General features: G+C 36.4%; 5 protein-coding genes across 19 annotated transcripts; 1 reads left to right on the top strand and 4 right to left on the bottom strand.

The window, feature by feature from the left end:
- Positions 1–7,834: 7,834 nt before the first annotated feature.
- On the bottom strand, positions 7,835–10,876 carry LOC126762095 (probable serine hydrolase). Of its 10 annotated transcripts, none has more exons than XR_007667419.1 (4): positions 10,843–10,876; positions 9,341–9,456; positions 8,324–9,276; positions 7,835–8,263 (listed from the first exon to the last, which is right to left on the bottom strand). XR_007667419.1 is itself a non-coding variant. In XM_050478595.1 (3 exons), the coding sequence occupies exons 1-3, from the start codon at positions 10,859–10,861 to the stop codon at positions 8,386–8,388; spliced, it is 1,026 nt and encodes a 341-aa protein (XP_050334552.1). In that variant the 5' UTR covers positions 10,862–10,876; the 3' UTR covers positions 7,835–8,385. The 10 variants fall into 10 exon arrangements, 8 of the variants coding, with proteins under 8 accessions (XP_050334552.1, XP_050334559.1, XP_050334558.1 ...); XR_007667418.1 differs by having other exon boundaries at positions 8,328–9,276; XM_050478595.1 differs by having other exon boundaries at positions 7,835–9,276.
- A 6,537-nt stretch (positions 10,877–17,413) lies between these two features.
- Positions 17,414–32,548, bottom strand: LOC126762087 (uncharacterized). Of its 2 annotated transcripts, XM_050478582.1 has the most exons (11): positions 31,902–32,548; positions 30,870–30,995; positions 29,968–30,507; positions 26,690–29,245; positions 26,521–26,632; positions 20,011–20,123; positions 19,733–19,952; positions 19,475–19,667; positions 18,928–19,418; positions 18,101–18,867; positions 17,414–18,036 (listed from the first exon to the last, which is right to left on the bottom strand). In XM_050478582.1, the coding sequence occupies exons 2-11, from the start codon at positions 30,984–30,986 to the stop codon at positions 17,734–17,736; spliced, it is 5,412 nt and encodes a 1,803-aa protein (XP_050334539.1). In that variant the 5' UTR covers positions 30,987–30,995; positions 31,902–32,548; the 3' UTR covers positions 17,414–17,733. The 2 variants fall into 2 exon arrangements, with proteins under 2 accessions (XP_050334539.1, XP_050334540.1); XM_050478583.1 differs by lacking the exon at positions 30,870–30,995.
- A 726-nt stretch (positions 32,549–33,274) lies between these two features.
- On the top strand, positions 33,275–35,446 carry LOC126762093 (IST1 homolog). 4 transcript variants are annotated; one of them, XM_050478591.1, is made up of 6 exons: positions 33,276–33,551; positions 33,613–34,004; positions 34,062–34,345; positions 34,462–34,551; positions 34,908–34,970; positions 35,084–35,446. In XM_050478591.1, exons 1-6 carry the CDS (start codon positions 33,370–33,372, stop codon positions 35,297–35,299), a joined length of 1,227 nt encoding a protein of 408 aa, XP_050334548.1. In that variant the 5' UTR covers positions 33,276–33,369; the 3' UTR covers positions 35,300–35,446. The 4 variants fall into 4 exon arrangements, with proteins under 4 accessions (XP_050334550.1, XP_050334548.1, XP_050334551.1 ...); XM_050478593.1 differs by lacking the exon at positions 34,462–34,551 and having other exon boundaries at positions 33,275–33,551; XM_050478592.1 differs by lacking the exon at positions 34,908–34,970 and having other exon boundaries at positions 33,277–33,551.
- A 148-nt stretch (positions 35,447–35,594) lies between these two features.
- On the bottom strand, positions 35,595–36,588 carry LOC126762096 (ribosome maturation protein SBDS). The gene is made up of 2 exons (XM_050478604.1): positions 36,355–36,588; positions 35,595–36,285 (listed from the first exon to the last, which is right to left on the bottom strand). Exons 1-2 carry the CDS (start codon positions 36,483–36,485, stop codon positions 35,658–35,660), a joined length of 759 nt encoding a protein of 252 aa, XP_050334561.1. The 5' UTR covers positions 36,486–36,588; the 3' UTR covers positions 35,595–35,657.
- A 3,090-nt stretch (positions 36,589–39,678) lies between these two features.
- LOC126762090 (radial spoke head protein 3 homolog A) lies at positions 39,679–56,211 on the bottom strand. 2 transcript variants are annotated; one of them, XM_050478587.1, is made up of 5 exons: positions 55,244–56,211; positions 51,561–52,015; positions 49,313–49,397; positions 40,806–41,218; positions 39,679–40,741 (listed from the first exon to the last, which is right to left on the bottom strand). In XM_050478587.1, exons 1-5 carry the CDS (start codon positions 55,865–55,867, stop codon positions 40,219–40,221), a joined length of 2,100 nt encoding a protein of 699 aa, XP_050334544.1. In that variant the 5' UTR covers positions 55,868–56,211; the 3' UTR covers positions 39,679–40,218. The 2 variants fall into 2 exon arrangements, with proteins under 2 accessions (XP_050334544.1, XP_050334545.1); XM_050478588.1 differs by having other exon boundaries at positions 55,361–56,211.
- Between the last annotated feature and the right edge of the window lie 48,718 nt (positions 56,212–104,929).

Here is a 104,929-nt window from a genome sequence, read left to right as displayed (position 1 = left end):
TGTTCAGCACTTTACAGTTCACTGTCGTGCTGCCATGTCGTGTCGCTCTCTATGTGTTCGGAGGGTCAAGCATTCCAAATCAATTGTAATAGATGATCTCCCGTTGAACAGATTTTATTGTCTCATTCCCAAAACCATATAATAAATAATATATGTTATTAAAACAACAACAAGGAGCATAATCTTGTGATGCAAACTATATGTTTGTTTTCGTAAGTTTTTGGAAAAGACTTTGTGTGCAATAAAACCGCTATTTGAAACTTTCAATAAATAATATATACTTGATAAAAATTGTTTTTTTTTATAGATCAATAGATTTTAGCAGACACGTATATTATTTCCTCACCTTTTTGTTTAAAGAAGAAGCAATTTGCAAAAGCTGTACTTAAAGAGAGTGTAGTGAGAGCTCCTTTTTGTAGTAATATGGAACATCCGAAAAAAGCAGACAAGAAAGTTATGGTTCCTCTATTTTCGGATGACAAATAATAAATTTCACTGACTATCTTCAAAAAGGAACCATTTGTAGTGGCTGTTATATATCATCCTCCTACGATACCGACTTCTTCTTCTTCTATACTGGCACTACTACTAGACACCGCTTACGCGATTATAGCCGAGTTAACAACAGCGCGCCAATTCGTTTCTTTTTTTTGCAAGTCCTTCTCCAGTCTAGTTGTACACTGTTTTAGAAGGTACCTTCTCTATTTAGGTCTACAGAGAGGCCCGATCCTGACGGGTATTGCTCAATGTCAGTTTACACAGCCGTATACGTTTTGCGGAGATACCAAATTCAGACATCGCGGCATAAAGGCAGCCCCTTTTCGAGCTGTCAAAAGCAGCTTTAAAACCGATAAAAAGGTGGTGTGTGCCGATCCTCTTTTCAAGGGTCTTTTTCAAGATTTGTTTTTGGATTTGGGCAGAGCACGCTTAAATTCCAATTTTTTGACATGCTTTCGTCCGACCATACATTACAAAGAAGCTGATGCATGCTCCTTATAAGTTCTTCGCCGCCGTGTTTGAGTAGCTCGGTCGGCAATTCATCGGCCCCCGCCGCTTTGTTGTTCTTTCACTGCCAATCAGCAGGCTGGAGGAGTGTTCCCTCAGTAATTTTAATATGCTCTCGGTTACTAGATCACCTCGAGGGGCTCTACAAAAGTATGCTCTGGTCTTGAAAGCTTCTGTTAATCACGAATCTTTTCGAAAATTTTTAGAGCATTACCCCATTTGGTCAGCTTGTAAAGCTCTTCGTACTCATGAATTTCGGCCTCTTGCTTTTTCTGTTTGCAAATGCGTCTCTCTTCCCTCTTCAGCTCTCGGTATCTGTCCCATTCCGCGTTGTGGTCGATTGTAACGTTGCGAGGTAGGCAGTCTGCTTTCTCTCCACTGCGACACGGCACTTTTCATCGTACCAGCTGTTCTTTTGCATTTTCCGAAAACCAATGGTTTCGGTTGCAGCTGTACGTAAGGAGCTTGAAATTCCGTCCCATAGTTCCCTTATACCGAGTTGTTGACGAGTGCTCTCAGAGAGCAAGAGTGCATGTCGAGTAGAAACCGATCGGCTGTCTGCCTTGTCTTTGTTGACGTGCATTTTTTGCTGCACAGAGGCGAGTGCGTATCTTGTCTGCAACAAGATATTGGTCCAAGTCGATGTTAGGACCTCGGAGCGCACGCACGTCTAAAATACTAGAGTCGAGCCTTCCGTCTATCACAACATGACCGATATGGTTGGTGGCTTTTCAATCCGGAGACAGCCAGGTAGTGTGATGTATTTTCTTGTGCTGGAATCTTGTACTACAGATAACCATAATGCGGGCCCGGCGAAGTCGATCAGCCTCAATCCATTTGGGAATGTTTCATCGTGGAGGCTGAATTTACCGACCGTAGTGCCAAAGATACCTTCTTTGCCTATCCTGGCGTTAAAGTCGCCAAGCACGATTTTTACATCATGGCGGGGGCAACTCTGATATGCTCCAAGCGCTCATAGAAGGCATCTTTGGACACATCGTCCTTCTCTTACGTCAGGGCGTGGGCGCAAATCAACGATATGTTGAAGAACTTCGCTTTGATGCGGATTGTGGCTAGACGTTCATCCACCGGGGTGAATGACAGTACTCGGCGATGGGGTCTCTCTCCCACCCCGAATCCCACACCGAATTTGTGCTCCTTTATACGGCCACTGTAGAAATTGCCTCAAGGACCTACTCGCCTTAGCCCTTGTCCCGCCCATCGCATTTCTTAGATGGTGGTGATGTCAGCCATCACTCTAACGAGGACATCAACAAGCTGGGCTGTGGCAGCTTCCTAATTAAAGGACCGGACATTCCTGGTGCATGCCATTAAATCGTCATCCTTAATGCGTTTGCCATGGTCGTCAAAAGAGGGGTCTCCCTTCCGAGACTGTTGGTAATTTTTCATTGGGGGTGTTTTTTACGTGGCGGGTCCCAAACCCAGCGCACATCCCTGTGGAGGGGATGTTTCGCCTTCTCACTTAAGCTCGCCTTCAAACGGATGATCTTTAGCTACCCAGAGGATACTTGGTCTAGGACCGGAAGTTGTGAGCTGCTTGAGCCATATGTAAAAGAATCGTTTCTGGCCACTTTCAAGTGAATGGCTATCAGAGAACTTTCCTCACTTGCGTGAACTTCTACACATGACTCCATCCGCTTTGTGAAAAATATTAATAGAAAATGAGAAAAATCTGGACGGGACAAGCTAAAATTTGAAAACAGTACAAATAAAAATAAGGGACTGCGGAAAGTGTTTTAAACATTACTACTATTCCTAGGAACATACTTTTTGAGTAAAATTAAAATTTTTAAGTGTTTTTTTTTCTCTTTAATTCGTGTTTCAATCCACATTTCACAATTACGGTGTTCAGCCGAAAGTTAAAATCATTTAAACTGCGTTATTGGTAACGGCCAGCAGCAAAGAATAGGAAAGTTAAGGTAACGTTCTTTCATCTCATTAAGTAAAAAACCAAAAAATTCCTCATTTAAACTAAAATAACTTATGAACCTACAATAAAAATTATTTAAAATGCATTTAGTTGCCAAGGACACGTTGATAGATCTTTCAGTGATCCCGAAAGTTAATATGATCAATTTTGGTCTCATATTTTTCATCGGTACGATCGGTGAGCACACATGTGTGTCGTATATGGCGCTGTGTGCACACAAAATCTCATTTCTCTCGCGTCGCCGAACAGTGAAGATCGTGGACGAACAATTGCAAGTGTTAAGGGGGGAGCCTGCTTTAGAGGCTTCAAAAAATCGATTTTTTTGAGGATTTTTTGGGAGTGAAAGAAATAATTGATTCAAGCGAAATTTCTGGGCTACATAGTTATATATTTGAACATCTTTCATAAATTTTTTGGATACGAAATCTTTGATATTCTGCATTTGGGAAGCAGATGCCCGATGCATCTCACATGTGCATTTTTCGGACGGCGGGCAGGATGCAGGTTGCAATTTCTATCAAAACAAAAAATTCAAAGAGATTCATATTTTTTAATAATTTTACAAATTTTTACAAATTTTTTTAAAATTGCAAAAAAGTTACCAAAAAAAATTTTACTTTATGTTGTTTAAAAATATGTTCAAACTTGAATTTTCATATTTTTTTTAGTTTAAATAGAATATAATTTTATGCCAAAGATAATAAACTTTGCCCCAATTACATACGACGTTTGGTTTTTCTCTATCCTGCCCGCCAATTAAGAATAATCGTAAAAATGAAAAACCGAGAAATCGCGCTTCAAAATTTTCGCTTTTTGCCCAAGCGCTTATAGTATATCTGCTAGACGCTCGGTCACTATTTCCCTCCTAGCTTCGATAATATTTCGAATTCCCATCTATACCTTTGGGGACATATTCTTAGATAATTTTTAAAGAGATTTAAACAAAAAAATCGATTATTTGAAGCTTCTAAAGCAAGGGCGAGCCCTTAATAAAGATTTCGAATCAGAATTTATTGATCTTATAAAAAATGAAGTGGCAATTTGGCAAACGAAAAGTGATAAATATAAAAATAAAATTGAGAAAAATAAAAGTTGGAATAACTTAACGAAATACAAAGAAATAGATAAAAGTGCTACATTAGAAATAAATTCCAAAAAATGTTCCGCTTGCCTGTCGTACATATTCACTGTGTGAAGAACGAACACAAAATGGATTTGTATGTCGTGTATGGCGAAACGATTTCATACAGATCGAACGCTCATATATGTCGTGTATGGCCCCTTTAACTTAAAATCTCAAATTTACCATGCGTTTCTGTACTGTGATACAGTCACAAGTCTCTAAATTTGAGATTTTAAGTTAGTGAAATTTTTTTTTTGACTTGAGACGATTTTGCTTTTCTGTAACTGACAGTCACAAAATCGATTACATTTCGTTATTCAGAGATGTTTTTACACTTGATTGAAAATAAATATGTCGATAACAAATATTAAATATTCTATAACAAGGTAAAAAACATAATTGCCAATAAAAATAAAAATATATGTTGACTTTGTTTCATGATATTTTGGAAATTTATGTAAAATTGATTTATTTTTAACCTTTTCGTGTTTGAGTTGCTTACAAAATATAAAAAACCGACAATCGATTAATATCTATGATGATCTCTATTCAGTATATTCCAAATGGTACACAAGGGTTCTTTTTAGTTTTGTGACCTGCTAACTATCAGGTCTCAAATTTAAGTCAATATTTCGAGACTAACGCTAGAGACTGTTTAGTGAATAGTAACTAGTCTCAAATTAAGACTTTACCTCAAAATGTCTCAAATAGTGACTAGAGACCAACTCTAATAACAACTAGCCCTTGTGACTAGAATGGATAAAATCGGGCCAATATTACCTCTATGGGCATACATATACACTGACGGACAAAAGTTTTGGCACAGTGGGTTTTGTTTTCTTGAGTTCTCCATAGATCAGTTAATATAATAGGAAGGTTCAAATAATGTACTAGTCATACAGGTAGGTAGGTAGGAGTGCAGTCCTGTTTTCTTTCGGGCTCAAATAGCACTAGCTGTGCCATTTTGATGCACTTGTCGTAGACCTTTTTATTATTGTTATCACGTTTCATCTTCTCTTTCAAACTATTTTGCGGTTTCGATGAAGCTACTAATGTCCGATATGCTTTTTGTAGACGTCCATTCAAGGTTTGGTGCTTGATGGATTCCAAGTCATATAGTCAAGTTTATGTTATGTTGTTGTTCAAACGGTTTCTCAATCCCCGTTAGGATGGTAAGGGTTATCTGTGTTGTCGTCGACGTCATCTAACGGGAGGCTCAGGAAACGTGCTGTTTCGAAAGGGTGTTAGGTGAGTGGGGTTGTCAGTGTCATGCGGAGGCTCCTTGCATGCAGGACATACATTGGGTATGTCAAGGTCTTTTCTGGATAAGTAGGAGTTTAACCTGCTACAATAACCAGATCGAAGTTGCGCTTGGGTCACTCGTGTTTCTCGCGGCATCTCGAGCTCTTCGTCTGCGATGGGTGGTGGTTTGGCAATTCCCACGACAGCCGGTTCTACGCACCGAAATTAACTCGGATTTCATCCGACCAAGGACTGTTTTTTCGGCGATCTAACCCCGTTTTGCGCAGTATCCTCCTGACTCGTGCTGGCATTGGCTGTGCAATCTGCACATAGTTCGCGCACCGCGCCGCCACTCACCCCGAGTGGCCAACATAGGACCTCCAAGGTCCTCAGGAGCTCAAACAGGCATATAGCTCCCACTCTGACTTGTCCCCCTCATAACCTTTATGTTATCTATCACTGCGCTTAATTTCATTTATGTAATGCTTGTGGTTCTTTTGTTACAATAATTTAAATGGACAAAAGTTTTGGTACAGTTAGAATTCTCGGAAATAATTCCATTGATTCTGCTTAAAAAATAAAAAAACTGGCAATAACAAGTGACGCATGATGCTGTATCACATAATTGAAACCATTAACTTTTAAAGTGAAATATAGTCTTGTGTATCGCGCAATAATTACTTCTTCTTCTTCTTTACTGGCGTAGACACCGATTACGCGATTATAGCCGAGTTAACAACAGCGCGCCAGTAGTTTCTTCTTTTCGCTACGTGGCGCCAATTGGATATTCCAAGCGAGGCCAGTCCTTCTCCACCTGGTCCTTCCAACGGAGTGGAGGTCTTCCTCTTCCTCTGCTTCCCCCGGCGGGTACTGCGTCGAATACTTTCAGAGCTAGAATGTTTTCGTCCATTCAGACGACATGAGCTAAGCAGCGTAGCCGTTTTTTTTTAATTCGCTGAACTATGTCAATGTCGTCGTATATCTCACACAGCTCATCGTTCCATCGAAAGCGGTATTCGCCGTGGCCAATGCGCAAAGGACAATAAACGTCGACTCATCAGATGTTTCTATCGTCCATGCCTCTGCACCATATAGCAGGACGGGAATAATGAGTGACTTATAGAGTTTGGTTTTTGTTCGTCGAGAGAGGACATTACTTCTCAATTGCCTACTTAGTCCGAAATAGCACCTGTTGGCAAGAGTTATCCTGCGTTGGATTTCCAGGCTGACATTGTTGGTGGTGTTTATACTGGTTCCAGGATAGACGAAATTATCTACAACTTTAAAGTTATGACTATCAACAGTGACGTGAGAGCCAAGTCGCGAGTGCGACGACTGTTTGTGTAGTGATAGGAAATATTTCGTCTTGCCCTCGTTCACTGCCAGACCCATTTGCTTTGCTTCCTTGCCCAATCTGGAGAAAGCAGAACTAACGGCGCGGATGTTGAGACCGATGATATCAATATCATCGGCATACGCCAGCAGTTGTACACTCTTCTAAAAGATTGTACCTGCTCGATTAAGTTCTGCAGATCGAATGATTTGAATGAATGAATGATTGACCACATAATAGAAACCATTAACTTTTAAAGTGAAATATAGTCTTGAGCGAAAAGTAGTCCGTTGTCTCCAAAGTTGCGAACGTTCGGGTCGTCCGCGAAAATTTAGTTCTAGAGAGGAGGCATATGTGGTACGTAAAATAAAAAAAAATCCGAAACTGACTTCAACAAATATTTCTGCTTAACTTAAGGAAGAATTAAATACACATCTGCATCCGAAAACAGTGTGGTGTGTGCTTATTCGTAACAGGTAAAAATCAAGAATATATACATATGAACATATTGAATGAAAACTTGTAAGAAAGCGTAGAAAAGCTGAATCTTGGGAATCAGTTCTATTTTCATCAAGATAATGATCCCAAACATATACAAGTAGCTTATGATGTTCGTATGTGGATCATTCATTACGTTCCCCACGTTCTTGCAACTCCTCCTCATTTACCGAACTTAAAAGTTGAAAAGCACAACGTAACAAGTAAAAGCCAATTAAAAGACGTACTGCAGCATGAATGGACCAACATTGGATCTGAGGTGTCAAGTAAATTTGTGCACTCCATGCCAAGTCGTTTAAATGACGTTATTAAAAGAATGGTTTGAATACCCGTTATTAAATTTTCATTTTCTTTTCCATGTTTAAATATACATTCTACATAAATCTGCCAAAACTTTTTTCCAATGAAATATATTCGTTTTTTATTGTAACAAAACAAGCAGATATAACATACATGAAATTAAGTACAGTGATAGATAACATAAAGGCGAGTATATGACTAGTACATTATTAGAACCTACCTTTTAAATTTTCGGAACTACAGAGAACTGAATCTACCAACATCAGCTGTGCCAAAACTTTTGTCCGCCAGTGTATGTACATATATAATTTACTAATTTAAAATTTCCGTTTGAATATACATATGTACATATATGGGCCATCTTAATTCACATTTCAGCATATAAAATTGTATATACATTTGTTTAACTTTTTTTATTCTTTGTCCATTTTATTGATTTATCACATTATAATTATAGGCTTATCTATCACATAGGCAATTTTTCAACGTTTTCATAACAATCAACGTTCTCTGATTTCACGCAGCATATTTTTTTCGATTATTTAAATAGTTACTCTTCGCGTGACAAGTAGTTATCTGTATAGATACATTAAGTTCAAGCGATCTAACTTTTGATTACAAAGTAAAATACCTTAAAATAATGAAAAAATATATATTTTTACCCATGTGTACATTTGTACTTATGTATTTTCTCTGAAATACTTCAAAGCATTGTTTTAACATAAACCAGCTTCATGTGCAGCTTTGCTCGCATTAAATAACTTTTGTCTAATTTACATAGTTTCATAATGATCCATTAAGTGGTTTCAACCTGAAAACGTAAACAACAAATTTACATTCACATTTGTGATATTTATATGTATATACATACATACATATAATGTATAATTTTAGGAGAGACCGAAGAATTATTGTTCAGAAATTTTTCTATATTTAAGACGGACGCCATTTATGGATGAAGGAATTTATCATTGGAGCAATTTTATTTGGATCATTTAAATGAACGTGATGTGATCCTTCCACTTCATAGAACTCAAAATGAGGATTTTGTTTCATAATGTCCAAAGTTCTTTCAAAATGTTGGCGTGGCTCGAAGTAGGGGGATTGTGAAGCTTTAATGAACATATAAGGACAATTTATATTGCGTGCCATTTTTAATGGTACATCTTCATCAAAACTGTAAAAATACGTCGTTTTTAATCTACTATCTCGTGCAAAGAAATACTTTTGAGGATTATTTTTAGATGGTCGAACTGCTCGCTCTAACAAAAATTTACATGTTTCCCTTTCAACAGATTTGTTTGAACCGTTATATAAACGCTCGACCAATTCATCCCAATCATAACAAGGTGGCTCTGAAGTGTTTATACGGTTTTCATGTAAAGTTATACTATTCATACAACTTTTATAATTATCTATTATTCTTTCACTAGTCCGTGCAAGGGGCTTTAGACCATCCAATCCAACCATCATATCAACCTTTTCAGGAAAAAGAGCGCTAAATATAAATCCATTTATAGAACTCATAGAATGACAAATCATTGAGATTTTGTCCCATTGAAAATAATCCATTACTCGCAACAATAACGATACGTAGTCAATAGAGTGATAAGAAATTCCAATAGGCAACCAAGAGGAATGCCCATGACCGGGTAAATCAATTGAAAGAAATCCAAGATGATTAGGTAACAGTGGCGCCAATGTGTCGTATGTACCAGCATTGTCCTGCCATCCATGCAACCCAAGTATGGGCCTAACATTTTTGGTTCCATACCATTTTCCCTTAAGATGACCCCAGGGAACTGGAATAGAAATTTCTTCAAACTTAAGAAATGAGAAATTATTACACATTCAATATAACATTTTATTAAATTTAATTTCAACTTACATGTTTTGTGATGTAATTTGTATCTTTGAGCGTTGTGGGAGCTGATGAAATGTGCCTTTTTATGAACCTAGTTCCCATGAATTGTGTTCTCTGGAACATTTTAAATACATTGGTACCTAAGAACGATACCATTTCAACATCTGGATTAATACACAATCAAAAAGTGATAACCTGAAATAAAGAATTATACTTCTTTACTCACTCATCTACAAATCTTTGTAGTAAATGTTGTAAAGGGAAGATGGTAAACAAGGTCCTATACTGTAACGTTAGTTGGCGCACTAAAATATTGAGGTGAACTTTGAACTCTTGTAAGCACATATTTACATTCTCATTTAATTAGAGTTGAGTGAATTTATGTAATTACTTTATCAAACAACTTTTTATAACAAAAATATAATAACGAAATCAGTTAAAGATAATTCTGTTTACTTTTTGATCGAATTTTATACGCTTCATATTTGCTTCATTTATGTACTTATATGCAGATGTAAATAAGGCATGGTAAAGATGAAAAGTAAAATTCCGAATTTCATCGCTTTGTTAATTTTCACCCCAAAATACACTTTTGAAAGTTAAACAAACATTCCCACATTTAATATTCACCAAAATGGGTTAAAATTATGTTGTTCCTTGATCAAACCCGTATATTTACCCGAACGTTACACCAGGGATCAGGGATAATGCGAGAGTGCCTCAAAATACGCGTTTTTTATAACATTTTCCATTGTGGCCACATCGAACGAAATAAGAATTTTTGGGCATTTAAATTAAAACACCCACCATTTATTACGATTAAAAAGTACTACATAAGTACTAAGTGAGAGCGGTAGCTATAGCATAGCAACAATTCTAGAAATTTTGCTGCTACGGTTTAGTGGTTTTCAGCGAGACAACAAATCGCTCCATTTACAAATTTTTTTGATAAGATTTCAATCTGGCCATTCCCTGCCAACTGTCAAAGTTCACGAGGTTTTGACGTTTGGCAATTGCTTTCTCACGCCCGGAACACATAGAGCGCGACAGACTGCAAGCGACATCTGTCAAATATTAAAATACACACATTCTTAAGGACACAGTTATTGAGGCAGCTGCACAGCTACATAACTGTGTTCTTAAGAACGTGTGTATTTTAATATTTGACAGATGTCGCTTGCAGTCTGTCACGCTCTATGTGTACCGAGCGTCATTTCCAATGAGATGTGAGTTGGGCATCTCTTTATCTCTGATTCATCACTTTTCAAACTTGAACGCCGTCTTGATATCAATTTTTCCAATCCAGTCGTGTACCAACTTGACAATAAGAGTAAAACAGCTGATCACAAAATTGAGGAAACAAAAACTGATAGAAAATGCAATTGTATCAAACAATTTCTGCATAAATTAAAAAGTCTATTTTTCGTATAGTGCAGAACAAGTAAAACTTAATAGGGATAAAAATGCAGATTTTGAGTATAATCTAAAGTTGTTTTCGTACAAGAAGATGTTCTTTCGTGACTCACCTCTTTTTACCCATTCCATCCTTCTATTAAATTATTGAATTCGTGCAAAACTTTTATGAATTTTGAGTGCTTTCTACGATAACGGCATCGTGAAGCTTTTGTGACTAATGGATACACGCATCAATTATTGTACCAATTTCATCGAATTGTACAACTGATTTTTATGTATATGGGGTAGTTGTATGAGTTGTACCAACTGATTGGATGAAAAACAAAATTTTTTGATATTTTGTCAAGTTGGTTGTGTTAGTTGGATCGTGTTTGGGTTGGTCGTGCGATTTAAAACGATTTCGCCATTTTATTTCGGCTGTCGAAGAGAGCGCGTCATATATAATAAGTAAAGCAACAACTTCCGAACTCATGTTTAAGCAAGGAAGTGAATATTCAAAATGAAGTTGGCCTCAAAATTGTATTAAAAGTTGTGTCGTATGTAGCGACAAGGGCAATTTCTAGCCCAAGTTGCCAGAGTATTCGAATGGGGATGTTTTCGTATCTCTGATATCAAGCGCCAACAAAGTTATTAGAATTAAACCTTGAACAAATAGTGCCCCTAAGGTATGAAATCTAACTTGCGAAAACGGACCATTACTTTTCAAGTCCCCAGAACTTTTGTACCGAATAATTGGTCAAACTCTAGGGTATAATTTTCAAATTCAGACAGAATCATTTCCTGATAAAAGTTTGTCATTGAGTCAAAGTTGGGTCAATACAAACTTAAATACATTAACCCCCATTTTCCTAGAGTAATGATTTAAGATGAGAGATATCTTATGATAATTAGTGAGCGTTTCTCTCTAATAACAATGAGCCCTTGTAACTAGAGTGGATAAAATCGGGCCAATACTACCCCTAAGGGCATATACATAATTTAGGAATTTAAAACTTCCGGTTGAATATATGTATATCGTGTATATCGGCCAACTTAATTCACATTTCATCATTTAAAATTCTGTATCAATTTGTTTAACTTTTTTTGTTGTTTGCCTATTTTATTGATTCATCACATTGTATAAGTAGAGGCTTACATGTTCCAACGGCAGTCGGGTCTATGTAACCAGAACGGACACGAATTTTTATTCTGCACAAGACTGTCAGTCGGCAGAATTCTGCCGCTTCAACAACAAAAACAATTAGACTTACAATTTGTGAAAGTATCACATTACAATCAGCGTTCTAATTAAATTTTACGCTATATAGTTTTTCTCTTACTAAAATAATAAAATTCATAAATAGGAGGATGGAGTCATATGTAGAAGTTCACGCAAGTGAGGAAAGTTCTCTGATTGCCATTCACTTGGGAGTGGTCCTAAACCAAGTATTCTTTGGGTAGGCAAAGCCGTACAGTCAAAGTCGTGATCTACTTCGCTGCATATTTCCAGCATAGAAAAAATCACTAAGCTATCTGGCTGCCTCCGGATCGAAAAGTCAACCATATCGATCAAGTTGTGATAGACGGAAGACATGTCTCCAGTGTTTTAGAAGTGCGTACGTTCCGAGGTCCTAACATCGACTCGAACCATTATCTTGTTGCAGCCAAGATACGCACCCACCTCTGTGCAGCATAAAACGCACGTCAACAAACAAGGTTCGACGTCGAGAAACTGCAATCATAACAGACAGCAGAACGATTTTCTACTCGCCTTGCACTCCTGCTCTTTGAGAGCACTCGTTAACAACTCGGTATAAGGGAACTGTGGGACGGCATTCATTTCCAATTCTTTAGCATTGGCTTTCGGGAAAGGCAAAATAACAGCTGGTACGATGAGGAGTGCCGCGTCGCAGTGGAGAGAAAGCAGACTGCCTACCTCGCAACGTTACAAGCAACCACAACATGTGCGGGATGGGATAGATACCGAGAACTGAAGAGGGAAGCGAGACGCATTTGCAGACAAAAAAGGGAGAGGCCGAAATGCGTGAGTACGAAGAGCTTGACAAGCTAGCCGACAGAGGTAATGCTCGAAAATCTATGAAAAGATGCGGCGACTAACAGAAGCTTTCAAGACTAGAGCATATTATTGTAGAACCCAAAGAGGTGATAATCACTCATGACCACAGGTGCATTTCTTTTAGAAACTATGTGTCTAGTTTGTATGGAAGCTATATGCTATAGTAATCCGATCTGAACAATTTTTTCGGAGATTATGTTATTACTTCATGCAGTAATCCATGTCAAATTTCGTGAAGATACCACGTCAAATGCGAAAGTTTTCCATACAAGCCTTTGATTCCGATAGTTCGGTTTGTATGGCAGCTATATGCTAGAGTGAGCCGATCTGAACAATTTCTTTCGATATTGCATTGTTGTCTTAGGAAATAGTCTATACCAAATTTCGTAAAGATATATCGTTAAATGAGGAAGTTCACATGCAAACACTTAATTCCGATCGTTAAGCTTGTATGGCAGCTACATATGTACATAGTGGTCCGATATCGCCAGTTTCGACAAATGAGCAGCTTCTTGAAGAGAAAAAGACGTTTACAAAATTTCAAAACGATATCTTAAAAACTAAGGGACTAGTTCGTATATATACAGACAGACAGACGGACGGACAGACAGACAGACAGACGGACGTGGCTAAATCGACTAAGCTCAACATACTGATCATTTATAAGGTCTCCGACGCTTCCTTCTGGGCGTTACAAACTTCGTGACAAACTTAATATACCCTGTTCAGGCTATAATTATGGAGGGAACACTTCTCCAGCCTGCTGAATGGCAGTAAAAGCATAGCGCCCGGAGAAGGCGAACTCGATTCCCCAATCGATGACGATGGGGCCATGAAGAACAACAAAGCGACGGGGGCCGATGGATGGCCGACCGAGCTATTCAAACACTGCGGCGAAGAACTGATAAGGAGCATTCATCAGCTTCTTTGTGGGATAAGGTTGAACGAAAGCATGCCAACGATTGGAATTTAACTGTGCTCTACCCAATCCACAAAAAGGGAGACCCCACAATCTGCGCCAACTACGGCGCGATATGTCTCCTCAACATCGCACATAAGGTTCTATTATTGTGTGAAAGACTAAAGCCCACCAGCAACAAACTGATTGAATCTTATCAGTGTGGCTTTAGACCCGGGAAATCTACAACTGACCAGATATTTACCACGCGCAAATCTTGGAAAAGACGTAAAAAGGGGATCGACACACACCACCTCTTCGTCGATTTCAAAGCTGCTTTTGAAAATGAGCTGCCTTTATGCCGCAATGTCTGAATTTGGCATTCCCGCAAAACTAATACGGCTGTGTATACTGACGTTGAGCAATACCAAAAGCTCCGTCAGAATCGCGAAGGACCTCTCCGAGCCATTTGATACTAAACGAAATTTCAGACAAGGCGATTCCCTATCGTGCGACTTTTTCAATCTGCTGCTGGAGAAAATAATTTGAGCTGCAGAACTAAACAGAAAAGGTACCATCTTTAATAAGAGTGTACAGCTACTGACGTACGCCGATGATATTGATATTATTGGCCTCAACAATCGCGCCGTTAGTTTTGCTTTCTCCAGAATGGATTAAGAAGCGAAGCAAGTGGGTCTGGTAGTGAACGAGGTAAAGACGAAATATCTCCTGTCATCAAACAAACAGTCGTCTTACTAGCCTTCTTTTGCATTTTGGAATCCTAAAAATATATGAAATTATTATAAATGCACCAAATTTGATGGATTTACAAAATTACTCACTTTTCTTGCTTGTCCGTTTTTTGCATTGTGTGGTTTGCTTACAGACATCACAAATTTGTGAGCATTTGTGCTTTTGAAAGTACCTCAGCCAGAGAACTTAAAACATAGAGAAGGTGCAAATTGAATTCTGTATGATGGTTCGATTGGACGGCCAACAGAGCTGATAGAATTGAAGTAAGGAATTCCCCATTCTCGCTGCTATTTAGCAGAAATGAGCACGTTCAATGGCAAAAATATATATATAGAATAATGGCAGATGACAAACAGAGATTGACACGACATGACTGCGCGACAGTGAACTGTAAATGGCGTCGTGAAGCCTGCTACATGAACATTTGTAAGGCGGCAGCGACATAACAATGGCCGGCACGTACACAAAACAACGCAGCTGTCCATTTTGTATATACAAATTATCGTGCAATTAAAATTAAATTTTAATATTTTGTTCAAAGCGAAATTTTTTATGCAAAAAATAAGTAAATAGTAATAATAATGTTATTACAAATGATATAACAGAGCTATTTTATGCTTTTCTTTGTAAAATAACGTCAGGAGCTTTGAATAATGTTACATTTTACATTTTAGTGGTATCCTCTTCTCTCCTCTCTACTGTCGTCGGTAAATTTAGAAATATATTTAAATTAGGGAGAGCGACAACTGAGAGCCTGCTGTCGTGTAGTCGTGCAGCTGCCGAATAACTGTGTCCATAAGAACATGTGTATTTTAATATTTGAGAGATGTCGCTTGAAGTCTGTCGTCTTCTATGTGCTCAGCACATGACGAACACGGAAGATAGAACAACATCGAATCGACGATAAATTGTCAGAATCAAATAGACAGCGAAATTTGTAGATGCCAGAGCCATAATAATATAGGTAGATAAAATGGAATGTATAGCAATTAAAAAGGTACTTTTATTTACAATTCAGTGATCGAACTCAAGAGTGGGATTTATCGAAAAACCCGTTACACTATTGTTGATTATCAAGTTGCTTGTTGTAGATTATCCATTATTTTTCACGTAATTAAGGCTTAACATAACGGATGTTTTGAATATTAACAAAAAAGTATCAATGGCGACTTTTATTACAGAAAATATATAAGTATGTACATACATGTACATATGTATATGTGTTTAATCTACGAGAAACAATTTCCTTTTTTAGTCCTCTTTGGATTTAGCATTTGCATGTATGACCGCACAATAAAATTAGACGCCAATTCGAATATTCCTGTAAAATTCATTACTGGCATGTGCAGCCGTAACGTAAAATCCTGTGATGAACACGAATGTATCAACAAAATAGCATCGATGATATGTTGCCAAAATCAACCAGATACCGAAATTCATAATTGGCAAAATGGCTCAAAATCTATGTTTACATGTATTCATATATATCGCAAAATCGGAATTAAAAATCGAATATAATTTAATAATTTCATTAACATTCTTTGACAATGCCTCACTGTTTTTACCTGTAAGAGTTCTGTCAAAATCTTACCCTGCACATCAAAAGTTCGCTTTCAATTGACAGAAATTTGAATAATTGTGATATATGCTATAAGTTGTTTACCTTTTACCTTCCTAACTATTTACCTTCTCTCTTTGCAGAACTAAAAGCTTCTGATTAGAATTTTCTCAAAAATGTGTAGATTGAGTGCATTGATCGAAAACAAGAATGATAGGCATAGGAATTCGAAACATTAGCAAATATGTACTATATTTATGTAGATGCGCGCATATGAGTGCACATAGGCAAACACACCCCACACACATTTATTTACCCATTTATATATTTGCACGAAAGTTTGTTGTAGTTAACCTTAGCAATTACTACGACAGTGTACATACATGGAAAACCATTCAAAATTTACATGCAATGTACATACAAACATACTAAAAAAGGGACAACACATGATGGCAGGGAATGTTTTTGTATGTATCATGTATACCATTGTTCAATTACAACATAACCTTCCATTTTATACTACACATAAAAATGTACTCATTCTTTGTAATAACTGCATTTAAAGTTAATTAAATTAACATCTGATTTAAATAAATCACTTTTAAGATGTTTATAGTTAGTATTATTTATTCTTTCGTAACCCTTTATGCACTATATGTGCACTTCGCCACTCCCATGTATGCATAACTTACATGCTTAACCAAAAAAAAAGGTTGCTCTTTCTTATCCCGTATTTGAGACTCCCATGTATGTACCCATATATGTATATATGTCCAACTCCTCACTTAAATGGCTATCCACTATTTGGTAGTCACTTTGTATTTTTGTTTAGTTGTTTATAGAAGAATAAAACTAAAGAACCATTTCGAAATATAACACATTTTTAGGAGATATCCTTCCTCAAGCTGGATTGGTTTGTTACTTGTATGTAGCAATATTGCTTCGCTCATGTTGACATTGCCAATCATCGTGTAGACAAGGGACACAACCAAAGTACTTAATCAGCTGATAGCACAGCAACGCGGACTATAAACCGTACTTTGGTTTCGATTTCAGAACCTTTTGATGTAATTCGCAAGTACATATTTTGCAATACTTTTAAATATAAATCATTTATTCTACTTTATATATTCAAAATTAATTTCATTACATTTATTTAACCCCATTATATACAATGCTTCTTATGAATTAATAATATAGAATTTTGTCCAGCAAAAAACATCCATGTTTATTACTTCAATATAAAAAAGTTTTAGTATTATCAGTAAAAGCAAAACAAAATGACAATATTTTTGCAACAAATTATTTAGTTAAAAATTAGAATTTGTAGTTTTTATTTTCAGTAGGAATAACGTATCAAATTTAAAAATAAAATTCTATACAATAAAAATTAATTTTGTTTTTATGTGGGTTCCGTTATTTACTTAGTATATATATCTATATATTTAAACCAAATTCTAATGGTACTCATTTACTGATAAGGTTTTCATTCTTTCCTTTCTATGCACATATAAATTATTTAGTAGCTTAAGATATATAAAACTATCTTATAAAGCACACGTATCAACGAAGATAACACAACAAAATAGCTGGGGACTAAATATAAGTGTCAGCATTCACTAAACTAATGCATATATTATTAAATAGACGAGTTGGTGCTTCTAACTCTGCAGTCATAATGAAACGCTAATATAGAGTTTTATAATTCAATCTGCAAAAGTAACCACTTATGTAACTTATTCGAATTTGCGATATTTAGCTTGGTTCCCACTACGTATATTTTGCCCCGCAACTCCCGCTACAACCGACGTTGTTGTGTTCAAATTTTCGCTATTATTATTACTAACTGTTGCGCTGCTCACTTGTTGCAATCGCCTTTTAACGACAATTTTTCGTCCTTGAGTGGGAACTAGGGCTGTTGTTGTTGTCGCCGTCTTTGTAGTTGGCATTTTAACACTAACCAGTTCATCAGTATGTGTACTACTAGCAGTACCGTCCGCATCATTCGGTGTACCATCCACATCTGTATTATCATCGTCCTGAAATATTTTCAAATTTAATTGAAAACATCATTTTTAATAAAAAAAAAAAGTAAAATTGTACCTCTTCGGCAGCTTCTTCACCAGTTTCCTCCTCTTCGAATTCAATATTATATCCCTCAGGGGGTTCGACAAGTTGTCCATTTGAAGTGGGCAATGGTATTTCCGGCAAAATAACTTGATGATTTGGTCCGTTTCTCTCATTCATTAACTGTTGCAATAGTTGCGAAATGTCTTCGCGCTTGCGCGTTACTGTTAATGTGTCAAACCAATTACTTAACTGTTTGATTGGCAGTCTGTAGTCTCTAATTGGATCTTTAAAAAAATGTTCTACATATTGCAATAGGTATAGACCACAATCTGTGAAGTTATTTTGCTGTGGCACTTTCACGCAATGCCCTGGCATATTATCTTTGTTGAATACGTGGGGAGTAACATCTGACATTTTCGCTCGATATTCACAGGTCAGGTAGTCTCGTAATGTGGCAACAACACGACTACGAGAAGCTCCCGCCAGAGAATCGAAAATTAATATTAACGGTTGTTTAATTGCTTGAGATTTAATTCCGCTAATACTTGTATTGCTATTTGACAAACTATTATTGGCTGCCGCCACCCCTCCACTTATTGTAGCAGATACAGCCGAAGTGCTTGCACCACTGTCAAAATCGCTATCATCTGATGCTAAATCACTTTCGTCGCCTTCTGCTTCATCACGTTCGCTGTCATCATCACCTACTCCACACACTTCTGCTAACATCGTACTGCTATCCCGTTTGGAGAGAGGTGTAATTGTCGTATTACCAATTTGCAGCGAGACCTTTTTCCCTTCTATCAAGATAATTTCTTTATTAATAAGAATTGAAATGCTTAAATTATATAGATAGTTACTTTGTTTTTTTAATTGTTGAGGCTCCACTGGGATATTAGTATCATATGTTACAGGACCTTTCATCGTAGGGAAACATATAATAGCTAGGAACCAATGCGATTGCTCATTAATTGGTATAATGATGAAGTCCTTCTCAAATAGATTAACATTTTTTGTCCAATTTTGAACACGAGCATGCCGTTTCTGCGCTGCTGTCTGTTTGACATCTTTATCTGGGTTGTGATGATGCCGTGTCAGCGTCGTTAAGCGTTTATAAAAGAATGTACTGAAAATGAAAGCCCGTTCACGCTGCGCCTCTGGGACCACATTATTATGAACCCATTTTAAATAAAAGTCGATTATTATATCGTTTAAATACTGGTCCGTGGCGAGGCAAAGATAGTCTTCGGTATTGATCGAAATACCACCTTTACCAGGCGGATAAATCAGCAATTGTTTTATTTCGTTGGGGTTAAGTTGGGTCGTGGTTACACATGTTGTGGATGCGGTTCTGTAATGTAAATTATTATTAGGTCTATTGTGACGGAATATTTTACAGAAACATACTCGTTAGTTTTATTTGATATTTGTCTATCAGTTGCTTCTGCACGTTGTAAAAGGTCTTGTGCATCTACGTCAGATATTTCGTCGAAGAAATCCCAAATTGATTTTATTACATTACGTGATTGATCCGAGCATGAACTAAATTGCAGAATTATTTTACGTACTTGGTATGGACCATTGGGTGAAAAATAAGCAGCTATTAAAAAAATAAATAATATATAAGCAAACAATTTTCGATATTGAATTAACAGTGTTATTTACAGCCATCAAGTGTTGTGCCATTGTCCTTCATTTGTAAACTGTTCTTTATGTACTGGGCACAATTACGTAAAGTGTAGAAACACAGCATAGATTCCGAAACTTTCGAGAAATGTGCAATAATTTTTACAACTTCCCTTTTATGTATATGCAAAGGGAAACTATCATTTGGATTATTAACCAAAGGAGCTACAAGGCAAACACCCTTCGATGTGAATGTCACCTGAAAACAACAACACCGTTTTACGCATGTATTTTTTGGGAACATCAAGAAAACTTACCGGCTCCTTTGGCTCATAGCGGTATGTTCCTATTCGTACAACTTTGCACTGCAACGCCGTACTTAGCTTATCGGTGCAATTAGATAGATCAGTCACATCATCACGTTGAAAATCTGTAAATAAAAACAAAAAGGTTAAATTCTTCTTTTTTTATGATGCGTCTATTAAATGTAAATAGGTATTATTCACAATGTTATAATAAATACAATTCCGGTATAAGAAATTGCTACTATCACACGTTTTTTCATGTTCTTTTGAATGACGTTTAAGCAGCAGAGGTAATAATTGTGGACGTTTCGTAAATTTGTTAATTTAAATTCCTACCTTCCAATTCCATCGCTCTGCTTTATCTGTACTTTTAATTACACTTTTCTATGCATCAAAATTGATTTTAACAACAATTTTACGACAATATGATTAATTTTCTCCAAGCTATTGGCTTTATCAAATTTTCTGACTTTACTTTGATTTTAACTTCGTCAAGTGATGGCGACGACCTGTGTCGGAAGCGACATCTGACGGCATTCAAAAGAAATGAATTCGAACAAGATGAAGAGTATTGCCATACCTAACAAGTAATGATGAAAAAAAAAGTTACCAAAACTAAAAGTACTCGTTACTTCTGCAAACAATGTATTAGTTTAATATCATACTTGTTTTTTATTTCTTATATTAATGTTTATTTATTCATAAATAAACTTAAAAGTTTTACAAATACATATTACATCATTGTTTATAATTTTTTTGTATGTAATGTTCTTACATTGGGAACTCGTAAAAAGAAACCTAATTGACATTTGGGATTTATTATATCCTATATATATTTTCAGTTGACTTTGGATGTCTTTTGAAATAAAACTATTTCTAAGGGCGAAAAGTTCTCCAAAAGGACAGGACAAAACTGAAGAAACGAGAATTGTCAGACCGCTCTTTTTTCGCAACCATATAAACACTCGAAAGTAAATCAATAATTAGTATTAAAAAATTACTTGCTAAGACCTTTTAATCTAATGCAAACGGTTAAATTCGGACAACATTGAGCATACCTACGTATATTAAGGATGTGTCGATAGCATACAAATAACAATTTATCTAAAGTAAGTAAGTTCCATAACGTCAAAGGCAGCTGGTTTTTTTTTTGTTTTTATGAATCAAAAATAAAATTTTCAAAATTTCAATCAATGAAAATTCGCTTTTTAATGATAACTAAATACGAATAGATTGTAAATCATACAAAATCATCAAAATGTAAACAGAAAATTCATGAGAAATACAAAAAAATAAAAAAAAATATCTTCGAAACGAAGAATTGTGTTGAGGCGACAAATAGGAAAAATGAAAGAGTTACATTAATGAATTTCACTTAATTTTAATTCCTTTATGAAACCAAAATTTAACTCTTATTTTCATAAAAATAATTATGTTTTTTAACTTCTAACTATCACTAGCTAACCAAGTTTCTGCTGGGAAAGCGTTCCTTAACCCAAAAATCTAACAGAAGAGAACGAAATTTGAGATGTGTTTTGAATTGTGAAAATAAAAATTCTTTCGATTAATTTTCAAGTGTTGATATTTTAGTATTTTCTTTTCTATTATTTTCTTCTTTCTTTTTACTAGTTTTCCGTTTCCTTACTTTATCGTTTTTTGCGTTTCTGGTAGCTACTAGCAGTTACAAATTTAAATAAATATTATTGGCATTATGTTAAACATATTTACGAATTTATGACTTCTAATATTTTGTATGACGCTTTAGAATCAATAACGGATTAGAGTCCTAAAATATTTATGCTTACTTCCTTTGGAATATCATCATAAATATCTAGAATTGTTTGTCAATAGTAGAAATATTTTTAATTTTTATTGAAGTACTTTACCGTGGTACCGTTTTTCATCAAATAGTGATGCAACTGTTACTTTTTTTAAGACCTTATTTTTAGAGTTGGACTAAATGATAGCTAGCTATTATTTTGATAAATGCTTTTTCTTGTTTTGAAAAATATTTCAGTTTTAATATACGGAATGAAATATTTTCGATATATTATATTTCCATTTAATAAAGTAAAGCAAGGATATAACTGAAACAAAATTGTTTTAATTGCAAAAATTTCAAAGTTATTAAGTAACAAGAAAAAACGTTAACTTCGGCTGCACCGAAACTAATATACCCTTCACAGGTGCATTTTTTTTAGTAACTATGTGTTCAGTTTGTATGGAAGCTACATATGTATGTATATGCTATAGTAATCCGATCTGAATAATTTTCTCGGAGATTATATTATTATTTTAAGCAGTAATCCGTGTCAAATTTTGGGAGGATACCATGTCAAATGCGAACGTTTTCGATACAAGCCCTTGATTCCGATCTTTCGGTTTGTATGACAACTATATGCTATAGTGAGCCGATCTGAACAATTTCTTTCGATATTACATTATTTCTATGAACAATAACTCATAACAAATTTTGTGAAGATATATCGTCAAATGAAGAAGTTTCCCATGCAAGCATTCGATTCCGATCATTCAGTTTGTATGGCAGCGATCTGAACAATTTCTTCGGAGATTACATTGTTGCCTTAGAAAATAATCTATACCAAATTTCGTGGATATATCTTATCAAATGGAAAAGTTTTCCATACCATCACTAGATTCTGATCATTCAGTTTATATAGCAGCTATATGCTATAGTAAGCCGATCTGAACTATTTCTTCGTATACTATATTATTATTTTACTAAATAAACTGTGCCAACTTTTGTGAAGATACATTGTCAAATGTGAAAGTTTTCCCATACAAGAACTTGATTCCGATCGTTCAGTTTGTATGGCAGCTATATGTTATAGTGGTCCGATATCGGCAGTTCCGAATGAGCAGCTTCTTGAAGAGAAAATGACGTTTGCATCATTTCAAAACGATATCTTAAAAACTGAGGGACTTGTTCGCATACATACAGACGGACAGACAGACAGATGGACATGGCTAAATCGATTCAGTTCAACATGCTGATCATTTATATATATACTTTATAGGATCTTCGACGCTTCCTTCTGGGTGTTATAAACTTCGTGACAAACTGTTCAGGGTATAAAAACTGCTTACACCTATTATTTTGGCCATAAGTGTACATCCCTCAATCACTAAAATTTTTTTTCTTCTTTAATTTCACTATATACCGCCTTGTTTGCTGCGCATTAATTTTCGAAAGCCTTACAGTACCGTATACTCTCAAAAACTACCATTTCTTCAAATTTTCATAACGTTCAATATACATACATAACATAATAAAAATTATATTTTCATACTATTCTTGGTTTTGAAGATATGTATTTCAATATGTATTCCACGGAGCCACTAAACTATATACATATGTAAGTACATACAGTTACGGACAATAAAATAGAATCAAGGGTTTTGCTTTGAAACAATAGATAGTATAGTTTTTTTTTGCAATTTTTGCGATTCTTTTCCATAATAACAAAAGCAACCATGTGTACTTCTAAAAAAAGGGAAAGGCTAACACTGTCGAGTTTTACAGTGAACTGTAATTTTAAATAAAGTGTAAATAACGTACCTTAGCGACAAAATCAACCGCGAAATAATTTCATAAACGGAAAATATTGTATTTATAAAGCATACTAAATAGTATAATATTATTGTAATATACATATATATTATATATTGGGGCTGTTTCTCATGGTGTGGTGTCGCACTTATTTTTTGGATAAATGAAAACATCAAGACGAAGTCATGCTCCCATATACTGAATGGAATATGCCTTTAATTTGGCAATACCAACAAGACAATGACCCGAAACATACTTCAGGTCTTGAAATAAATGGTTTTCAGATCATGGTGTTGATGTTATGGCTTGGCCAGCACAATCAACAGATCGGAATGCAATCGAAAATTTATGGAAAATCGTTAAGGAAAAGATTGTACTTATTAAACCAAAAAATAAGGAGGAACTCTGCGAGTATATTCAAGAGGAGCTACTCTATCGCAGAGTACTTGCCTTAGTATAATTCAGTCTATGCTTAGAAGATGTGCAGCTGCATTAGACAATAAAGGATACGATACAAAGTGCTAACAATTTTTATACTTTTAATGCATTGCTACAGAGTTTAATAGTTTTCATGACTTAACGGTTGTACGTATTACCTAAAACCAAGCGAGATAGATATAAATGATCAGGATGACGAGAAAAGTTGAAATCTGTCTATCCCTTCGTTCGTCCGTGCAGGTTGTAACTTGAGTAAAAATTGAGATATCTTGATGAAACTTGGTATGCGGGTTCCTTAAAAAAAAAAAAATTACGAGTTCGTAGATGGATAAATCGGGACCACTGCCACGCGCACTAAATGCCATTACCCGAGAACCTATAAAGTGCCATAACTAAGCACTAAATTAAAATAAAGAACTGCAATTTGGGACAGGCGATCAGCTTTTGCAAAAAGTGGGCGTGGCCCTGGACTCTAGTTTAATGTACATACATATCTACTAAGCATTAAAGCTACAATAAACAAATTCGCTTAGGGTAAATAATATAATAATAAGTCCTATTAACAATGCGAAAATGGATGAAATCAGAAGATAGCCCCGCTCACTCTCCATATAACGGTACTGTTAAAAACTACTTAAAATTCAACATGTCAATAACTAAATACGGTAGATACATAAAAATTTACCTCCAAGATGGTATGAGAGGACTTTAGCGGAGCCGGTGTGAAAATTGGACGATGGGCGGTGCCACTGGACCAGACCGACCGATTTCAAAAGAATGAATTACGTCACATTAATTTTTTATTCCTATGTCACAGTACGAAAATGGACGAAATCGGACAATAACCTAAGCCCACTTCTCATATAGCACAATTTTGAATTTCACTTGATTCTTTCTCTTTTCAATGGTTCAAATCCAACAAAAACTGTGAAATCCCCTAAGTACCAAATGTTTGGACCCCAGTACCTATAGTTGACTTTTGATCGAAAATGTCAGTTAATGTGCGAGTTATATAATTGAAATTAAAGGATAATCTTTCTCTTATAATGGTATGTTTGTATGTCAATAATAGGTTGAATCGGACCAATGCTTCCCTTAGCCCCCTTATACCTATGTAATATAAAGATTTTCGAACTTTCGGGTGACTTTGACAATGAAAAAGAGAGAGCACGTTTTACTCATAACGGTGTACTTTTGTGACTAAAAAAGACAAACTTGAGCGAAAACAAAGCAAACTCTTGTCTTCTAAAAATTACAAAATGCATTCATTCTGCCGAATTATAAATGCAGCGTACTATATATCTACGCAATATTGTATCGTAGACAAAACAGGCGTAGCTGGTCTGTATTACAATAATATACATTTGCTCTAATAATCACCACAATTGGTAAAATTAATTATACGTTTGTTTTGCAAAATATCATACTTATAGAGTAATAATATATACGATACAACTGTTCCCACGACAGTCTGGTTTACGTAACCAGAACGGACCCAGATTTTTTATCCGGTCAAGGACTGTCAACTCGGCAGAATTCTGCCGCTACAATAACATATTAGTTCAATAAAATCCCTATATTAGGTATGCGCACCCTATAGGATTTGAACCGTTTTTTTTCATTTTCAGAACCAGACCAAATTATTATCAAGAACTTTATTTGATTGAAATTTCTTTTAAATTTTCAGACATTTTCGATATTTCGTGATGTTAATTTTGAGGAGAGGTGCTCAACTTGAAGGTACTATTGTTGAAAACATTTTTCCGACATCTTCATTGGTATTTAAATTATATATTTTGCAAAGTAAAAGAATTTGAATTTGAAAGGATTTGAATACGTCAAATGTTATAAAATAGACGTCGGTATCATTTTAAATATATAATATATGTATGTATCATGAACTTTATCTGTATATACGAGAACTAGTTTCACATTTTGTACACATCCCTTTCTCTTCAAGAAGCTGCTCATTCATCGAAACCGGCAATATTGACTGAACGATCAGAATGCAACGAGTACCCGAATGGATCTAATCACCTCTTTTTATGCACAGCAAATTCCATAAAGTGAAGGATATTGTAGTTTTCGTGTAGGCAAAATTAACGTTTTTCATCGTTTCTCTTTTACATTATTTCTTAATTCTTTAATATCGCTGTGTCCTTTAAACTTATCTCCCTTATTATTGTCTTTATATGAATTCTTTCTGGAAAATGACCATACATGCATACATATATCTGGTACCAATAATAATATTAGAATAAAGTGTTACCTTCAAATTATTGTATCATGGATTCGCTTATAAATTTTCATTAAAATTAAAAGTTTTAAGTGATATAGGGAAACTCATATAAAGATGATGGGCAACAATAAGGTGCCATATCTTAACGGTGAAACTTGGATACCTAGAACATTTTATTCATGCACCCTATTAATTTGCAATATTTTCAGAGCAAATGGAAATTTTTAACATTTCATATTATATATTTATGTATGTACGTAGCAAAACTACTCACCTGCGTAAATTGCATTTTCATCTAAATCTGGCATACTGTGTTCAAAACTTAAGGGTTCATAAGTTGGCGTTTTAAAGGCTGAAGAACTTGCAGCATTGGACATTGTAGAAAACTGAAAATTCGGAAAATGTTTTGATTTCCAACATAAAATTATTTATAATATGCTTACCGATCCTGATACCTTATTTGACGATTCATCGTCATCCTCTTCGTCACTGCTAAGTGTGAGAATTACAGGTTCCACTTCGGCGGTTCGACGCCCACTACGTGAGCCGCGTCCGCGTGCAGTGGCGCCAAGACCTCCGCGACCTCGTGCCGAAGCAGTACTACCAGTGCTACCGTAGGAATTTAGCGCATTTTTAGCTTGAGAGCGTGCTAATGCGTCACTGCCTCTTCGTTTATCACTTGCCATAAATTCACTGTTGGAAATCGACTTTGACAAAGTTGAATCCACTGCCATTGAAGCGTTATTATTTCCTAAGTTCTTGACAGAAGGAACTCGTTTTGGCGGTTCGAGAAAAACTCGTTTACATCGTTCACATTTAGCATGATCATAACCGCTGAAGCCACAGCTTTGACATACAGCAAGAAATCCTTGTATAATTTTCCGTGGGACATCCTCCGTTGTGTTAGTGGATGAACTAGAGCTGTTTTTAGTAGTATTTGCTGCAGCATTACTGCTATTTGCATCTTTATGTGTCGATTCGTTAACAACTGCGCTGGGTGTTTGAGCTGGGTTACTTGTCACATTTCCATAATTGGTTGTTACTGTTGACTGACCAACAGTTCCTTGCGGCACATTTGTATTTCCTGTACTACTACCACCTGAAGAAGTATTAGATGTTGATAAGTTGTTGCCACCCATTGGATCCTGTTGTCTATTCATTTGCAAAGTTTGTTCGGCACGAGATATTAGTTCGCTTGCAGATTCCTGAACCGAAAATCCGACCGTTACAACAAAATCGATATTTGCTCCGGGATTTTCTACGCATTGTATAGTGGTCGAACTATCAAAAGGCACGCCTACTTGTTCAAGCAAATCTTGAACGGTACATGATTCTCGTGGCAAGGTGAAGGTTATCAGCCGCTGTTCACCTGACACTAGTATAACCAACATTTTGGCACTGTTTCTATCCTTTTCGGCCATTTGGGTATTATTCCTATTTTGCATAACATGTTGTGTATGAATTTCGTAGTTATTATGTGATGTGCGATGCACAGCTGACGACGAAGTTGTCGTTGTCAGTGCTGTTTGAGATTGTTGCGTTTGCTGAGCCGACTGAATTGGTTGAGGGGCAACTCGTGCAACTGGGACTATTCCAGTATTTCCGGAAGAATGCGCTGGTAGTATTTTGTTCGAGGAAGGAGGTCCGCTTGCTCGCAATGGTGTTTTCATTTGCAAAATAGTAGTTGTCGTTGTACTAGCCGAGCCGGGATTAGGGGGATGTCTTTTGCGATATTCAGCTAAGGTGATACAAGCGCCGTTCTGAGTCCGCACTAAGCGTGTGTCATCATCATCTTTGGCAAAGTAACTTGTCAGAGTGGTACCCACAGGGTTAGCAATGTTGGAGGTCGATACTGGTGGTTTTTGCTGATCTTTCTTTACAACTACTGCTTGAATGCTATCTTCTAAATCTAATTCATAGTTGCCACTGCTATTACCACTACTGCTGGAATTGTTACCATTATTTGTATTTCCACTGGTGGACACTACTGGAGTGCGGAAACGTGCCCCAACTATTTGTGTTGAACGCTGTTGCGTCTGCGATGTACCCGTTACTAATTGCAATTGTTGCTGTTGACTATCACCAATATTGCGGTAAACATGCTTTACTTGTCCTTGTTGGTTTAAAATTGTTATGTTTTTGTTCATTGCATTCTGCATGATCTGTTGAGATGGAGTTATTTGTTGTTGAGCTTGCAACTGTTGTGATTGTTGTTGTGGTTGTACTACTGGTGTGGCTACTTGTGTGTTTCTACTAGCAATTACAGCACCTCCACGTGCTCCACGAGCCGTTCCACGTGCACGTGCACCACCAGCAGCTCCTCCCCTAGGCCTGGTTGCTCTGGGATTTTGTGGTGACTGTATTGGTGTTACTAATGGAGGTCGTATAGCTCGACCTACTGTAGTAACTGGCATACGTGCGATTAAAGTATGAGTACTTCCAAGAGCACTACCTCCTCGTGGTGATTTATTACGAATAGCACCACGCATAACCCCACCACCGGACACCCCTCCACTCATGGTTGAGGCCACTAAATGTTGTTGCGGTGTTTGCTGTATGGTCATTTGAGACTGTTGTTGTATTTGGGGTTTCAACTGTTGAGGATTTTGGACAGTAGTTGCTTGAATAGGATGAAATACAACATTTTGTTGCGTCGGCGTTTGTTGATGTTGTTGTGCCGTCTCTTGCGGCGAGGCACCAACTCTCGTCTGAACTAAACGTGCTGTTGTGTGAATTGGACTTGTCGTGGGAGTTGCTTGTAATTGTATGTGTTGTTGCTGCTGAGGATGTTGCTGATGCGCTTGTGGAGACTGCTGTAGAATCGTTTGCGTTTGAGGTTGCTGTTGCTGTTGCGGAGTATACAATACACGATTAGTATTGTATATAATACGTTGCTGTGGCATTGATTGACGCATAATTATTTCTGGGTGTTGTGGCGATTGTATTAATACCTGTTGCCCCGATGGTTGTTGTAATATAACATGTGCATTGTTAAGCATCTGAAATAAAATAGTTTAATCAACGTAGAGCTTAGAATCAAAGTGTCTTTAAACTTCACACATTTACACATTAAGGTGCATTAGTTTACAAATAAAAAAAAAGTTTGATGTTTGGCTTGTTACTTTTAAGTATTTATCTTTTTAACTTGTCTTAAATTTAAAAATCGTTAACTTTCTCAATAATTTCTTCGAATCATAGGACACTAAAATACTTCTATTGAAGTGATCTCCACCACTTAAGCTAATGAAAAACTTGACTCGTTTTTTTAAATGCCCCTCTATAAGTGACCATTAATAGACTTTTTTTTAATATTACTCAAATAATTTTCTTGTTATTCCTTGTCTTCCTATTCTCAATATAAGCAACTCTAGAGCTCTTCTAATTAAAAACACTCGTTCGTAATAAGACGGTGCCTTAATGAAATGAAAGTGAAATAAGTTCAATATAAAATTATTTAAAAATTCGAGGTTTTAATTATTTTTATATCCCATTACAAAATGTTCCTATCCGAAATAGGATATGCTAGCTGTGAGTGATTTATTGGGAACTGATACGTTGGACTTAACACTGATCTGAGATTTTAGCTGAATATTATGATCGAGAGTATTTCGGCGCTTTATTACTTTGAAATGGTCAATATGAACTAAAATTTTTGTTAAAAATAAAAAAAATATGAAAACATGACTAAGTTGAGCCCAAATTGCTAGCGTTTATATCTTACTTGAGTTTGTTGATTTTGTGATTGTTGCTGGGGTTGCATCCGATAAACTATTTGTTGAGTTTGTTGTGGCGTCTGCATTGAATGTTGCTGATGTACAATTTGTTGCTGTTGTTGCTGCTGCTGTTGATATTGCTGTTGCTGAACATGTAATTGTTGCTGTTGTTGCTGTTGATGTTGCATCTCCTGTTGTTGTTGTTGCTGTACTAAGGAATTCGGTTGTAATATTTGCTCGGTGGTATAATATAATTGCGGTTGTTGTTGTTGTGTTTGCTGGGCCAACTGGTGGTGATCCTGCTGCAACTGTTGGCTTTCATGCACATAATGCTGCTGTTGTTGTTGATGATGATGGTCATACATAACTTGTTGATGTTGAACTGTTTGTTGTTGTTGCTGTTGTGAGATTTCATCTCCTATTATATATTGAGTAGTTGTAGCTGTGGGCTGCTGCTGGTATTGCTGCTGTGTTGGTACACTTGTAGTTTGATACACTACCTGCTGCCCTTCGTTCAACATCAGTTGATCATCCGGCAGAAGTAATTGCTGGAAAAGTAATTTAGAGTTTTATAAACCCAAATACAAGTAAATAGTAATTCAAAAACAAAGAAACATTAACAAAACCACAATAAAACAGAAACAAATTTGCTAAAATCGAATATGAAGTAAGGTAATAAGTAAATATTATTGTTTTATATTTTGGTTCTGAGTGGCCGGGATACTAGGATGTAAAAGAACTAAAATAAAATAATATATTTTATTATTTAAACATTTTCTAAATTTGGTGTTTTATTGCAAATTTTAACGAAAGGGACTTATTTAATTTAGAATTATTTGTGTTTGAAGCTTGATAAATATTACTATTTATTTATTTAAAGAAATGTTTTGTTAGGTAAAAATATAACAACCTGAGGTCGGTTATGGCCTCCGACTCCAACATCTTCACTAGCAACGTGAACAACTTGCACATCTGCGTAGATTTGCTTTAATTCTTCAAGGTTTTGTATTTGGTAATATTGCGCCATTTGGACTTTCTGTAAATTAAGACAGGTAAAATATATATTTCTTCTTTACTATAGTGTACATTAACTATTAAAGCTTAAATTTGATTCGTCGGTTTTTCCTTTCTATTAATGGTATGTGAAAGATAAGTTATGTTAACTAAAATGTTATTTTGCTAACTCCTATGACTTTATATCTAGTATAGTCATCGAAACCCTACGTACTCGTAAGATGTTCTTTCCAGACAGAATATGTATTTATAAAAATATTTAAACAACATTTTTCATAACAAGGCACTTTATATTATTTATTATTATACTATTCGTCCTTGAATTTAGTTATTTAATATTATTAAATTTAACATTAAATCTGTGTTTTTAAATACATTGTTCATATCTATTTCTTTTAAAGTATCTCGCATTACTACGAGTATACGTTAACAAAGTTTCTATCAATAATTTATGCACGTGAGCCATTTTTTTAAATATTTCTTTGGTATACAAATATGTATTTATAACACAATACACATAAAGAACATCAGTAAAACGACTTTTAATAAGAATTTTATTTAAAAGTAAAGCACCTAGAGTATTCTACTTCACCAAATACTATTTGGTGGCAGAAGGCTATTCCAGTTTCAATAATAGGTACATAAATTGCCTTCTATGAAGCACATATTGAATATATTTTTACATAAATAATCGCATAATATTAAAAATCTTAATTGATTTGCAAATTTAAATTTTCTTCTTATACTATATAATATTAAGGATCACGTCTCGGAATTTAACTTCACATTAAGAAGCACTATTGGAAGCATTCGGCTATATTTACATACATATACGACCTCGGCTTGTGAACAAATTGATACACAACCACTACATAAACATTCACTAAACTTTTTCTACATTACACAATATTAATTACGGAAAACTCACATTTAATGGCACAGTATCGTACTCAACGATTTATTTTTGCAGGACCAATAGTTTTCCACGTTGTTTCTACATAAAACTCATTTTGTTGAACTCCAAATATCACTATGAAATTGAAATTAAGTTCCACACAAAAATTGCTTTCTTCTTTCGTGAAATCAAATATGGCGTGGAAATGGAGTAAACTCCTCGCACCGCACCGCGACGAGTGACATTTTCTGTTGAACGTTTTCGAAATTTCGAACTTCGAAAACGCGTACAAGGTAGCCACCGCTTTATTATCACAGCGACACCTACGTAGTAAAATCACTTTGACATTTTCTCTTTCTCTTCATCCCTTCTGCATAATAATATGCAATTTCCAAATGACATTTCGAGTCGTTTGTTTTGGCATGGCAAGTGGTCCCACTACTACGTTTATATTTTACCAGTAGGAAAAAGAGGTACCACAAAACCTTATTTCTTAATATTGAACACCCGCGATAACATTTTATTCCTAAAATTGTATAGGTTAACAACACAATATTCTGATTATAATACATTTGCTTTATAATTAGTTTTAACAATATTTTCCCGTTTATAACCGGAGATTATCCACAAGCAATCGTTTAAAACTCAACCTGAAGCGACCGTCAGATAGTTTGTGTATATATATGTTCACAGTGACGTTTGTAATGACAGCTTTTACATTTTATTCTTGGTTTATAATTTCCTTTTAATCCCCATTCTTTTTGCACTCCCGCATTGTTGCCAGCTGACAATTTATTACCACTTCAAAATTAAAAAAAGATTATAATACAAAATTATATATAAAGCCTAAAATGCTTCTTTACTGGTTTAATCGATATCTATTAATATTATATTCACAATTTTTGAATCCAACCAATGATTATAGGTAAAAATATAAATAAATATCTAACTATAGTTATTCCCATATTCTACATAAATATTTATATTTAAGTTTTCTGCTTTTCCTTATAACTAGATCTTAATCTTAATTAACCTAATATTTAAAGTTATATAGGTAGAAGTTTTCTTGTGATATTTAGCGGCAGAAAATATTTCCTAAATTTTGCAAAAATCATCAGGCTTGTCTGCTACTAGAAATATCCCAAATATAAATATACCAAAATAATTTTGTTAGTTAATTTTTTGAAGAAGTAGATATAGTTTTTAAACATTTTTATTTATGAAGTATTTATTTTACTAAGATTCAATTTTGAAAAAATATAATAATATAAGTTGTTAATGAGAAAAATATATGGGTAGTTTAATTTAATAACAAATACGCTGAAAAGTCTTTATAGTACGGCAATATTTATATTGAACCGTCATTTTTTACTTTTCTAAATATTTGCGTCATTTGAGCGAGTTTAATCTAAATGAGTCACTTGGAAACTACTTGTTTTTATTAAAGTTTCGATTTAGTTATTTCTTGTTCGCTGGTATTGTAATTATTTCAGTATTAAAAATGTTCTCTAGTGGACCGAATTATACGAAATTAAAGACAAACCTTCGTCTGGCTTTAAATCGCCTTAAATTGCTTGAAAAGAAAAAGGCAGAACTAGCACAAAAGGCTCGTAAAGAAATTGCCGACTATTTGGCTACAGGTAAAACGGAAAGAGCTCGTATTCGTGTGGAGCATATAATTCGGTAATTTGATATTTAATTAATCACATTATTTGATGGTATAATTTTGTGTCTTATCCAAAAGTGAGGATTATCTTGTGGAAGCTATGGAAATAATAGAAATGTACTGCGATTTGGTGCTTGCGCGATTTGGATTAATTACGCAGATGAAAGAACTAGATGATGGAATAGCAGAAGCGGTATCTAGTTTGGTTTGGGTGTGTCCTCGTCTACAAAGTGATGTAGCTGAACTCAAGGTGATTTCCGACATTTTTATTACTAAATATGGTCCCCAATTTGCGGAGCATTCACGCACTGCCACTGGAGAGCATCATGTGTCCGGAAAATTAATGAACAAACTTCAACTACAAGCACCACCGAAACTTCTTGTTGAAAAATATTTAATTGAAATTGCAAAAAATTATAATATTGAGTATGAACCCGATCCACAAGTTATGCAAGACGAAACTCCGAATGGTTTGTTAAGCTATATGGTTCCAGGCGTTTTTTGTATTTATATATATATTTAATTAGGAGCTGAGGTACAGGCACATTTGATTGATTTATCCGATAGAAACAATCTTGGAGGCGGCGGAGCCGTGGGACCACCCCCACAAATGGGATTCATCGGATATCCGTCGCTTCCTCCATTGCCTGACCCACCAGCAGCGAAACCATTCAATTATCCACCACCATATGGTCAAGGGTCTGAAGCTGGTGGTGCTAATGGAGGGCATCCACAACATCCATTTTCTTACAATATACCTCCAACACAGTCTAGTTATGAGCAAAAAGATTTAAATACTTCATTTATAAATGTAAGTATATAAACTATTGAATAATTTAAAAATTTACCAATCTTACAAAACTGCATGAAAATTTTGTTTTGTTTGCTTTTATAACACAACCTATCTTACTGCAATAACATATTTAGAATGAGTTGACCAATGACCTTTCGTCAAATGCAGCAGAAGGCGCAACTTCTTGTAATTACACCGAAAACAGTCCTGATGAAAATATTTTGGTATGATTACATACACGTATTTGAGTGACTACATCACTTAAACTAGTTTATAGTTGTTGTCAAAACCCTTGTTTAATTTAGTTTGTTTCATCGATTCTTACCATTTCCGTGTTCACATTTTTTATTAACTTCCTAATGATTTCTACTAATTTTAATAGTATTTGAATAAAACGCATCAAACTTATTAATCCATTCACACTACCAGTATAAGTTTCTTTGTTAAATTATATATTGGCTTGCACACCCTTTTTTAAGTTATTTTTTTCATCTAAATGGATGAATTATTATTATACTGATTCTATCAATAATTTGCTGTATTTTATGAATTGCTTTTTTTTAATTTTCCTCAAAACCAGCGTCCTAAACCATATGATGACCCCCCACCACGATATACATCAATTAATCCTGTAAATATGCAGGTAGTTTTTTTTCTTTAATTTTAATTTTATCATTTTTGTCCTTGATTCTTTAAAATAAATGGATACATACGCTATTTGGCATAAAATTGTGGATACATTATATTTAATTTCAGGACAAAAATAAGCCAAAACCACAACCCCGACAAAAATTGCCGCCCCCGGGTCCAAGTGCACCACCAGCTACATCAGACATACCAAATTTGCCCAATGTTCCTCAGGAGATGCCTGATATGACTAGTGATGAAAACAAACCCAACAACACCGATAACGACGACATAGATTTCGACGATCTGTCACGTCGTTTTGAAAATTTGAAAAAACGCAAATAAACGAATAAAACTTATATAGTATATTCGAAATATTGTAGAATATTATATGTTTGTATAAGAGTGAAGTTGAATATGACCCATAGTATCACCATTATATATATATATATTAAATTGTTATTAATATAATGATTAACCTGGCTATTATAATTGTATTCTCTTCTATTAAGAACATCGACGCAGAATGTCGGTGTTATCAAAACCAATCGGTCGGTTTTGAATATTAATTTACGAGGAAAAAGAAGAAACATCTGGAATTTTTCCTTCCACTAATTTAAGATCGTAAATGTGAAAATAGTTTAACTTTGAGAAATGAAATGCGTTGTTATATTAAACATTTTTAACGAATATATTATTTAAATTAAAAAATTTCTTCGTTTTCCACTACTTCCTTTAGTTCGATTAGTTCAACAAGTCCTTTGCCTCTTGTTTCGTTTCGTATGAGATCGTCGATAACACGGTAATTCCCAGGGTCTATAAGCAATGTCATATGCAAAGTGGCATCATCCCATTCTTCATGCTCAACTTTAGTAGCTAATTTACTAACAGATTCTTTTAGCCGATGGCCTCCTTCTTTACCAGCAAAAGAAACACGGAGCTTCATACGTGAGCGCTCTAATGGTATATGCTCACGTAGTAATTTTATAGCATCCAGTGTTTGTTGCTTTGCATTTTTGTTCATTTTAATGGAGAAATGGGCATCCTTCAACGCTTTTTCAATAATGGTTGCCGGATAAGGTCGGCGAGTTTCGGGATTAACACATAACGCTGCCACACTGTTTATAATGCTATTTAATTGGGCATCTAAAACAGATTGCCGTTCTTTCTCAGACACTTGGAGTTCTCCTTTGGCTAAAATCTCCTTGCATACTTCGGTTTCGTCACATTTTCCAAATGCTTTGATTAGTTCTTCCTTTTTTGCAGCTTGCCCTTTGGACACATTTGTGAAAACAGTGTGCGTCTGAAGAACCTCGTCAATATCTTTTTCTCTGAATATAGAGTTGAATACAAGAAATAAAGACGTTACCAATAAACAGACTAATTTTTCTCATACTTACGTGTTATTCCGCCAGGATAGTACTTTATTTTTGTAACAAGCAATTTCAAATCGTTTGCCACCTTTTTTTAGTCTTACAACTGCTACATTTGTAAGACGTATTTGGTTTGTTGGAGTAAAGATTTTCGACATATTAAAAGTTTAACTTAAAAATTTTATAAATGGAAATAATAATTTCTGCAATTTCACATTGATTCAATGAGAACTTTCTAATGTTGTGAACACGGATGTCAGAATAAAACCGAATCGACGATTAATTGCCAGAACAAGCAGACACCGTAATTCGTAGTTGCCATAATGTTTCAGTGGCAAGTGACATGGCACACATTACATTTTCTGGTTTGGTAACGATTTACCGTCGGACAAAGTGAGATCTTTAGCAATAGCAAAATGAAATGCTACGGGAGTAGCGTAGTTTTTCAAATACTGAGAGACAATGTTCTAGCAGAGAACTTCAAACAATCAAAATCCTGTGTAAGCTTGGTTTATTTTGCTAGTCGGTCGGTGCACCTATTCTGTGGGTCTGGTCACATTGGTATAGCCGGTAACGAACTGGCTGATGAGCTTGTCCGCTTCGCAGCCTCCACCAATATGGTAGGACCAGAACCCTTTACTGGGGTGGGTCCCCATACCTTAAAGGCGTTGCTCCGCAAGAAAGAAGGAGTGGTCAGAGAAAAGCATTGGCAACGAGTACATGGTACGCGACATGCCAAGTTGCTAATTGGGAGGTACAACCAGAGCAGGTTTAAAGTTGTAATTAACCTCCCTAGGGATAAACTCAGGCTACTGGTCGCATTTTACACCGGCCCCTGCAAGCTGAATAGGCATTTATATAACATGGGCCTATCCTCTTGCGCTAACTGCCGGTTCTGCGACAGGGAGCCTGAAACATCGGAACACCTGCTAATCGACTGCACAGCAGTCTGTAGACGCAGGATAAAGGCCCTTAGATTCATGTTTCCGGATAGGGATCGCACCCCTCACTAGCACCCGGCAGAATATTGGACTTTATCAATGTGCTGGGGCTAAGTGAGTCCTTGAGAATTAGGAAAGACCAAAGGTCGCGGTGCATTCCTCATTTATCCATTTTATCTTATCTTAATCGGTTTTTGCGCAAGAAATAAATTTAAAAATTTTATTGAACATAAGAGGAATCTTAAGATATATTTATGTATGTATTTTTAAATAATTAACTTATTACATTCTCCTTCTTTACTGACGTAGACACCGTTTACGCGATTATAGCCGAGTTAACAACAGCGCGCCAGTCGTTTCTTCTTTTCGCTACGTGGCGCCAATTCGATATTCCAAGCGTAGCCAGGTCCTTCTCCACCTGGTCCTTCCAACGGAGTGGAAGTCTTCCTCTTCCTCTGCTTCCCCCGGCGGGTACTACATCGAATACTTTCAGAGCTGGAGTGTTTTCGTTCATTCGGACAACATGACCTAGCCAGCGTAGCCGCTGTATTTTAATTCACTGAACTATGTTAATGTCGTCGTATATCTCATACAGCTCATCGTTGAATTTCTAGGCATTGTTGATGGTGCTTATACTGGTTCCAAGACAGACGAAATTATCTACGACTACAAAGTTATGACTGTCAACGTTAAGGTGAGAGCCTAGTCGCGAGTCCGACGACTGTTTGTTTGATGACAGGAGATATTTCGTCTTGCCCTCGTTCACTGCCAGACCCATTTGCTTTGCTTCCTTGTCCAGTATGGAGAAAACAGAACTAACGGCGCGGGTGTTGAGGCCCACAATACGCATATCAATATCATCGGCATACGTTAGCAGCTCTACACTCCTATAAAAGATTGTACCTGTTCGATTAAGTTCTGCAGCTCGAATTATTTTCTCCTGTTGTAGATTGAAGAAGTCGCACGATAGGGAGTCGCCTTATCTGAAAACTCGTTTGGTATCGCACGGCTCAGAGAGGTCCTTCCCGATCTTGACGGAGCTTTTGGTGTTGCTCAACGTCAGTTTAACAGCCGTATTAGTTTTGCGGGGATACAAAATTCAGGCATCGTGGCATGAAGGCAGCTTCTTTTCATGCTGTCGAAAGCAGCTTTGAAATCGGCGAAGAGGTGGTGTGTGTCGATTCTCCTTTCACGGGTCTTTTCCGAAATTTGGCGCATGGTGAATATCTGATCAGTTGTTGATTTGCCAGGTCTAAAGTCACACTGATAAAGTCCAATCAGTTTGTTGACGGTGGGCTTTAATCTTTCACACAATACGCTCGATAGAACCTTATACGCGATGTTGAGGAGGCTTACCCCACGGTAGTTGGCGCAGATTGTGGGGTCTCGGGGTTCACGCGCCAAATCTTGGAAAAGATTGGCTGTCTATTGTGCGATTTCTTCAATCTACTGTTGGGGAGAATAATTCGAGCTACAGAGCTGAATAGAGGAGGCACAATATTTTATAAAAGTGTACGAGTATAGCTGCTGGCGTATGCCGATGATATCATTGGCTTCATTGGCATTGGGTCTGGTAGTGAACGAGGGCAAGACGAAGTATGTTCTGTCATCAAACAAACAGTCGTCGCACTCGCGACTTGGCTCTCACATCACTGTTGATAATCATAATTTCGAAGTCGTAGATAATTTCGTCTATTTTGGAACCAGTATTAACACCAATAAGAATATCAGTCTCGAAATCCAACGCAGTATAACTCTTACCAACAGGTGTTATTTCGAAGTGAGTACGTAATTGAAAAGTCAAGTCCTCTCTCGACGAACAAAGACCAAACTCTATAAGTCACTCTTTATTTCCGTTCTCTTATATGGCGCAGAGGCATGAACGATGGCAACAGCTGATGAGTTTTCAAGAGAAAAGTTCTGCGGAAGATTTATGGTCCTTTGCGCATTGGTAACGGCGAATATCCCATTCGATGGAACGATAAGATGTACGAGTAATACGACGACATTGACATAGTTCAGTGAATTAAAAAAAAGCGGTTACGCTGGCTAGGACATGTCGTTCGTATGGATGAAAACAGTCCAGCTCTGAAAGTATTTAATGCAGTTCTTGCCTGGGAAAGCAGAGGAAAAGAAAGACCTTCACTCCGTTGGAGAGATCAGGTGAAGAAAGACCTGGCGGCACTTAGTATCTCGAATTGGCGCCAAATTGCGAAAAGAAGAAATGACTGGCGCGCTGTTATAAACTCGGCTATAACCGCGTAAGTGGTGTCTACGCCAGTAAAGAAGAAGAGTCTAGACCAGAACAGAAAATTTCAATTAATTGAAGATTTACAAATTTTAAGTACGACAAGTAGATTCACGCAGTTGGTTGTGATTAATATAATAGTATATAAAACAAATTTATTAATATTAGTTTATTATAATATTGAATTATATATTTAATTATATAAGAAAGAAACAGTGCTCATAAGCAATATTTTCATTTTAATACGACAGCTTCAACGACCAGAAAATTTTAGAATAAAAAAGCCCTAAATGTTAACCGACGTCATAGTAACACTACGAGAAAACGCGTAAAAATGTAAAATGCATTAAAGAGCGCTTCATAGTGTTGCTGTAATTTGTTAATTAACATTTGTGCTTTTTTTATTTACAAAATTCCCTAACGACGTATCCTTCGGCGTCAGCAGCAGATTCAGAATAATTTTGAATGATTTTCATTAATTGTTTGATGTTGCCGAGTGCCACATACATATGTATGTATGTACTATATATTCGTCAACGCGTAAATTTTAATTCAGCTTCATATGAACTCTTACCTACATACATACATACATATGTATTCTTGTATTTGAGTATCCAAATTTTTCATTTCAATTTGTTTTGTTAAGACATAAATTTTAGGGAGCAAAGAAATCAGTTAACAGTAAACAAATTTCAGTTTTGATCACACTTTCTTTGATATATCGTCACATTTATCTGTTTTCTCACTGCTAATATCACTTGACTCACACGTACATATTTCTTCTTTTGCTGCCTCTTCCAAGATATCATCCTCACCACGTTCCATTACGGTTTCCAGCGGCATTTCTTCTTTGTAACCAGCATATGCAGTTGCACGCTGTTTGATGATCTCCTGGATGATGGCGGTGAGTATCTCACGGGAGTCCACGATGTGACCAACTTCCTCTGCTACTTCAACTGTTAGCCAAGGTGCGATGGTTTTCATTAGGTGTTCCTTCTTTGCTGCGTCCGTTGCTGGTTCAAGGTTGTCCAAAACCTCAGGTAGTAAACCAGCAATATGGCCTTGCAATAATTTAGCAGCGGTTACACTCTTCTGCATTTCTTCATCTAATTCTTTGGCTATTGTATCCTGTTGCAAACGGCGCTCTTTTTCGGCTTGTAAACGTAATTCCTCGGCTTCAAGACGACGCAGCTCAGCCAACTCAGCTTCTCGTTGAGCAATGAATCTGTAATGATAAGATATTTAATTACATGCATATGCAAAAATTCTATGATAATAGTTCGTTTTACTCGGCTTGTTTACGCCGAAGTTCAGCAATCTCTTGTTCATGCGCAACCTCCAGCATGCTTTGTTCGATACAAGCGTCGACGAGTATATCGATAAGTGGTTGAGCCTCAGCATCAAAGTGGAAAAGTTCTCCATCGGCAATTTCGGTAGCAGCATCTACACCCACTTTGGACGGGATATAAGGTGGTTCAGGCGGTTTTTCAAGGAACAAATCGGTCTGTGTGTCTACAGAGAATTCCGGAGGTCGTTGTACAAGTTCTTCCAAATATTTTTCAGTTTGAATAACTTCATGCCGTCGACCGTTAACAGGCGGTGGAGTTCCAAGGATATTGCGTTGACTTCGACATACCTTTTGTTTCCTTATGGCATGACGTCGACGAATTTCAGCCGCTTTATCAAAAGGATCTGAGTTTTCCTTTAAAACAAACGTTCAAAGAAACATGATTAATTTTTATCAATTTGTTTTAGAATTTTTTTTTTTAATCATAAAATAATTACAAAATATGTCCAAAATAATAATAATTAGGTTAAATTATCATTGTTATAATTAAGTAGATAATACAATTATGTTTAAAATATTATTTTAATTATTAGTCGACACCTCTTTTGTATACATAAATTTGTCTATAAATATATAAATAGCTTTACAAAATTAGAAATTTATCCGTATAATTAGTGCTGAAAATAATTGTTCAACAATTTGTATGGGTTCAATATCAAGTTCAAGTAGCTGTTTGAATATAATATATATATATATATATGTTTGAATATAGAATATAAATTTCGAATTTTGACAACATATAGTAAAACAGTATTACAAATTAAAGTTCTTTATTAAAATTTTGGTTTTCTGCTAATAAAAGTTTAAAAAGCTAGAACTGTAAATTGTACACAGTTTTCTTAACACAGTTTTTGAAAATTTGTCCGTTTATTAGATATCATTTGAACGAAAATCAAAATAGTATCCATGTCCGGTCCTTATATACATATATAAATATTGGTTTAATAACTCTCCTAGCCTCCTTTAATCTAATCAAATAATTGTCGAACTTACGGTTGGCTCTGTGCTGTCAAGTGGGTATTATAAAAATGTATTGTATTTAATTTTTCAGTATTTTTTATGAATATTGAAAATATTGTTTTGTCTAGCGTTTTCTTTTCTCGACGAAAATATTGCCTCATTATATAGCGAAATTGTACAAATCTTCCATTACACCCTGCAAAAATGTTCCATTTTTTAAATGATAAAAGAACAAAATGGGAGGATGGGGTCATGTGTAGAAGTTCACGCAAGTGAGGAAAGTTCTCTGATCGTCATTCACTTGGGAGTGACCAGAAACGATTCTTTTACATATGGCTCAAGCAGTTTAGGACTTCTGGCCTTTGACCACGTATCCTCTGGGTAGCCTAAGAACATCCGTTTGAAGGCGAAACATCCTCTACATAGGGTTGTGCTCTGGGCTTGGGACCCGCCACGTAAAAAAAACACCCCCAATGAAAAGATGCAGCAAGCCTCGGATGAGTAACCCCCTTTTGATAACGACCATGGTAAACGAAATAAGGACTACGAATTGAGGGCATGCACCTGGAATGCCCGGTCCCTTAATTGGGAAGGTGCCGCTGCACAGCTGGTTGATGTCCTCGTTAGAGTAAAAGCTGAAATCACCGTCGTCCAAGAAATGCGATGGACGGGACAAGGACTGAGACCAGTAGGTCCTTGTGGCATTAACTACAGTGGTCATATAAGGAGCGCATGTTTGGTGTGGGATTCGTGGTGGGAGAGAGACTCCGTCACCGAGTACTAATCACAATCCGCATCAAAGCGAGGTTCTTCAACATATCGCTGATTTGCGCCCACGCCCCGACTGAAGAGAAGGACGATATGACCAAAGATGCCTTCTATGAGCGCTTGGACCACACATATGAGCGCTGCCCCCGCCACGATATCAAAATCGTGCTTGGCGACGTTAACGCCAGGGTGGGCAAAGAAGGTATCTTTGGCACGACGGTCGGTAAATTCAGCCTCCACGAGGAAACATCCCCAAATGGGTTGAGGCTGATCGACTTCGCCGAGGCCCGAAATATGGTTATCTGTAGTACTAATTCCAGCATAAGAAGATTCAACAAGCCACCTGGCTGTCTCTGGATTGAAAAGCCACCAAAAAGATCGATCATGTTGTGATAGACGAAAGACACGTCTCCATGTGCGAGCGCTCCGAGCTCCTAACATCGAGTCGGACCACTATCTGGTGGACACAAGGAAGGTTCGACGTCGAGAAGCTGCAATCACAACAGATAGCCGAACGATTTTATACTCGACTTGCACTCCTGCTCTCTGAGAGCGCTCGGCAACAACTCGGTATAAGGGAACGTGAGACGGCATTTCAAGCTCCTTACGTACAGCTGCAACCGAAACCATTGTTTTTCGGAAAATGCAAAAGAACAGCTACTACGACGAGGAGCACCGTGTTGCAGCGGAGAGATTTTAAGTGTGCTCTGCCCAATCCACAAAAAGGGAGACCCCACAATCTGCGCCAACTACCGTGGGATAAGCCCCCTTAACATCGCGTATAAGGTTCTATCGAGCGTATTGTGTGAAAGATTAAAGCCCACTGTCAACAAACTGATTGGACCTTATCAGTGTGGCTTTAAACCTGGAAAATCAACAACCGACCAGATATTCACCATTCGCCAAATTTTGGAAAATACCCGTGAAAGGAGAATCCACACACACCACCTCTTCGTCGATTTCAAAGCTGCTTTCGACAGCACGAAAAGGAGCTGCCTCTTTGCAGCGATGTCTGAATTTGGTATCCCCGCAAAACTAATACGGCTGTGTAAACTGACGTTGAGCAACACCAAAAGCTCCGTCAGGATCGGGAAGGACCTCTCCAAACGAGGTTTCCGACAAGGCGACTCCTTATCGTGCGACTTCTTCAACCTGCTGCTGGAGCTGCAGAACTTAATCGAACAGGTACAATCTTTTATAAGAGTGTACTGTGATATTGATATCATTGGTCTCAACACCCGTGCCGTTAGTTCTGCTTTTTCCAGACTGGGCAAGGAAGCAAAGCAAATGGGTCTGGCAGTGAACGAGGGCAAGACGAAATATCTCCTGTCATCAAACAAACAGTCGTCGCACTCGCGACTTGGCACTTACGTCACTGTCGACAGTCATAACTTTGAAGTTGTAGATAGTTTCGTATATTTGGGAACCAGTGTAAACACCGCCAACAATGTCAGCCTGGAAATTCAACGCAGGATAACTCTTGCCAACAGGTGCTACTTCGGACTGAGTAGGCAATTGAGAAGTAAAGTCCTCTCTCGACGAACAAAAACCAAACTCTATAAGTCACTCATAATTCCCGTCCTGCTATATGGTGCAGAGTCTTGGACGATGACAAGAACTGATGAGTTGACGTTGTGAGTTTTCGAGAGAAAAGTTCTGCGAAAGATTTACGGTCCTTTGCGCGTTGGCCTCGGCGAATATCGCATTCGATGGAACGATGAGCTGTATGAGATATATGACGACATCGACATAGTTCAGCGAATTAAAAGACAGCGGCTACGCTGGCTAGGTCATGTCCGAATGGACGAAAACACTCCAGCTCTGAAAGTATTCGACGGCGTACCCGACGGGGGAAGCAGAGGAATAGGAAGCCCTGCACTCCGTTAGAAGGACCAGTTGGAGAAGGACCTGGCTACGCTTGGAATATCGAATTGGCGCCACGTAGCGAAAAGAAGAAACGACTGGCGCGCTGTTGTTAACTCGGCTATAATCACGTAAGCGGTGTCTACGCCAATTAAGAAGAAGAAGAAAAGAACAAAATGACACCCTATTATAAATCAGCTCAATACAAAAAACGGGGGCAACTGACACTCTCACTGTTGGAGAAGGTAGAAAATGTTGTACTTTGCCTGTTTAGAAGACAACACTTTGAGAGTAGAACAATTGAACCTGAAAAAATGTTAAGAATAAAATATACAACTTTGACAGCCCGAGCATAGGGCAGCATAAATGCAAGATTTTTGTGAGAAAAGAAAACGGTATTTGTTACAGCTTTATAAAATGTAACCACCTAGTTCAGTCAGCCCTGTCAGTTTATCGTATTTTTCTAAAAACTTAATTTTTCGAATTTCCTGCAGTTATGACCTACCAGATTTGTGATCAAATCAAAAATCATTTCGCTAAGCCAAAAACGATGCAAATTTTGATTAGCGTTGAACTTTTTTAAATAACTCCTTTTTACCAAGTTTTAATTTTTTCGCCCATATGTTGTTGTACGGACAATATCTTCTAGTAAATAATATTTTTTATGTTCCATTCACTGAGGAAAAAATTCTGCGTGGAAATATTTTTTCCATTTGAGAAGTTGTAGCTTAATGGTCGACGTACATATGTATATGAAAACGCTTCAGAGCAATATAGCCAGTACACTGTTTTTGCACTTCTAGTCGACTTTGTAATATAACGTAAGATTAAGGCAGAATAAAAATAAGCAAGAATACGATAACAATTATACAGCGTCCAATAGGTAATCAACCAGCAACGCTCGAGGAGCTCGAATACTGTTGTCTTCAGCGAACTATAGCCTATATTCCAGTCGAAATGCTGCACCGGGTCATCGAAAATTAGCGTAAACGGAAGGAGCTATGCAAATTATGCGAGTTGGCTATCCACTCCTATTAATGACTAGAACAGTTAAAGAGAAAGCCAAATAAAGGGTGATTGAAATTCTTGTGTTGTTATCGCAATATAGCAGAGGATCTCAAGATCTCTTTATTGATTGATTTAACACATTTCGATTCACGTTTTGGGTATGGACCGTGTGAATGCTAGATTGGTACCAAACTACCTTAATTTGACGACGAGTATAGGCCAAAAAAGAGATGCTTGAAATGGTAGATGAGAACCTTACGTTCATCAAAAATATCAATTCTGGTGACTAGACGTGGGTTGGTGAGGATGACCCCGAAACGTGAGTCATCGCTCAGCCATCGTATTCGCCAGACTTGGCGAAAATGGAAATGTCCCATGAATCATTTAAAGGTTATTCGTTGAAGGCACTGAGTCCGAGGCTTATAACAAGTGCATGGAAAATTGGTTTAATCTTTGTCACGTTTGTATTCGCTGAGGAGCCTATTTTAAACGCAATAATGACGCGTTGTGTTAAAATAGGTGAAACTGTGGTTTTTTTGTCAGTCCGGGTCAAATTTGATCGGTTTGCATGTAAGCTAAAGACCGATATGCATATCTTATATATGTATATAAAAATTAAAAATAAACGCTATTTCGTTATGTGCCCGTATAACGTTCGAACCGCAGCACAGTGGGCGATTGGGCCTCGTTAGCGGCATTTAATTAATAACTTCTAAACGAAAAAAGATATCTTCAGACGGTTTTTTTTCACAGCTCAGAAAAAAATCATAGAATTTTTTAAGAAAAAAAAATTTTGTTTAAATTTATTTTTTTAATTTTCAAAATTTTTTTTAATTTTTTTTTATTTTTTTTTTAATTTCAAATTTTTTTTTTACCTTCAATAAACAAATTTTATAAATCAAAATTATTTTCGGAATCTTCGGAATCAGAATCAGGCATATCTAGATGCTTCATTAAAAGCAAGCTCTTAACATCATCGTCCATAATAATATTTTTTGCAGTCGAAATTGAAGACCCATTTGACAATGAAGATATCAAAGGGTCAGACGAAACTAATAAAGCATTTATGATATCTTCCATTGTATTTTTCCTGGAATTTTTTCTTGTATTGCTCTCGCGTATGTTTCGATAGTCCTTGTTCCTGGCTTCAAGAGCTTCTTCGGACATCATACCAATCGGAAGGGAAAAATGGTTTATTATATCTGCTCCATGAATTAAAATTCTGTGAACAGACGATGGCATGTAAAACCAGGAGTAGGCTTTAACAAAAATTTCGGCAGTTTCCAATGCGTAAGATCCGAATGCGTCCGAATTTATGTCGTATCCACAAGCTAATGCTCGTAAGATTACGCTAAATCGATATATTAAATCATAGCTTACTCCTGTTATACGAGCTGCCAAATTTGGTTGTTGGAAAAACCTCCTTGCAGTGTTTCCGTTGTTCGTGCTGCCAGTACCAGCTATTGGTATATCCACCAACAAATGCATTTCTTCCCTTAGCTTCTGCTGAATACTTCTTTTATTTTGTTCAACGACTTCCTTGTCAGCACCACGAGCTTGCCACTTTTGTATTGGTATTCTATATGCAATGTGCAAAACACACTCGAAAAACCTAATCCATGCGTGGAGACTTGATAAGCCATATTCAAATAGGTTTGCATTAATAGGAAAGCTTTTCACCAAATTTAGATCGTTCATATTTTTGGGATTCGCGCTACAGATTCCGCATGTTTGCGAACCCGATTCCGATATGACACTGAACGTTTTGCCATCAAGCATGGTCATATGAAATTGGTGATCAATTCTTAAGGTACTCACAAATGTTGGAAAAATATTTAATATTTGGCTCTTAATGTTTTGAATTTCTCTGCGAGACAAGTCTGCCGATTCTTTCTCGCAAAGTAATTTAATGGGTCGACAATATCGGGTAGAAGAAGGCCGATTGTTTTTCCATAAAACTGTCGATCCTTTCTGCACTATCAATGGTACCATACAAATTGAAAATAAATATTGATCTATCATCTCTCCATCGAAGTCATTAAATTTTTGCCTGTAAGTAGAATGGCCGCTGCTGCCATCACAACCCCATTTGTAGGTAGCAGTTAATTCGGTGTTATTGTTATTTTCAATAAGGTTTTGAAAACTTTCTGGGTGTGCTTCAATAATCCTAGCAATCGTGTGGTCTACTAAGCTTTGTAATGGTACTTCAGCGAAATGATCAGTGACCGTGATGACACTAGGATAGCATTTCTTTTTCGCACAACGCAGTTTGTCGTAGCATGGATATATATCGGCGTTTTGCCCTTTAGCGGCTCTCTTTGACAAATTCCATGTGTACTTAGTATGTCCAACATCTACAAATAGCGCCAGTGCTTTTTCATCAGAAAGTTTTGTCGGTAGACGCTGAGGGGTACTCATAGTTTTCAAAATCTTACCGCTAAACTCTTCGTCGGCGTTTAGCATTGACACCACCTGTGAAGCACTACGTTTTCCACCTTTATACAAGCTGCAGCTTGCAGCTACCAACAATGCTTCTGATGGCACATCTTCAGTAAGGCCTGACAATTTCTTAACTTGCGTTTTTTTGCAACACTCCGAAATATCTTTTTGTGGACGTCCAATAATTTCGGAAGATGATCTTTCAATCAATACTAACGGCGTATCTAGCCATTCCTGATTTTTGTTTTCAAAAAAAACCTTATTTCTTCTAGAGTTTTTCCACTTTTCTACAAGCTTACTAGTAAAATTTCGCAGCTTTTTGCCAATCTCGTACTGCTCCTCCTGAGTATATTTAAGGTTTTTGAGAACAGTACCAAATACAAAGTTTTCCATGGTGAGAAACTTCTTAGTTGGTATCGCTTCTTCATGCCATACTAAAAAAAGTACCCGTTTTGCTACCGACATTGTTCCTAAAAAGTGCCATGATTTAAAGGGTAGCAGGTAATAGCAGTTCATATTACACATTTTGGACGCACAATGACTCATACTTCCAGCTAAAAAAAGAGTTAGACCGAATCCGTGCGAATGTTGTAACTTCTACTCCACGAACGACAGGTGCACGCTAGTGCGGGCTAGTTGTTAATACACTTAATTACCACTACGTCTTATGAACAACACATTTACAGACCGGTCACAAACACTGATTTTTTATGTAATACATACCTTGACGTTAATAAAAAGCCACACTTTTAATAAAATAAGTAAAAATTGTAAATTTCCAAGGAGCTCGAAATCAATGCGCACAACAAAGAAAAAATATTGTAAAGCACTTGCTAAAACATGTTTTGTGTTTGACAGCTCACAGCTGATGATCAGCTGATCGTAGAGCTTATAAAAAACCGCCAAAAATCTAATCAAAGCATCTGTTATCGATTTGTGAAAAAAAAATAATGCTTTTTCAAACTTGAAAATTTGAATTAAATGCCGCTAGCGAGGCCCAATCGCCCACTGTGCGCAGCGCTGAAAACCTTGAAAATTTGCACAGGTACATAGACCTTTAATCCTGCAGAAGGCCTTAACGGAGGCCTTTTTTGCACAATTACCGTCGGTTATGCAATCTATATAAGTACATATTATACTCGTATGTATGTATGTATAATAGAAAATCGTGTTAGTGCACAATTTAAAACTTAAAAAAATGGTTGAACTGATTAGGGTGAAAATTGGGCAGAGGTAGCTTAGAACCGGGGACTTGAACTTGAAAGCACTATTTATCTCTATTTAACTATTATATGTAAAGTGAATGGTAATGATTTTAGTCATTTGCAAACTAGTTCTAATTGATCAAGTAATACTTATATTTCTATAAAATATAGGTAAATATTGTAAAATGATATGAAGTATTCTTACCAAAAGTTGCTGCGTACCAAATACGGATCCACGTATTACACGGCGGTCGTACATGACATTGCGGTAAGTTTGTGGAGGAATATCTCTGCAATGAAATGAAATGTATTATCTATAAAATTTAATCAAAGTATTCACAAAACATTAAAATATAATATGATTTGATCTCCACCATTTTTAAGCGAAATCTCTGGATGTTAACATGAAGCAAAGCAGAGTGTAGGGGAAGAAAAATGCATTTTTAACCCTTCCTTACTTTGACCTTTGTTTAAATGTACGTCCAAATAGTAATCTAATCTAATATATAGACGATTTAAATTAAGTTCGATGGAAAATCACATTTGACTATAAACATTGATCATGGGAGTAGCCAAGTATTAAAATTGTAGTGCGAAAGTAATCTGCATTCACCACTGCCCCGTCAAGACCAATATCAACAATAGTGATTTCTCAAATAAGTCAATATGGAATTTTTTAAAATTAGATAATTTATAGCTCACATCTTTTTATTACGATTTACATTTACTACTTTTTTAAACCAATTAAACTTTGATCGCTGTTGAAGACAGGTGAGGTGACAGAAGGTGACAAAAGGAGAAGTGGTTGACCTCGTGTGTTTCCAATCAATTCAGCTATAAAAAACTTTTCAAAAACGCATTCGAAACACCCCTTTTATTAAACTTATCCCCTAAGTTTTTTCACCACAATACGGTTAAGTCCGAATATCCTTAATATGGTGATTTCTGCCTAGCCCGTTGATGTTTTCTCAAATATATACATACATATACACACGCTCTTTCTGTTGGCTTTTCTCTCCTTATGCACATCGTTGAGTCATATATTTATCAGTACTCATATTAGTGCAAGATTTCTCAATAAAAAAGTAAAGGATAAATTTCGAATCGTATTACGTCAAAACTAGTGATATCGGTATGTAGCTTATCCCAGTACGAAATTCCGAATATGTGACCTGGTCTACGAAAAGGGGGCTAACGTGCGAAAACTAGTTTTCTGGGAAAAGCTGTTAAAAATAATCGTCAGTTTCTCATTATCTCATTAATTGTTCTCCTTTTTTTGACACCTAAGCCCCCTTTTCGTAGACCAGGTCACATAGATTGATTTTTGTGAGTTATGTTAATTTTAATTAAACTAATCGAGATAGATAAAGAGTTATAAATACAATATTTATATGAAGGTATGTACATCAATACGATAAAAATGAAGGGTGTCTGTCTATCCCATCGTCAGTGCAATTGAGCTTGTTAAAGTTTGGTACATACATAAGCTCTTTGGCATTCTGTTGGAGTTGGTATTCCAGATGGGCTAATTCGGACCATTGTTACTCGCAAATGTTGCTAACCAAAAAATGATAAAGTACTATAACTAATCACAAATTAAGCTACAAATTTTATCAGATTGGGAAGGAGTCGGCACTACAAGGCCCGAGAGCTCCTTTATTGCCCAGATTTTGCTAAACTGAGGTTGAAATATCTCGGTAGACACACCTTCGGTAAAGAGGCTGGAATTGATATTAGCTCTAGGTCTCGTGACCCATATTAGGAGTTATGCCACTAGGATCATGTGCGCTACTTTCGTTGCGAGTATCGACCCTACGACGTGACCTATTAGAGATAAAAGCGGTAATTTTCTTTTACTTTACAATGGATAAATCAAACATAAATAAAGATGAATGATTGAATTAAAACTTTGCACAAAATTGCCTTCAAGGCGTGGCTCGTATTCAAATGGTCAAAACTCCAGGAATATGGAAATCTCAGTGATCTGTGAGATATCTTTAATGAAATTGGGAATAATGATATTAAGATTTTCCTAAAGATGGCAAAAATGGTCGTTACCTTTCCTTTTTTACTTGTGGCGCAAATTGGTAAAATTATTCCATAAAATTACCTCACCCTCCTCATACACATACTACATTTTATAAATTACCTTATTCAAATGGACTTTGTGTGAGTAATTTTAATTATGTTATTTCGAAAAGCTACATATAACAGCTATCAATATAAAATTTCGATAATGAGGGTAAAGATATTGTAATAGAAACAATTTTTTTCATGGTAAATAGGATAAAAACTAAAATTATTTAAGCGAAATTAGTGCACTTAAAATAGAGCGATTAATGAATTGATGACTAAAGCCAAATTTGTTCGGTTACCAGTCGGTTGAATAGTGGATTTTATGGTTCATGTGGGGTGATTAAATAATCTAAAACATCAGTCGTAGAGCTTATTACCTTTTTGCACGATGTTGCTGTATTTGTTCACGAAATTGTTGTTTGGTGAGGTTTACACCACCCGTCAAAGGATCTCGAGATGGAGGCGATGGCTGACCACGCCGTACGCCATTTGTTGCCGAAGCATTAACATTCACAGATCGGCTTAGAGTGGTACTTGAAACTGTATTCACTTTAGAGTTAGCCCTTACACTTTTTAACTGGTTCGCCGACACTACTTTATCGCATGTGGAGATCTTTGCCGACGCTACAGAGTTATTATGGAATTTGTCATTATCCTTGTCGGTTGTTGCGGCATTGCTACCTGTCAGTACTACTGGATGTGAGGAATATGCATATATGTGAGGTTTTAGAAACCAAGGTAACGGCGGCTCTTTCGGAGGTGGTAAGAACACACCAGTGGGTACTGTAGTGATGAAGAGGGGTCGTTTAACAACATTATCATGTTGACTTGCCTAGAAGTGTGATGAACAGTTGTAGTGTGCAAGAAGATGACAATTGATGAGAAAGGTTGTGGTTACTACAAATAGTAGACATATACATTTTAAAGATAGTTTTGTTCGCAAAGTTTTCAAAATCGAAATATTTACAAAAGAAAGCGCCATTTTCTTTTAAACGTCTTTCATACAAAAATCTACATAACACTGGTAAACACTATTTTTGTCGCATGAAATTTGTGAAAAATTTTGTTGTTATGGTGTATCCTCATTAACAATATAGGATAATAATTTCTTTTCAATCACGTCCAATTTTTTTTTGTAACAGCTACGTATTCATTTCTGACCTCATATACATACAAGCATTTTTTTAATAACGTCATTTATACGTCTGTATGACCATTTGTTTTTTACATCGTAATAGCCTTGACAGACGGCAGCGTTAATCCGGATTAACTGCGCACTTAATCAGATCCAAATTTGTAGGTGACAGACGGCAGCTATGCGAGTTTGAAACTCTCATAAACAGCTCATTGTCCTTTTTATAATATTTTCAATGAAAATTGATAGAAGATAAACATTACGGTTGTTAGCCGACCAATTTCTACCAAACCATTTTTTATTACAAAAGCATATCAACACATTATTTTTAAAACTGCATCATAACATAGAAGTTTTATTGATATTATATTGAGAATTTGATAAACAGCTGTCAGGGTTGCTTGTATTTCATTCTCAATAGATGAAAATTGGCCATTTTTAACAATGTTGCCAACGAAAATCTCACAAACTCCCTAAAATTTTGAGAGTTATTTTTGGATTCAGCAACGGAGTTAGCTGTGTAACTCCTGAATTAATCCCGAAAAATGCAATTAATCTGGTTTAACGCTGCCGTCTGTCAATGCTATAAACCAGCCACGAAAGTGTTATGAGAACCCCTACAGTTTTTGTTTTGTTTGTGGAGAATTAACATTTAAACCTTAGCGTCGTAATTTCATGTCTTTGGTTGAACAGTGCTGTTTACACCATTTTGGATTTTCTGTGAGGAATCAACATAAGCCCTGGATTCCACCTTAATGTTGTGTAACGTGTGTGAGACTTATTATGGGCTTTGGGCTAAGCAAAAACCTAGAAATATGCCATTACCAATGATTTGGACCGAACCAAAGTATCATGTATGTAATTGTTATTTTTGTCTGACGCAAACAAAACTCATTACACAATGCTCAGGATCCAAACTTGTCTTCGGCCTATATACACATTCTACATAGTACCGAACTGCCTGTGCCAAAGCTTCCGAATCGATTAGGAAATCAGTATTTTACTCCGAAACTTTTTCTAAGTCAGCGTGATGAAGTATCTGAAGACAGTTAATATTTGTAGGTTGCCAAAAAGGGCCACTGGTCAATTTAACTGAAAGTGCTATATTTGAAACGACGAGGACTGATAGCGAACTTGAAATAGATGCTGCATTCAGCTATGAAATCTGATACTTAAACCATTTGTGTCTAAAGGTAGACAATAGATTCTTCAGATGCTAGGAAAAATTTGTTCCAATTTTAAGTGAACAAGGAAAACAAAGTTCGTTAAATAAAATAGGGCAATAATTGGATTGATATTTGTAATGCTTTTACTTAAACCTAGCGTAATGTTAGATTTACAAATATATTTAAGTAAGGACAATATATTGAATTGGATCCAGAGTCAAAGTTTTTAATATTATTCGTCTTGAAATGAGAAATTTGTTTTTGTATTAGATGCACCAAAAAGAGAGGAATACGCAAGAAACACGAAACCTATCAAGGATTGCTTCTGGCGCACTTGATGTTGTTGGGATGTCTAGAACCAAATTTAATATTACAAACTGTACATTTTGTTACAAAGTATAGTTCACTTATATTCTCTAAGCCTATGCACGAACAGATTTGTTTCCATATAAGACTGGTTTTCACATTACAAACAAAATCAAAGCAACGATATTTAATTTAAAATTATAACTGCTATTTTTTGTCTATGTGATATTCTATCTCTAACTCATTCACTTGCAGTCATTCTTCAGAAAGAATCGATATATTACGTTCCGAAATCGAACACAAAAAGCTGAGGAACATTTCGATCCATTTATTCAGACACGAAAAAAATTGCGGCAAACAAACAAATGCGAAAATTTCTGCGAGAGAACTTGCGAAGAATGCTACAGGGCCTCAGTGTACATTCCTCTGTTGGATACAATCGGCGAAGATTTGAAGACGCGCTTTTCTAGAGAAGTATTGGATGGATTTCAACTGAGTTTGCTGCTTCCAAAAAAGTATGTGCTTTGTAAATTAAAGAAATGGAAAATCTTGTTGACTGCTTGATATACTCGTATATGTAGATTCAAAAGCCTTTTGGATAATGGCAACGTCATGCGACGTTTGAAGCTTAAAGGTGAACTTGATAACTGGCAGTGCCATTGGGCGGAAAAGCAAAAGTCAAAAGACAACGAGTTATCGACTACTGCATTGGAAAAGTTGATGAACTGCGATGTAGAGCTACCTATACCCCATAATACATAGTTTTCTTCGCATAATCTGCACACTTCCTGTGACGAATGCGAGCTCTGAGCGCTATTTTTCGACACTTGGCCGCATGAAAACGTGGCTGAGGACGAACATGCTACAAGATATGTAGATTGATCAGCTTGGCGTTGCTGCACACGCATCATTACATTGAAGCCACTGCAGAAGTTCTCAAAAGATTTTCAAAACTTGGCCCACATCGTTTTGTTTTGGGAAATTTTTCAATTCAATACACGAACTGACTACAGTTTATACATTGCAATAAAATATGTCACTGTCAATTTAGTAGGATTTGATATTAGAAGGTCGATTACACTGTATAAAGACTACTATATTCAATATAATAATCTTCATGTTTCAAGTAAATGTTTTTTAGTTTTTGATATAAAGCAATAATACCTCAAAATATACACCTAAAACTTGATATGAGTTTTCATGTGACAAAAACGATACAATTTTGTTAGCCAGTGTAATTATTTTCATTGGCATACGTATGCATATAAATTTAGATAAATAAATACATACATATGTATGTATGTTCTGCATTATGTATATAAATTTAACTCTTGTGAAAACTTTACAGAAGTAACGATTGAGAAGTGTACGACATTTACAATTATGTGTATGAAACATTTTAAGTAAGCAATTAGGCATTTTTTAAATCACAACTAATAGTGTAATGCCGTACATTTGAGGAATGTCTAGATCCGGTCCATGTTTCTTGACCAGCTGCCTCATGCAAATTATGTAGCTTTCGATTTAGTTTCGCTCTTAACTGCTCATTACTCTCGATGCTTGGTCTTACCAAAGACAAATTGTTCATTTTCTTCGATGTGGCGCTGTTTAAATTATCCTTTAGGTGATAATCCCGCTGTTGTGGCCATAGAGTACCTTCTCCATTTGCAACATGTTGATAACCAGACCACGACAATTCCGAGTTGTCGGCACGACGTATCGGGCGCACAATTGCGTTAGGCTTTTCTTCGCTGTTAAGGACGGTGAAGGCAGCAATGGGCTTATAAGGATATATATCCAGTTTTTGTGAACTGTCGATCTCGTTATTGAAAGTATTGAAGTTCGGTCGGTAGGTGCTGGCGAATGAGAAATTTCGAGGACGTGCTGTGGAGCTCTCTGAATCCGGTCTTATGGAATTTGATGGAGCTATATCGATTTCATTGGGATTCGGAATTGTTGTGGTGCTGGAATTGTTGTTGGGTCCAGAGTCAAGGTGAGGGCTAGGTTTTTCTGCTATAGAAGAATCTGGAGGAGAGTGCTGAGGACTTGTGGCATTTTGTTGGTCGTCAAATTTCATAATTTTCTGACAGCACTACCCGATTGTTTTCTTAACTTTTTAAAATCACTTCGGTAGGCAAACAAAGTTTTAAACATATTGCACACTTTAAAAACAGGACATTTTCACTTTGTACTTTTATTATTAATGAAAATTTAAGCACATACAAATAAAGGTCAGAGGTCACTTAGTTGGGCACAGTTAATCGATACACGAGTTTTTGCTTGTGTTAAAGAGAATTCTACTTCACCGACATTGTAGCGAATTAAATGCTTCAACGTGCTTGCCGTATATTAACAATTTAGCCGTTACCGTTGGTATAGCAATTGACGTCTAATTGCGGGCGTACACTACGGCTATCGGACACCAAATGGCCAAAACACAAAAGTCTCGCGACAAACGAACCTCGGTCAGACCGAATGCCCAAGGGTTCGGAAAATGCCGATGGTCAATTGGGTTGTGAAGAAGCATGGCACTGGGTTAAAGTGCGCAGGTGGAATGAACGGTCAGAACACCGGCACCCCTAACGTACTGTGTTGCTCAGAGTTGGTCAACAGCTGGGAGTCATATGTACATAAATATAGTTAAAACCGCACACAAACACATATGTATAGACAGGGATGAATAAAAATAGATTAGTTATGCTTGCTAGGCAATCATATACATATATACACATTGTACTTAACTACGTAGATGCACTCAATAAATAGCTAAAACAAGGTGTTAAATGATAATCGAGTTATTAGAATTGGAAGTATACTTAATTGTTTCAATTAATAGAATTTGGATTTCTTTTTATTGCTTAAATAACTTCAGTAAGTAAGTAAAATCAATGAGCGATCTCCTTATTATATATTAGAGTTAGAAATAAAACATTAAGTTATCGAGTTTTGACAAATTACTTTTTTGGTTATAAAATTAATGTATTTTGAAGATATTCAATTTCTTACATTTGGATAAGCTTTCCTTACCAACTTGTTACAAAGCAAGTGCTTAGACTCGATTTTAACGCTTTTTCTTTTTTAGTATGCTATTTACGAAAGCATTTAGTATGGACGCTTGTCGTACTGCATACCTACATACATATGTATATATTATTATATTTGTATTAAAATATTCGGAAGATGTTAATTTTGTATAAAGCTTCTATATTTTCCAATACAATACAGTTACAATATGTATGTATGTATGTATATGCGAGTAAAAATGCGTGGACTGACTTTTCTTGGCTGCTTTTTATACTCTCGCAGCATGTTGCTGTAGAGTATAATAGTTTTTTCACTTAACGGTTGTTGAAATCTTTTAAAATTAATCGACCGGCCAGACTTATGAGAGAGATTTAAACTTATGGAAAAGTCGCAAATTTGGAGAAGTTGAGTTCTACACAACACAGCTGCTATCCGGAACGGATATTTCAGAAAGTACCTTCATAGAATGGGTAAAGTCGAAGAGCAGGGGATTATCCTTAAATCTCTCAATGAGAAAAATAGAACGCCACCCTGAAGTAATGCAAACGCGGTTCCTGATTGGGTGACGGTTCCTTAGAGGTAGGGTTTTTAGTGACCTGCTCTGAAAACATTTTCCACCCCTTCTCCTGTAAGTAAAAAACTTATGGAGCTATAAATTGGGTTATGTATTTATAAATGATCAGGTTGACAAGACTAATTGAGACAAGACTGAGAAATTCACTCAGGAAAAATATTTTCAACACCCCCTTCGAAATCGCGTTATAATCCCACTCACTCCCTGTATATTGGTTATGTTGAAAACTACAAGACTAGAAAACTTAATAAATAACAAGTAACTTCACCGAACATTTTATACTCTCGCATGATATAATCGAGATTTCATTATCTGTCATTTACATATTTTTCAAATACCGTATTTTTGTAAAGTTTTATGCCGCTATCATCATTGGTTCCTAAAGTACATATATACTCGTATTATACAGAGAAGGCATCAGATGGAATTCAAAATAGTGTTATATTGGAAGAATTCGTGGTTGTGAACCGATTTCACCCATATTTCATACATGTCATCAGGGTGTTAAGAAAATATTACATACCGAATTTCATTGAAATCGGTCTAGTAGTTCCCGAGATATGGTTTTTGGTCCATAAGTGGGCGACGCCACGCCCATTTTCAATTTTTAAAAAAAGCCTGAGTGCAGCTTCCTTCTGCCATTTCTTCCGTAAAATTTAGTGTTTCTGACGTTTTTTGTTAGTCGGTTAACGCACTTTTAGTGATTTTCAACATGACCTTTGTATGGGAGGTGGGCGTGGTTATATCCGATTTCTTCCATTTTTGAATATATAGTAGTATTTTTGAACTGTATTTCCGAGATATGTACAAAAAACTTTGTAGGGGGCGGGGCCACGCCCACTTTTCCAAAAAAAATTGCTTCCAAATATGCCCCTCCCTAATGCGATCCTCTGTGCCAAATTTCACTTTAACATCTTTATTTATGGCTTAGTTATGACATTTTATAGGTTTTCGGTTTCCGCCATTTTGTGGGCGTGGCAGTAGGCCGATTTGCCCATCTTCGAACTTAACCTTCTTGTGGAGCCAAGGAATACGTGTACCAAGTTTCGTCATGATATCTCAATTTTTACTCAAGTTACAGCTTGCACGGACGGACGGACAGACGCACAGACAGACATTCGGATTTCGACTCTACTGTTTACCCTGATCACTTTGGTATATATAACCCTATATCTGATAGTTTTGGACTTCAAACAACCGTTATGTGTATAATACTCTCTTTGGCAACTTTGTTGCGAGAGTATAATAAAAGGGGCTAGAGTCACTTAGGTTTGCATCTGATCACAATATTACAATATTCACAAATTTACGTAAGATCATGGCTTTGAGTGTATTTTATTAATGGAAAAAGTTAAGGCAATCAGTCCAGAGCTTTCCTTGCGTCCAACATATCCTGCAGAAGGATTTACGACTTTCCATCTGACTTTAAACCGTTTATGTTGGTCAAAATGTGTAATATTTGAATGATATTAAACGTACCATCTCTCTCTGGTCTAGATCTTGGTATAATCTCCATATCCCTAATACAATGAATTGCGATCCTAAGGTTGACGTTTTCCACGTTTATCCGGGTTACAATAATCAAATTCGCCCAGCACAAATGTTATCAAAATTCCTACCAACAGTGTGAAAATGGATGAAATCGGATGATAACCCCGCTTACACCTCCATATAACGGTACTGCTAAAAAATACGAAAAGCGCAACAAATCTGTACCTAAATACGCCATTGACATTAAATTTTACCACCGAGATGTTATGAGAGAGCTTTATTGGAGCCGGAGTGAAAATCGAGCGATGGGTGTGGCACCGCCCACTTTAAATGAAAAAACATATCTCGGGAACCGACTGAGCGATTTTGACAAAATTTAATATGTGGCAAGAATGCATTTTTTTATGTCACAGTATGAAAATGGGCGAAATTGTACTACAACCACGCCTACTTCGCATATAGCGCAATTTTAAATTCCATTTGATTTTTTCACTATCCAGTACACAAATCAGGAAGCAATCGACATAACGGGATACAATTTCGCACTAATAATTCCTATAAAGAATGCTATCTTATGACCGAATCCAACCGAGTCCAAACAAAGCTGTCCAAGCCCCTAGGTGTCGAATATGTATCTATAGTTGATTTTTGGCAGAAAATATAAGTCAATGTATAAAATATACCATTGAAATTCGGAGAGAATCCTTTCTTGACTGTAGTAATTCTATGTATCATCGGATTTTGTGTAAACTGGTGTAAACTGGGTTGAATTGGTTCAATACTTCTCTGAGCCTCATTATAAAAATTAATTATAACAATAAAAAAAGGGTTAAGTTCGAGGTGCACTTGAACATTTTATACTTTTGCAACTTGCCAGAATCAAAGCCAGGAAAATACATTAAAATGCAAAATGTCAACCAGAGGATCGGAATCTAGCAATTTTATACACACGTACATACATCTACTATATATTGGGTAGTCGAAAAAGTCTTTTCGTATTTCTAATCAAACTTCAACTTATTTTTTTTATATTTATACTATTATAATAAATAAATAAAGAAATATGTACCATTTTGGTCGACTACTTTTTGCCATTTTCCCGCTGGAGATTTTATTCCGACAGGGTAAAACTTTCATCAGTGTAAATCGAAATTTCCAGAACGGAAGCGAGCGAGCCATTGCTGTGCTACACGATACAGCATCGTCTCCGTAAACTTCACAAATTTCATTGGTGGCTTGCATTCTTCCCTTTTTTATAAAAAAAATTTCAAAATATAGCGAATTTCTTCATTATTTTTACTCATTTTTGAACAGCTGTAACTTTTTTTCAATTTCCTCGAATTTAATTTTTTTTGGTTAAATGAAGCTGTATGGTATGACACAATGTGATTGGTAGCACTGGAGATATATGACTGCAAAGGCATCTCTTGACAAAATATAAAAAGACTTTTTCGACTACCCAATATAACTCTTTCACTGACCCACAAATTCGACAGAAGATTAGTCAGAAACACTAAAATCATTATACGTAGTATATGGGAGTTGGGGTAGTATCGACCCAATTTTATCTATTAACTATTATCATGCCACATACCAAGAAAATGTTCCCTGGGTCGCATTAAGGTACATCATACCTCAGCAATCATTTGGAGTAAAGTCACAAATCCGATGCCCTGGTTGACGTTTTACAGCTTTAAGTATTTCCCGGGCTTTGATTTTTGCTAGTTGTTCGGCTACACTTGAACTAAGCCATTCCTTACTTATTTTCTATTTGAAAACAGCAGTAACGAAAAAATATACGATAACAATAAAAGAGCGGGAATTGCGGAAACATTTGCGTGTGATTGAAATTAATGAAAAAATAAATTTAAGGTTGTGTTGTGGTTCAACGGTTCATGACATTTGCCCTTGAACAAGGTAAAGAATATTATGTAATAAGTTGCTCTATAAAATGAAATGAAAACTTACAAAGAAGAATGCACTAATTATGGGTAGAATAGAATGACGAATAGCACTAAATTTTTGATTTGGGTATATGGACTGATTGACCGGTTTTGGGTAAATTTCAATTAAAAGTGAAATTTTTCTAATTTTATTTGAAAAAAATATATATATATAGCCCTCCAATGATGAACTATTGCCAAATGATTTTTCTACATTATTGGTTTCATAATTGAATCATTTGATGTGCCTTTCCATAACATGGTTTGTGGGTGTATTAATTAGTGGTGTTGCAAACAACCGTTGGATTAACAAAAATGTTATACTCTAATAATGTGTTGTAACAGTATATTGTACAACAGAAGAACATGAAATGTATGTATGTATGTATATAAAAGTAAAAAAGTCGTTCGAACTTGTTAATGACATTCGCAGAAAATGCTTATAGCAGGGTGATAATTCGTAAAGCATTTCGGTTGTATAGACACATTCATCTAAACTTATGTACAAAGAAGGCGAATTGATGGTGTTACTAATAATATCATTCTATTAATTATATAATTTTGCAAAAAACCTCCCTCAGTGGTTATTGTTTTCACAGAATATTCTAATTTGTGGAAGCACTGAAGACTCGCATCATTTTGCTCAAGGATGTATTGAGCCGATTCCACCCATTTTGGATACACAGAATTACTACTGCAGTAAAAGGATTCTGTCTGAATTTCTATTGCATATCTCACACATTGACCGATATTTTCGATCAAAAGTCAACTATAGGTGTTCGCACACACACATATTCAGTACCTAGGGTTTTGAACAGTTTTGGTTGAATTTGAAGAATTTTTTGTCAGGTGGCACACACTAAAGACAAAGTGCAAAGTTGTATCCCATTATATTAATTGCTTCTTGATTTGTGTACTAGAAACAAAACAATTCAAGTCGAATTTAAAATTGTGCTATATGAGAAGTAGGCGCGGTTGTTGTCCGAATTCGTCCATGACATAAGAATCTAAAAAGAGTGCCACGTACTAAATTTTGTCGGAATCGGTTGGTCAAGTCTCGAGATATGGGATTTCACCAAAAGGTGGGCGGTGCCACGCGTATTGTCCAATTTTCATACCGGCTTTCATAAAGATCTCTCATACCATCTTGGTGGTAAAATTTAATGACTCTGGAGTATTTAGTTTTTGTTTTATCGCGCTTTTAGTAGTTTTTAACAGTACCGTTATATGAGGAGCACATGATGAGATGACCCCGCTCCATTTTTACACTGACGGAAGAGGTTCGTATAAGATTTGTGCTCAGCGAATTTGGTTCTTGTAGCTTAAGTTGTTTAGGAGGTATGTACATTAAACTTGTTAGTGGGCGGACCACTCTGTAGCAACTGTTTCGAAGAGTATAAAAATAAATATCAGACCACTCGTATTCCGAACAAGTTTCAAGTGGTGTTTACTCATTGGGAGCCAAGCGAAAGGGGAAATCTTTCTTTTGAAATGTGTTGGCTGAGATTATTAAAGAAGAAGAAACGAAAGACAGGTCCACCATAAACGACTTAGTTTACTATTTTTAGTGAAAAATAATGAACAAATTTCATCCAAAACTACCTAAGTTTGCACTGCAGGTATTTTCCATTCTTGCTATATTTACTTTTGCTAACTAGATTTAAGCACCAACAAAATCAAGCAACTCAAAAATTGGGGTTGTTGTTGCATGCACAATGTGTAAAAAGTCTACCATGCCAATAACTGAATCTTTTGTTTTGTATCGCATAGAAAGAACGCAGAAAAGAAACGATTAAAAAACACCACATCAGTTTTTGAGTTCCAATTCAATATACCCGAAATGAACATTAATTTCAAGTGTTGGTTGAAAAGGGCAATTGATAAATACATATCTAGATGTACAAAACTATCTTATTTACAATTGTAGACGCTAAGAAGTGTTCAGAAATCTGAACAATGAGCTTTTCTTTTATAATAAAGGATAATTTATTTCTAGCTGCCAATATTTCTATAAGGACCAGCAGTTATCTGCCATCATATGACGATCCAACAACCTTGATATCATTCTTTCACTTTTCCCGTTCCTGACTATAATTTCCTAAATTATCCGAAAATTTACCAGATGGTTACGGATATACCATATTCATATGACTCATATAAAGTTTGTCTGCATATTTTGCATAATTTCTTCATAATTTGAGTTTTGAGATTTGAGTTTAAATTTTAACTATCAATATTGAACTTTTCCAAGCTTCAATTCCGGAACCGGGCTTTGATAAGAATATGTTTTCATGAATCGCCTTATTTGAGGACCAACAAACATTGCACCTTCAACTTATTCATAACAAGTTTCGAAAATTACCTATAAATGTAATTAAAATAATATCTTTCCACATCTAAGGTTTTGACACGTTGTTTCATCGTTAAGAATGATCACTCAATTCATTACGAGAAAATACATTAACTTTGGTGTAGATGTTTCAACCTCTTATTCACATCTCTTGGTAGGCTGCACCGATTTGACGACATAATGGTTTCTGAGGAATCCAAGCGAATTACTTTTTGAGTAATCCATGCAAGACTTTTTGTAGACTGTAATTTTAAATAACTCGACGTTTGATCTTTAGTACAACCTAAAAATTTTCACATAATTTTTCGCATATTATCGATAAAAGTGGAGATTACATGATGTTTGTATGCAGAAAACGTGCACAGAACCCTAATCAACACTGGACAACTAAACTTTTATAACTAACAAGCTGATAATTAAATATCAAAATATTAAATATGCAATTACCTTTAAAGCAAAAAAAAATATTTGCTTAGATATCCTCGGCAACAAAAAATAATTTGTTTTTGTAGAACTGTGTTATAGTTTTGTCCGAATTTGAATTTGAAGAGAAGACGCGATTTTTTGCGAAAAACCTGCCAATTTGTTATTTATTACGGTCACCGAATTCGAAAATTAAAACGTTGAAAAAATTGATGTAATAAGTTCTTAAGACAGGTATAAATACTTGAATGTATACTAGGGTGATTCGAAAAAAAAATGTTTTTTTTTCGAAACTCATAGGTTTTTGGAGAGGCTTTCCTAGAGGTGTCTAGGAACCTATTTTTCAGAGTACCAAACGAAAAAGAAATTTTTTTTTTGATCCACCTTAATATGCATTGATGTTTGACGATGAATATCTCGTAAACTCAATCGCAAAATCATAAGAGATCATTTTTGTAGAGCAGTAAATTTCTTACAAAACTATGAGTTTCATCATTCATAATAATTTTTTTTCATTGAGTTATAAAATTCATAAGATATAAAAAATTTTCCCAAAAATAATCAAACTTCAACCGTTAATATCTTTTAAACGGTTGGGTTTACGAAAAAATCGTACAGACCTTTTTTGTAGAGCATTCAATTTACTACAAAATCTAAGGAACAAGATATTTTTTCAAGTAGTTGGAAGCGAGATATAAATTTTTCTATCTGATAATAAGAAAAAATAAAAAACTGTATGTAGGAGGACCTTCCCGTTACAATTAAGAACTCATGCTTGGAGAGGCTTTCTTAGAGGTGTCTAGAAACCTATTTTTCCGAGTACCAAACGAAAAAAAAAACAATTTTTTTTGAATCACCCTAATGTATACTCCTCCTTGATTTTGCTCAAATCGACTTGAATATTCTTGAGTTATATATCTCACACATTATTTGCGTAAAAAGTCAACTATAGATACTGGAGTCCAAATATTCTCGGTCTCGAAATATGCGATTTCACTTAAATGTGGGCGAGACCACGCCCACCATCAAATTTTTATCCCTTTAGGTTGTAAAATTTAATGTCTCTGGCGTATTGAGTTATTGATTTATTGCACTTTTAGTAGTTTTTAACAGTACCGTTATATGGGGAATGGACGGGGGTTTTTCCGACTTCCGATTTCATCCATTTTAACAGTGTCGGTAGCGATGCTTAAGGGATTTGCTCTGAGCGAATTTGGTTATTGCAGCTTAGAGGGCAGCGCGATTCCCATTTTTTTTTAATTTTTAGTCCACAGGTGCCCCTTTTTACTGTGATCCCCAAAGGAGTTAGAGTTCGGTGTCTTAATGTATGTGTAATTTAGTGCTTAGTTATAGAACTTTATAAGTTCCCATTTAATGTTATGTGGGCGTGGCAGTGGTCCGATAGCGCTCATCTACGAACTCAACCTCCGATTTTTGCCAAAGAACACGTGTACGATATCTCATTTTTTACTCAAGTTACAGCTTGCACAGACAGACCGACGGCCTGCCTGCTGATTTTGACTCATGTACTATTTTGATGTTGCAAAAAATGTTAAAACCTAAAGCCAATAGTAAACACATTCTGCAGATATGTAAAATTTGGCATTGTATGTACGTATACATTTTCTGAATAGTTCTGCTGGTAAATATTAATACATACTTACATATTATATGTACGTACATAGGTTTATGACTTGTAAAGGTCAGCAGGCCATTAATTACTTATGTTAATTAGGAAAAGAAAATAAGAAAACCGAAAATCGCTTACGCACTGGTAATAAAGTATTTGAGATTTATTTTCTGAAGAATGACGAATATACTATAACAATGCCTTCTCTTTTCCAAGGGTAGTTTAATTGCATATTGAGCGTATGAAAAAGAAATGATGTAATTAAGTTGTGCCCAAGCCAAGGATGTATGCAAATAGTTTTATAATAGTGTGCGAAAAATTCTAATGAAATTCGATTAGATGAGACATAAGTAGCTATTAAGGATATTTATACCCTGGACAGGGTATATTAAGTTTGTCACGAAGTTTGTAACACCTAGAAGGAAGCGTCGGAGACCCTCTATATAATATATATGTATATAAATGATCGGTATGTTGAGCTGAGTCGATTTAGCCATGTCCGTCTGTTTGTCTGTCTGTATATATACGAACTAGTCCCTCAGTTTTTAAGATATCGTTTTGAAATTTTGCAAACATCATTTCCTCTTCAAGAAGCTGCTCATTTGTCCGAAATGCCGATATAGGACCACTATAACATATAGCTGCCATACAAACTGAACGATCGGAATCTAGTGCTGATATGGAAAACTTTTGCATTAATAAGATATATTCACGAAATTTGGTATAAATTATTTTCTAAGGCACCAATGTAATCTCCGAAAAAATTGTTCAGATCGGATTGCTATAGCATATAGCTTCCATATAAAAAGAATGATCGGAATCAAATTCTTGTATCTAAAACTTTGGCAGTTGACATGGATTACTGCTTAAGGTAATAATATAATCTCCAAAAAAATTGTTCAGATCGGATTAATATAGCATATAGCTTACATACAATCACTGAACACATAGTTACTAAAAGTAATGCACCTGTGAAGGGTATATTAGCTTCGGTGCAGCCGAAGTTAACGTTTTGTCTTGTTCAACATTAAATTTATTTAGCCATTAAAAATATGTTATTTTTCAATATTTTGATTACTATAATCTAACAATTACAAAACAGATTTTGAATATTTGTTGTAATACATTGTGACAAAAGAGTATCCGGAAATTTGAAACAAAACGCAGTGTTGAAATAAAACGTTGTCGCCTTCAAAGTAATCTCCACGAGATATAATACACTTAGGCCAACGATTTTTCCAGTCTCGAAATACTTTTATTAATCACTTTTTGGAAAGGTTTTCTGCTGCTTCAGCGAATTTTGTTTTATCTCTTCGATTCACTGAAAACGGGTTACTGTTATTTTCGTTTAAAATATTATCATTTAAAATCCATGAATTGTTCTTCCACAATTCCAGCCGTTTTCGACGAATGTTCTCACGCAAATGCCTCAATACGGCCAAATAGAATTCCTTATTGACCGTCTGCCCCTCCGAAACAGATCCATGATGCACTAAGTAACGAATATATTTGAGCGACTTTGGCGTGTTTTTTTTTTGTTTCGGCTCGTTTTTCCCCTCCATTCCGATGATTGTTGACTTGTTTGTATGTCAAACTCATAAACTCATATCCCAACGGCATTTAAAATGCTTTCCATGAATGTGGGATCCTAATTTACACAATCAACCATGTCCAAAGATAACTGTTTACGGTACTCCTTTTGGAAAAAATTCAGCTTTGTCGGAAAGAGTCGAGCAAGAACGCGTTTTATACCTAAAATATCCACCGAAATCATTCGAACGGACTCGCGAGATATGTCGAGCTGACGATTTCAACCACCATAACCTTCACCGTTTTAATATTTTCATCAGTTAAAGAGGTCGTCGTTCAGAACGTGACATGTCTTCAACGATCTCGTTGCCGTCTTTGAAGACTTTCCACCAATCGTAGGCTAAAACTGAATCACTGCCAGCCTTTTCCAACATGCCGCAACGATTCCGCACACGAAATTTGGTTATAAATACAAAATTTGAGACAAATTCAACAACAATCGGAACATACTACTGAGGGGTACCGACGTAAGCAGCTGCTGTAAACAAACTGGTTGACAGGTCGCGCTCATATCAATTAAGGACAGTCTCACCAACTTAGCAAAGTACATTTCTTCTAAAATATCATATAACCGAATTTAATTACAATTTCCGGTTGCTTTTTTGTCACAATGTACATGATTACATAAATACTATGTTAATTTAATTAATATCTTTATATTTTGTATTTCTTTGAATAAGGGCAGATGTAGAAGTTGAAAGCCAATTCCGACTATATGCATTACCAGACTGGTAATGTCAGTGTCTCATCAGGCATATGGTGGAAGTATAAATAATATTAAAAGATTCCGTAAATTAGCACAATTGGTTTACAGTTTCGTTTCCCTAAGGACTTCTAATTTAAGTTTTACCATTTTCAAATAAAAATCTCAAAATATTTCACAGGACTAAAACCTTCCTTAATAATTTTCTTTTGTATTGAGTTACATTGGTTTAATTTTTTAGTTTGTACTTACTTCTGCATTTTGTTCGTCTTTCTACCCACTGGTTTTGGCGGCGATGACCACCAAAAGGAGTATTTACAGGGCGGTGCCGGGCAACATTGCATACCGGCGCTCCATGTTAGTTCCATTTCCTTAACCTCAGTTCGTATTGTCGTTTTTGGCGCATTGGCCTCCAGCCCTAGTATATTTCCGATTCGGCCATCCTCCGTGTCCGAACCACCTTTAACGCGTCGAAAATTGCGTGTGGGGATTGTTGGCATTCTAACAATTCTTAAATATGCGCTTTTAATTTGTTTATATTTTATGAAGAAAAGTTTTCTTTAAATATATGAACGTTTATATAGGTATCAATATTTTTGAAATAATTTACAATTGATAGTTTTTTCACTGATTAAAGATTTTGAGTAATTTTTCACATTACAATGCAGTAGAACTTTACACATTTCATTTTGTTTATAAAAAGGCGGTACTTTTTTTGTAATAAAATTTTTGTTTTATGATCAAATACACATAAATAGAACTATGCTATGAGTATTTGTAAATAAACAGTCGTAACCATAGCGAATAATTAGCGATGCCAGATAAATGCAATTGCCTACAAAAGTGAAGTTTGCCTGAAGGACGGTTATTTATACAAAACGAAGTGGTTTCTCACACAATATACCGTTCACAAATAGAAAAGATTCCTACAAGAACTTAATTTTGATCGGTAAGTTTGAATGGCTATAATGCTCCGATCTCAACAATTTCTTCGGAGATTTCACCATTGTCTTGTATAATAATCCATGTCAAATTTCTTGAATATATTTCGTCAAATGAAAAGTATTCCTTGGGATCTGATCGTGCAGTTTGTTTGGAAGCTATGTATATGCTATAGTGATCCGATCGGAACAATTTCTTCGAAGATTAATAATGCATGCCAATGTCATGAACACATCTATTCTAATGAAAAAGTTTTCCATACAAGCAACTGATTCCGATCGTTCAGTTTGTAGTGATCAAAGATCAAATATGAGCGCTTCTGACAAATGAGTAGCTTCTTGGTAAGAAAAGGACGTGTGTAAAATTTTATGTCGATATCTGAGTTACTAGTTCGCGTATATACAGAAGGACAGACAGGCAGACAGGGTATACATACATACATTTTATAAAATCTTCGCCGTTTCCCTCTGGGTGTTACAAACTTACAAATTTAATATACCCTGAAAAGGGTTAAATTCCTGATAACTGACTATCTGTCCATTCGTTCATGCCATTTTGATGAAACTTGGTACATGTTTTCTTTAGTGCTAGGAGTAGAAAATATGTTGAGAATACTAATTTGTAGTTTTCACATGAGGGAACATTGAAAAATATACCACGCAATGAGCAAAATAGGGAAAAGGTACAACGAATGTTTTTACAAGTACATATGTATAAAGGGTGATCCCGTTCGACGTTCCTTACTTTTTTAAAGAAAAAGCACAGAAATTTCAAATTTAAAGGGGGATGTTTATAAACATTCGAAAAGACAATTTTTGTCATTTATTTCTTGAAGATTACCTCTATCAAATGTTGGCTGTCGCTACGTCTCAGATGGTCCATCCGTTGAGTCCAATTTTCGATGACTCGTTCGAACTCCAAGGCCTCAATCGAATCGGGATTGTCCGCATAGACCTTAGACTCTACAGATTCTCACAGGAAAAAGTCTAACGGTGTGATATCACATTTACTTGGTAGCCAATTGGTCGGCTCAAAACGTGAAATTATCTGCTCACCGAAGTGTTTTCTCAATAAATTGATTGATGCGATGCGATCGTCGAGATCACGAGCTTCGACATCAGCTTTCAGACATCAGATAGTCGGATATCACGGCGCGATAACGATCTCCTTGACGGTTACGTTCTAACCTTCATTATTTTTGAAGAAATATGGACCGATGATTCCACCGGTCCGCAAATCTCATCAAATCGTTGCTTTTTCTTGACTTGACTTTTACTTTTGCCCCTAATGGTACTGTCAGTGATCAAGTTCACCTTCGAGTTTCAAACGTCCCACGACGTTCTCATTGTCCAAAAGGCCTTTGAATCCATCTATCAAGCAGTCAATGTCCCCCATTTCTCCCCTCTGAATTCGCAACTGTCTTAATGATAGTGATTGATTTGTATAGGGAATGCTCATTGAAACTTTAAGAGGCTATTTTCCTAATGTAGACGCAAGTGAGGAAAGTTCTCTGATCGGCATTCACTTGGGACTGGCTAGAAACGATTCTTTTACATATGGCTCAAGTAGCTCACGACTTCTGGTCTTTGACCAAGTATCCTCTGGGTAGCCTAAGAACATCCGTTTGAAGGCGAGCTAAAGTGAGAAGGCGAAACATCCCCTCCGCAGGGTTGTGCGCTAGGTTTGGGACCCGCCACGTAAAAAAAACACCCCCAATGAAAGGAGTTCTTTCCGCTGGTGGGGGAAAAATAAAGGTCTTTACTTGAGTGAGAATATATTCACTCTAATTTTATTTTGATATTTTCATTGCTTATACATGTACAATTTTTAAAACTATCTTAAATAACTAAATATATGTGTATGTGTATATGTTTGTATGTGTTGCACACCACATGTCATCTGATCTGTAAATTTACGACTTTTGTTTGCCCATGCAAATTAATTACTAGGCCAAGTTCTCGTGGGCAACTGCCTCGTTTTCTTTATTTTGTCTTCTTAAATACAATATTTTTCTTAAGCCTAGATATATGTAAATATTAATCTTACATTCTAAGAAGTATATCTACAATCCACTTAATATAGACCATATGTTATAAGTGGAAAGGGTCATCTTACAATCTATGAACTACATCTTGGGATCACTTAACGCGGACCGTATTAGCAAAGTACAATGTCAGTACAAAGAACAATCTTATTCATCTTCTTGAATTCAACGAATTAAAAGACAGCGGCTGCGCTGGCTAGGTCATGTTGTCCGAATGGATGAAAACAGTCCAGCTCAGAAAGTTTCCGACGCAGTACCCGCCGGGGGAAGTAGAGGAAGAGCAAGATCTCTACTCCGTTGGAAGGGCCTGGCTTCGCAGGGAATATCCACTTGACGCCACAAAGCGAAAAGAAGAAACGACTGGCGCGCTGTTGTTAACTCGGCTAATCGCGTAAGCGGTGTCTACGCCAGTAAAGAAGAAGAAGAATATAAAAACATACAAATTCATACTAATTTTAAAATTTTTGATAACGCGCTTTCCTTGATTTGTACTGCAGAGTTCAAATTCTGTCACGTAAATTTTTTATTTGTATAAACTTTTTTTTATTAAATTATTTTTTATTTAACTTTCATTATTATTTCTCTCATTATTTACATTTTTTCAATTTCAATTAATTAATTTTCTATTTGTTCCTTTAATTTTTCTTGATATGTATGCCAAAGAGCATCTGCGCATACAGTCAGCATCAAAAGAAACTAAATAAGAAACTTCTTTATTATTTTCTTGTTTTATTTAAATTTGGGTAGGTGGTATAATATAATCATGATGTAATATAACAATTTATATTATATACATATAATTATTATAAAAACAAAATTCTTACACAACTGTAGTTATGAACAGAAAGCTTACTTTATATTTCTTGCATCAAAAGAAAATGTACAAAAGATGGAAACATATTTTTTGCACTTTGTGTGTTTTCCATTTGCTCAAATTATGTACATTTTTGTGCAAATGAAACGAAATTTAATTGAGAAGATTTTCTGTTACTTGGGGTAAATTGTTTTGTCATTCTTTTGCAATAACATTCTGGTGTATTGCCTTCTTGCTATTGTCCTTCTTCTAATTTATATGACCACGTGCACTTGTATATGATCGATGTGGTGCACTACGATGATTGAGGTGGTGATCCAATTGTTTGGGTAGGTGATAAAGCACCCATTCTTTAACAATTTTCACAGTGTGTGTTTCTTAACATTTTTAGATTAACATACTCTGCTTTTAACTATTCGTTTTCGGCGACATCTAGCGTGATACGTTCTTGCTATTCAACGACTGATGTCGCACGTGCGATGACGTATCTACGCATCTTGAGATACAGATGGCGCTAAGAGCAGCATAAAATGCTTCACAAAGTTTAATACTACAGGTGGTGCTAGTATGAATATGCCGATAGAGAGCGCTGTAGCTGTTTGTTAAAGTAAACCCAACGATTGTTTCTAAGGTCTCAACCAGTTTAGAACTGCAAATTAATTTGAAAAGACCGCCACCAGGTAATTGTAATGAAAGATTGAATAAAGCGATTTTTTCGAGAATTAAATACTCTGCTTATCTGTCTCTTGTAATATATTAATGGAAGTGATACGTACAGAGAACGCAAAAAAATCATGTTTGTTAACGTTATCTATGGAGGAATAAAAATTGACTTTTGCACCTTGATAACGTCCTGCTCACTCATCGTTGCTTGTGCGTGAATATTTGGCCAAAACCAACACATTAATGGTACCGCAGTCATCGTATTCCCTAGACCTGGTCCACTAGAGGTCCACTGAAGTATCATATGAAAGAACGATGTTACGCTACGATTGAGGAGAAAAAACTGCGTCGAAGGAGGAGTTAAACGAGATTACAAGAAATTTATTTTTTGAGTGCTTTGGAAAAAGTGCTGGCAGAAGTTCAATATATCTGGGAGTGATTGTTTTGTAAGGGAAAAAATACATACATATATACTTATTCATGAATAAAATTCGTTTAACTAACAAATAGACTGATTTGTATGAGATGAGTTAGTCATATGAACTGAGATCCCCATATTCGGTAGTTTGGGATTGAAAAGTTATGGCCCCATTTGGCAGTTAAGATATAAATTTGTAGCTGATCCATCAGAAGCAACATGCATGTATGGTTTCAACGGTTCAGAGATAATGATTTTGATGTGAGAAATGAAGAACGTGGAAGACCACCAAAAAAGTTTGATGGGGCAACCATCAACATTGACTCCAACAAAAACAGATCGATAAGAAGCCAATGCTCTGTGTTTGGTGGAATTGGAAGGGTTTGGTATATCATGAGACTTGCCCCCATCCGATTACCATTTGTTTTCGGCAATGGGACACGCAGAGCAGTTTCGATTTCTACGCAGAAGACGAAAATTGGGTTGAGTGCGAGCATTTCTGTTGGTATGGTACCCAGAAATTGCCAGAAAGGTTGTTAAAATGTGTAAAAAGCAGCGGTCAATATTTTGAATATTTTTTTAAATTTTCTATTCGAAAATAGTATCTCATTTTCACAAAAAAAAACGCTCACTTCATACAGGTACACCTGGTAGAAGAGAAGAGAAGAGCCAAATTAAATTTTCTACAATCTACAATAAAGGGTACAAATCGTGTTCAAAGAGATCATATAGAATAGACAAGTGGAACCCGTCTAGGTTAACCCCGATATGCCTGTGATTAAAGAAGGAATGGTCATTTAGAAGTCTCCACTCCGAAGTCAAGGGTACAATATCTCTCGATTTAAGGAATTATCCTAGCTCTAGAGAACGATAGTTCTGAGTCTTTTTTCATGTCGTTAACCGATCCGATAACCTATTCAGACGAAGGATTGCGGTATCGCTATAACTTCCTCTATTTCTCTAGAGGAGCGAAACACGAGCGTGAGTACACATTGGAAGATCTACTTTGGCTGCTGTTTCCAGTCTTTCTCCCTTTCCTTCAGTTGGCCAAATGGTCGGTTTCCCTGTATATGGAGGTTCCCAAGATTTCTTATCTGAACTTGAACGAAGGGAAGAAATCTTTTATATTATTGGGAACCTTCCATATATATGGAAATCGACCACTTGGCCAACAGCTGATTAGCTTGGGTATTGGGTGCGAACCTAACTCTCTCGCCTTGGAGGTAGCCCAAGATTTCCCCTGGTCACCTTCACTCCAGTGTACTGATAAGCTGCTAATATTTATATTCAGCCCACCGCCATTGTAGCGATCTAAAGTTAAGTTAGCGTTCATTTTTAAACTGTAAAAGAAGCATATCCAGTAATTCGTACAAGGAGCGTGTGTTATCGGTGCGAAAATGAGCTTCGAACAAAGAGTCAACATTGAATTTTGTTTTAAAATTTGTAAAATTTTTACCGAAACGTTTCAATTGATGAAACAAGTTTATGGCAATGATTGCCTATGCCGTAGCAGAGTGCACGAGTGTTTTCAACGTTTTCAAAGTGGTCGTGAGGACATAAATGATGATCAACATGTGGGCCAATCAAAATCCGTAATCACCGGAAATTCCATCGAAACTGTGCGTGAATTCATCAAAAATCAGATGAAATCATCATTGAAATGGAATTGAAAATCTTCAAAACATCGATTTATCGCTTTTTGACCGAACATTTGGGCTTACGAAAGGTGTGTGTACGGTTTGTTCCGCTCAAATTGACTGACTACCAAAAATTGCACAGAATCCAGCATTCGAAAGACGATTACTTGACCAAAAATCACATTTTAACCAATAACCACTCCCCGTATTCACCTAATATGGCACCGTGCGACTTCTTCCTTTTCGGAAAAATGCATTTGCCCATGAAAGGAAAGCGTTATGCAGACGTAGAGGTCATTCAAAAGGCTTGCACCGGCATACTGGCGGCCATACCGGCCAACGAGCTAAAACACTCGTTCGACATGCTTTTGTACCGTGCGAAAAGCTGTATTGAAGCAGAAGGGGATTATTTTGAATAAAATAAATTGATTTTGCCGAAAAAATCATATGTTCTGTTTTTTTTTAAACCTGTTTACTTTGGAACGAACCTTATAGAAGCAATTTTCTATGACCCGGTGCGGCATTTCGACTGAAATATCGGCTATAGTACGCTAAAGACAACAGTATTCAAGCGCCTCGAGCGTTAATTAGCGTAAACCTTTAATTTAGCATTTTTCCATGCCTAGCAGCGCATCGTCTTGTTGAAAATATAGATCATCCGCTTCGATTTCATCGAATGATACGAAAAAAAATCGTTCACAATCGTGTCATAACGCTCTTTATTAATGGTAATGGCTTTTCCTGCCTTATTCCGAAACAAATAAGTTTCAATCATGGCGCCATACAATAATCCGCACCAAACGGTACATTTTTGGGGATACAATTGGGTTTCCTGAATCACAAAAAGGGGTTGGCTCATCCTAATAGAAAAAAAAAACAGTTGTTACCGCAGGCCAGCATAGCCCCTACGAGCTTTCAAAAGCACGTTATCCTTATTGGTAGACGTTGCACTATATAGGGTATAAATATTCACATAATAGCTATAATGCCTTAAAACAATAAACCGGTCAGAAACCTTAACCACCACTAAGTTATTGATAATAATTAAACTTTGTTTCTTGGTCTCCCGTTGAAGCAAAGCAATGGTTCTGTCCCAGTATATACAAGAGGGAAAACTCTGTATCGGGTGTTGCATTTTCTGAATATCCATCAAAAGGGACTATTTTTGACAATAAAGTAATACATAATTATATACATGAGACCAATCGGCAGCCCACTTAAATGGTTGATGAAATTAGGTTAAAGCGCCCAAAAATACAACAGTTTTTGGGGCATGAAACTATTTTCAATAATCAAAATAATAAAAGAATAGACATTGAGTTCGTTCAATGCTCTGCCTCATTTAGCTAAAATGATTTGTTCGATAGTTCAAAAGTATTCCGCTATGAATTGGTATTGGCCATACGTCACAATTTTATCGCAAAGTTTGACATTTTTGATGGTTTACTGTAACTTAAAATATATTTCTCGGTCAAAAAATGGAATTAAATTGCGAAAATATTCGCGCAATTATTTTTGCAACTCTCGATGTGGTTTAACTCATCAAGAGTGCATAGATGGACGTTATTCAATTTTTGATGATGGATTTTTATCAGGAATCATATGTTGTTTTAAAAAATGTTGATGCTGTGCACAAACTGATAACGTAAGATCATCATGTCACCTATCGTTAGATTGGCACCACTATGGACATTAGTGGGACTAGCACATATTCAAATTTGCATGAACATTTTATTTAAAAAAAAAAACTGTTCAAGTTGGATCCCACACAATTTTTCAATCGCTCAAAGAAAGGCTTGTGTCGATTGATCGGGAGAAATGTTAACAAATTACGATAGCGATGCTTCTAAACAAGTCTATGATATCGGGGATTTCCCGATATGAGTCTGAAAGTAAACAGTAGTCGACTGTACTCGTATGGGTGTTTCAAGATGAGCCGAATCTAACAAAAGTAATTCGCGCATGAAGCACTTTCAAGCAAATGATTGTCTGTTTTTTGGAAGAACTGGAAATGTTATCACCATACCACTGAAACAACGCAGAACAGTAAACTTTTAGTGGTATACAATTATTTGTTTGCCAGTTGTCTCTCAAGGAATCGGGAAAATCAACGAGAAAAGATGGATCACTCTTACCAACACACCGACTGAAACAACTGCATTTTTTAGCACTTAAAACATCGATTTGATAAGCAATCCACCGTAAAGTCCTGACTTGGGAGCGAATGACTTCTTTTTTTTTACCGTGAACGTTTTTAGACACCTGAAGAGGCGGGTGATGTGTTCAGAACGCATGTTTTGGAGATATGTATGTACCTACTTAAATCTGATTGTCGGAAGTACTTTGAAAAACAATAAACCGATTTTCGAAGATCACAATTTGTTTGTGTTTTCAAATTCTGAAATATAAAAGACGAACTGCATATTTGACACTTAAGTAATTCGTTTCATTTGACAGCCCTCAAGAGGTGGCTCAATGGAAAAGTGTTTGACTGAAAAGAGCAGATCAAAGTGGGCTAAAAAATGGCATACAATTTTTTTTTTGTTAGTATGCGGTCAAGAGAAGAATTAATTTAGTTTTACTACGTATTCAAAATCTGTGGTGTTGCTAACAATCAGAAATAAAATTCAATTGAGTCAAAAAAAAATAATCGAGCGCATTCTACACACTTTGGCAGCCACAAACTTTGATTGCATTGACCGCAAATTTTGAAGAATAGTTGCTGCAATAGCTGAACGTAATGCAAATAAAACAAATGTTTTCTGTATGAAATACCCAGGCAGAAAATCTCATAGAAAATTCATCTTCATCTTTTTATATTATATTATTAGAAACCGTATTGAAGTGAGCGTATGGTTTGTGAATTTTTGTTCGCAAATATTCATTCATTGAATTCTTTCCTGTTTGAAAAGGCGTAACCATTATTAACAAAAAAGCTTGTTGGTATAATTTCTAATTTTTACAACAGGGTTATCAGTGTTTTGCCTGCATAGTTATATACGCCTGTCCGTAAGTAAGTAGCTACGATACAGAGCTGCAGTTAGCATTATACTGAACAGTGAAAGGATGCTTTAGAGCTATTAGAATGCAATTCACCACAAACATTGGAATTAATTATGCATACAATCCCAAATTAAGCAGGAGCAGCCGACTGCAGGGTCAGCTACCGACACTGGCTTAAGAGGTAGGATATGCAAACAATGTGTCAATCTGTAAAATTTTCTTATTCTGCACGGTTGTGTGTTAGATTTGCGGTCGAAACTACCAAATTCGAATATTTGCGGTTTGAGCGGCTTTCGCATGTAATTCGAGCAATTACTTACTTGTGCTGCTCTACGTCCACAGGCATCTACACACAGCAGCCTGTGATGTGGATGAGTGCAAGTGTCTTTCGATTTTGAGTATGTGTTCCGTAAACTATTGAGCATTCGTGGAAAATATTCCGATTGTTTTGGGGTTGCTCAGTTACCGCTTATCAAAAGCACGCAGATCGTTTTATTTGGAATAACACTTGTTAGGCTGTGCTGCAGCAGGGCATTCGTGTGCGAGTATTACTTAACACTTATCACACAAACACATATATGCGGTAAACCACTGCAACTAGTTTTGAATTCGAATCGGAAGTGCGTGCACCGTAGTTAAAAAACAAAAAAAAACATCCACAGTTTCCTAAAAATTATGAAATTTTGTATCTTTCTTATGACCTTTGGTGTTTAACACCAACCACGATGATCCTGGTGTGACTTTCAATTGTAAAATTACTGTATGTGGCAAGTGACAGCTCACTTAGTGGAAATGTCCTGCCAACTTCGCTTCTCAGAGTCTACTCACGCTCGCGTAAGGCGTTGATGATGTTTATCTATACGCACTCAAAAATAAGCAACAGCACATACATACCTACATGTATGGGCATATCTAGCAAAACTCCTTGTTCAGGTAGCAACACCGAAAGTATACATATTTCTTTTGTGTGTTTATTGTATTTTATTGTGTTTGTTAGCCTGTCAAGTGTTTATTACGAAAAAATCCTGCTAATTTCGCTAGAATTGCACGTGTGCATAAAATAGTGTCCTAACGCTACAGGATAATCTACCTTGTAGCAAAGGTTCACATGAGTGAGGCAATGTTTCAATATTACACTGTCAGGTTAACAGTTACATACATCACACATAGGCACACATATGTATATGTACGTACGTATGTACATTAGTGTGGGTAAAAAAAAAACGATTTTTTTGGCTTTGTACCCTGAGAAACTAGATGATAGAAACCTCTAAGAAAGGCTCTCCAAGTATAAGCACTTAAATGTAATGGAAAGGTCCGCCGCCTAAGGGTTTTCTATTTTCTTCTTATTATGAGATCTCGCTCCAACTACTTGAAAAATAGCTAGTTTCAAACAATTTTGCCTTAAAGTAGTCAAACTTCAATAATATCTTGTAAACGTTTAGGTTTACGAAAAAAGCTGTAAAAAATATTTTTTGAACAGCATTCACAAAACCAAATAGTTTTTTTTTCAAATAAAGGGTGATCCATTTAAAGGTTCCCCAACTTAATTTAACATTCTTTGGCATTTATTTTTTGAAAATTATCTCTTTCAAGGTTGGCCGTGGCTACGTCTCAGATGGTCCATCCGTTGAGTCCAATTTTCGATGACTCGTTCGAGTCCCAAGGCCTCAATCGAAGCGGGATTTTCCGCATAGACCTTAGACTTTACAGATCCCACAGGAAAAAGTCTAACGGTGTGATATTACACGATCTTGGTGGCCAACCAACCGGCCAAAACGAAAAATTATCTGCCCAGCGAGGTTTTCTCTCAATAAATCCTTTGATTTGTGATGTGTGAGAAGTCGCGCCCTCCTATTGAAAGCAAATGTGGCCAAGATCACGAGCTTCAACTTTAGACATCAAATAGTCGATTATCATGGCGCGATTACCGTTGTCATTGACGTTTACATTCTAACCGGCATAATTTTTGAATAAATATGGAACGATGATTTGGATCACCCGTTAGTTGGAAGCGAGATATGACTTTTTCTAGATGATAATAAGAAAAAATAGAAAACCGTTAGGCGTAGGTCCTTCCCGTTATAATTCAGACCTTATACAAGTACTTGGAGAGCGAAGCGAAATAAACAGTACTTTTTTACCCATCCTAATGCATACTTTACGTTTAAATTAGGTGCATATTCAGTAAAATTCTCGAATATAGATTTATTAAAATATAACTTTATATTTCTCCTATCTTCCTGTGCCGTTTTATTTTGCGCCAATTACGATACTTTTAAATACATAGACATTGGTTTTACGATCAGAGAGAAATGCAGTTTTGATGCTTCCCCTCTGAACACATTAAACTCTGGGTTAAAAGTCATAAAAATTTCCCCGTAAATGGATAAGTATATGAAGAACATGGTGAAAGAGAAAGTGTTTTTTTAGTTTTATAGTTGTTAGCAGGCATGACTGATTACTTTGTTGTTTGCGTTTTCACGCTGCAGGGGATATGTATGTTTGGCGCCTATGTTTTAAGGTTTTTTTACGTAGGTTGTTTTTTATATTTCGGGATTTGGCAGTTTGACATTTTTGGTGTTATACATACTCCAACATTTGGACATACGAATGCTATTTGTGTTGTTTATAGTAACTTAAAACATTCACTCCCACTAACAAATGGTATTAAATCGCGAAAATACTTTTTACTACTTTCGACGTGGTTTATCTCAGCAATAGTGCATCGATGCACTTAATTAATTTTTGTGACGATGAGGCATCATCAAGGATCTGTGTTAATCGATGGTATGATGAATTCAAAGGAAATCGTGGATCTCTCTAAGATGGATTTCGTGAAGGTCGTCTAAAAACAGTTTTTGTACCGGAAACGATTGATATTGTGTTTCAATAAATAACAAAAACCAACCGCCGAAGATTTATCACTCTTCACCACGACAATGTGAGCTCCCACACATGGATTGGAACAACGGTATTTTTGAGTACTTAAAACATCGATTTGATGAACAATTCTCCGTAAAGTCCTGACTTCGAACCGAACGACTTCTTTTTATTCCCGTACGTAAAAAATTAACCGAGAGGTCAACGTTTTTCGACCTCTGATGGCTGTTAATGCGTTCATAACGCATGTTTTGGAGATACGTAAATCTGTGCAGCAAAAGTACTTCTAAAATTGGTGCAAACTCCTGCAAAAGTGTATAGATCTTAATTGATAATATTTTGAAAAACAATAAAGCGATTTTCAAAGAGTAATATTCATTTTTGTTCTCGAATTCCAAAATTTAAAAGGCAACCTACGTATTTCTCTGCTGATGAGATTTTTTTCGTAGAAAATTTTTTCTTAAAGGGATTCCGAGTATCCTTTGACAAATTGTACTTACTCGTATAAAGCCATAATAATATCTACATGGTACCTCAACGTCCCAAATACATAGTTCGAGCAATATCTCCACACATAATATAAGTTATTGTTGTTATTTAATATATTGGCTATTAGTAAACTTTTCTTGTTGTTACACGAGTACTGTCATATTTGGAATACAGTACATAGTCCAGTCATTATAGTAAGTTCACCTCGGAATTCGGGTATATCGAGTTCCGAGATTCTTACCTAATTTAACATAAATGACTGGACTAACAAGAATGGCTCTTGAGTGATTAAAATAAAAAATGTCTACTTATTGGATGCATAAAGTTTATGTATGTATATTTTACTCAGATCCAAGCTCTCTCTTATTCCCGATGGGCTACCTATTTCTTTCGTTTACTACTGCATACCAATATATGTGTTTGTATGTATGTATGTATGTACATAGGAATATATTTCCCACCCACATTTAAAAATTGTATAGCAAATGGATGCGATGACATTTAAAATAATTTGTAAGCAAAAAAATTTTGGTAAAATGATTGTGAACACTGATTAATCGCTGCCATCTCCACAGCATTTGACGAACCTCTTGACTACTCGCTTGTCAGCGCAACATTTATCATCCTTGTTGTTCTAAAAGAACTGATCAACGATAATCTTACTTAAATTCGTTCGACAGATCATTGTTAAATGAACCTATGTGCATATTGTTGGTTTTGGTTAATGTGTAAAAAAGAAAGATTGAGTTGATAAGATTTTCTCACTGAATTAATGAGGGACAGTTGAATTTGAATACCTTGGTGTGATGTTTTGTTCTGTCAATTGTGGTTAAGAATTCTTATGAAAATCGTATTGTATAAATTTGATAAAAATGAAAAATGTTGTAAGATAATGTGACAAAACCTTTCTAGTAAATAAAATTAATTACTATTTTATAATACTGTACAAATTGATTATGCAGATTATGCAGTGAAATTGACAGGGACACACTTTAGTGTGTACGAATTTAGAGCAGATTTTCCATGTAGAAGAATTTCGACAAAGTATTAAGTATGTAAGTAGAGTATACTCGGTGTTACATTTTTGTACAGTAATAGTATCTGCAAAGAGAGTCGTGTTGGAGTCGACCACTTTTGCATGAGCTTTCATATAAAATAATAGGTTGTGTTAGATTATACTGGACGGCTATCTCGACATTCATTGACTTACTGGTCCTTAGTAATGCCAGATGGAGGTTCTATAAGAGGTTCTTCCACCTGGAAGATACTGCAGTATTCCGGAAGCTTGAAGGGTTACCTGAGATCTAGCTCCAAGCAATAGATTCCGACTTCCACTCCATTAGCCGTTTCGGATCCATCTGTATAGATGTTGTAAGTTCCGCTGGTATGTCGCAGGTTTCTGCGCCATCTACCCTCTTCGAGTGTGACTTGGAGCCTTCTCTATCAAATAAAGCAGGGTGTGTGATCTAATTTGTCTACCATCCACCTGCTTATTGAGCTATTGGTGGTATGTTGAGTAAACTTTCCAAGTAAAGAGAACCATATCCGTCTTATCAGCATTTACCTCTCGGTTGGCCAATATCATCTATCTGTGTATGATCCCCACAGCGTTCTATATCACATTACTGATTGCATCTACAAATTTTTTCGTCACTAGTATAGCTGTATCGTCTGCCTACGCTATTAGTTTGGGCGCTTTTTCAAATTTTTCCAAAAGCTCATTAGCTACAAGTGAGCATAGGAAAGGTGACAACTCACCCCCCTGAAGAGTTCCCGTTTGTACTAATCTGAGCAATCTGCCTTCGTTCCATTCCGCATTAATCTTCCTGTAGCTCAGTAGAGCTTTTATCCATGCTATAATGATTTTTTCAAATGCCTTCAGAAGGAATGAGGTTAGACTTATTGGCCGGTATTCTTCAGAATAAATGGGGGTTCTTTTGCCCGCCTTCGGTATGAATACGACCCTCGCCGCTCTCCAAAGGATAGGTAAGGAACCAGCGCTTTTGATACGTTTGGCAACATGACCAAAAAAACACCGTCCTTACCAGGGGATTTAAACGGTTCGAATCCGTTGATTGCCCAAAGTATTTTGTCTTTCGTTATGTTATCTGGATTGGTATGGACGTACTTTACGCTATCTCTTACAGGTTGGAGATCTATAGCGTCTGGACAACCTGGAAAATGAGTGTTGACCAGGTCTACCAGTGATTCCTTACTGTATTTCGCCCACTCTCCATAGTAGTTTCCTAAGCCTACATAGCTATTTCTTGTCTTTTATAACTTGCCGCGAAAGCTCTTCTACGACTCCCTCTTAACTTTACGACTTTCTTTTTTGTATTCTTTAAGTACATCTTTGTATTCCTCCCAGCAGGACTCTTCATCTGCTAGCGTGGCTAGTTTGGGGACTTCCTTGACACAACTTCGATCCGAGCTTTGTTCCTCCCTTGAGTTGAGGGAAAAAGCTTTTCGAGGAACCTCTTCCCGCAGCGTTATATACCTACCAGCAGGTATCTCATTAGCAATGGTAGAAGTAGATATACACCCCTCCTCCAGTGTTTTCTGCCTTAGCTAAACGCCGCAGTCGCAGCCACGAAGATCTTCGCCGTATATGAAATAATAAATTTACTATAATTCCAAGTCTTTTCATTGTGAAAAGTATCAGTAAGTCATTCTAAATTTTTAAATCTGAAGATGATTCTCATTGTACTTCATTGAATTTAACATGATTTTGTTGAAGCAATCATCGGTTGTTCCAGTCTTATCAACATACATTATATGATGAAAATTTATATTAAGTGATTTATGATTAGTTATGGAAGGTAGTTTATTTTTTGTTTAGAAATGAAGCATGTACAGTTATTTAGGCATTGTAGTAAGTATATTTTTGATTCTACAAATTTTTCTTTGAGTTCACTGGACATTGTACGTCCGGCTGTTTTTGTTGTTTGTTGATGTTGCTATTGATAGCTTTGGTGGTTTATGAGCGACGTAACCTCCACCTTTAATAAATTTGCAATTCCAATGTGACGTTGCGTTGTTTGCTCGAAGCTCGAATTGGTTAAACTCTGCTCTGAAAAATTTTTTACACCTTTTGACTTTATTTTTCACACATATATAATTATACCCTGTACAGGGGATATTAAGTTTGCCACGAAGTTGGTTACACCCAGGAGGAAACGTCTGAGAATTCATAGAAACAATATATATCTATATATGTATATAAATGATCAGCATGATGAACTGTCTCTTGATATACCACTTTTGAAAAGTTTCATACGTCGTTTCCTCCACGAGAACCCTAGGTACGTAGCCAAGTTCGCTAATTTGATGTGGGGACGGCGAAAGTTTTTTTGTGGTGGTCATCTTCCTTCCGGACGAAAGCAATGTATTCACATTCTTCGGAGCAGTCCAACGTTTCGATGTTTTTGGTCTCTGGTGTGTACCAGTGGATCTAAGTTTTATATTTTTCTTTTGTCGAATACTTTGAGACAAATCAAACGGCCAATTACCTATTTATCTATTTAACTATTGTGCAACATGCTGCGAATGGAAATGGGGACATGTTAACTATTTATGATGTTAAGCGACATAGTTTTTTCTTAAAAGTATAGCGTTCCAAAAAAATTTCATTTCATCAAAACATCTTAGTCACCAGTGAGGAAAATGGGACTATTGCCAAATGCACAAAATGCTGTTAGGTAAAAAATGTTATAGTTCTATAACTAAGACACCAATGAAGCTACAAAACAGTAGTCCATTAGTTCACAATAGAAATGGGCATGGGTTTTTGAAAATTTTGTGGAAATTGGAGGTATTGCCGTTCTTTAGTAGGTTTTTAGTACATTTACAAACCACTAAAGATATACAAACCAAACTTGGTGGAGAGCTTTCTTCATTATATGACCAAAAAATGTGTGAAACTGGAGGACGACCGCCCACCTCGGTTACAAAAGTTGTGTAAAACTACTAAAAGTGCGTCAACTCGCTGAAACAAAGCATCAGAAGCTTTGAATTTCACAGTAAAGATGGTATGGAAGTGTTGCATGGCAGTTGGTGTTAAAATTTAAAGCCGTCCATATTTGTACAGCTCAACTACCATGTATCATCATTATTTTTTTCTTCTTCTTTATTGGCGTAGACACCGCTTACGAGGTTATAGCCGAGTTCACAACGGCGCACCAGTTGTTCTTCTTTTTCGCTGCTTGGCGCCAATCGGAGATTCCAAGCAAAGCCTGGTCCTTCCAACGGAGTGGAGGTCTTCTTCTTCCTCTGGTTCCCTCCGGGGGGTACTGTATCGCATACTTTCAGAGATGGAGTATTTTCATCCAATCGGACAACATGACCTAGCCACTGTCTCTTAATTCGCTAAACTATGTCAATGTCGTCGTATATCTCGTACAGCTCATCGTTCCATCGACTGAGGACTTCGCCGTTCCCAATGCGCAATGGCCCATAAATCTTGATGTTGTCATCGTCCATGCCTCTGCACCATATAGCAGGACGGACCGAGGAGGACTTTACTTCTTAATTATCTACTCAGTCCAAAGAAGCACATGTTGGAAAGAGATATTCTGCGTTGGATTTCGAGGCTGATATTGTTGTTGGTGTTCATATTGGTCCCAAGATAGACGAAATTATTGACTGAAGTTATGACTGTCAACAGTGATGTGATAGTCAACTCTGGAGTGCGACAACAGTTTGTTTGATGACAGGAGATATTTCGTCTTGCCCTCGTTCACTACAAGACCCATTTGCATCGTTGCAGAAAATAGAACTACCGTCGCCGTTGTTATGGCCAACCATATCGATGTCATCGACGAACGTCAGCAGTTTTACACTCTTGTACAATATTGTACTTTCTATATTCAGCTCTGAAGCTCGAATTATTTTCTCCAGCAGTAGATTGAAGAAGTCGCACGATAAGGTCCTTCCGACGAAGAGGTGTTCACGCATTTCGGCCTCTCTCTTTTTTGTCCGCAAATGCGTCTCGCTTCCTTCTTCAACTCTCGGTATCTATCCCATCCCGCACGTGTGTGGTCTATTGTAACGTTGTGAGGTAGGCAGGCTGCTTTCTCTCCATTGCGACACGGCACTTCTCATCGTAGTAGATGTTCTTTTGCAGTTTCCGAAAACCAATGGTTTCGGTTGCAGCTGTATATAAGGAGCTTGAAATGCCGCCCAACAGTACCTTTTTACCTCAAATCCAGCGCACAACCCTTAGGAGGGATGGTTCGGTTTCTCACTTTAGCTCGTCTTCAAACGGATGTTTTTGGCTACCCACAAGATATTTGGTCTAAGACCGGAAGTCGTGTGCTGCTTGAGCCATATGTAAAAGAATCGTTTCTGGCCACACCCCAAGTGAATGGCAATCAGAGAACTTTCCTAACTTGCGTGAACTTCTACGCATGACTCCATTCTCAATGGGAACTACAACCCAAAATATAGTTATAAAACTAATTTAGTCTGACCTATAATATTATATATATGTATGTTAATAAGATACCTTCCAATTTCGTGAAACAATAAATATTGAATTTTTGCACAACATTTATAAAATGAAGTCACCTACACCTCCAGGTTTCTCCCCGGTTTTAGTCGTCAATGTCGGCGTATGTTACAACACATCAAACCATGACTTTTTAGGATGTAACGGCGTCTCAACACTGGCGTCTGAATTGTTATCACGGTTTATTAACGTACCCATTCAACCAAAAGTGAGCTTCATCGCTGAACACAATTTTCTTATGAAAATTGGGATCCGTGGCAAATCTCGTGTGCAACGCGCTTGATAGTTATTCGGTTAAAATTCTTACACATGTTGAATTTTTCTAAAAAGATTGCCACAGCTCCAATTGTTGCATGAGATGGCGGATGTACTCATTCGCGTTTTTTTCGATATTCTGCTCTACAATAGCAATAGCGTTTTCATTGTGTACGTTACTGAAAGTGCGCATTAGCCACTAAATTAAACGTGGTGCTCAATTTACCGACTCTGCGCGAAGCATTATTTTGTTAATAAATTTGTCTGTTTTGCAAACTGGGTATATGTATGTGTAAATCAAATAACAGTTGTCATAAGGACTAGCTCCGAATCAAGCATTGCCTCATTGAAAGCCTCACGTCTAAAAGAGACCCGTTACATAAAATAGCATAAGCTCAAAAAGTTTCGGGATAAGTAAGTAGTGTTCAGGCGGGAATGTGCAATCAATAATTTTTTGCAAGCTCACAATATACATTTTTTTGTCACAAAAAATAACCATGTATATGGAGAAGCTAATATTTGCAGTTTTATTTTTAATATGGCAAGGAATGATTTATAGTGGTTTGCTCGATAATGCTTGACGGCTGGCATGTGTACAACACACTTTCAGATATTATATAAACAGCTCATTGATGACTTCATTTTCGCAAGCAATTTACAAATGTAACACAAATATGCTGTGGCCTTAAAGGGGGGTATTTATTGGGCTTGTTGCCTTAACTATGTACTAAAAAATAACTCCCTAAAGAGATAACTTTTTATATATGTGTGTATATGTATGTGCATATTATTGCTTTGCTTTATACTTACTTGTGCGTTGTCTTTTTCGCCCATTTTCTCAGCTTCCGCAACGATTGAGCGTCATCGCGATCACGTGTCCAAATTCCCCCAAATCAAACAGTAGGCAGTCGACAAAAGGATACCGTTAAAAAACAACTTCCGTTTATCGTAACACATTCTCCCGATTGCGCTTTCGATTTCATTCGCCTCACTGCTAGCGCTTGCATACTTAGTGAATGCTGTCACATTAGCTGGATTTCTGTTCACTTCTGGTATTAAATGGTCTGCATATCCGGCCAGTCATGATGACCAAATATGATATGACTGAGCGTATACAAGTCTGTGTACTTACATAATATGAATCGTATTATATATGCGATGAACGCGTGTTAGGGCGGTTTTCATAATGGGCGTTAGAATAATATTTTTACGGATTTATAGAAATTCATTATCCATCATTCTATAGATAATGGAGCTGAGTTGTCGAGACATTTGCAAAATGAAAAACGAAACACATACAAACGTACGTACTACATATACATATATATACATAAACATTTAGGTACTACTTAAATTATTAAAAAAAAATGACTTCTACTTGAAACGATGAGTTAAGTTTGCAATTTGAGGTATTTTAACATAACTAACATACTCAAACCTTTATAATCATTAATGGCTCTTATTGTTAAGTACCAAAAATGGAGAAAGTGTCTGTAAATGAACATAATTTCCTAATTGTGTTTTCTTCTGAAACTAATTTTCCAAAAATGCGTTGAAAGCCTAATGCCTTTCAGATATTTCAGACATAAACATTATAGTTAAGTTATATAGTAAGTTATTATTTTTTTCAGACTAGCTCGCAACTTCGTTGTAGAAAATCATTTTTGAAATCGATTTTGATAAACGAGATTGATATCAGAATACTTCCATGCCCCCACATTTTGAAAAAAATGGGTTTGGGCCTGCTTTCTAAGAGGTTTATTATATACATTGACAACACAAAGTGACAAAAGCACCCGGAAATTGTAATTTTTCCCCGGGTAAAAGATATTTCTAAAAAAATATTTTGCTGTCCTTAATTACTATGCAGTACTGCCCTTCAGATATAAATCGGGTGATTTTTTAAAATTTGCAAAATCTCATCGGTTCTTTATTTGAAACGTTAGATTGGTTCATGACATTTACTTTTTGAAGATAATTTCATTTAAATGTTGACCGCGGCTGCGTCTTAGGTGGTCCATTCGGAAAGTCCAATTTTGGGCAACTTTTTCGAGCATTTCGGCCGGAATAGCCCGAATTTCTTCGGAAATGTTGTCTTCCAAAGCTGGAATAGTTGCTGGCTTATTTCTGTAGACTTTAGACTTGACGTAGCCCCACAAAAAATAGTCTAAAGGCGTTAAATCGCTCTTGGCACCAACTTATAACACATTTTTATGAAGGAATTCTTTTACTTCAAAATGGCCATAGAATGTATCGAGCTGTGTAAATACATCTTGTTGAAACCACATGTCAACCAAGTTCAGTTCTTCCATTTTTGGCAACAAAAAGTTAGCATCGAACGAAATCGCCATTCACCGTAACGTTGCGTCCAACAATCTTTGAAAAAATACGGTCCAAATTACAAAATTCATTTTTCGGGATGCATGGGCAGTTCTTGAACGGCTTCTGGTTGCTCTTCACCCCAAATGCGGCAATGTTGCTTATTTACGTAGCCATTCAACCAGAAATGAGCCTCATCGCTGAACAAAAATAAATCGGACGTAAAGCGCGAAACACATTTCGAACCGAACACTGATTTTGGTAATAAAATTCAAGATTTGCAAGCGTTGCTCGTTAGTAAGTCTATTCATGATGAAATGAACTGAGCATCTTTCTCTTTGACAATGTCTGAAATCCCACGTGATCTGTCAAATACTAATGCATGAAAATCCTGACCTCAAAAAAATCACCCGATATCTAAATTCGCTCTGAACAATTTCCTTAAGCACTTCAACCGACACTGTAAAAATGGATGAAATCTGCCCATATAACGGTTAGGTTAAAATCGATTAAAGCACAATAAATGAGCAAATAAAAATGCCAGAGACATTAAATTTTACACCTGAATGATAGAAGTTGACTTAATAGGAGCTGGGGTCGAAATTGCACGATTTGCGTGACACCGACTGCATTTTGTTGAAATCCTATACCTCAGGACCTACTATATAACACAATTTTAAATTCCATTTGATTCTTTTACTTCCAGTAAGCAAATAAAGCACCAAAATGGATCAAGATAAAACTTTGCTCGAATAGTGAATCACCTTATGACGAAAAATTGTCTGAGGTACATTCTTATAGAAATTCGAAGAGATTGCGTTTATAATAATTTGATGAATGTATGTAAAAAATGGGTTAAATCGGATCCTCTTAACGTTATCTATATACTCGTATACAAAAATGAAACCCGTTTTCCGTTGTCACGACAGAACATGAAAACGGCTTGACCGATTTGGCTGAAAATTGGTGGGGAGGTAGTCTAGACCCAGGGTAAGGACATTGGATATTTTTTTATCTCTTTATGTTGAAATTCAATACAACTCATAAATACAAAATTGTATTTTAAATCATAGGCATTTGTTAAAAATTCACGTTTGTAGGAATCATTTGAGAATTTCATTTCTTCAAAAAAAAATGTAAATAAACAATAAAAAATTAACATTAACATAACATTAAAAACACCTCACGTCTATATACATAAAAGAAAGTCGTGTTAGTTACACCATTTATAACTCAAGAACTGCGTTTCTATTATTACACACCGACGCAAAAATTCGGTTTTAGTACGATTAAAGAGCGCTCAAACACTTCTCCGAATCAGTCATTCATTGTTTTTGTTGGATTATGACCTTGCGAGGCACTAACTTTGCACAGAGCTTTCGCCTCTTCATTTCGCCTGTTTCCAGCTTATCAAATATCTTTTCAACGGTGAATTTCCCTGAGCCCAAATTCAGTAGTATTTTCCTCCAAAAAGCAATGCTTTGTTAACACACAAAATGTTGTATGCTCAATTTTTTTGTAAACTAACACAAGTTGCTTTACAAAAATGCTATATCTCCGAAGACATTTTACATCGTATTCGCTAAGAATTGGAAATGGGAAAATTTTGATTGATACTTCCAGTGATTTGATATCCATTCCACCTGTCGTTTGTCAATTCACTTCAACGAAAGATAAACTCATCACGAATGCTTATGTCAACATTGGCGAAGTTATTGTAACTATGATTGCTTGAGAGCACGCACAATTTAGTACTAACTGGAAGATTCAAAGTCAAATGCCGGGAGGTTTACGCTCATACAAAACGATTGATCCTCTTGATAATGAAGACGAAGTCGTGAATTATCCAGTGGAATTTCTAAAATCTTTAGAGAGGCTTGGTATACCGCCGCATAATTTGCGTCTCAAAGTTAGGTCTGTCATTATTATGTTTCGCAATCTTCAAGCGTCGAAACTGTATAATGGAACCCGACTGATTGTGACGCAGCTATCGAATACAAGGGGGCCAAATGCTTGATTCTACGAATTCCAACGATTTGCCATTTCACTACTATTATATCTTCTCGGTACATTTACGCACCGGAACTGAAAGCAAAAAAATGTTGTTTATAAAGCTGCCCTTTATTTAAAAAAAATGTAGGAAAATTGCAAATAAATGATTTTTAACACAATATAAATTCAACTTTCTTTTCATTTCAAAACACATAATTTCACGCAGGACAACGCCTAGGGGATAGCTAGTGTACTATATAAATACATATGTAGGTATATTTAATGTGAAACAAAGACGGAATGTACTTGATAAGGTGCAGATCAGCTCTGAGAGCCGCGGCGTATCGCACTGTTACTCATAAGTAGCGCCATTCCAGTAGATAAGTAGAAAAAATAACTCCGGTTCTGGAAGAAGCACTGAACAGAAATACACTCTTACACAAGACAATAAGAGAGGAAGCAAACACTTGAACTCTAGCAAAATCGGTGTAAATGTGGGTGCCAAGGAGAATGGGCAGACAAACAAATCAAAGATACAGAGATGTAGAAACATGGCGAGGTAAACTACTACATAACACAGATGCCCTCCGGGCGTTTCCGAAAATATCTGTACCATATGGAAAAAAGCAAATCCTACGTTATTTTATAGACCACTAGACGATGCCAATCATACCGGTTTTAAGTGCCTCGATTGATTGAAGTACAAACAACATCAGAAAAGATTCTTGGTCAACTCAATGCGGAAAATTTAGTGGGAAAAGGATAACCGGGGCGAAAACTGGCATGAAATTTCCTCGTATGAGAAATATGTACTACGTACGAGAAAAGCGAAATAGTTCGATGCTGGCTAAAAAGACGTAGGCATTTTAAACCTTTCTTACAGCTTAGAAAGAAAAATTGTCATCGTCGCGTGGTTTCCGAACCAATTTAGCCATAATGAGAAAAAACCAATTAGAAAACAGAAAATATGTCAAAGGAAATGGATATATTGACAAGATCAATGTCAGGACTAATTCGAGGTGATCTCCATATGATAGCCTACTGTCGGTCAACTAGTAAGATTTTGACAACGCGCTTGAAGAAAATTAAAAAAACCACCAAGCTCTGACTTAAAAGCAATAATTCCTTGCAGATGTGTGGCCGCCTGGAGTCCCAGATGTTAATCCATTTGTCTACAGTTAGTGGTCAGTTTTAGAGAACATGGCCCTTATCGACTATCCCACAGAAATCTGAGAGTCTCAAAAATCTTTGGTTCGAGCAACGTCATCGTTAGAATAGAAAACGTGCATGCTGCTATTTTCGAAAAAAATGTTCCTCGCCCATTTATAATTGCATTATTAAATGAAATTAACTTTATAAAAAATAAATTGTATTTTTATTTTTTAACTTATGGCAGGGCAAACCACATACATATATACACTTTCCTTATTTGAACTTTTGAATTATATGTCTCATGCGGACATACATTTTGTCATAACAGGGATATGATGTCATGTTTTACATGATATACTCGTACATATGTATGCATAAATCTACTACCTATCTTCTATTACATAATAACTTGTGTAATGTCTAATTGATTTATGTATACCAATGAAACTGTAGGCAGCGCAATAAACACGTGTGGTCGACAAGAATTAATTTTGTAACGGTCTCAAAACCATTACAGAGATTGACAAAACATATCAATTCCATCGAACTCACTATTTTTAATGCGAAATACTGTACACAGCCAACGTCACTGTTTCTGATAAGAAAAACATCCATTAATCTTTTCAATCGCTCTCTAGGAAAGTAACGCCTGTGATCGCATCATTGTTGGCTTGGCTATCGTTGGGCCCGCCATGTTTTAAAGGTTTTCTTTTTAGATTTTATTTTGTGTACTCAATGTTGTTATTCCACGGTAGCTACAAGCGACAACGACGCGGTTCCTGTGCCTCTGATAATATATGAAAATTAATGCTGATATTGCCAGCGTTGCAGCGTGGAATAAATGTTCCAAATACATTTGATATGTTCTACGAACAGTTTTCGATCGATCCAATGCTATTTTTATTTGCCAGCTGAATTTAGTGTGAGTGTCGCCGTTATTTGACGAATGCACATAAATTAAGGACCGACGAATGAAAATGAAAATGTAAATTGTAACACATTCAATTTGTTAAATGGCACTTCACAAATAAATTAAAGAAATAAGTTTTATTAAGTCTCCCTCTTTTAAATGATTGGCGACTACTGATCCAAAAGATTGTTTATAACACAAATAAAATGTATAAGATTTGCATAGATCCGTTGTGGCCGTTTTTTTTTACCCGAATTCCATGTAATGTATAAATAAATTAAAATTGGAGATAAAATTGGACAATAACAAATACTTTTTGAAAACAAATAAGGAAGGGCTAAGTTCCGGTGTATTCGAACATTTCTCGCGATTTGAAAGGATCAAAGGCGATATATGTATATAATACAAGCTCAATCATAACTCAATTTAATATCGTATATGGAGTATATGAGAAAAATATCAACCAGAGGATGGGAAATCCGAATTTCATTCTGGACTAAAGAAAATCATTCTACGAGTACGCGGTATATGGGAGCTGGGGTAGTTCATAGATACAATATATCTAATTTTCACTAACTTGTGCTAAGATATCTTAGATATTGGCTGATATATACGATATAAAGTCAAGCGAAAGTTTGATAATCTTATATAATTTTTATCAATTTTCTTATATAAAATGAATGGAGACTAGGGAATATTTTGACCCGATTGTTTTCATTTTGGCAAGCTGTCATCACAAAAATATTCTCCATGAATTTTAATACTAGATCTCACAGATTGACCGATATATTTGGCAAAAATCAGCCATATACACTGGGGTCCACATAATAGTTCGTGAAAAAGTTTTATTTCGGTTTGGACAATTCTTGAGCGTAAGATAAAATACCCTGAGGGCACTATTTTTGCAAAGTTTTTTTTCTGATAACTTCATTGATGCTTTATTTAAATACTGTAATGGATCAGAAAGAATTTAAAAGTTGGTTATATGGGAAGTAGGCGTGGTTGTCCGATTTCGCCCTTTTTTACAGTTTATGAAAGAAATGTTTGGGTAATCTCACTCATGAAATTCCGTCAAGTGGTTTCTGAGGTATATGATTGAACTTAAAGGTGGGCGGTGCCGCGCCGCTTTTCAAATTTTTGCACCAGCTCCTATAAAGTTCTTCCCTACCGTATGGTCAGTGCAAGTATTCAAGAGATTATCGCACTTTTACAAATTACAGTTTTGTGTCTTAATTTAGCCTTTCGTTTTTGTAAAGGATCCTATTACGAGCATGTGCAACACCAACCAAGTGCCAAGGAACATAAGTATGTAGTAAGTTTCATCTCAAGCATTAAGCATCTTTTGCGAAAATATCTTGCCTACATTCTTACAAGAACAAATTGACGCAAGAACTTAAGTCGCTTGACCACCAGAATGGTGGTCATATGTTCGCGAATTGGGCTGAGCAACAACTTGAAAATGATCCGAATTTTCATCGAACCAGGTTGTTCAATAAGTTTTGTCGTTCGATAAGAGGGGGCGTTGCTATTAGACCAAATTTTTTTTTTGTTTTGTTGGTACACTTCATATGAACACATGTGAAGTTTCATTTCAATCTGCCAATTCATTCTTTGTTTACAAGCCGTTTAGTGTCACCGTGTCACATTATTTTTTTGCAATAGAAAAAATTGAATATCGTGCAGTGATAAAATTCTTATTTTTAGAATGTGTAGCATCAAAACATATTCACGAACGAATGTTAAAAGTGTATAATGTCACCTTCACCTCCACGTGAAGGACAGGATACGGTTTTAAAAGATCGTCGATTGACTAAGAGGGATATAGTAAAGGCTCTACACATCTCATTAGGTTGTGTGAGCCATATTTTAAGTGAAATTTTAAGTTTTAGAAAGCTGTGTGCACAATGAGTGCCGCATTTGCAAACAATGGAACAAAAACACATTCGTATGCGACTTTCTCAGCAATATTTGGAGTGTTTTAAAAAGGATAAAGTGCATTTTGTGCGTCGATTCATCCCTATGGATGAGACTTGGGTCTATCACCATAATCCTGAATCAAAACAAGAGGCTAAAGAGTGGTGTGAACCTGGTTGCTCGGCTTCGTGTCCGGAAATCGGCGAAGAGGGCGATGGCATCAGTTTTTTTAGGATGCGAGAGGAATTTTGTTTGTGGACTACTTGCAAACTGGTAAAACAATTAGTTTTGATTACCATTGCAACCTTTTGGACCAATTAAAGGAAAAAATTCGTGAAAAAAGACCCGGTTTGCAGAAAAAAAATCCTTTTTCATCAGGACAATGCACCGTGTCACAAGAGCATTCTGACAATGGCTAAAATTCTATGAATTAAAGTTCAAATTGTTGGAGCATCCACCGTATTCAGCAGATATGGCCCCCAGCGAATTCCATTTGTTTCCAGAACTCAAAAAATTTATGCGTGGCAAGCGTTTTTCATCAAATGAAGAGGTCATAACGGCTGTTGAAGCGTATTTTTGCAAACCTTCCGGATTCTCACTTCAGGATGGGATCCACAGATTGGAGGATCGTTGGAGCATGTGTATTAATGTTCAGGGAGATTATACTGAATAATAAAGTGTATTTTGAATCATAAAATTGTTTTTTTTATCAAACGACTAAACTTATTGAACAACCTGGTTCAGCGATGAGGCTCATTTCTGACTGAACGGCTGCGTCAATAAGCAAAATATGCGTTATTGGTCAGCATTGCATTCCGATTAAATTACGGTTTGGTTCGATTTATGGGCCGACGGCGTCATTCCGTGATGATCAGGACCGGCACGTTACTGTGAATGGAAATCGCTACCGCTCAATGATAACTGAAAATTTTTGGACCAAATTGGATGATATGGACTTGGACAATATGTGGTTCCAACAAGACGGCGCCACAAGCCACATAGCAAATGTCACAATCGATTTATTGAAAACCAAGTTGGGTGAACTTGTTATCTCACGAAATGGTCCAGGCAATTGGCCTTGGTCTTGCGATTTGACGCCGTTAGACTATTTCCTGTGGAGCTACGGCAAGTCTATGGTCTGTACCAACAAGCCAGTGACGATTGATGAACTTCATACGAATAACGAGCATGGAATTGCAGCAGTATCGGCCGATTTACGCTTGAAAAGCTTCGAAAATTGGGTTCAGCGTATGGACTTCTGCAAGCGTGTCCGTAGTGGCCATGCAAAAGAAATTGAGTTGCGTACGTAATAGCATCCAATGAACTTTTACAAAAACCCGTTAGTATATTTCTTAACTCACAGCTTTTGAATATTTAATTAGAGTATACAACTCAGCAGACGTTTTATCATTTGTGTCGCGTTTTTGACAAAATTAATTCTTAGTTCAACTAAAACATATTTTTGATACTGTTCCTCAATATTTTCAAAGTTCGACCATACTTTTCTAATTCAATAACACATGTATCGAATGAAATAATTTTTCTAAACCAAAAAACATAAGACTTACGAACATTTTACACTTCAGAGTTTTTAAATCAATAAATGCATTACGTAAGAACAATGCAGCCGAGTCGACGTCCATTGCACAATTCCAAAGGAAGAGTTGTCTAGCGCTGTAAACAAGGTGTAGCATTGTCGTGGTTATGTCTTTGCATGACTTTGCATTATTTTATGTTAATTTAATGCACTTCGTTTAATACTTCATTTCTTTTTACTTTTGCTTCGGTATTCGCCCACAGCACAAATGTGGAGTCAACTACTGATGAAAGCTATTCCGAGGCATAAGACTAGAATCAAGAACATGGTAAGATCATCGAAAGTAATGCAAACAAACAAAAATGATCGCTAAGCAAAAGCAATGATCCACAAGAAATGTCACAAATGTAGGTGGCTTATATCACACAGCTCGAAATTCGCGCTAAGACCAGAAGCTACTCGCAGTATGTATTTTGTACTTTGCTGATCTTCTGACTAATATAAGCATTTGTTTATTATGCAAATCTGCTAATGTAATGTGTTGATATGTACTCAGTGTTTTCCTTTTTTTGTAGTCCCTGCTTGAGGTTAGTGCATTTATGTGCGAGGATGCACTTCTGAAACTTTTTAACAAAGGTTACCGGAAATGGTGCTTGCCACATAGCGATCTAGCGACTGACCTAAAGGAGAGGAGTCATCGTAAGCCGCATTTAAGTGGTGTTTGTTTTTATTGAATTGATTTCCTTTCCAAAAGGAATAATCGCATCATTAACTGATACTTATTACTTTATATTTTTTTAAAAATCCACGGACACCCCTGCTTTCATACGCAAGTACTGGATGAGGATCTCGAACTATAGTTTCGATCAGAGGCTTGGGCTTGCCATTTAACCAGCAAGTCCAAAAACCTTCTAGAGGACAGAGAGGAAGGTCATACGTAGCGCCTATACTAAGCGTTAGGTTACGCAAAAAGGCAATAACTAGACACTCAGTTGATAGAAAGGGTAGACGAGTTGGGCTGCTCGGAAGCTGCTCGGAAGCTGCTGGGAACCCAATTCCCCTAAGCTGCCCCAAACCATACAGCACCTTTAAGGAAGAGTCACTAGAGGAACACCTCAGGTCTTTGAACATTAGCAACACAGGCCATCACAAATTTACTTTGGGGTAGTATTGATTATGAACAGACAAAAAGCTTCTACTTCTATTAAATATCTCTAGGATTCCACCTTCAAAAACTTGGAATATCGGATTCACCGGAATGCAAAGCATGCGCGAAGGAACATTATCTTTGCGAATTCCCAACCTTCAGCGAGCTGAGACTGGATATCTTCTGTCAAAAAATGTGTGTAGACTTTAAAAAGATTTTCTCTTCAAACGATTTCAACTATTTCAACTTTAAAACTGCAATCGAGAGTAACAACAAAATAACCTAATTTTTTTTTTTGGACTTTTATAAAAACTTTAACAATATATTAGTTTTGATGTTACCAAGTGCAAAAACTAGGATGATGCACTCAAACCGAAGAGGTCAGAATTGATCAATAGAAAAGGGTTCACTGATATATTCCTTATATAGAATATAGGTTAGGTGTTAAGAGATTCCAGGTGTAAGTGTATATTTTTCTGTTATGCATCGTGTAACTAAATGCACTGGGAACATATTCAACTACAAATAGTATGTACATATGTACAAGTTTAATGTAAGAGAGATATGTAAGTATGTCAATCAATGAGAAGGGCAGACTTTTTCCAGCTAAAGTCCCACAACTCAATGCTAGTCTCTATATCGTCTTCTTATAGGAGAACTAACGGTAATTAATCATTCCAAAGAGTGGTTTTAATTCGAAAATTAGTTAAAGAATAGAAAAAGAGCGAGGAAGTTTATTTGTATTTAATTACAATTGTGTAAAAATGTTTCGAATATCGTGAACTTATAGACGAATTCCAAGCAAATAACAGTAATTATTGATTAAAATCAAGCAATTTTAGTTTGTGATCACGCAAAGGTCTAAAAATGACACGCAAGAAACGGACAAAGATATGAAATCAAAATATTTTCATAAGCGAAAGATGATCAATAATAATGGAGATAAAAAGTAGCGCGTAAAGAGTCTGAAAGCCAGACGGCGTTGTCGCGTGCTTCGCTCATTTCTACTGATTGCCTCTAAAAATGCTGCAGCCACATTAGTTAAATTCCTATACTGCTCCACACACATATCGATCGCTCGGCATTTTCGTGCGTCCATCAATATGGGCGACACTGTCGCATGAACATATACTTACTTATGTTTATGTGTGTATAGGTATGCTATACATTAATCGGTCGCCCGTGGCAGTACATATAATTTATGCGGCGAAAAAATGTAAAATTGTTTATTTTCAAAACTTAGATACTTTGGCCTTTGCACGCATAAAGGGCAAGAGAACCTTTGCTTATGGTGTTTAGGCGCAACGTACATATGTTTCGAGTGTGTGCTGTGGCGTACTTCGGTCCGCCCGTGTCTGTTCCGAAGCCGTTCGCCAGCGGCTTCTAACAGCAATGCGCTGCTTGGAGTGCACTCGAAAGAGTTTCACTCTCAATTTTAGCTAATTACTGGGTCAAAAATCCGAAATTCAAGTTGTGCTTCAGGTTGTGGCTGCAACAGTGTATGCGTATATGTAGCGTGTAACATAACGGCACGTCTGAGCACTACCGCTAAAGACCATACAATTTTTACTAAGGCAATTTCGATACCATTAATAGTGATTTTTTTGGCTTTCGTTGCCTTTTGCATGCGTGTGTCTTGCTTTGAAGCTGTGTCTCCTTCGGTAATTCCTTGGGGCACATAGTATACTTTTTTATTGCTGTTATATGGGCAGAATTTTCTTCTCCAAGTCAAGTGTTGGATAAAAACAAAAATAGTGACAGGCTTGTGGGTATTTCCAGGTATTTTTTAATTCGATTAACTTGCTGAATGTAAATGATGCCGGCATATATTTTTGGCCCAATATATGATTTATAGACTCCAATTAATTTGATGGATTGGACTGTGTGCGTGACGTTTAAAGGACGACTTTGTCGAAATTCAAGAGTTTGCTAAATTACATAGTGTTGAAAAAAAGCTAAAGGAAGCGATAACTCAACTTTTATAAATTTTAATTAAAACTTTTCGCATACAAAAAAAAAATTGTGTGGTCATAAAGATTATTTTTTTTCAAAACAACATTTTTTAAGGGGAATAAAGCGTTGTTTTGGCCGAGTCTATTTAACCTGTTTTTTTTTCAATCATTTATTAGTACGACTTGATAGCTGGGACAAAGACTCGCAATATTAAAGTGAAGAATTTATAAAGAGTTTTCTTTGAAATGAAAAACTAAGTTGAAGGGCGAGGAAGTGTTTTAAAATGCCACGAGTTGTAGTGAAGTAAGAATATCTTGTACAACCATAAGGAAACGCCGGAGATCCGATAAAATTTATACATGTAAATATGTATGTACACTGTGGGCAAGAAATAGTAAGTCTTTTAAATTTAAATTTCGCCTGAAAACCGATTCGTCGAAATATTTTTGTTCTAGGTTGGTATGGCTGTCAGTCACATTTGTGCTAAGTGTCACATTAAAATAAACACTAATTTAGTATATACGTGCCCTTCTGAAGTACATAAAGTTCGGCGACTTTTACGATGAGTGAAATTATTCAACAAAGAAGTTCCATTAAATTTTGTGTGCGGAAGGATCAGTGAAAACCGTTTGGAAATGTCATTTCGACCTAAGAAAAGTGAAAGCACGATTGGTTCCTAAATCACCAAATTTTTTCGGAGAATAGCGTGGCGTTAGCGAATGATTTCTTACAACCATGATGTCATGAAACGTATTATTACTGGCGATGAGTCTTGAATTTATGCTTACGACCCGGAAACAGACGATCAAGCGGTCGAATACAAGGTGAGCTCTAAAGTAAACAGGACCTTTTGAATCTAGCGCCACCTATATGTCGACTGATGCGTTAGAATCTGCTATTTTTATCGATTGTCCAGTGAGAATTTCATAAAATTTCATCTATTGAAAGTGAAATTATATTATTATTATAAATTGAAACGTTTCGTTAAAAGTTTTACCAATTTTAAAACAAAATTTAAATTCGAAGCTCATTTTCGTACCGATAACACAAACATACAAGAGTCAGTATGTTTGTGTTATCGGTACGAAAATGAGCTTCGAACAAAGAGCCAACATTAAATTTTGTTTTAAAATTGGTAAAACTTTTAACGAAACGTTTCAATTTATGAAACCAGTGTATGGCGATGATTGCCTATCCCCTAGTAGAGTGCACGAGTAGTTTCAACGTTTTCAAAGTGGTCGTGAGGACATAAATGACGGTCAACATGTGGGCCAATCAAAATCCGTGATCACCATCGATATTGCGCGTGAATTCATCAAAAATCAGCCGAAATCATCATTAAAATTCATGGATATGGAATTTAACATCTCCAAAACATCGATTTATCGCATTTTGACTGATCAGTTGGGCTTATGAAAAGTGTGTGCACAGTTTGTTCCGCACAAATTGACTGACGACAAAAATTAATCCGAATCCAACATTCGAAGGACATCATTGTGACCGATTATTTGACCAAAAATCACATTTTAACAATTAGCCACTCCCCTTATTCACCTGATATGGCACCGTGAGACTTCTTCCTCTTCGGAAAAATGCATTTGCCCATGAAAGGAAAGCCTTTTGTAGACGTAGAGACCTTTGAAAAGGCTTGCACCGGCATACTGGCGGCCATAACGGCCAACGAGCTAAAACACTCGTTCGTCATGCTTTTGGATCGCGCAAAAAGCTGTATTGAAGGAGAAGGAGACTATTCTGAATAAAATAAATTGATTTTGCCGTAAAAACCATTTGTTCTGTTTTTTTTTAAGTCCTGTTTACTTTGGAACACACTTGTATTATGGCAAAGGTGACCCGAAGCCGACGAAGCCACGTCAAACCAGGTCAAAAAACAAGGTTATGTTGACAGTTGTCAAACTACCAACAAGGAATACTATTTGAGTGTTATGCGTCATTTTGAATTATTGTACTGACAACTCTTGATTTTTGCATCACGATAATGCACCGTCGCTTACTGCATTGATTCTTCGTGAGTTTTTTTGCCAAATTTTTACCAATATCGTGCCGAAACCACTATTTGTCTGATTTAGCTACGTGTGAGTTCTGGCTATTCAGCAAATTCAAACCATCTCTTCGGGGAAACCGTTTTGAGGCAGTTGAATCCCTACGTGCATTGAAGGCTATTTCTGCAAACAGGAATCCACACAACAACTGTTTCGAGGTTTGGAAAAAACGTTGGCCAAGGGGAAATACTTTGATACTTTTACTATCTTTGGTCATAGCAGTATAGTCGATTTAACCATATCCGTCTGTCTGTCCTTTTGTGTGCATTTGGAAAACGCGAACTAATCGCTCAGTTTTTGAGAAATCGATTTGATATTATACACCCTTAATTTTTTCCCCAAGAAGCTTCTAATTTGTCGGAACCGTCGATATCGGGCCACTATAGCATATATGTAGCTTCCATACAAACTGAACGATCAGAAGCAAGTGAGCGCATGAAAAAGTTTTTGATTTGCCAATAGATCTTCACGATATTTACCATGAATTATCGTCCAAGGCAGCGGTACAATCTTGCAAGACATTATTCAGATCGGATCGCTATACCAAATAGTTGCATTTCAAACTTACTGATCAGAATTAAGTTGTTGTAGGGAATATTTTGTGGTTGTGAAAGGTATTGTTATTGGGTATAAACGAAGTTAACGCTTTCTTATGTTACAGACGCGTTCTGTTTTGTTATTATATATATTAAATATATTAAATATAAGAAGATTTAGCTCATGTTCAGAACACATCTTGAAATCAGATAAAACTTGTGAATATTTGACTTTATCACAAACATCCTCAAACTCATTGGCTTCACTACTTAGAAGAGCCTGTTAAGCAATTTTCTAATGGGCGAAATCGGTTTTGCTGTAATAATAGATAACCCGTCAAATGTTTATCAAACATTTTGCTTACAATCGATTCCATTAGGTTTTTAAAACATACACATATACTTTTACTCATGTCAGCAAGTCGAGCTTGGCTTCAATGGATTGCCCATATACATATGTACATTGTGAGTAATCTGCAAACAGGAATCCACACAACAATGGTGGTCAGTTCGTGGATATATCGTAGTTGGCATAATTGCCATTTGCTTGCAGCTTTGTTTTTGCCGCAGTCGCGACCAATTCACCTACAATTGTTTGCACTTAAGATTTTTACACATGATTTGATCAGGCAGAAGGGCTTACAGTGGTCTGCATTGTTCATTCAGGCTACTTCAGTAGCTCCTAGCTGTTACTCTGGTTTTGCTCGTTTGTTGATTTATTCTTTGAACCGCCAGTGCTGTACTGCAACACATTTACAAGTCAGCATTTGCAATATTTGCAAAAGAATATATTGAATTTATACATTGAGACATACATGAATTCAATGAAATAATAAAAGGGTAAATTCCAGTCAAGAGACTTAATTTTCGATCACTTTTTGCAGCAATTCCGGCCGTATGCCAACAATAATTCGTCGAAAATTATCCTCCAAGGCGTCAATTGTTTCAGACTTATCTGACTAGACAAGCTACTTCACCTAACCCACCCAAGAAATAGTGCAGCGATGTTAAATCAGACGATCTTGGAGGTCTCGTCACAGGCCCACGGCGCGGGTTAACGTGCTCACCAAAAGCATTCCTCAGTAAATCGATTGTTTCGTTAGCTGTCTGGTATGTCACGACGTTTTGTTGAAACCAAAGGTTGCCCACATCAATATCCTTCAACTCAGGCACGAAAAAGTCACTAATTATGGCTCTAAGGCGTTCTTCATTGACAGTAATATTATGGCCGGCTTCTGTTTGAAGAAATATGGCACACAAAAAAGTGACTTTCACAATAAATGAGGCAATTGTGTTTATTAACGTAGCCACTCAACCAAAATTTAGTTTAATCGATGAACAAAATTTTCTTGTGAAAATTGAGGTTAGTGTCAATACTATTTTTGGTTCATTTGTCGAATGTGCGACGCGCATGATGGTCGTTCGGCTTCAATTCTTTCACGAGTTGAATTTTGTAAGCCCGTAAACCAAAGTAAAATCTTCCATAAAGTGGATTGCCACATCTTCAATTGTTGCGCACGATTGCAGGTGGACTCTTTCGGGTGTTCTTCTATGCTCTACTTAATAGCTTTTGCTAACTTCGGTGCATTTTTCACTAAAATATACGTGGTTCGCATAAGCGGTTTCTACGCCAGTAAAGAAGAAGAAGGTACGTGGTTCGCTACTGATCCATGGTTGCTGGAGTTACTGACATTACTGGGCGATTATATCGACCCAATATGAGACGAATGCGCGAACCGAACCGTTATTTTGGTAATAAATTTGCACGATTTGCAAAAGTTGCGAAGTAACCATGTTCCTTATGAAAGGGAAAATCCAATTGAGTATAAATCTAGTAGCAGTGAAAATGACCAACACCGAAAAAGAAAACCACACATCTAAAACAATAGCTGTTACTTAACTGCACTGAATGATGACGTCTTATATCTACTTGCTGCTGTCAAAATTTCCGTCGAATAGACTCGCAATTTGGTTTTACATCAAGTGGGCGGTCAAAGTGGAAAAGGAACTATATTGATCAGTGATTCGATTCTTTTTTATGGAATGAAGTGTGCGCAGTGACTTCGAAGAGCGATTGAATGTTACTAGTAATGACTATTCGCCTCCAAAAATAAGTTTAACAAGGCTCCACGTGATAAGCCATGTCCAAGGGACTTTGAAAGCAGGTTTTCGTGACAAAACTTCACGATCTCGAACAGACTGCTAACTGAACTGCTGAGATAACTATGTAATGTACCGTATGTAGGCTATTATGGAAATTATCGGAATTAAGCTTAAAGGAATCATGTTTTATTCTCTGAACACGGTTTGCCACGAAGTTGGTAGCACGCAAAAGGAAACGTCGGAGATCCCATAGAATATGAATACATATATATTCAACATGGTGAGATGAGTCAATAGAGCCATATCCGTATATCCGTCTGTCTGTCCAGGGTACGGCACTCGAAGTGTAACCAACTTCAGTCCGTTCGCGCAGCTGTCGCACTGGAAATTCCGAACATTGCGTTTTCTGACGAAAACATTTTTCCAATTGAGCAATTCGTAAACTCTCAAAACGATAAGGTTTACTTGGCCGACCGTTCGTTCGAAAATCTAAGTCATCCGTTGGCCACCAGGAGGCGGCACCCGCCACAAATAATGGTTTTGGCCGCTGTCACCGCAGATGGGCGCTCTCCAATTGTTTTCATCGAGCCTGGCGTCAAAGTAAATGCGACATATTATCGGGAAAGTGTTCTGGAGGCTGCTTTGAAGCCGTGGGCAAACAAACATTTCGGTCGCAAACCATGGACGTTTCAACAAGATTCAGCACCGTCTCACAAAGCACGAGTGAACCAAGAACGGCTGAAAAACAACGTTCCGAACTTCATTACGACCACACAATGGCTCTCGAGTTCACCAGATGCGAATCCAATGGATTGTTCTCTCTGGGCCAGTTTGGAGAGCAAGGTCCGAAGTAAAAAATACACCAGTCTCGAGATGCTGAAGAAGGCCATTGTCCGTGAGTGGGCTAAAATACCGGCAAGTCACATTCGGGCAGCTTGCGATTCGTTTTTTGACCGTCTCATGGCCATAGTTAAAGCAAAAGGTGGTCATATCGAGCAAAAGTGAATTGGTCCTGAATTTATGATTATTTTAACACATTTTGTACTTTAAAATAAATAAAAAATAATTTTCCAAACCGAATTTATGGCTTATTTAATTGGTATACATATACGCGAACTGGTCCTTGATGTTTTT

The sequence above is a fragment of the Bactrocera neohumeralis genome, chromosome 6 (assembly GCF_024586455.1).
Source record: "Bactrocera neohumeralis isolate Rockhampton chromosome 6, APGP_CSIRO_Bneo_wtdbg2-racon-allhic-juicebox.fasta_v2, whole genome shotgun sequence".
NCBI classification, from domain to species: domain Eukaryota; kingdom Metazoa; phylum Arthropoda; class Insecta; order Diptera; family Tephritidae; genus Bactrocera; species Bactrocera neohumeralis.
This window is presented reverse-complemented; position numbering and strand designations above follow the sequence as displayed.

Bases quoted from the DNA above. Each gene is read 5' to 3' on its own strand.
- LOC126762090 (XM_050478587.1), bottom strand. From the start codon at position 55,867: ATGAAATTTGACGACCAACAAAATGCCACAAGTCCTCAGCACTCTCCT. The intron at 49,398-51,560 runs GTAATAAGCTCT...ATTTCATTGCAG, and splicing joins CAGCAACATCGTGCAAAAAG to AGATATTCCTCCACAAACTT. The intron at 40,742-40,805 runs GTAAAACGAACT...TTATCATTACAG, and splicing joins CTTCGGCGTAAACAAGCCGA to ATTCATTGCTCAACGAGAAG.
- LOC126762096 (XM_050478604.1), bottom strand. From the start codon at position 36,485: ATGTCGAAAATCTTTACTCCAACAAACCAAATACGTCTTACAAATGTA. The intron at 36,286-36,354 runs GTAAGTATGAGA...CTCTATATTCAG, and splicing joins CTATCCTGGCGGAATAACAC to AGAAAAAGATATTGACGAGG.
- LOC126762087 (XM_050478582.1), bottom strand. From the start codon at position 30,986: ATGGCGCAATATTACCAAATACAAAACCTTGAAGAATTAAAGCAAATC. The intron at 26,633-26,689 runs GTAAGCATATTA...CCGAATTTTCAG, and splicing joins CAAATAAGGTATCAGGATCG to TTTTCTACAATGTCCAATGC. The intron at 20,124-26,520 runs GTGAGTAGTTTT...TTTTATTTACAG, and splicing joins TGAAAATGCAATTTACGCAG to ATTTTCAACGTGATGATGTG.
- LOC126762095 (XM_050478595.1), bottom strand. The intron at 9,277-9,340 runs GTAAGTTGAAAT...TCATTTCTTAAG, and splicing joins CAAATTACATCACAAAACAT to TTTGAAGAAATTTCTATTCC.
- LOC126762093 (XM_050478591.1), top strand. From the start codon at position 33,370: ATGTTCTCTAGTGGACCGAATTATACGAAATTAAAGACAAACCTTCGT. The intron at 33,552-33,612 runs GTAATTTGATAT...CTTATCCAAAAG, and splicing joins CGTGTGGAGCATATAATTCG to TGAGGATTATCTTGTGGAAG. The intron at 34,971-35,083 runs GTAGTTTTTTTT...ATTTAATTTCAG, and splicing joins TTAATCCTGTAAATATGCAG to GACAAAAATAAGCCAAAACC.